Source organism: Piliocolobus tephrosceles, chromosome 4 (genome assembly GCF_002776525.5).
Source record: "Piliocolobus tephrosceles isolate RC106 chromosome 4, ASM277652v3, whole genome shotgun sequence".
NCBI classification, from domain to species: domain Eukaryota; kingdom Metazoa; phylum Chordata; class Mammalia; order Primates; family Cercopithecidae; genus Piliocolobus; species Piliocolobus tephrosceles.
Genome location: NC_045437.1, coordinates 84,972,769 through 85,116,947, shown reverse-complemented (window position 1 = coordinate 85,116,947; position 144,179 = coordinate 84,972,769). Strand labels below are relative to the sequence as shown.

Sequence of the window (144,179 nt, the reverse complement as noted above, 5' to 3'; positions counted from 1 at the left end):
TCAAACATGAAAATAGTCCATGAAAACAAAAGTGAACGAAGATACAAATTTCCATGCTTTCCAGACCTTAAAAATAAACATACTAGTTTATTTTTGGCTTACAGTCCTATATAATTTTATCACATGCAATTGTTTAATATAATGATCACCACAATCAAGATATAAAACTATTCCATCACTCCAAAGAAATTCTCTTATGCTGCCCATTCATGGTCACACCCTTCCCACAACCCTAACCCCTGGCACTGCTGATCAGTTCTTCATTGCTGTGATTTTATCATTTTGAGAATGTTATATAAACAGAATCACATAATAGATAACCTTTTGAGACTGGCTTTTCTTTCAGTCAGCATAACAGCCTTGAGATGCACTCAAGTTGTTGTATGTATCAATAGTGTTTTCCTTTTTATTGCTCAGTAAGATTTTGTGATAGGTTTATGCCAGTTTGTTCATTCATCAATTGGAGGACATCTGATTGTTTCATTTTGGGCTATTGCAAATAAAGCTGATATGAACATTTATGTACATGGCTTTGTGTGTAAGTTTTGATCTCTCTAGAATTAATATCCAGTAGTTGTATTACTGGGTTGTACATTAAGTGTATGTTTAACTTTATAAGAAACTGCCAAACTGTTTTCTAGTGTGATGGTATCATTTTACATTAGTATCAGCAATGTATGAGATCTAGTTACTCTGCATTTTGTCAGCACTTGATATCATCAGTACTTTTTATTTTAACCATTCTAACAGGTGTGTGGTGACAGCTCATTGAGGTGTTAATTTGCATTTTTCTAATGGTCAATTATGTTGATATATAATAATGCTTTACACTTACATCATGTTTTGCATTTTTGCAAATAATGTTTTAAATATCTCAATTAATCTTCACAAGTACAGTGTGGCTATTTCATTTCATTTCATTTCATTTCATTTCATTTCATTTCATTTTGAGACAGTCTCACTCTGTCACCCAGACTGGAGTGCAGTGGCTCGGTTTCGACTCACTGCAACCTCCACCTCCCAGGTTCAAGCATTTCTTGTGCCTCAGCCTCCTGAGTAGCTGGGATTGCAGGTGCCTGCCACAATGCCGGGCTAATTTTTGTATTTTTAGTAGAGATGAGGTTTCACCATGTTGCTCAGGCTGGCCTTGAACTCCTGATCTCAAGTGATCTACCTGCCTCGGCCTCCCAAAGTGCTGGGATTACAGGTGTGAGCCACTGCACTCAGCCCAGGGTGGTTTATTTCAATGGATAAAAAGCTGATATATAAATCTGGAAGACAGCAAAATGTTGTTACTCCAAAGCAGAATCAAAAGAGTTTAAAATTCAAAAAGAAATGAGGCACTTTAGTTAAAATTCCCCATTTTACGGAGAACTAAGTTCCAGAGGGATTAAATGGTTTCTTGCACAGCTGGAATCACACCCAAAAACCACACTTCCGATGCTTGAATTTCTTCCATAATGTCCTATCAAGGAATTGATAATTTATGCTTGACTCTTTCAAGTGACTGGGAAGCGACTCATTCTTTTGCTCTATTCTTTTTGGATGTGTTTCCTGATATTGAACTGAAATGACATATAAGCAAGTGACTGTCTGCAAGTATTTTGACATCGAGTTGACATGGCTTGCTATAGCTCCTGCCAATGGGTCTAGTTCCATCCTCCGAGACCTTCCAGTGGAAGCATGATCACATTTTTTTTTTTTTTTTTATACTTTAAGTTCTAGGGTACATGTGCATAACGTGCAGGTTTGTTACGTGCAAGTATACATATGGTATGTATACTTGTGCCATGTTGGTGTGCTGCACCCATCAACTCGTCAGCACCCATCAATTCGTCATTTATATCAGGTATAACTCCCAATGTAAACCCTCCCCCCTCCCCCCTCCCCAGGATAGGCCCCGATATGTGATGTTCCCCTTCCCCAGTACAAGTGATGTCATTGTTCAGTTCCCACCTATGAGTGAGAACATGCGGTGTTTGGTTTTCTGTTCTTGTGATTGTTTGCTAAGAATGATGGTTTCCAGCTGCATCCATGTCCCTACAAAGGATGCAAACTCATCCTTTTTTATGGCTGCATAATATTCCATGGTGTATAGGTGCCACATTTTCTTAATCCAGTCTGTCACAGATGGACATTTGGGTTGATTCCAAGTCTTTGCTATTGTGAATAGTGCCGCCATAAACAGACGTGTGCATGTGTCTATATAGCAGCATGATTTATAATCCTTTGGGTATATACCCAGTAGTGGGATGGCTGGGTCATATGGTACATCTAGATATAGATCCTTTAGGAATCGCCATACTGTTTTCCATAATGGTTGAACTAGTTTACAATCCCACCAACAGTGTAAAAGTGTTCCTATTTCTCCACATCCTCTCCAGCACCTGTTGTTTCCTGACTTTTTAATGATTGCCATTCTAACTGGTGTGAGATGGTATCTCATTGTGGTTTTGATTTGCATTTCTCTGATGGCCAGTGATGATGAGCATTTTTTCATGTGTCTGTTGGCTGTATGAATGTCTTCTTTTGAGAAATGTCTGTTCATATCCTTTGCCCACTTTTTGATGGGGTTGTTTTTTTCTTGTATATTTGTTTGAGTTCTTTGTAGATTCTGGATATTAGCCCTTTGTCAGATGAGTAGATTGCAAAAATTTTCTCCCATTCTGTAGGTTGCCTGTTCACTCTGATGGTAGTTTCTTTTGCTGTGCAGAAACTCTTTAGTTTAATTAGATCCCATTTGTCAATTTTGTCTTTTGCTGCCATTGCTTTTGGTGTTTTAGACATGAAGTCCTTGCCCATGCCTATGTCCTGAATGGTACTACCTAGGTTTTCTTCTAGGGTTTTTATGGTATTAGGTCTAACATTTAAGTCTCTAATCCATCTTGAATTAATTTTCATATAAGGAGTAAGGAAAGGATCCAGTTTCAGCTTTCTACTTATGGCTAGCCAATTTTCCCAGCACCATTTATTAAATAGGGAGTCATTTCCCCATTTCTTGTTTCTCTCAGGTCTGTCAAAGATCAGATGGCTGTAGATGTGTGGTATGATTTCTGAGGACTCTGTTCTGTTCCATTGGTCTATATCTCTGTTTTGGTACCAATACCATGCTGTTTTGGTTACTGTAGCCTTGTAGTATAGTTTGAAGTCAGGTAGCGTGATGCCTCCAGCTTTGTTCTTTTAACTTAGGATTGTCTTGGCAATGCGGGCTCTTTTTTGGTTCCATATGAACTTTAAAGCCGTTTTTTCCAATTCTGTGAAGAAACTCATTGGTAGCTTGATGGGAATGGCATTGAATCTATAAATAACCTTGGGCAGTATGGCCATTTTCACGATATTGATTCTTCCTATCCATGAGCATGGTATGTTCTTCCATTTGTTAGTGTCCTCTTTTATTTCACTGAGCAGTGGTTTGTAGTTCTCTTTGAAGAGGTCCTTTACATCCTTTGTAAGTTGGATTCCTAGGTATTTTATTCTCTCTGAAGCAATTGTGAATGGAAGTTCATTCATGATTTGGCTCTCTGTTTGTCTGTTACTGGTGTATAAGAATGCTTGTGATTTTTGTACATTAATTTTGTATCCTGAGACTTTGCTGAAGTTGCTTATCAGCTTAAGGAGATTTTGGGCTGAGACAATGGGGTTTTCTGAATATACAATCATGTAATCTGCAAACAGGGACAATTTGACTTCTTCTTTTCCTAACTGGATACCCTTGATTTCTTTCTCTTGCCTGATTGCCCTAGCCAGAACTTCCAACACTATGTTGAATAGGAGTGGTGAGAGAGGGCATCCCTGTCTTGTGCCAGTTTTCAAAGGGAATTTTTCCAGTTTTGGCCCATTCAGTATGATATTGGCTGTGGGTTTGTCATAAATAGCTCTTATTATTTTGAGGTACGTTCCATCAATACCGAATTTGTTGAGCATTTTTAGCATGAAGGGCTGTTGAATTTTTTCAAAAGCCTTTTCTGCATCTATTGAGATAATCATGTGGTTCTTGTCTTTGGTTCTGTTTATATGCTGGATTACGTTTATTGATTTGCGAATGTTGAACCAGCCTTGCATCCCAGGGATGAAGCCCACTTGATCATGGTGGATAAGCTTTTTGATGTGCTGCTGAATCTGGTTTGCCAGTATTTTATTGAGGATTTTTGCATCAATGTTCATCAGGGATATTGGTCTAAAATTCTCTTTTTTTGTTGTGTCTCTGCCAGGCTTTGGTATCAGGATGATGTTGGCCTCATAAAATGAGTTAGGGAGGATTCCCTCTTTTTCTATTGATTGGAATAGTTTCAGAAGGAATGGTACCAGCTCCTCTTTGTACCTCTGGTAGAATTCAGCTGTGAATCCATCTGGTCCTGGACTTTTTTTGGTTGGTAGGCTATTAATTATTGCCTCAATTTCAGAGCCTACTATTGGTCTATTCAGGGATTCAACTTCTTCCTGGTTTAGTCTTGGAAGAGTGTAAGTGTCCAGGAAATTATCCATTTCTTCTAGATTTTCTAGTTGATTTGCGTAGAGGTGTTTATAGTATTCTCTGATGGTAGTTTGTATTTCTGTGGGGTCCGTGGTGATATCCCCTTCATCATTTTTTATTGCGTCTATTTGATTCTTCTCTCTTTTCTTCTTTATTAGTCTTGCTAGCGGTCTGTCAATTTTGTTGATTTTTTCAAAAAACCAACTCCTGGATTCATTGATTTTTTGGAGGGTTTTTTGTGTCTCTATCTCCTTCAGTTCTGCTCTGATCTTAGTTATTTCTTGCCTTCTGCTAGCTTTTGAATGTGTTTGCTCTTGCTTCTCTAGTTTAGAAGAGCAATTGTGATGTTAGAGTGCCAATTTTAGATCTTTTAATTGTGATGTTAGAGTGCCAATTTTAGATCTTTCCAGCTTTCTCTTGTGGGCATTTAGTGCTATAAATTTCCCTCTACACACTGCTTTAAATGTGTCCCAGAGATTCTGGTATGTTGTATCTTTGTTCTCATTGGTTTCAAAGAACATCTTTATTTCTGTCTTCATTTCGTTATGTACCCAGTAGTCATTCAGGAGCAGGTTGTTCAGTTTCCATATAGTTGAGCGGTTTTGATTGAGTTTCTTAGTCCTGAGTTCTAGTTTGATGGCACTGTGGTCTGAGAGACAGTTTGTTATAATTTCTCTTCTTTTACATTTGCTGAGGAGTGCTTTACTTCCAATTATGTGGTCAATTTTGGAATAAGTGCGATGTGGTGCTGAGAAGAATGTATATTCTGTTGATTTGGGGTGGAGAGTTCTATAGATGTCTATTAGGTCCGCTTGGTGCAGAGATGAGTTCAATTCCTGGATATCCTTGTTAACTTTCTGTCTCGATCTGTCTAATGTTGACAGTAGAGTGTTGCAGTCTCCCATTATTATTGTATGGGAGTCTAAGTCTCTTTGTAAGTCTCTAAGGACTTGCTTTATGAATTTGGGCACTCCTGTATTGGGTGCATATATATTTAGGATAGTTAGCTCTTCCTGTTGAATTGATCCCTTTACCATTATGTAATGGCCTTCTTTGTCTCTTTTGATCTTTGATGGTTTAAAGTCTATTTTATCAGAGAATAGGATTGCAACCCCTGCTTTTTTTGTTCTCCATTTGCTTGGTAGATCTTCCTCCATCCCTTTATTTTGAGCCTATGTATGTCTCTGCATGTGAGATGGGTCTCCTGAATACAGCAGACTGATGGGTCTTGACTCTTTATCCAGTTTGCCAGTCTGTGTCTTTTAATTGGAGCATTTGGTCCATTTACATTTAAGGTTAATATTGTTATGTGTGAACTTGATCCTGCCATTATGATATTAACTGGTTATTTTGCTCGTTAGTTGATGCAGTTTCTTCCTAGCCTTGATGGTCTTTACATTTTGGCATGTTTTTGCAATGGCTGGTACATACGGTTGTTCCTTTCCGTGTTTAGGGCTTCCTTCAGGGTCTCTTGTAAGGCAGGCCTGGTGGTGACAAAGTCTCTAAGCATTTGCTTATCTGTAAAGGATTTTATTTCTCCTTCACTGATGAAACTTAGTTTGGCTGGATATGAAATTCTGGGTTTAAAATTCTTTTCTTTAAGAATGTTGAATATTGGCCCCCACTCTCTTCTGGCTTGTAGAGTTTCTGCTGAGAGGTCTGCTGTTAGTCTGATGAGCTTCCCTTTGTGGGTAACCCGACCTTTCTCTCTGGCTGCCCTTAAGATATTTTCCTTCATTTCAACTTTGGTGAATCTGGAAATTATGTGTCTTGGAGTTGCTCTTCTCGAGGAGTATCTTTGTGGTGTTCTCTGTATTTCCTGAATTTGAATGTTGGCCTGCCCTACTAGGTTGGGGAAGTTCTCCTGGATGATATCCGGAAGAGTGTTTTCCAACTTGGTTCCATTCTCCCCCTCACTTTCAGGCACCCCAATCAGACGTAGATTTGGTCTTTTTACATAATCCCATACTTCTTGCAGGCTTTGTTCATTTCTTTTTCTTCTTTTTTCTTTTGGTGTCTCTTCTCACTTCATTTCATTCATTTGATCCTCAATTGCTGATACTCTTTCTTCCAGTTGATCAAGTCGGTTACTGAAGCTTGTGGATTTGTCACGTATTTCTCGTGTCATGGTTTTCATCTCTGTCATTTCATTTATGACCTTCTCTGCATTAATTATTCTAGCTATCAATTATTCCACTCTTTTTTCAAGATTTTTAGTTTCTTTGCGCTGGGTACGTAATTCCTCCTTTAGCTCTGAGAAGTTTGATGGACTGAAGACTTCTTCTCTCATCTCGTCAAAGTCATTCTCTGACCAGCTTTGATCCGTTGCTCGCGATGAGCTGCGCTCCTTTGCAGGGGGAGATGCACTCTTATTTTTTGAATTTCCAGCTTTTCTGCCCTGCTTCTTCACCATCTTTGTCGTTTTATCTGCCTCTGGTCTTTGATGATGGTGACGTACTGATGGGGTTTTGGTATAGGTGTTCTTCCTGTTTGGTAGTTTTCCTTCTAATAGTCAGGACTCTCAGCTGTAGGTCTGTTGGAGAGTGCTTGAGGTCCACTCCAGACCCTTTTTGCCTGGGTATCAACAGCAGAGGTTGCAGAAGATAGAATATTGCTGAACAGCGAGTGTACCTGTCTGATTCTTACTTTGGAAGCTTCCTCTCAGGGGTGTACTCCACCCTGTGAGGTATGGGGTGTCAGACTGCCCCTAGTGTGGGATGTCTCCCAGTTAGGCTACTCAGGGGTCAGGGACCCACTTGTGCAGGCAGTCTGTCCCTTCTCAGATCTCAACCTCTGTGTCGGGAGATCCACTGCTCTCTTCAAAGCTGTCAGACAGAGTCGTTCAGGTCTGCACAGGCCTCTGCTGCTTCCCCTGTTATTTTTTAGCTGTGCCCTGTCCCCAGAGGCGGAGTTTACAGAGACAGGCAGGTTTCCTTGAGCTGCTGTGAGCTCCACCCATTTCGAGCTTCCCAGCGGCTTTGTTTACCTACTTAAGCCTCAGCAATGGCGGGCACCCCTCCCCCAGCCTCGCTGCTGCCTTGCGGTTAGATTGCAGACTGCTGTGCTAGCAATGAGGGAGGCTCCGTGGCTGTGGGACCCTCCCGGCCAGGTGTGGGTATAATCTCCTGGTGTGCCCATTTGCTTAAAGTGCAGTATTGGCGTGGGAATTACCCGATTTTCCAGGTGTTGTGTGTCTCAGTTCGCCTGGCTAGGAAAAGGGATTCCCTTCCCCCTTGCGCTTCCCAGGTGAGGCAATGCCTCGCCCTGCTTCAGCTCTCGCTGGTCGGGCTGCAGCAGCTGACCAGCACTGATTGTCCGGCACTCCCCAGTGAGATGACCCCAGTACGTCTGTTGAAAATGCAGAAATCACTGGTCTTCTGTGTCGCTTGCACCGGGAGTTTGAGACTGGAGCTCTTCCTATTCGGCCATCTTGCTCCGCCCTTCCCCATGATCACTTTTTAACATGGCAGGATATCAGATGCCTGAAGACAGTCATCATGATCTCATATATATATATTCCAGGCTAAGCATTTCCATTTTCATTCAACCGTTCTTAAGGTGAGCTTCTTCATCATTCTGCTTTCTTTTATGTAAACCAGTCCTAGATATCTTATGGTGCAAAATACTGAAGAAAATATTCCTAGTAATATAGCCAGAGTATATACATTTTCCAATTATTCATATCTACTGCAAGAAATAATGTAATGTCCTTGCCTTTCATTTAGTACATCATGAGTATTTCTTTATATCATTAAAATCTATCTGTAAATGTATTTTTAAAATTTTAAGTTGAAACCTTTATTTTAAAATTGTTTATTTTTTTGAATGTGTTACATGCACATGGCACAAAATTCAAAACATTCAAGAGGTTTTACAGTAAAAAATCATTTTTTCCAGACTTCTAGTTGACTATAACATGCTACTCTATAATGTGACATATTTCAGACACCTGTTTTTTAGAGACATAACTCTTTATGATTATGACACTATCATATGGCTATACTGTCTTTTTAATCATTCATGTTAAACTTTGCCATTTTTTATAAACTTCCTTATATATATAACATTATGAATGTATTTTAGATTTTTTTTTAAAGTAGATTCTTAGAAGAAAATTGCTGCATTTAAATAGTATGGCTTGTGCATAGTAACTTTCCACAAAATTACTATTTTATGTTTGCAACAGTAATATATGTTTATGGTAAATATTATTTTTTCCAGCTTATTAAATGTCTAAAGGTGTTTCACACATGCCGGTGCCTGTCGATATCATACAATTAAATGTGGTTTTTATTTTTTACCAAATATAATGCCTTCCAATTAATATTTGTTATATTTTATTTGTTTACGTTTGTTTTATTCACCAGATTTTAAACTCCTGCAGTCCAACATACCTTATTCATATTCTAAAGCCTAACACAGACATTTACCCAGGTAGATATTCCATAAATTTTTGACATCTAAATGAGTGAATAAACTTAAAAATCCTACTAGGTTGTTGGACTCTGCCTATATTGTTATGGACTCTCAAAATTTTATTGATTCTAATTATGCCTATATAGAATTTAGCCCAGAGTCAATATCAAGCTGTTCCAAAGTTTTGGAAAAATACTATCCTTCCTGATTTTGTGAATCAGATAAAAATTTGATAAATATGGATTCTATGTTTTCATTTAAGTCAATGAAACACAGATGACCCAGGACTGTAATTCTATACTAAAAACCTCTGGAGAGGCTGACTGTCATCTAGGAGTCAGTATCCTTTGGATGCTAAGTCCTTCTCTGACAGTACTACCATCTAGCCTCCCCAGCCCCTCCAACTTATTCACTATGATTAAAAAAAAAAAAATAACTAATACCTCATTGGCCCAGATAAATATTACTTACTGAATTTTATTGGCTGACTAGTCTAGTAACTCTATCAGGAATCAGGAAGAAAATTAAATTAGACTGAAATAAAATGTTATGGATAAACCCGTGCTGTATTCGATTGATTACTGCTTTCTCTTACAGATGCTCCCAAAGCATCCTTTAATTATTCCTTTTAGATTGTTGTCTAGGATCAGCATGGTCCTGGCTGGTTATCAGGGGTGTTAGAGAATCTCAGTTGAATGAATAAAGTCTTAGTCAAATAAAGATGGATTATTTATTTGGGACGGTTTCCATGTGATATGGGTTATCATTTTACATCACTGGAACTCCTGTAGATGTCCATAATCTTTTCTGTATTTCTGAGAGCTTGTGATTACTTATATTACTGAAAAAGTACTTTTTCCTATTAGTAGTTTGGATAGGGTCGAGTAAAGTATCTGCATACAGACACCTGTGACTCCTGCTACACATGAAGGGGACGGGAAGTGGGAAGCAGTTGTCAATTAAACAAAGACTCTCTCTGATCACATGAAATAATCTTTGGGGGATCTTTGGATATTAGCTTGGCTGCCACATGACTTCCCGGTTCTGGTAAACTCTAGTAACCCTATCAGGTCTATTTCAAACTCTGGCAATCTCTGTCAGAGCAGAGACTGTGGGGTCTATCATTTGCTCATTCCATTCTGGTTCACATAGTCCAACCAAGAAGTCCCTCAGACTTCCTCTACCCTCCAGCACCCATTTCATTATCTCCCATTCCCTCCAAGCCAGGAAAACCTAATTGTGATGGTTAGTTTTACATGTCAACTTGACTGTGTTAAGGGATATCCAGATAGATGATAAAACAATATTTCTGTGTGCCTCTGTGAAGAAATTAGCATTTGAATCAAGACTGACTAAAAATCTGCTCTACCCAATGTTGGTGGGCATCATCCAATTAACTGGAGGCCTGCTCAAATAGATCAAAAAGGGCAGAGAAAAGGTGAATTTACTTTCTTCTTGAGTTGGGACCTCCATCTTCTCCTACCCTTGGACATCAGAGCTCCTGGTTCTGCAGTCGTCAGACTCTAGGACTTATACTAGCATCCCTACCCCACATTCTCAGGCCTTACATTGGGTGTTGAGTTATTGGTTCTCCTGGTTCTCAGCCCTTTGAACTTGAACTTAATTACACCACTGGCTTTCCTGGTTCTCCAGCTTGCAGATGGCAGATCTTAGGTTTCTGTGACTGAGACAATTCCCAGAATAAATTATCTATCTATCTATCTATCTATCTATCTATCTATCTATCTATCTATCCATCCATCCATCCATCCATCTGAAAAAGATAAGCTGAGGTACAATAAAATTTTAAATAGTTTATTTGAGCAAACAGTGATTCACTAATTGGGCAACTCTAAACCAGAAGTGGTTTGGGAGCTCTGCTGAAGGAATGCAGTGGGGAGGATTTTATAGAAGGAACAAGAAAGCAAAGACAATATTTGATTGGTTACAGTTATATCATTTCCATCATTGGTCATCCTCTTGGAAAGTCCCTAGCTACATAATTATAAAGCTGCTTCTGACTGATGGAGCTTAAGTTCTGTGTTATATTCATTTACCGTAAATAGCTCAAGTTAAGTTTTAGATTATGTTTGCAAATCAAGCAAGGGTAACTTATGAGGCCTGAGTTTGTCTGCACAGAGATTCTTCGGGCTTGGTCTCCATTTTTAATTTGCTTTAACAACATGTATCATTCTACTAGCTTTGCTTCTCTGGAGAACCCTAATACACAAGTCTCTTAGAGATATTACTGTATTTTCTTTGAACTCTGTGTATTAACTTTATAGGGCTTCCGTAACAAATTACCACAAACTGATGGCTTAAACAATAGAAATTTACTCTCTTAGTTCTGAGGCCAGAAGTCCAAAATCAATGCATTAGCAGGGCTGTACTGCGGGAGGATCAAAAATCTGTTCTTGGCCTTCTCCAGCTTTAGTGGCTGTCAGCATTCCTTGATTTATGATCACATTACTCCATTCTCTGCCTCCACGGTCACAACTACCCCCCCTCTTCTCCATGTCTTCTCTTCTGTCATATATGAATACATGTCATTGGCTTTACAGTCCACCAGATGATCCAGGATGACCTCCTCATCTCAAGGTTCTTAATTACATCCGCAAAGACCTTTTTATCCAAATAAGGTACCATTCACAGATTCCAGGATTAGGAGGAAGGCTTACCTTTTGCAGGGGCCACCATTCTACCCCTACATCTTACCTAAGAATACAGGTTTTTCTTCTTTCAAGCTTTGCCTCTTGAAGCTCTGAAGAAATTTAAGACTTGTTCTTTTCTTATCACCTTAGCTTTGAAGACTTATGTCTCCATTTTAAGCATGCCTTTGGCAAATTCAGTCTATTCTTTTGTTTCAGCTGATTTTTTTTTTTTTTTGAATTTCTTCTTCTTTTGGTTAAATGACACCAATGGGCAAAAAAGTTACTTAGTAAAAAAAAAAAAAAAAAAATTCAGGGATTGAGATGTCCACTTTTCGACCTGAAGGCAGATGTTTTCCCATGTTTAGTGTTCTATTACATTTTCCATAATTCCTCAAAGATGAGTACCACTGTTCTCAGATCTTATTTGTACTTTATTTTTTTTTTCTGAGACGGAGTCTCACTCTGTCGCCCAGGCTGGAGTGCAGTGGCCAGATCTCAGCTCACTGCAAGCTCCGCCTCCTGAGTTTAGGCCATTCTCCTGCCTCAGTCTCCCGAATAGCTGGGACTACAGGTGCCCGCCACCACGTCCAGCTAGTTTTTTGTATTTTTTTAGTAGAGATGGGGTTTCACCATGTTAGCCAGGATGGTCTCGATCTCCTGATCATTTGTACTTTTTACCCCAAAGCCTGTAATGTAAAACACTCAGAGCAAATGTTATAATCTAAATTCAAACTGTTAAGTACTCTCTTAGAAATTTTTTTCCCCTAATTAGGAACAGTATTGCTTTCTGTCAATATCTGTAATATGCTTTTGAGTAACATTAACAAGTTGCTATTTGTTGTGAGCCTGGCTCAGTGTTTTGAATGTATTACTTCTATTAATGAGAACAACCCTATGGGAAAGGCATCGCTATGTCCATTTTACAGATGGGGAAAACGGTACCCAGAATAATGTAACTAGTAATGTTGTCAAAGACAAAATTTCAACAAATGTAAAGATCTAATTGGTTTTTATTAGTGATTCTAGAATTGGGTAGCATCTCATTCTATAAAATAGAATAGTGCTTCAGTAAGTTGAGCAGAGGAAGTGGACTTTATAGGGAGAAGGGGCTAAAGAAAGCAGAACTAAGGAATAAAAAGTGTATTGATCATTTCAAAACGTTAGTTTCCTTATAGGGTTAAAAAAGAGGGGACTTCCTTATCACACTGATTAAAATTGGCCTGTTTGGAGATTTGGTTGTTTTTTCTCTCCTGATTTCTTGGAAGGTCAGATAAACAACTTAGTTTTGGTTTGGTGACCTGGAGTTTTAGTATGAGTGACTCCATTTTGGTTTGGTCTGGAGGGGCCTAGTGCAGGAGCCCAATCCAAAACAATAGCCTCCCATAAATTTTGTTAAACAGTGTTGAAACAGAATTAAACCTAGGTTTGTCTGGCCCCACAAACACATGTTCTTTCTATGATGTCAACCCACTTTTCTAGTTTCCTTTGTAGAGAATGAAGCAAATAGTAGTTAAGGAGTTCTTTCTCTGTCAGCTGTAACCTTACAGTAGAAGCTGCTAGTGGGCGTTTTCATTTTTTGATCTTCTGGTTCTGAACAGAATTTTAAAAGGCCTATTCTTTGTCCTTCCTTAGCATTTTTTGCAAGTCTCACCTCATTTGGGGGTTTCAGGTTTCTTGACACTATCCTTTAGGGCCCATGTTACCTTCTTATAATTATCCTTGGTATGTGGTTGCTTTCTCCCAAGGTTTCTGTCACTTCCAATTAGCCAAGCAATTCCTCCTTGTTGGTCAGAATTAGGTTCCCAGTTGCTCTGCTGGGACGTTAAATCATGAGAAAGGCAAGTCAAAAACTTGTCAGATGTTTTTGATTTTAGCCCAATGAAACTTTTAACGTGGTCCAGCTATTTAAATTTTCTTTTTTGTTTGTTGCATTGCGATAGGTATTGACAAACAGTATACTGAGGGCATTGTGTTATCAACAATTCCTTTATGGATAATTGCAATGTAGCAATATATATTTGAAACCAGTTTTTGTTGTTTTTGGAAACGGTCTCACTTTGTTGCCCAAGCTGGAGTGCAGTGGCACGATCATGGCTCATTACAGCCTCAACTTCCCAGGCTCAAGCCATCTTCCTGTCTCAGCCTTCCAAGTAGCTGGTACCACAGGTGTGAGCCACTATGCCTAGTTAATTTTGTAATTTTTTTGTACTGGTGGGAGTCTCACTATGTTGCCCAGGCTGGTCTTGAACTCCTGGCCTCAAGCAATCCTCTCACTTTGGCCTCCCAAAGTGCTGGGATTACAGGCCCGAGCCACAGTGCCCAGCTGAAATTAGTTTTAAGTCTTTTGTATAAAACACTAAAGCAGTTCCAAGCTTCCCATTGTCTATGTACACATGGCTATTTTAGCACATTCCCATTTGTTAGCCTCCACTCAAGTTTGCCATGTGGAAAAATATTTTCTAATAAACTAATCTATTTGTATATCACATCTTGAGTGTAATCCCAAACCAGAAAATAGGAAATGGGATGGGGAATATAACCTCTTTGAAGCAAAACATGTCAGAAAGTCTATGAATAAGATCATAAAGTAGAGGGCCATGAATTGAGGTGGGAAAAATATTATAATTCTTGCTAACTTCTAAGTAAGATTTAGGATTTCTTTCCATTGTGAACATATGCAAAAAACCAGTGTTATTACAACTATTTTGGTGACTTTTTCACTTACAAAAATCACAAACATTTTCCTATTACATTACTATATTTGTAGATATCTCAAGATACAATTAGTATTATTATTTCAAAATTATACATTAGACCTGCTAGATTTTATTTAATGCAATAATAAAAAGTACATGTATAGTATACATTAAATATTTTGATTAACATATTTTAGTATAATTGATTTTATTTATAATCCTGTGCATTATATTTGACGTACAAAATACATTACTCTAAAAAGGACTCTCTAGGCTTCACCAGACTGTCAAAGGGATCTGTGGCATAAAAAAAGGTTAAGAAAATCTGTTACAGACTCTGGCATGGTAGTTAAGAGCATGTAGTCTGATGTCACACTGCTTGGATTCAAATTCTGCCCTGTCACATATGACTTTGGTTATATTATGTATAATCTTTGTGTCTTAGATTCTTTATGTGTAAAATGGAGATAATAATGCCTACTTAAAAGTCTTGCTATGAATATGAAGTAATATCAGTAACAAGCTTAATACAATGCCAGCATATAGTATGTTATTTATCCCTGTATCCACCCAGATGAAGAGTTTCATTTGGATCCTATTTACATTTATTTATCTTATATACTAATTTTTTTTTTACTGTGTTGTCACTAACAGTTACTAACACTCACTAAAGTTTTTAATTATATTTTAAAATACTGACTAGTTTTAAATTATATTTTAAAAATACATGTATAAGGAAGAATGATAAAGTCCCACATGCCCTCCATCCAGTTTAAGGAGAAAAAAGTTACTTTTACTCTAAAAAGGATGCATATAATTTATTATCCAAACAGTGACAATTTGGGGAGTGACAATGCTATTAATCATTACACCAGAAAATCAGCAAACCAGAACTGTGCTAGGTAAACCAGGACTGTTTGGCCAAACCAACACGTATAATTATCATACTCTTAAGCTCTTTGTTCACCTATTCCTTACTTCATTCCCTTCCCTCTGTAGCTAGAGGAAATCACTGTCTTGAATTTGTGCTTGTCATTCTTTTGCTTTAATTTATATGTTTGTACTCTTACGCTATTTACTTCATCGGTTCTTTATATAAATGGAATCCTACTGTAAAATTCTTTTGTGAATTGTTTTTTTGCTCAACATTTTGTTAGAGATTTATCTATGTCCACGAACTTGTAATTCATTTTTTCCACCACTATATTCTACTGTATGAGCATATACAATGTATTTAATCACTCTACTGTTGATGGACAGATTTTTTTCCATGTTTTACTGTTATAAATGCCGTTATGAATTTTCTTGCTCATGTCTCCTGCTATACATTTTTCCTGGGTCACAGAAGATGTGCATCTTCATTTACTAGATAACACCATATTGTTTCCCAAATTGATTATATCAATTCATACTCCAACCAGCAATTATAAGAATTGCAATGATATTGCCAGACTTTTACATTTTTGTTCATCTGGTGGGTGTGAAATGGTATTTCTTTGTGGTTGGGTATCTTTTCAGGTTTTCTCCTGTATGAATTGCCTGTTTGGGGTGGAGAGCATTATCCTCATTTTTATTGAATTGTAGTCGTTCTTTACATAGTGTGAATACTGATCCTTTCGATAGTCATATGTGTTGCAAAGATCTTTTCTCAGTTTGTGACTTCTTTTATTTTCCTATGGTGTCTTTTTCCTTTTTAACTATTTATTATGGAAAATGAAAACATACCATAGCCTCCTTTTATCTATGGTTTTGCTTTCCACGGTTTTAGTTACCTGCAGTCACCTCCTGTCCAAAAATACTGAAAAATTCCAGAAATAATTCATTCGTTTTAAATTACACATCATTTTGAGCAGCATGATGAAATCTGCCATTCTGCTCCATCTTGCCTAGTATGCGAGTCCTCCCTTTGTCCAGTGTATCAGTGCTGTATATGCTACCCACCTGTTAGTCACTTAGTAGACTTCTTGGTTATCAGATCAAGTGTAGCAGTATCACAGTGTTTGTGTTCTTTATTTTACTTAATGGCTCAGAGTGCAAGAGTGGTGATGCTGGCAATTTTGGATATGCCAAAGAGAAGCTGTAAAGTGCTTCAAGTGAAAACATAAAAGTTCTCAATAAGGAAAGAAAAAACACAGTATATATAGGGTCCAGTACTATCCTCAGTTTCAGGCCTCCCCTGGGGGTCTTGGAACATATTCGCTGAAGATAAGTGGGTACTACTGCATGTAAAAGTATGCAGAACAGAATACTAAGTCCCCATATACTTATTATTCAACAATTCTCAACTCATAACCAATCTTGATTTATACTACCACCCACTTTCCACATCTCTTATCTTGAAGCATATCCCAGACATTGTATCACTACATCTCTAAATATCAATATGTATTTCTAAAAGGAATCTTTAAAAATTACTATGATCACACAAAAGTGGTTAATTCCCTAATATCATCAAATATTAAACAAGCATTCAAATTTCTATCATAAATGTGCCCTTACAAAATTTTTCAAAAAGCAATTTGAATAATGATACAGATAAAATCCTGTGGTAGACAACCTCCAAAATGGCACCCAATAATCCCTTCTCATACTGTACTTGGTTGGTGTGTGTGTCTGTGTTAGTCTGTTCTGCATTGCTATAAAACAATACCTGAGGCTGGGTAATTTATAAAGAAAAGAACTTTACTTGGCTCACAGTTCTGCAGGCTGTAGAAGCATAGCACCAGCATCTGCTTCTGGTGAGGGCCTCAGGAAGCTTTTTGTCATGGCAGAAGGGAAGGAGAGCAGCATTTCATATGGTGAGAAAGGGAGCAAAAGAGATGACAGGCTCTTTTAAACAACCAGCTCTTGTGTGAACTCACATAGCGAGAACTCACTCATTGCACAAGGACAGCACCAAGCCATTCATAAGGGATCTACCCTCATGAACCAAACCAGCCCCACTTCCAACATTGAGAATCACATTTCAACACGAGATTTGGAGGGTACACACATCCAAACTGTATCAGTGACCCACAGTTTGGCCACATGTCTGTGTAATAATATGTCACTTTGGGGGCTAGGTCAAAAAAGGCATTAAAAAACCATGGTGGCTTCTGCTTCTTTCTCTCTCAGATTACTTGTTTTAGGGGAAGCCAGGAAGCTCTATGAAGAGGTACACGTGGGAAGGAAGTGGGGTATTCAGCTAAATAGCTAGTGAAGAACTAAAGTGTCCTGTCAATAGCATGTGAAAGTGAATCCTCTAGTACTAGTTAAAACATCAGATGATTACAGTCTCAGCTGATGGTTTGACTGGTAACTTCACGAGACAATGAACCAGAGCCACTCAGCTGTGCTGCTTCTGGATTTTTGACCTTCAAACACTACATGAGATAATGAATGTTTACTGCTTTACATGATGTATTTTGGGGCAGTTTGTTATGCAGCAACAGAAAATTAGTATACATTCTGGTACTCGGAAGTGGGATGTTATCAAAAACCTAAAATGTAAGTGTGGTTTTGGAACTGGCAGTGAGCAGAAGGTAGAACTTGGAGGAGTTAATGAAAGTTTGAAGAGCTTTCAAGAAATTTTTTTTTATAGAAGCATAATAGATTACCTTTGAGGCGGCTGCAGGTGACATCTTAACAGATTTGAAATCTCTTGTTGGAAACTAGAGGGAAGGAGATCCTTGTTACATAATGGCAGAAAGTTTAGCAAATTTGTTACCCACAGATATGTACAAAGTAGAAAATATGCCTAATTAACTGATTGATCTAGCAAAGGAGATTGCCAGCCAAATGTTAAATATTTCATGTATATTTTTTCTTGTTGCTTATAGTAAAATGTGTGAGGAGAGAGACAATCAAAGGAAGGACTGTTAAACAAAAAGGAGCCATGGCTAGGCATGGTGGCTTATGCCTAAAATCCCAGAACTTTGGGAGGCTGAGGTGGGAGGAATGCTTGAAGCCAGGAGTCCAAGATCACCTGGCCAACACAGCAAAAACCAGACTCTATTACAAACAAACAAACAAGTCAAAACTTGATGGATTTGAAGATTCCCAGCCTGTGCAGATGACAAATGATGCTAAAATTGGGGAATGTCTCCAAGCAAAAAGCAAATCCAGGACACTGCCAAACATAAAGTTGAGGGTGTAGTTATAAAGTCCTTTAATAGCTCACAAAGATCTTAAGTTATGCCTCAGAGTATTTTCATCAAACGATGTGTCTCAGAAATATCTCTGAATAACATCATAGGTTTTAAAAAAGTTTAAGGGTGTTTTCATCAGCAAAAGCCCGAGGTACAGGAGTTTATGTGGAAGAGATGTGTGGTTGTTGCTTTTGTCTAATGGAGTGAACTCAAAATTCACAAGTGAGCCACAAAGTTTTTAAGAGAAGTCTTTTAGCAGAAACGCAGCCAGCCTGGACTGAAAGGCACAGAGAGGACCAAATGGAAAGAAGCTTGTGGGACATTCAAGCTTCTATAGGTAGAAAACAGGCAGAACTGTAAACAAGAAAAAGAAAGGGTGACTCAGTGAGTAGATCCAAGATCCCAGAAAGCAGAACTAAGAGAATTCTAGCCTTGAAACTTGACCAAGGAACTACCAATCTGTGCCCAGGTGGGTTTCAGAATTTCCGTGAACCTATGTACCTCCAATGTTCCCTCTTTTTAAATATATATGTCCACATTTATTATCCGATTCATTTTCTATTACATGTGGAAGCACAGACTATGTCTTTAGTGTATGGGTCTTCACATAAAAAAGAACTCTTCTTGAGGAGCTGTACTTAAGTGCACCTATGAGTGGCATCCACAATTGGAACTGATTTAGATTTCTAGACTTTGAACTAATGGTGTAATAAGATGAGAGCTTTGGAGAGCTTTTGGAGGGGATGAATATATTTTGCAAATCAAGAACTATCAATCATTGGGGCCAAATTGTGACAGCCAGCTTCCCAGTATTCATGCGCTTGTGTAATCTCCTCCCATATATTGTCAGGGAAATGTCTGTGTGACTAACAGTATAAAGCAGAAGTAATGGTTTATCACTTTGAGTGATCATGGTTTCTCTCTTGGATCACCTGTTCTGGAGAAAGCCAGCTGCCACGTTGTGAGAAAACAAGACGGCTCTAGGAATGAGCCCTCTAGGAAGTGGATCCTCTAACACCAGTCAAACTTTCAGACTACAGCCCAGCCAACATCTTGACTGCAAATTCATGAGACCTTGTGCCAGAATATATGGCTAAGACACCCATGGATCCCAAATCCTAAGAAAGTGTATAAATATTTTTAGATTTAAGCTAGGGTGATTTGTTATACAGTAAGATAACTAATGCAAGTTCACAGGCTGCTTCATATTGAACTAAGTCTCTTGTAATCTACGGTTTTCTCCACTTGTCCTTCTCCCTCTCCCTTTCTCTTGCAACATATATGCTGAAATTAATTTGTCCCAATATTCTCCAAAATTGGATTTTTCATTTATATTTTCCATTCCAAAATATTACGTTGTGGTAGGTTTCATTGGCTTAAGGTTTTATTGGTGTTTATATTTCCTGCAAATTGGATGGATCTAAATACCTGATTAGTAACAGGGTCAAATTTTTGGTAAGATTTTAAAATCAGTAGTGGTGTTTTTCCATTAAGAAGCATATAATGCTTTCCTGTCCGTCATGTTGGCAGCTGTTGAAATGCAGTAAATAAATCCATGTGTTCATTAGGAATTTCAAAATGGCAATTTTCTATCACTCCTCCATTTATTAGCTGGAATACGTGTATAAAGAGAACCCTCCCCTCATCTACTATGTGGTTACCTACAGTTCACATAGAAAAGGCAGGACAAATGCCTACTAAAAAAAAAAACAAACTGGTTTTCAAAATAATGAATTGATGCAACAGCATTTCTACTGTTGACCAACTAAACGCTGTTTTACAATCATTATGTACTCATAGATTTAAAGATGCTTGATATGTTCCAATCAATTGGCATTTACTATCCTTATTGATACTCAAATGGTCTCATCTATGGCCAGAAGGATGTTTTTCAGTTGTCTCCTGAGTCCATTTGAAATGACACCCTCGTAGTCTGTAATAGCTTCCTTGCTATCTAGCACAACACCAGGCTCACCTTGTACGTTTCCTGTGCATGACTGAAATTAACCGCTATTCCAAGGGATTATGGAGTCTTTCGAACAGGGGTTTTTAACTTTAACGTTTTGGACATATACATTTCCCTTTACACATATTACATTTCCCTACCATAAGATCATAAAAATATTATGCAATCTTTCTTTTGAAGGTTTAATATGTTTTCCTTTCACACTTACATCTTAAAGTCATCTGAAACTACTTTTTCTGTATGGTGTTACGTAGGGAGGACCAATTTCATTTTTCGCCTATGAATATCCAGCATCATTTACTGAAATGCTCTAGCTCTTCCTGCTGGTACGCAATGCCATCTCTGCCATAAGTCAAGATTCCTTACAATCAGGATTCCTTATAAATCAATTTTTCCATCTCTAAGCCAGTATTACAATATCCTAACTACTATGGTTTTAACAGATGTATTGAGGTACAATTCACATACCAATTTACTCATTTAAAGTGTACAACTGAATTCATTTTAGTAGATCTACAGAAACGTGCAACTATACATTTTAGAACTTTATTGCCTCAAAAAGAAACCGCACCCTTTAGCTATCACTACCTTGGGCCCCCATCACCCCAAACTTTGCAAGCCCTAAACAACCACAATCTATTGTCTCAATACATTTCCTACTTTATACATTTTATTTAAATGGAATCATACATGGTCTTTTGTGACTGGCTTCTTTATTTCAGCATGCTTTCAAGGTTTATCCACATTACAGCAGGTATTAGTACTTTATTCCTTTTTGCGGCCAAATATATCCCATTATATAAATGCATCACTTTTTGAGTATCTTTTCATGGATAAACATTTTATCTTTTGATGGATATTTGAGTTGTTTTTATTTTTTTGCTGTTATGAATATCTACAAGTCAATTCTATCTTAAATTTGCTTCTGGAGTATCCTGAATTCTGCTCTTTGTCATAGGGACTTTAGAATCAGTTTGTCAAGCTCCTTGAAAAACTCATTTGGGATTTCTACTGCAATTACCTTCATTGTGTAGGGGAGCATTGCCATCTTAACTCGAGTCTTTTTTATAATTGAACACAGTAATTTTAAAATTAGACATTTTAAAATGTCTGCCAATAGTTTTGTAATTTTCTACAGAGGTCTTCTATACCTTTTGTTAATTACCTATAGATAATTCATATTTTCAAAGCAATATAGTAAATGGTATGTTACAAAAATCATTTTCTAACAGTTCATTTCTGCTGGAGAGAAATGCAATTCACTTTTGTATACTGATAGTCATATTAGTCTGTTTACACACTGCTATAAATACTGAAGACTAATTTATAAAGAAATGGGGTTTAATTGGCTCATGGTTCTGCAAGCTGTACAGGAAGCGCAGTGGCTTCCGCTTCTGAGGCTTCAGGAAGCTTACAATCATGGTGGAAGGCAAAGGGGGAGCAAGAGTAAGAGACGGGGAGAGATACCACACAATTCTAAATTACCAGATCTCCTGAAAACTATTTCAATTCTCAGAACTATTTAGTACCAAGAGCATGGTACTAAACCACTAATGAGAAACACATTCCCATGATCCAATCTCCCACCAGGCCTCACCTCCAACATTGGGGATTACAATTCAACATGAGATTTGGGTAGGGACACAGATCCACACCATATCAATAGTATATTCAGAATCCTTGCAAAGCTCTTAAATAATTTATCTGTAGACTAAGTTATGGTTATTCCCAATTTTTAATATTTTGTTTTTCTTGCCTTGTAATGCTGGCTAGGATCTCCAACATAGCACCCGTTCCTGATTCTAATGGACTGCTTCAAATACTTCATCTTAAAATATTGTTGCTGTAGGTTTTATTGGCTTCAGGAAGTTCTACACAATTCTAATTTGCCCAAAGGTTTCTCCATGTCTGTTAATTTTTTGCAAATAGTTTTCTTTTCCTGCATCTGTTTAGATAGCCAGATAGTTTTTCTAATCTTTTAATAAAATACATTCCTGGGTTAAATTCAACCTGATCATGTTTTATTGTCTTTTTTAAAAAACACATTTTCTGAGACCTGTTTTATTCAGGATTTTTGTCTTTGTGAATATGACAGGGTTCTAATTCTTACTGCCCTTATCAAATCATTACTGCCCTAATAAAATCATTTTATTAGGTTTCTGTAACCTTGATGTTAAATTTGATAAGGGCAGTAAGGGCTAATTCCACAGTATATAAGTGGAATATATTATGTATGTAAGTAGAATATACTGTGGAATGGTTTGTGTAAAATTGAAATGATCTGTCCTTTGAAGGTTCAACAAAAGTCTCTGGGCATCATGATTTCTTACATCAACATCCCACCATTTATATTTTCCATTACTTGTTGGCTTTTGAAAAGTTACATTTTTCTGGAACTGCCTACTTCATTGATATTTTCCCATTATAAAGTTGTTCATAATTTTTCACCAATCTCTACAGCATTTGTAACAATGTCCCCATTTTCACTTCTAATAGTTATTTATTTATTTATTTTTTCCAAGAGACAAAGGTCTCATTATGTTGCCTAGGCTAGTCTCAAATTCCTGGCCTCAAGGGATGCTCCTGCCTTGGCCTCCCAACATGTTGAAATTACAGACGTAAGCCACCACACTCAGCTTGGACAAAATATAAAACAAACATCTGAGAGCATTAGAGACAATGAAATATTCAGAAGTTAAAAACAGAGTTGTTGAATCCAGCATTTATATTAGCTTTTCCTCTGGAGTATCTTCTGATTCCTGAGATGATGGCTGAAAAGTTGAACAGAGCTTCTAACCCATAGAATTAAAAAGACAAAAATTGAAATTTAGGGCCTGATCTGGTAAACTCTGCATGCTTGAGTTAGAACTTCAGAGGTCTACACTCTGAGAGAAAGTATGAACAGTAAGTAGACCTGCCTATATTCTAATTGTCTCTATCACTAACTGGATTAAGATGATCTTGGATTACCAGTGTCCAAAGGTCTTGCCAGGAGACATAAATTCTTTCTTTAGAAAACACCATCATATTGGACTTCAAAGTATAGTTTTCCCATAAACAATTCAATCAAAACAATTTTGACATTTAATTAAAACGCAGCCTAAACCAAGTTTTATATATTTATAATGTTTATAAAATAAATAATGTAACATAAAAATAAGGGACATAAAAACAAGAAAATGTGATAACAGCAAGAAACAAGAAAAGTGTCAAATAATAGCAGACACCATAGTTATTAGATAGAGGTTTTAAAGTAATTATGATTAGTATGTTTGAGGAAATAAAAGATCGAGATATTGGGTAAACAACTGGAAACAATAAAACAGAATCAAGTAGAAATCTTTGAACTGATAACCAAAAATATAACTAAAATAAATGCTTCAAGAGAGTTTTTTTTTTTTTTTTTTTAACAGATTAGAGACTACTAAAAGAAAATAGTGAACTGAAAGTTAAGAAGAAATATCCAGGATGAAACAGAGAGGAAAATAAATGGATATAAGGGACAAAGTGAACTCTCAAATACACATGTAAAAGGAATATCAAAAGAAGAGGAGAAAGGAGAGTGAAGGCAGAAGCAATGTCTAATGAAACATACCTAAGAATTTTCTCAAACAGCCTAAGGACATCACATCCAGATTCAAGAAACATTACAAATCTCAAAGAGGAAAAACACACACACACACACACACAAAACCCACAAAACACATGTGGGCACATCAAACTTAAGACAAACCTCTTAAAATTAGCCATTCAAAAGAAGAGATTATACTGTGGAATATACTTTGGAGAGAAAAAAACAAAATGGACATCACGTCTCAGAGGACATAATGGAAACCAGAAGGAATAAAATATATCTCCAAAATGATAAAATAGCTGCTAATTCAGCAAAAAGGTTCTTAGAAAATGAAAGTAAAATAAGACAGTTTCAGGACAGAAAATCTGAATGGAATTGCTACCAGCAGACATTCAAAGAAATATGAAAGTACGTCCTTCAAGAAGAAATAAGATATTAGATGGAAGCTCAGAATCCAGGAACCACAAAACACAAGAGAAGAAGTTAATGTTTGGGAAATGTAAATTCATATTGTATAAAAAAAGTCTTAGGAATTTAGGAAATACATATTAAAAATATATAATGTATATAACATGAGGTGGGGCAGTAAATGAAGTTGATGTGTTCTCAGGTCCTTTCGTTGTCCCAGAAGAAGTATAATACCACATTATCTTAAAGATGATAAACCAAGATTCCATGTTTTAATACCTGAGGTAAACAGTAAAAAGATACTAAAAGATATCTGTCAAGCTTATGAGGTAGAAAAAATGGAATAATTAAAAATAATCTAAAAGGTCTATATCCATACCACCCTGAATATGCCTGTTCTCATCTGATCTGGGGAGCTAAGTAAGGTTGGGGCTGATTGGCACTTGGAAGATAGTCTGCCTGGGAATATCAGGTGCTATGGCCTAAGGAAAAAAAAAAATCAAAAAAGCAAGAGAGAGAAAATGAAAATAGGAGAGGTGGGACAGATAAAATAAGAATAATGACAAACTTAAATCCAAACATGTTAGTAATTATGTAACATATAAGCAGACTCTTTACTCCAATTAACAAATTACCAAAGTAGATTTTAAAAATATATTATCTATCACTCTTTGCATTAAAATGCTCTAATTTTTTCCCCATTGCACATAGAATAAAATCTACACTCTTTCCCGTCTTTCAAAGGTAACATGATCTAGCCCTTTCCTATCCCTCCAAAGTTACAGTATTCGCCTCTTAAGTCACTATTCTCTAACCATGCAGGCCTTTTTTGGCTCCTGAAATATTCCAGGCTAGATTATGCCTTAGATTTTGCAGTTGTCCCTTCTGCAAGCAAAGCTTTCCCCAATTTTTACAAAGCTGGATTCTCTTGTCATTTACATAGCAGTTTAAATGGTATTTTAGTTTCTTTAATCACCCAACCTAAAATAATCATGTTTTAATTTCATGCCTAGTACTTACCACTATCTTCTATTTTTGTTAACTTATGGCTTATTACTACTAAAATGTAAATTTCCTCATAGTAGGGACAATATCTGCTTTATTTACCATTATTTCCTCAGAATGTAGAAGAGTGACTGATACAGTTTGACATTCAATAAATATTTAATGGATGGATAAAGCTAATTAAAGTTTTAAACACATAGGTACTTTCAGAGGGTTTTGTCTTTTTATTGCTCTTGGTGGTGCTGGTTGTTTAAACTTTGTTGATACCAAAAAATATCAAATGGAGCCAAGTTCCCATTATGCATGTGAGTGGTCCTTGAAAATGTGCATTGTACAACCTGTGTAAAATTGTAAGGGTTATTTCACCAATTAATCAGCTATGTGGTATATTCCTAGACACAACTGTGGTAAGCTACATAAAAATAAAAATTCAGAAGTCTATGGAATTGTTCAAGGTTGCAATATACTTCAGAATAACATTTAAAACATTTTTTTTCCAACCTAGAAAGATGAGAGTAATATAGTGGATGTTAAAAAGTATGTTGAAAACAAAAAAAACTTTTTTTTTTTTTTTTTTTTTTTTTTTTCTTGAGATAGTCTTGCTCTGTCACACAGGCTGGAGTGCACTGGTGACATCATAGCTCTCTGCAACCTCCGCTTCCCAGGCCCAAGCGATCCTCCCACCTCAGCCTCCCAAATACCTGGGGCTACAGGGGTGTGCCACCATGCCTGGTTAATTTTTATATTTTTGTAAAGAGGGGGTTTTGCCATGTTCGCCAGGCTGGTCTTGAATTCCTGGCCTCAAGTGATCTGCCTGACTTGGCCTCCCAAAGTGCTGGGATTACAGGCATGAGTCACCATGGTCAGCATAAAATAAAATAAAAAAAATTTAAAGAAAAAATCCTCTAACATAGATAAGTTGTTTTACAGTGCTAACGCCAGCAGTGAGGATTGATATATTTTGGTTTTTACTCTTTGTGCTTACATTTTTTTTCATGTCAAAGCAATCATACTGGGCACAATTTTGTATCCTGCTATCTTAATATGGGCAGCTATAACCAAACTACCATAAACTGGGTGACTTAAACAACAGAAATTTATTTCTCACAGTTCCGGAGGCTGGGAAGTTAGAGAAGAGTGCCAGCATGGTTGGCACAAATCAGGCCCTCTTCCTGATTTGTAGTTGCCTGTTTTCTTGCTGTGTCCTCACATGGTGAAGAGCAAAGAAAGAAGGGAAGCAAGCTGTCTAGTGTCTCTTGTTGTAAAGGCACTAATCCCATGGAGGGCTTCGCCCGCATTATTTAATCACCCCCCAAAGGCTCCATCTACTAATATCATGTCATTGGAGATTAGGGTTTCAATATATGAATTTTGGTGTGGAGGGAGAGGGGACACAAACATGCAGTCTATAAAATGCTTTTTAATTTTTTGAGACAGGATCTTGCTCTGTGGCCCAGGCTGGAGTGCAGTGGCATGATCTTGCTTTACTGCAATGTCTACTTCTTGGGTCCAAGTGATCCTCCCACCTCAGCCTCCTGAGTAGCTGGAACTGTGGGCACACACCAACACACTCAGGTAATTTTTAAATTTTTTTAGAGAAGAGGTCTCTCTATATTGCCTAGGCTAGTATCTAACTCTTGTGCTCTAGTGATCCTCCCACCTCAGCCTCCCAAAGTGCTGCAATAACAGGAGTGAGCCACTGTGCCCGGCCTAAAATGCTGTTTTAACTTAGACAATAAACATTTCCATTAGAAAGACTAGTCTAACGACTCTTTAGAAGAGCTAGATAAAATTCCACTAGGCATATATAACAATTGATCAATCTTATTGTATGTAAGACTGCAATAAACTTTTTACTATTATAGGTATTACTACAAATAAGTATTTGTCATAAAGCATTTTAAGGTCAATTTAAATGAAGTAACTTTTACAACATTCATTTAAATGATATTTCTTAAGGGGAAGGTGGGAAAACAAAACAAGGTCCCAGCCTTGGAGGAATTTATAGTCTAATTAGGAGAACAGTATATATTAGGAAAAAAAAATTACAATGAAAGCATACGACACTTATACTTCTTCAGAAACAGCAGAAATTTCTTAGCAGAAAAACTCATCAGAACATGTTGCAAAAAATATGGACTGAACTATGAAAAAGTGATATATCTTAATGGTTGAAAGAGTTCCAAGTCAGTGTGGGTATCGTAACTTTTTCTTGGTCTTGAAAGCATTTGAGAACAGTTCTCACTCAGGATATTTCAACTCATCACAAAGCCCGAATGGTAAACAACCAAGACTTTTCTCAAAGATTATGCTCCTAATTCCCTTGCTGAAACTACTGAATTTCTTTTCATCTCCATCATCTATCTTTTCTTCCCTTTCATAACTGTGCCCTTTCTTTGTATCTTCGTCAGACACCCACCTATTTTAAATAATGGAAACAGGGAAATTACTGTACTTCAAGGCAGGCAACCAACAGATAACAATATTATTCTACAAAATAAAAAAGACTGGGTGGCACTTCCTTAAAACATATATCCATTTTAATCATTAAATAGCATTACTTATATTACAGATTTTTCACATGTAATTGAGAGAACTGTATGAAATAGAACATTAAAGGATATTAATCAAGTTATTTATCAACTTGATTAAATAAGGAACATTGAACTCTGTGATCTATTAAAAATGATAAGCAGATAATCAAAACTACGATTTCTTTTTATGGTTTTACTCTGGCAGGAATGGATTCCATTCTGATAGTAATCCCAGTTTTACTGTCACATAGAAGATACTTTGTGAACTTCAATGACTGCCAGGTTTAGGATAGATATTAAGAACCACAGTGTCAGAAATGAAAGAGTACAACTTCACAGAATGTGTTGTTTCTGACAGGTTGATAGCCACTTACCTTTTCCATCTTTTCTTCCTCATGGATAGCAGCTACTTCCCACAGATACACCAAAAGACAATTCCAGCCCCTCTCTACCACACTTACCAGTTCCAAGTGCCCTGTGGCTTGTCTATTTACAACCCTGTCCCTACACAGCAGAAGCGGAACCCTTCAGGAAGTTCTGGATTCATCCTCAGCAGGATCTGTTTCACAAACTATTCTCCAGTCTCACCTCCCCTCCAGCTATTCTGTCAGTACTTACGATTCCTAGATCTTCTTTATTTGTCACGCTGTTCGTCCCCCCACAAAACCAAATTTAAACAACAACAAAACCCTCACACACTCAGTCTGTGTCCCTTTCCTGACATAAAGCAATTGACCCTGTGCATGCTTCTTTTGGATGGCTGAGAACTCCGATTCCTTTGGGTCATTTACAGCTTGGATACCATACCCTCCAGGTACTTTGATAAGGAGGGTGAAATTTAGTATATATACACTTGCCTACTCAACCTTCTTCTCTCAAAACTTCCTAGTTTCCCTTCCCAATTCCAACTTTATAAAAAAGTCACACTATGGCACAAAGTGAATTCATGGATGAAATTACTAACAGCTACAACTTAAGTAAGGATCCCTAAGTCGTGAGACAAATTTCTGGGTTGAAAGTGCTCTGTATATCCACTTCAAGCCTGCCTCCAGTACGACGTCTCATTATAATCAAATAAAAAGGCAGAAAAAGTTGACTGGAATAGAGTTTGGGAAAAACACAAAATTAAAAGGTGTATGAGAATTTCGCTTATTTGCATCTGATACAGATACATATATCTGTATATATACAGATAGATACAGATATCTAGGTATCTATCGATACATCTATAGAAAAAAAAAACCCTCATACATTCAGTCTGTGTCCCCTTTCCTGACATAAAGCAACTGGCCCTGTGCATGCTTCTTTTGGATGGCTGAGAACCCCGATATATCGATACATATCTGTCTATATCATAGATATAGATCACAGATATAGACAGATATCTATATGAAAATGTCCATATTGGAACGTATTAAACAGGCAGAATTTTCTTCCTGGTTTCTCTGCTCTTGGTAGATGTTCTTCCGACTTCAATTGCCACCTGTGAATAGTGAAGAAACTTCTCACTATGAGATTCCATGGCCATGAGGAAGGGAGAGCTACGGTACCCACTAAAGCAGGGAACAGAAGCAACTGAGGGGCAGGTCTGTGGAAATGAGGATATGCTAATAAGGGACCGAGTCGGGAAAGCTAGAGAGTAAAAAGAGGGCGTCAGTTAAGCTGAGACAAAACGACGGCCAAATGAGGTCTTTACTCTCTAAATCACCTAGGTCTGGAGTCAACTCCCTTCGCGCACCCTCACTCCCAATTCCGGACCCCTCCCGCTCCCTCACGCTCCCCACATCAACGTGTGCCTCCGTCACCTCTCAGACAGTGGATGCGTTCCTGCTGAAACCACCCAACCTACCTCGGGGTCCTCGCAAGCGCAGCCACTGCGCTCCGCCCGCCCACGTACCTGTGCTGCGCCTGCGCCTCCTCCGCGCTCTCAAGGTCAGCACCGCCCCCAGCCTATAACCTGGCATCCACGGAAGTTGCTTTAGAGGACGTCCTGCGTATCTTCACCTCTGCGTGGCGTGGGGTCGACGGCGCTCTGGAGAAGGGAGGAACTTCCTGTCCCGCGCGCGCACAACTTCCGGCAGAGCCGGAAGACCCTCTCTTTCGCTGTTTGAGAGGCTCCCGGCTCAAGGAGCGGGAGGTGAGAGGTTTGGGACTGTCCCGGCGACTCCGGGGTGTCTGGTCCACGACTTATCCTAGGCGCAATGGTGAGTTCTTCTGTGAGGGCAGGAGTGACAACGGTGGGGCGAAAAGGGTGGGGAGGTCAGTCCTGTGAAAAGAGCCACCAGGTGCTCTGCTCAGAATGGAGTGAGTTAAGACGTTGGGATGAGCTGCTGGGCAGGACCCACCACCTGTCCCAGGGTGTCTGAGCCCCTGAGGAAGCAGCGTTACGCCTGCCTGGCTGGGAAACTAGCGGGCCGGAGGTAGGGGCGTATCTGTCAGGAAGTATGGACTGGGTAGCCTGCCTGTTAATGGCCCGTTTACTGTGTATGGCCTGTGGCGCCAGGTGATCCCAGAGTTGACCTTGCCGGGTCAATCACCTCTTCTGCGCCCCCTTCCCCAGCCGCAGAACAGTGGCCAAGAACTTCGGATCTTAGAAATGCGTTTAGCCTCTCCAGGTGGACACAACAGGTCTCCTTCTTGTACAGGATCAATACCTGTCTTTTAAAGAAACGGCAGTCCCCTTATTCTTTACACTTAACCATTTCATAATTGAAAGGGATGTCAAATAAAAAACCCGAATTAGTAAGGACAGACTTTATTTGAAAGCAATATTGCAAGGGTATGGAGGAGGTTGAAGGAACTGTTGCAGTAGGAAGAATGACCATAAGATTTGCATGCCCCTTGAAGATTAGGCAGAAAGGGTTTGTCTTTTATAGGGAGGGGTAAATAAGACGTCAGGAATTGGGATGAAAAGGTGGGTATGATCCGACAGTAACCAGATAATGTTTTACCCTGAGCTCATCTATTCTGAGGAGGAGCTGTTAAGAGAGGTTTGTATATGTTGTTTCAGACTGAGGAAAGGACAAAATTCAGGTACCTCACGGAAGAGAATCTTGAAGTTTGGCTAAGAAGTATTTTGTTCCGATTGATCTGTGGGACAGGTACTTCAGCAAGTCATTTACGGAGCAAAGGATGGGAATTAGAAGGGTCTGGTTATGGCCTTGTTTTAGGTAAACAAGGGGTGGGGGTGGGGGGTATGGATCGACCCTTAGGCTTATCTGAGTTCTACAGGAAAGGTGATTCTTTGCAGCAAGCCAATTTCTCAGAACACAAACGGGGGCAAGGGGTTTCTTACCCTTTGCTGTTTTTCCAAGATCACAGGGCTCTGGTGAAGTTCATTATTATCATTTTCTTCACTGTGTACAAGATTTCAAACCCTCGCCTGCAGAAGCGTCTGTCCTGGAATTTAACATTTAACTTCAGTTTGCCGTGTATTTTCAGGGCCAAATACTGCCAACGAACATTAATGTGTGTGGTGATTGGCTTTTGAATGACTTAGAAACTTAAGTGAATGTAGAACAAAAACCTTCAAAATAATGTAGTTCCTGGTCGGCTTTAACAGATAACCTATCTCTTTAAAGTTTTTTTTTTTTTTTTTTTTTTTTAACCTCAGTGGATAATATGGTTTGTATTGAGTGAAATTAGACAAGGATAGGGAAAACAGAACTGGGAGGAACTAAAGCCTAGTAATCACTCTTCCATCCCCATTTTTACAGAAGAAAGAATCTGGAGTCTAGAAATTGACAGTGATTTGTCTAAAGCAACAGTAGTTTGGCAGTCTGGACTAAAACTCATATTTTCATTTTTAAAATTTAAGATTAACTTTTGACTTTTTGGTCTGAAAAGTTGAAGATAAAGTATAATTAAAATACTTAAACTCATCGTAGTCACAGAAAAGCTGAATGTGAGCTTGTTCTCAGTGTTTTGGAATACTAGAAGTAGAACCCTTCTTATCCTATCAGTTCAAAAGAGGTGGTTAATGTTTGGAACTAATGTAATCTTACGCTATTTTTCTGAATGCCATTTTAGAGCTAACTAGTTGGCTCTCTTCCTTCTGGAATTGCTTATATTTCTGAGTTAATTATCTTGGCTGAGTTTTATCTTTCCCAGCTATGAAATTGATAATGTCTGTATATGCAAGTGTGGTTAATGCTTGGAAGTTTTCAAAAGAAAGAGTTTAACCGTTAAATGGAGTGAACATGGGCTGAATTTACTGAGGATTCAGCTTGTTGAAATCAGAACTTGTTTTGCATTGCTGGGGCCTAATGATATTACAGAAAGAACATTAGTATTGAACCCAGAGGACCCAGATTCTGCTCATTGTTAGTTATATAGATTTGGAAAAGTCACTCATTTTTGATAAGAGTTCCAAATTCCTCCCAGATAAGAGAAGTTGGACTTGATGGGTACTAAAGCACCTTCTTACATTTGTGATTCCATGACTGCTCAGAACATTTTTCAGGATAGTTACGTGTTTCAGATTAAATAAAAGTTAGTCTGATTTCCACTGTTTTGTTTCCATGCCATTTTGGTTTAAGTTTGATTTCTTTTATCATTCTCTTTTTCATTTTTTTCATAAGTCACATAGATAATACTTGGAATCTTTGTGTGTTTGGCCAAGTCTTTCACTACTGTCTTAAATACTGCTCTAGAATGGAACGCAACTCTTGGAATGTTTTGATTTAATTCTTGTTTTAATTAATGATAAACTAATTCTGTGTTGTCATTCTCTGGTACATTATGTAAACCAAAACTCAGTAGATACCTGTGTCTATAATAAGGTTTTTGTATTATGAATACAGGAGAATAGGATTATGATACAGACTGAAAATACTGAACTCACGCTTAATTTTTATGCTTTCAAGTAGTCTATGAGAAATTTACTAATGGAATAAAGCCATTTGCTCTATTGCACTTTCCTTTTTGAAAATTACAGATCAACTTTGATCAAATAGAAATCTTTCTACCATTCAAGCTAATTTGTGGGAGATAGGTAGATTAGAGCTAGCTCCTGGAATTGCAGATATCATGGCTTGCATTTATGTATCATCCTGTAGTAACTTACTGCTGGAATTGAACAATGATTTGTGGGCAGGTGTGGGAGAGTGGGCCGTGGGGAAGTTGTAAACCTTTGCCATAATCAAGTGGATTTAATGAGAAGTTTTCTTTTTGAGGATAGTGGAGGGGAGTGTTGGGAAGAGTCTAGTAAATGCTATAAGAGAAACACATAATAGTCTCAAAGAGTACAGCGGAAAGAAATTAATTCTAACTGACAGCAGGCTGGGTCATGTAGTAGGTCGTAGGTTCCCAACCTCTGGGACTGTGGACTCCTACTGGTCCATGGCCTGTTAGGAACTGGGCTGCACAGCAGGAGGTGAGTGGTGGGCAAGTGAGTATTAACGCCTGAGGTCCACCTCCTGTCAGATCAGTGGTAGCATTATATTCTCATAGGAGCGCAAACCCTGTTGTGAACTGTGCATGCGTGGGATATGGGTTGGATGACCCTTATGAGAATCTAATGCCTGATGATCTGAGGTGGAACAATTTCATCCCGAAACCATTCTCCCTCCACATTGCTCCCACCATGTGTGACAAAATTTGTCTTCCATGAAACTGATTCCTGACGCCAAAAAGGTTGGGGACTGCTGTAGTAGGTGACTTCAACTGAGTTTTTAAAGTGGGTTAATATACTAGTTTTCAAGCTTGAGTTTGCATAGGAATCACCTGTGCTACTTTATATATTAAAACACTTCTCTGGGCTCATAATTTGGGGTAGCATGAAGTTTTAGAATTGTATTTTTAAATTTAAAAAAATTTTTACTTTAAGTTCTGGGATATATGAGCAGAACATGCAGGTTTGTTACATAGGTATACATGTGCCATGGTGGTTTGCTGCATTTATCAACCCATCATCTATGTTTTAAACTCTGGATGCATTAGGTGTTTGCCCTAATGCTCTCCCTCCCCTTGCCCCCAACCCCCTGACAGGCCCCAGTGTGTGATGTTCCCCACTCTGTGTCCATGTGTTCTCATTGTTTAACTCCCACTTATGAGTGAGAACATGGTTTAGTTTTCTGTTCCTGTGTTAGTTTGCTGAGAATGATGGCTTTAAGCTTCATCCATGTCCCTGCAAAGGGCTTAAACTCATTCTCTTTTTATAGCTGCATAGTATTCCATGGAGTATATGTGCCACATTTTTGTGATCCAGTCTACCATTGATGGGCATTTCGGTTGGTTCCAAGTCTTTGCTATTGTAAATAGTGCTGCAATAAACATACGTGTGCATATATCTTTAGAGTAGAATGATTTATAGTCCTTCGGATATATACCCAGTAATGGGATTGTTGAGTCAAATGTTATTTCTGGTTCTAGATCCTTGAGGAATCGCCACACTGTCTTCCACAGTGGTTGAACTAATTTACCCTCCCACCAGCAGTGTAAAAGGGTTCCTATTTCTCCACAGCCTCACCAGCATCTGTTGTTTGCTGACTTTTTAAATAATTGTCATTCTCAGCGGCACGAGATGGTATCTCATTGTGGTTTTGATTTGTATTTCTCTAATGACCAATGATGATGACCTTTTTTTTTTCGTATTTCTTGGCCACATAAATGTCTTCTTTTGAGAAGTGTCTGTTCATATGCTTTGCCCACTTTTTGACGGGAGGTTTTTTTTTCTTGTAAATTTGTTTGTTTCTCATAGATTCTGGATATTAGAATTGCATTTTTAGTAAGTTCTGCAATTAAGTTTTTTAAAAAATCCTTACTCTAGTACTGGATGCAGTTCAGAGTTAAATTGGTGGACCTTAAACCCCTACTAGAGAGAAATGCAAGTATAAGAGACTTTGATGGAAATACTGGAGGTCCTTTTGCTAGCTGAGTGGTAATTTCACATGTACAGTTTGAAGGATGGATTTGGTCAGATATTAGCAGTTAACTACTAACGTTAACTTTTAGGTTTAAACCATTCAGGTTTCTTCTCAGTTCTCTGACTTTATTTTCTTCTGACTGCTTTCCTTCACCACTTTCTTACTACAGAGGCCTCGTTGAAATAATGTTATAGACTGACTTTTCTCTTGGTTAGTATTTGGTTGGTTCAAGGTTGGTTTTTAAGATTAGTTGATACCTTGGGCTTTGATCCACTTAAAAAAAAAAATTGTTTCTTTTGTTTTCTCTGGGATAAAAGCCTAAAGTACATTAAGTTGATTTCAGAAAATCAGAAGATATTCTAAAGTATTCATTTCTAAGAGAGAAGTTATTATTTTCTTACTGTCATTAACATGGTTTTGCCCATGTTAATAAGAATGAATACAGCTTGTCTCAAAGGAACTTTTCAGAAATAAACAGGTGTAAACTGCCTTTCTACTCTTTGTATACCACTTACCTTTGAGTTATAGAAAAAAAGAAATCCTTACAGTCATGGTGAAATGAATATTCTCTTGGCTTCGAAATGACTGTACCTTTTATTTCACCAAACTTTAAAAAAAGTTCTTAAATCATTCATTTGTTATGTATTCACCATCTGTATGCCAGGCACTGTTCTTGGCAACAGGGATATAACTGCTTAAAAGCAGAGACAGTCTCGGCCCTCATTTATTGGGAGAGGCTGATGATAATCTCATGAATAAATGGGCATGTAATATGTCAGTCGTGATACATTTAACAAAGATAGAGTAAGGGGATAGAAAATGCCTGTTTTAGATAGGGCATGTAGGGAAAGCTTCAATGAGGAGGTGACATTGTAGCAAATTTGGATGCATAGATATTCAGCCCATGTGCCTGGTACCTATGGGTACATATTAACTGCTCCTGAAAAATTATTGTAGTGCAGTGCATCTAAAAAGCAAGCACAAAGCTCATACTGTTTTTAATTGTATAAATCTTTCCATAAATTTATTTACTGTCAGCTTTCCAAACAGCAAACAGAAAAATAATAGAAATGTGTGTTTTTAAAGATAGTAATCGATTACGTGAAATTTCATGTAATATATTTTATTTTTGTGTCACATTAAAATTTTTTTACAGACTTTTTAAAGAGTAGTTTTAGGTTCACAGCAATTTTGAAAGGAAGATACAAAAGATTTCCTAGATATTCCCTGCTCCCACATATGCATGTCCTCTACTATTATGAACATCCTTCACCAGACTGGTAAATTTCTTACAACTGATGAATCTACATTGACACACCATAATTGCCCAAAGTCCATAGTGTACTTTGGGGTTCATTGTTGGTGTTGTACATTCTGTGGGTTTGGATATAGTTGGAATCTTACAGTATGTAGACTTTTCAGATTGACTTCTTTCACTTAGGAATATGCATTTAAGGTTCCTCTCTGTCTTTTCATGGCTTAATGAAGTCCATTTCTTTATAGGGTTTAATAATATTCCATTGTCTGATTGATGTACCACAGTTTATTCACCTACTGAGGGATATCTTGGTTGCTTCCAGATTTTGGCAATTATGAATAAAGTTGATATAAACATCTATGTACAGTTTTTTGTGTGGACAGAAGTTTTCAGCTCCTTTGGGTAAAAACCAGCAAGTGCAATTACTAGATCATATGGTAGGACTGTAAGAAACCACAAACTGTCTTCTATAGAGGTTATATCATTTTGCATTACTAGCAGCAATGAATCAGAGTTTCCATTGCTCTACATTCTTGCCAGCATTCAGTGTTGTCAGTGTTCTGGATTTTGGCCATTCTAATAGGTGTGTAATGGTATTTCCTTATTTTAATTGATGTGATGTGGAACATCTTTTCATTTTCTTACTTTCTGTCTGTATGTCTTTGGAGAGGTGTCTTTTAAGGTCTTTGATGCATTTTTTAAATAAGGTTGTTTTCTTGTTGAGTTTAATTAAGAGTTGGTTATATTTTGTATAACAGTCCTTGTCAGATATGTCTTTTGCAAATATTTTCCCCTGGTCTGGTTTGCTTTCTCATTTCCTTGACATTGTCTTTTACAGAGCAGATTTTAATTGTAATGAAGTCCAGCTTATCAGCTCTTTCTTTCATGGATCATGCCTTTGGTTTTGTGTCTAAAAAGTTGTTGCCTTGTCCACAGCCATCTATGTTATCTAACAGGACTTTTATAACTTTGTGTTTTACATTTAGGTCTATGTTCTATTTGAGCTAACTTTTGTGAAGAGTGTAAGGTGTGTGTCTAGAGTCATTTTTTTTTTTTTTTTTTTGCACATGAATGTCTAGTTGTTTCAGTACGATTTGTTGAAATGTTTTGTTTTGTTTTTTCTCCATTGTATTGCCTGTGTCCTTTTGTCAAAGATCATTTGGCTATATGTGGGTCTATTTCTGACCCCTCTATTCTATTCTGTTGATCTGTTTCTTTCTTCTTTCATCCATAACAGAGTCTTTATTATTCTAGCTTTCTAGTGAATCTTGAAGTTGGTTCATGTCAGTCCTCCAACTTTGTTCTTAGTATTGTGTTGGCTCTTCTGGGTCTTTTACCTCTTCAAATAAACTTTAGAACATTTCTTTTTCTTTTTCTTTTTTCTTCTTCTTCTTTCTTTCTTTTCTTTCTTTTTTTTTTTTTTTGATATCTGTAAAGTAACTTGCTTGCATTTTGATTGTAATTGCATTGAATCTGTAGATTAAGTTGAGAAGGACTGCCTCCTTGGTAATATCCTTTTCATGAATGTGGAATATCTCTCCATTTATTTGATTCTTTGATTTCAGTCATCAGAGTTTTGTAGTTTTCTTCATACAGATCTTGGCATATTTTATTAGATTTATCCGTTAGTATTCATTTTTTTTTCTGGGTGCTAATATAAGTAGTATTTTTAATTTCAAATTCCACTTGTTCATTGCTAGTATGTAGGGAAGTGATTGACTTGTATATTAACTTTGTATCCTGCAACCTTGCTATAATTGCTTATTAGTTCCAGGATATGCCACCTATTTTTAGTCTTTTAAGTTATTGCAGTTCTTAGAGAATACAATTACAACTCACTTACCCAATGATTTTTATGTTCACATCTTTTAATAATATAAAACAGACATAGTAGCTCTGTTGTTAAAGTAGGTTAAATATCTTTTGCGTTTTGGCTATAAACTATAAGATTTAGAAAACCTAAAACAGTTTAAACTTTTGCTACGTTGATACTGAGACTTGGGATCTTAGTATCTTACTTTAAATTAAAAACGTTCTTAATCATTATGAAAATCGATGTGCGTGAGGCGTGCTGGCAAGCACTTGTAGTTCCAGCTACTTGGGAGGCTGAGGTGGGTAGATCACTTGAGCCCAGGAGTTTGAGATTGCAGTGAGCTGTAATCATGCTGCTGCGCTTCAGCCAGAGAAACAGAGTGAGACCCCGACTGTTATAAAACACAAAACAAAAACTAAAAATGACTATTTGAAAAGTAAAAATAAATATATGGCATTAAAAGTGTGCTTGAACTAGAATTCTATGATTTTTATAGTTTGATTCAAGTTTCTGTGATTCTGATTGTGTAAATTTGGAAATACTGTTTAGCTGAATGTACAGTATAGGATACAGAGAGGGGAATATTCAGTTTCTATGGAATTCGAGAAGGATTTCGTACAGAAAGGTTTAGATTAGATTTTTAAGGGTGAGTAGCAGTATGTCTGGTGGGTAAGAAATTAAATTTTACTTTTCCTCAATAACGATAACAGCTGCATTTATTTTGCATTTAATATGAACCAGGTATTATTCTATATTCCACTTATATTTACTCATTTACATCTTTATGAAGTAGTTAAATTCTGTTTTTTTAAACCTCTATCTTACAGATATAGAAATGGAGGCACAGCAAGATTAGATTAACTTGTCCAAAATCACACAGCTAGTGATGACAGAGTTTGACTTTTAACACAGGCTTCTTGTCCATTGTGTTGTTATGCCAGTCTGACTATTGTTTATCTTGAGTAAGATTCAACTTATGAAAAGATTGAATTTCACAAGTTCAAGCTCGTGTTTGAAATGCAAAAACATTTTCCTGTAGAAATCATAGTTAGTAATGGTATTTTTAGAAAATGTTTCCCAAACCTATATTTAATACCTAATGTATCTCTATAATATTCAAGCAATTAATCATTACTATCCGGCATAGCAGTACTGATTGACATTTCTAACTAGGTGTCAAACATGTGCCACTGCTGCAGTAAGTCAAAAGATTCTTTCATATTTCTTCTACCTTAACTGCATCCACTTAAGGCACTGCTTTACACCAAAGCTTTAATTTCTCTTAGGCCTGAAGATGCACTTCTAGTAACACTGATGAGTTGAAGAGCAATTTGAGAAATTGGGGATGAGGAGTTCTGCTGAACTTGAATTTCTTATAAGTGTAAGCATTTAGTGAGTTGCACTTGTTCGAAGCCTATCTCACAGTTATCCCAGTTCTTTTCCTGAGGACTCTTCTTTCCACTTGGGCTATTTGCAACTAGAACTTTGTTTCTTCTTCAGGTTGCAAAGAAGAATGTAATCTTGTAGAGTACCTTGCCTTTCCTTCCATACATTCAGCAGACATAGTTCCTTTAAGGGATTTTACTGCTAGGAGAATTTCGTAGGTCATATTCCCATGTTACTGCTTCACAGGTGTTTACCAATTTACTTACTTATCATAGAAATCCTCTAGGGGAAAAAGAGACAATAATTATGGGATGTTCTAGTAAATTTTTGGAAGTAGAGAGGTTCGGATTGTGAAGAGGAGATGAGATAAATAGTAAGTGGCACTGCAGAGAGAAAGGGAGATTTTTCTCTACTGGTAGAAGTGGCTTATGAAGAAGGAAGTTCAACAAGCTGTTCTGCTCCATTTTATAAATATATGATTATAGACTGCCAACAGTTAATGCCATGAGTATTTGATACCATAAGGCTATGGCTGTTTTTAAAGTAAGATTAGTACTTTTATCTTTGTGATAAGTAGTTAGAAGCCCTTTGAAATACTAATCTAAATTATTTGTTTATATAGCTATCTTATGTCTGCCCTTTACACAGCGCTTAGCTGATTTTTGTTATCTTTTACCTGGTGATTGCCACCACTTGCCCCAATGTACTGAACTACTTAGAAAAAGCAATGCCATAGTTTCCTGCTTTCTTTTTCTAGAAGAAAAAGTCATACAGCAAGGTTCTGTTACTGAAGCCAAAACTGCATTACCTTTACTATTATGGAGTAATTTTATTATTTCTGGAGATTTGAGGCCTTTTTACAATGAACATAAATGATCAAATTCTTATGGTTTATGAGGATATGTATTTAAGTATTCATGTTCCATAACTAGAACCATTTGTTTCTGCATTCGCCCTTGGTCAAGAGAAAGCATGACATTTTTTCCTTGAAAGATTTGTTTTTATTGATGGTTAAATTTATTACTAGAATTTTACTTATGTTTAAATTAATGCTTACTTCCTCCTTCCTTCCTCTGAGAAGATTAACATCAGTACAATGAAGCTTCATTGTATCAGTTATTACTAGACAGTTTAGTTGTTTGGGTAGGATATTGCATGTCGAATGTAGAGGTCTTTTCTTACCACAGTCTTTAAGAAAAAGTAGAAAAGAGCCTGGATAACAGGAATTAAAAATAATTACCAACAAAATATGTTTTCTAGTTAGTAGGGACAGATAAGCAAGCTTTAAAAACATTCATTGTACTGCAGGTCATAACTTTAATTGAGGCATTTAGTACTTGATGATTCAAACTATTTTCTAATTTGATTTCAACTAACATTTACTGAATGCTTATTCTTGATTTTAATAGAGAGCTTCCCACTTAATCATTCTTATCAGAAGTGTTTAATGTCATCATAGTTCTTTCTCTTGATAGCCACTAAAAACGTTTGGATTATAAAGAAAACGTTTGGATTATAAAGAAAATGAATCATTTAAAAAGAGAGAATTGGCCACGTATCTGAGAGATAGATTTTTTTTTAAACTATGGAACTGTTGGCATTCACAAGTCTTTCCTGAGAGAAATACCCACAAACTACTAATTGAGATGAATATAATGGGTGGTGGGCTAGGTGTACTCCTTTAATTTGGAACTCTGATTTCCTTTCAGGTCTTATAAATATTAGCTCATTTAATCTTTATGAGGAAGAATTATTCCTTGCCATTAGCAATAATTACACAGGCTTTTTTGGTGGTTTAGAAATGTCAAATCTGTGAATGCAAGTGATTAATTGTGTATTTAGCTAAAATATTGCAATCATAGACAATATGATCTGTTTGGTATTTTGGAGATCATTTGCCAGCCTTGTCATTTTGTAGATAAGGAATGAATCCCAGTGAGAGCTTTTCTAATTGCTGTGTAGCTAGTTATTGACAGAACTATTTCGATCCTAGCGTGTTTAATTATTTAATGCTTTAAAAATATTTACAATGAATGCATTTACCTAACAGTTAACATTAGGGGTACACATTAAATTTTCTTGGCTTTTGTGTATGGCTTAAAATTTAGTTAAGCTGAAATTTTTATATTAAATTTGTTTAATAAAGCTTTATCAGTGCACTTTGAGCAAAGTTTTGATTTTTAGTTTGTTTAAAGGAAAGATTTTGTTTGTTTGTTTTTTGAGACAAATTCTCGCTCTGTTGCCCAGGCTGGAGTGCAGTGGTGTGATCTCGGCTCGCTGCAACCTGTGCCTCCTGGGTTCAAGTGATTCTTGTGATTCTCGTGCCTCAGTCTCCCATGTAGCTGGGATTACAGGCTGTCGCTGCTACTCCTGGCTGATTTTCGTATTTTTACTAGTGAGGAGGTTTCACCATGTTGGCCAGTCTGGTCTGGAATTCCTGACCTGGAGTGATCTGCCTGACTCAGGCTTCCAAAGCCCTGAGATTACAGGCCTTAGCCACCGCACCTGTCCTTAAAAGGAAAGTATTTGTAACACAAAGCTATCGCATTAAACTGAGAAGATTGTCTTGTAAAAACAGATACACTCCTTCCTTTGAGAAAGGAGAAAGCACAATATATTGTATGTAGAAAGCACAATTTATTATCTTTTAAAGTGAATAATTTTCCTTATGCTAAAGCTTAGTGTGTGACACACAATAGGAACCTGAATGCAGTGAAGAACAGTGGGAAAAATTTATGTTTTATCCATTTATTTTATCAAAAGGTAAAGATTTATTCAACTTGTGTTGAATATCTGTCATCTCCCACCATCCTGGGAGTGGAGGCTGAAGAAATGAGATGAATGCCATTTTAGAGGGGGAGAGACCCTTAAATTAGTGGTCACAATTGAGCATGATACAGGTTATGCATATGTTCTTTAGTAGAAGTTGGAAAATCAACGAACGTTTTATAGTGCACATGAATGTTGAAGACTGAGTAGCAGTTGGTCTAAACAAGCTGATTTGTACATGTCAAACATGTCTTTTCATTAATTGATTTTGGCTAATGACTTCTTTGAATATATACCTGTAGAGATGTTTTCTATAATGTTAGAAAATACTCTTAAAGAAGAGTGGCAGAATTTAGGAAGCTTTCTTCCATTGAACCTTTTATTTGTTACTTTTTAGTACTGTAGTGAAACATTTATGCATGTCTTGGCTAGAGATGAAGTGGGTTGTTAATATGTTTAAGAATATTTTCTTCCTTGTCAACATTTTAATGACTATGGCATTGCTTTATATGAGATATTACATTATTTGTTCAACCTCTTTTAACTGTGGAAAGTTAAATTTTAAAATAAACAATTTAATTTGAACACTAATATGTTAAAATGGTTTATGTCTTATGTTTATTTAGAATGTCTTCTATTCTTATGAAAAAGTATCTTTTTCCTTGCCTTCTTTGTTGTTGGTCTTCCATTTGCCTTATCATTTGTACTACGGAAAATGTCTTTTTATTTCTAAACTTAATCAAAATCTGATAAATGATTTTGTATCGTCATCTTTATCCGAAAGTCTAGAGCTAGTATTTTTTAAGATAGTTACGTCAAGTTCACACATTCTACTGTTATAGTTCTTATCTTTAAAAAATTTGGAATGTATCTAGGCATTGAGGATTTATGCTTTTTGACCTTTGAAAGGGTCAAAAAGCTATTTTGAGGTATTGAGGATTTATGCTTTTTGACCTTTGAAAGGGTCGAAAAGCTATTTTGAGGTATTGAGGATTTGTGCTTTTTGACCTTTGAAAGGACATTAAATTTCTTGTTTTTCTGATTTAGAAAATGGCAAAAAAAAAAAATATGCTTTCACTTCTTAGGGAAATTAAAAATGTATTTTATGCTGTAAAACATTCGTGCTGACAAACCCAATTAATTCTGTAAACAATTACATTTGGAAATTTATCTGAGTTCAAATTATAGTTGTTGACAATTACGTTTTATATGTAATTCTAGTTGTAATATTAAGGTGAACTATATGAAATTGCCATTTTGTAGGTCAAGACAATTAAGTATTAGCAATTTCATAGGATTCAACCAATAAATGTATATTAGATATCAATAGGTGATCTTATTCTTTAGCTGCTTTTCTACTAAATCTTTCTGTTCTTTCATTTCATATTTAGTATAGCTCCCCACCCCCAGTTTTTACTTCCAGTCCAGTTTACGGTCTGTAAGGGCTGCAGGTATGTTACAAAACCAGTAAAGGCCACGGTAGTGGGATACTAGAGAGGCTTTATGGGAAGGAAGTCTGCTGGTCTCTTCATGATTGTTTTATGCTGCTTTTATCAGCTTTGGCATTGTATGGGAGAATTTCTCTTCTGGATTAAATATAGACAATCTTCAGACGTACTAAAGAACCTATTGGAAATAACCATCTTCAAAAACCCATTTTGGGTCCATCAGTTCCACATACGTAGTTTCATCACACTTTTCTTCTCAAGTTTCTAGACCTCTTAGTCATATTGCCAGAGTGGTAATCCTGGTTTTTATCTTATGACATGACATTTTTTTCCTCCTTTGAAGACCCTGATCTTGGTGTGGTTGTTCTTCAGGTTTTTCTTTCAAACTTTGTCCATTTTGGTGCTTTCTTTGGTTCTTTTGATTACCCACTTAATCATCCTGGATTTTCCTATTCTTGTAACCTGTATAAGGTCCCATAATAATCAATCTTTTTTTTCCCCCCTTTAAATTTTTTTTTATGGATACAGAGGGTCTTACTTTGTCAGGCTGGAGTACAGTGGTGCGCTCATGGCTCACTGCAGTCTCAACCTACTGGGCTCAAGTGATTCACCTCAGCCTTCTGAATAGCTGGGATTACAAGCACATGCCACCATACCCAGCTAGTTTTTTTGTTTTTATTTCTGGTAGAGGGGTGTCTTGCTATGTTGCCCAGGCTGGTCTTGAACTTCTTGCCTCAAGTAATCCTCCTGCCTTGGCCTCCCAAAGTGTTGAGATTATGGACATGAGCCACCACATCCTGCTAAATCAATTATTTTTCTGATGCTTTTACCTAATATGCTGAATCATGCAGATTTGCAGGTGCTTGACGATCATTCAATCAATTCTATATTCCTCTTTTGTCAAAATTTTCACAAATTTTAGCTGTCCGTTCTTCCCCTCTTTTCTTTTACAGCTCAACTCCTTACCCCATTGTGGTTCTTAGGAGATGATCTGAGAATTTTGAATTTTGAAATAATCTATAATAAGTTCTTAAGATAACTTCCTATCTGCTGGAAGGTAGGAGATCTAGAACCTTGATCTGGTTTTTCCACTACCCTGATCAAATTCATATAAACTGTGAGACCTCTGTGTTCAGAATTAATACATCTCCATACCTATTTGTGCTTTCAATTCAGTAGGATGTATGAGATCTTGTAATAGATAAACTTCTTTATGTTTTTTATCTCATCTATTTCTGACCCTTAAGCAATTAAATTCCCACATGTAACTCTTCAGCACCTCACTAACATTGGTTCCTTCCCTTTTGCTTTAAGCGTGTACATTTCTCTCTTATAATAAATATATTTACATAATCACCTAAGTCTTACTAAAACTTGCAGAGATAATTACTAATCACATACCTAATTTATTTTTTCTCTAAAAGTTTTAGTTTTAAAAATTTTGCTTTTGATTTAGAAACTGTTTTGATTCAAGCTTTTATGGTATTGCTTGGACTATTTCAGTGGATTTCTAATATAGTTCCTTGCTTCCAATTACTTTTACCACTTCAATTTATTTTTTCCCATTATAGTTGCAGAGTCATTTCTCCAAAACATGTTTGATTTGGTTACTTCCAGGCTTTATATCCTGGGATTATTTCCAAGTACTTGCAGAAGAATCCATTATGTGCAGTCCGTACCAAAGTCTAGCCATATGGAACTTCACATTATTTCTGGATTGTGCCGTTTGTTCTCTTTGTCTTTGTACAGGTAGGTATAACTGCCTGACCTTCTCTTCTTTTCCTGTTCTGATAGTGGAATACTCTTTTAAACCTTATCAAACTGGTTCAGATGTCACCTCTGTGAACCAGTATTTTCCAGACCTCCTTTGTATATTTAATCACTCTTTTGGAGTGTTCCCATAATATTAGAGATTGATCTCTACCATACCCCTTATATTTTATTTGTAGGTGGCAGTGAGGAGTGATTAACACTTACAGTGTTTGATAAAATCCACATATGATGAAAGAAATGAGTTAAGTATTCCTTCCAGGACCCATGGTAGACTAGATTGTAGCCAAATTAATGGTATTTACATATCCAAAGAGAGTAATTTTTCGATAGGCTTTATCTAAAGAAAGAGTATGTCAATAAAAATAGCTAGAAATGAACATAATTTACCCAAAATCATTTAGGGGTTGAGAGTATTCTACACTCTAGAGTGGTATTTTGTATATGTCATCAGACTTTCATCACTCCTTGAATGAAATATCCTTTAATGATATTTGCTCCTTTCTGCCTTAAATCACTACTCACCAAGCATCCTGCTTCTAATTTGGCTTCCAGTATATCATTAAGACAGTAATCGAATGGAACACTTAGTAAACCTAAATATCTGATCCACTTCATAGTTTGTTTCACTGTATATTAAGTGACAAAACTCTCACAAATCTTATTACAACCAGTCTGTCAATGCATAAAGATTGATCATCCTTTATATATTAGCAAAAGCCTATTTGCTGTGTGTTCGGAAAAGCTGAGGATGCACCCAGGTGCTTTCCTTGGGAGGCCTGTCTGAAGCTTGTCAGCCTTCTTCGTGAGTTTCTTTCAGTCTACAACTTTTCCTGTCAGTGGTTCTGGTATTCTACCAATCATCCAAACTAAAACATCTTGAAATAACCTTTGAAGCATTCCTCAGTTTTATTCTACAGTTGTTTTATGCTTTATGTTCAGTCACATTCAGAGTTTGATTTTCTTCTGAAGTAGCTTTTATTTTTGTTCTTTCCTTTTGTTTCAACTGTGTTTATCTTATTCTTAGTTTTTATCTTTGATGAATATATCGCTATGTCTAATTTTCATCATGTGTTACTTGAATTATTTCAGCTCCCTACTCCTGCCTTTTTAGAAGTCCTAGGTGATCTTTCTATTAAACATTTCAGCTAAATACCTTCTCTTGGTTTTAAAGACTCAAGGAGCTAAAATTCAGTCTTCATCCTATTTTCCACAGTTCCTTTTTATTTACTAAGTTTGCTTTGGTTGAGCTAGGTGTTTTGCTGTTGCATGTACCTTCTGTGTTCATGCTTGTCATTTAGCCTGAAGTTCCCTTCTCTTTACTTTTCTATGTGATTTTAGTTTCTATTTTTAGGTTTCATCTACCATATGAAACTTTATCCAATTTAAAAAATTTCTACAACCCATATTCATAGTACTGTGCAATTTTGTGCTCAAATATTATTTTAATATGTATATTTATTGTTATGTAATATGCTAATCTTGGGTTTTAAGCTCTGTTAAAACAAATTCTTTTATAGTAGCTGCGTTCATTCATTGAATTTTCATATGCTTTTTCTATTTATAGATATAATTTTTGTGGTGACATAATTTGAATTTACAGTGATTTTTAACATTAAGATCACAAATCATTTGTTATGTAATTTATATTGATATGTAGTTCTTTTTGAAACCACCTTTGTGAAATTATGACAGTAAGAGAAATCTGACATAGGTGACTCCATCTTGCTTCTAACCTCCAAGCTATCCTAGGTCATTTTTGGGCATAGGCCAGGCTAGCCTTAGGAGGCATTTACTTTATAGTTTAACTTTGAAGCTAGGATGATAATAGTTCCTTCCTAAAACTAATCCCTTCCTGTTAAAACCACCTGAAACTGCCGTTTAAGACTAGTGAAAGATCACAAGATTAGAATTATGGGAGGAGCTTGTGTTCTATTAAGATGTAGATGTAGTTTTTATAATCCCTTGTTGCTCAGGAGTCATGTGGCCAGAAGTCATAAGATTTATGACTTCCCCAATTACTCCTATAGATAACATCACTATTTTAATATCTAAGATTGTTTTTTTTTTGAGATGTTTTTCAGACTGACCACATGCAGACTGTGATTCATGACTCATCTGGTCCTGTGTCCCAGTTGAGTGTATGAAGCAGACTCCCGTTTTCTATACCCCTATGATTTCATCCCCAACCAAGCAGCAGTCCCCATTCCCTAGCCCCACTGTCCACCAAATTGTCCACAAAAGCTTTTAGCCTCTGAGACTTCAGGCGTGATCAGTCTCACTCAAATCAGTCACTTCTCACTCAAATCGGTCTCAGTCAGTTGAGCCATTTCTTCCATGTGACTAGCCTTGCATTAAGTAAACTCTTTATTGCAGTGCCGTGATCTCTGTAAATTGATATTGTCTATGCAGCAGTCAGGAAGAACCCATCAGGCAATTATAAATTTAGGGGCTTGTCTGGGGTCTGCGCTTCTGGGTGCCTGTCTGCTATTTGTCAGCTTTCCACTGGTACAGTGGAACTGGGGGTGAGCTCGGACAGTTGCTTATTTGTCTTGAACTGAGGGCCGTCTCTGATACTGTCTCTGCCAATGAGATGCGGTCAACCCTTTGTGCTTGGGCCTAATTGCAGTGAAGAAACAGTTCCTGGAAGATGTCTTTAAATTGGGCTGGTAAGCGTACAAAGCACTACCAACGTCCTCTTCCTTCTCCTGTTCTGGTTGGCCCCGTTTGGGCCAACCTAGCTCTCCCTAGATTGTACAGAGAGTCTTGGTTTAGCGAGATTTCTCTCCAGTTGGATGGAGAGCAAGGGCTTTTTTGGAAAAACACTCTTCTGGTCTGTATTCTGGTTCTGAGAGGCTTCTTGTCTGTCTTTGTCTGTGTTTTCTTACGTGTATATCACTCTGGCTGGAATGGGAAATGTTAATGGGAGACTTTTGCCTATAGTTCTATGAAATGGAAAAGGATGATTTTTCTTTTGTAACATGTCTTGGCCCCCTCACCAAAGCCACTCAGAAAGAGGGAACCTAGAAACCCGGCAAGCTAACAAAAGGGTAAGAATTTCTTACCAGCCAGGCTTCTGGTCTCAGTCTCTCGGTCTCTCTCTATTTCTTTCTTTCTTTCTTTCTTTCTTTCTTTCTTTCTTTCTTTCTTTCTTTCTTTCTTTCTTTCTTTCTCTCTCTCTCTCTCTCTCTCTCTCTTTCTCTCTGTGTGTGTGTGTGCGCGCAAACTGGCAGAGTGGATGGTAAAAATCACTGTCTCCTTTGCAAGATTTTGATTAAGGGAAAAAAGATTTATGAGTCTAGTCTTAGGCTGTAATGAATCTGGTATCTTTCTGTGTTGTTCTATCATGGTGAAGGATACCATAGGATAGAACATAGGTATAGGACCCCTGCAAGCCTTCTGATCCAGCTGGCCCTGCAGATTGGTTAGTTAAAACTTTGTTGTCGGTTTCTGAGGCAAAAATGGGATGAGGTTTCCCTCTTGTCTTCTTTTGTGTCCATGGAGCTTGACTTTGTGACCACGTGGGGATACTCTCTCTTGGTCTCTGCCATCTGGAGTTAGGAGTTTTGGGGTTCATGTGAGGCAGCTGATCTGAAAGGACTGAAAGTCTGAGAAAGGCCAGCATACTTTTTGGCCCCAGTGTATCCAGTCCTTCAGTGAGTTTTGTCTTAAGAGGTCCCATCCCTATGGGCCTTTTATTGATTTTTTGCTATCTTAAGCCCATTCTTTCTGAGAAAGGATTATCAAGGATAATTCTGGGGAGTAAGGATGCTTCCTCTACTCCTTCTCTGGAAATACCTCTTGCTTATGTGGTAAAACCCTGGAAAATTACGATCTGAGTTTTAAAAAAAGTTTTTGGGTTGAGTTGCCATTGGAACTAAGTACACGATTGAAAGAAAAAAAGATTTTAGAAATTTTGTATTCTGAACAATTGAAAAGAGGTTAAATAATACTGTCATGACTACTAGCCTTGAGAATCCCCTTGTGCAGTTAGAAATGCTTTGCAAGCTCAAAAATGACTGTGCTAGGCTCCTTCTGGGAAGAGTAATGGTGACTACCCAGCACTGTAGCTCAGTAGCTAAGGATTTTGCCTTTCATGGTGATGGACTGGATTCAATACCTGGCTTAGGGATTGAAACCTTTCTGGTTTGACGTTTCTGAGACATTTTGCCTCTTATTGACCCTTTTCCCTTCCATGGACAGCTTTCCATTTCTTGCTTTCTTTCTGTAGAGGGCATACAGGGCTTTGAGGCCTTTGTATGTAGATGATTAGCTGGGAAACTGAGACTCTAGAGAATGTGGCCAGACAGAAATGTGAGTTGTACCCAGTTTGCATCGCCAAACTTTCCTTTCTTTGTGCCACTTTGCCATTTATAAAACCACTTTTCATTTCTTTGGAAATACCTGGTGTGTCTGTGGTTAAGTCATGATCTTAGTTAAGGCTTACTGGGGGGTGGGGGGACAGAAGACTTAAAAGCCAAAGGTGTCATCTGTTTGTCCTGGCTGGAGTCTGGTAATAAGAGATTTAAAAGAGCTCTATGGTTAAAAGGTGAATTAAAAGCTGGTAGGTAAGCTATACATATATTTAAAAGGCCTTTATAAGCTTTTTTTGTCTTCTTGGATTTTGTTTTTTTGAGGAAGTTTTTTTCTTTTTTTTCTCAGTCAACTGAATTGTTTCTCCATTTGCTTCTGTCTGTCCTCTTACTACCCTTGATGCCCACATGAGATGACCTAAGGCAGTTTCTGGCAGCCTGGGTCTCCTTGGGAAAAACAGGTACCGCGATTTTGGGAGAAACCTCTGTTTTCCTCATGGAACCGCAAGAATTGTAAGCAGAGCAATCCCTCTCAGAATCGAAGTTGATGCACTGTTTTGTGTAGTGTTACCTGACTTTTTTTTACTTTTGGAGACATCAGAAATTATTTGGCATTATGAGAGAACTTTTAGCCTTGGTGTGTAATAGGAGATATACTTTTAGGGTTGGCTAATGGCAGTTACGGAGGGGATATTCAGGTTTTTGCATATTTAGATAAGAAAAGCATGCTTTTGACCACCTGGAAGGTATGGAAACATCCTGCCTCCCACTGAGAAGTGAGACTCCTGTGGGAAGAATGGGCTTATTTACTTTGGGTTGTCCACCAGCCTTGGAAAAATGCCCTTACAGTGAAATTCGCTATTTTGTCCTGTAGTGTTTCTGTCTTTTGGAGACCCAGGATATGGTGTAAAAATGGAATCCTTGATTTTTATCTAGATCTTTCCATGTGAGGCAGACATCACTGATGATTCACAAAACTTCAGTCCACTGGGTCTTGACTCATACATTACCTTCCAAATGCCCTTTTACACCTTTTTGCTGTCAATAATTTCTCTCTTCTTTTGCTGCGTTCTCATAGAATCCTCTTCCTGTCTTCTTATTACATTGTATTGTAAGCAATTACAATTGCAGTACCATTACAATTGTATTGTAATGCTCCATTTACTCTCCTAGTGAACTGGCTGCTTATTGATGGCAGGGACTGTGTGCTTTTCCCCCATTGTTAGTGATCCAGTGCCCCACACATGTAGTTTGTTGTTCAATAAATGTTCACTGAATACAACAAATAGACTGGTGAAAAAAGCATTGAGTTGGAAATTGTCTGGGTGCCAGATACATCAGTAACTGGGTAGTTGAGTGATGTTTGTTGTTTGGACCCTGTTTTTCTTATACATAAATTGTTCAAAGATGGCTTGTTTAAATACGTCTAGTGTGAATTCTAAATTTTATGTGAACCTGGGTTGAAATGACAGTTTACATATTCTTTTATAGTATAAATTATATGAGCATCCCTAAGAAGTCTGTCTCAACATATCATGCTGTCACTAAAACACGTAAACAGTCAAGAAACAAATGAATAGGAAGGTCATTGGGATATAATATCCTCTTTTTTATTTTCTCTTTTCTAACTTATTTAGGGAGATAACTGAAAACATTCGGGGTGGTCTGAGTCCCAAGTATATATGCAAATATGCCTTTCAGTAGTAAACAATGTATGCTTTGTTTCAGTCTGTCAGCAGGAAAGCTAGTTTAATGAAACATAAATGTCAACTCCTGAGGTTGACACAATACTCAAAGTTTGAATTTATAAATTGCAGCATGTTTGTATTTAAGTTTTTAGAGTTTTATTTTCAGTATTAATAAAGCAAGACAAAATACTGTTATTTGGCACATTTTATTTCTTGGAGAATTGTTTAATTTTTCTTGGTAAGAATTTTTGTAACCTTCTAAGAAACTATTACAAAAATTGTAAGGATAATTCTTTTAGAGACTAAAGGCAGATAAGTTTTTCTTGCTCTTCATGGCCTTAGGTTAATAGATGTGGAAAGGTTGGAACCTAAGTTACCCCAATGTTTCACCCTTCTTGGGGCTTATGAGCTATTTTTTAAATGGCATTCCTCAGTTCCAGTTATCAAGAAAATCAGTGCCTAGAGGCATTGAATCCAGACAGAAACCATCTCTTTGGTCAGTTATTGTTTTGAAGTGTTAATAAAACCATTAAGGCTACTTGAATCAATGACCCATATGGTTGTGTGTTTGAGACCTCAGCCATGATAGACTTGGTATTTTCATTGCATCTCTGCTCATTTGACCAGTTTTCTATTGTGAAATTTATGTTTAAGATTATGGATAAATTTATTTAAGCATTCTCCTTTAATTAAAAATTATGAAGAATATTCAGGATATTTGATTTTTGAAAATTTCAAAGTTCTACTTTTGTATAAACTTACACAGTGACACTGAATTGGTTGGTGAGACAGGTTATTGGAATGGTTTGTTTTTGGATTTTAAATGATTGTATTTCTTAGTTAATGAACTGAGTACTTTATACATTAATACATTAATCCCTGGCATGTACACTGTAATTGTCAATTGCATAGTAATATCTTAAAAGTTGATTTTAAATTCAACATTAATAATATATTAAATTTATAATACATATAAATCTCTAAAATGATTGCTATTTTGAAAGTATATTCTGAGGATTCGTTTTTAAATGTACATGAAAAGGAGCAACTGTGGTGAACTGTTTTCCCATAATTTAAAAATTCTCTCTCCAAAAGCTTGTGTAGATTCCTGTATTGGAATAAAAGTTACTTTTTTTTTTTTCAGTAGCACATATTTAGTCACCTAAGAGCAGATACATTGTAGGATAGATCTGTTGACTTATATAGAAGAATATAATAATATATTTTTTTTAGCACAGTATTCAGGTGATGTTTTGGGAAATTATTTTCAGCCTCATTTAAGAAGACAGAAATGGCATAGTAAAGAGAGTGAGGTTACATTTTTGTATTGAACATTATTTTAGTCAAACATTAACAATGAGAATGTGCCAACTATAGTATGATGTTTGCCTTTCTTAGGGTCAGTCTCTTTAATTTCTTCTTTGCTTTTATGTTTGATCAGTCTCTGTCTGAATTCTTCAACAATGTCTCTAAAGTGTATTTCTCTTCTGGGTACCGAAGATACCACTGTAATTTAAAGTCTCATCATTTCTTGTCTGGATTACTACAGAAAGCTAGTTGGTATTTCCTAATTCTAGTCAATCCAGCTCACTGATTTTTGCTTGTTTGTTTTTGCCTTAATATAATTTACATCTTTAAAGGTAGATCTGTCAGCAGTATCTCATCATGTTTGGTGATTTGGAGGAAGGGGAGAGTTGGGCAAGATGCCCTCTTCCCCAGTTTATACACTGCCTCATATGTATCTTCTAGGTCAGTCTTTCTGAAATACCATTTAACAGCTGTGACTAGTAGTTGTGACTGAGACATAATTTTTGCTGTTAAGGAGCAGAAATCACATACTCTTAATAAATTATTATATATGTTTGTGAGAGATTTTACTGAATTATTACCTTGAAGATTCTGTGTAATGCTGTCACTTCTTTCAAAGCTAGGCTGATGTTCACTTTGTCCACAAAACTTTCCATGACTACAAAATGGTCTCTTGCTTTTAAGTCTATAATCTCAAATAGACCAACCTTCTGGCATACTTACTAATGTATTTCTTGGTCTTGTTCTGCCTGAAAGAGTTCTTTGTAATGGCATTCATTGTATGGAGATTGTAGAACTTCTATCACAAACTACACAGAAAATAGGATAGTAAATTCAAATGATAGGAAATGTGAAAGAAAAGGTTTAAAAATGCAACCTTTGATGTTAGGTCAGTAGAAAAATGAACTGAACTTTAACCTAGTTGATAGAGTTTAAGACTTTAAAATATCCACAAATAAAACCATAATTGAGTCAGGTTTGGTAGACATTTTAAAAACAGTTGGGTAACATTATACCTCTAGTTTTGTTCTTTTTATCCCTGTTTGCAGATGACATGATTCTATATCTAGAAACCCCCATAGTCTGTGCCCAAAAGCTCCTTAATCTGACACACAACTTGAGCAAAGCTTTAGGACACAAAATCAATGTATAAAAATCAGTAGCATTCGTATACATCAACACCAAGTTGACAGCCAGGTCAAGAATGCAATCTGACTCTCAATAGACACAAAAGAGTAAAATACCTAGGATTACAACTAACTAAGGAAGTGAAAGACCTTTATAACCGGAATTACAAAATACTGCTCAAAGAAATCAGAGATAATGTCAACAAATGGAAAAGCATTCCATGCTCATGGATAGAAATAATTAATATTGTCCAAATGGCCATACTACCCAAAGCAGTGTACAGATTCAATGCTATTCCTATCAAAACTACCAGTGACATTCTTCACAGAATTAGAAAAAACTATTTTAATTCATATGAAACCAGAAAAGCTCGTATGGAACCAAAAAAGCTCAAATAGCCGAGGCAGTCCTAAGCAAAACAAAAAAACAAAGCTTCAACTTCACATTATACCACAAGACTATAGTAACCAAAACGTCATGGTAGTGGTACAAAAACAGACACGTAGACCAATGGAGCAGCGTAGGAACTCAGAAATAATGCCCCACACCTACAACCATGTGATCTTGGACAAAATCAATAGAAACAAGCAATGGGGAAAGATTTCCTGTTCAGTAAATTGTGCTGGGATAACTGCAAGCCATATACAGAGGATTAAAGCTGGACCCCTTCCTTATACCATGTACAAAAATCAACTTAAAATGGATTAAAAACTTAAACCTAAAATAAAAAAAACAATAAAAACCCTGGAAGATAACCTAAGAAATACTGTCCTGGACACAGGACCTGGGAAAGACTTCCTGACAAATATGCCAAAAACAATTACAACAATAACAAAAATTGGCAGATGGGACCTAATTATACTTTTTTAAAGAGCTTCTGCCCAGTAAAAGAAACTATCAACAGAGTAAACAGACGACCTGCAGAATGGGAGAAAATATTTGCAAACTGTGGATCTGGCAAAGGTGTAATATTCCGAATGTATAAGGCACTTAAACAAATTTGCAAGCAAAAACCAGACAACCCATTCAAAAAGTGGGCAAAGGACATGAACAGACAGTTTTCAGAAAAAGTGGGCAAGGGACACTTTTCAAACGAAGACATTTATGTGGCCAACAAGCATATGAAAAAAAATGCTCAACATCACTAATCATTAGAGAAATGTAAATCAAAACCACAGTGAGACAGTGTCTCTCACACCAGTCAGAATGGCTGTTAATAAAAAGTCAAAATATCACACATGCTGGTGAGGTTATGGAGATAAGGAATCACTTATGCACTGCTGGTGGGAATGTAATTTAGTTCAGCCATTGTGCAAAGCAGTTTGGCGACTTCTCAAATAACTTAGATTACCGTTTGACCCAGCAATCCCATTATTGGATTTACATTCAAAGGACTGTAAATCAAATCATTCTACTGTAAACACGCATGCATGCGTATGTTCATTGCAGCACTGTTCACAATAGCGAAGACATGGAATCAACCTAATGCCCATCAATGGTAGACTAGATAAAGAAAATGTGGTGTTAAATACATATATACCATGGAATACTATACAGCCTTTAAAAGAATGGGATCATGTCCATTGAAGCAACATGGATGGAGTTTGAGGCCTTTATCCTGAGCAAACTTATGCAAAAAAACAGAAAACCAAATACTACATATTCTCATTTATAAGTGAGAGCTAAACACTGAGTTTACATTAACACAAAGAAGGGAACAACATACACTAGGGCCTACTTGAGGATGGAGGGTAGGAGGAGGGTGATGATTGAAAAACTACCTATCAGGTACTATACTCATTACCTAGGTGATGAAATAATTTGTACCCCAAACCACTGTGACATGCAATTTACCATATAACAAACCTGCACATGTACCCGTGAACCTAAAATAAAAGTTAAAGAAATAAATAAAATAGTCCTGTTTAAGAACCATTTTTAATTTCTTTTTTGAGAATTGTCCGGATATATTTTTTTCTTTCTTAAATTAGGCAATTGATCTTTTACTAATTAATTTGTATTCTCTATAATATCCGATAAGTAAATTTATCTCTTTGTGATGAGTTATACTTTTCCCCAGTTAATGTTTTTACATTGTTTATATTATAGTTTCTTCATGCAGAAATTTTATTTTATTTTTTCAACTTGTTTTGGTCTTCTTTATCATTTAGGAGACTGCTGTCTCTTTTTGAAAGTCTTTATTCTTGACATCGTAAGAAAAATTTTGTCTTCTAGTAGTGATAATAACAATGTCAATAAAAACAAATAATACTAACATAACTTTGTACCAGGCACAGTTTCTAACCACAGCTTGATGAAGTAGATGGAATTTCTAACTCCATTTTATAGAAGGGGAACTAGACTTGCAGAATGTTTAATTAAATAACATGTCCAAAGTCATATAGCTAGTAGGTGATAGAGACCAGCTTATAACTGAGGCAGTTTGGGTTCAGAATCCATTTTCTTAAACCAATAGGCCATACTGTTTTTTCTTCTTAGATTTTTTTTAACATTTTTAAGTGCTTTTTTGGTATATTAGGTTTGAGGTAGGAATTCAACTTTGTTTTTGGAGTGCTTGGCTAGAGGAGGAGCCAGCAAAGGGGAGGGTAAAGGATTGATCATCAATGTAGTAATAAAGCAAGGAACGTGGTATACCATGAAGTATACTACTGAGATTCAAGTTGAGGAAAAATAATTTGTCAAGATAGAGTGATCTTCCTTTATGGTATATGTTTCAGTGGAATATGCTGAAGTAAAAGTCAGATGGATACTGTGTGGGAGATAGGAGAAAATGGAAACAGTGAGAACAAGTCTTGAAAAGTGGCTGTGAATATGAGGTTGAGAGAAGGCTGTCAAATGGGGAAATTACTGTTATTCTTTAGAAAAAAATGAAAGAGACTTACAGGTGTTACACAATGCTGATAGGAAGGATTCAAAATAGAGAAGAGATTAAAGAAGATAGAGGAAGACTATTCAATGGCAGAAGTTCCTGAAAATCAAAGAGAGTGGGCTCTAAAGCATAGATACAGAGATTTGCTTTCTATAGTAGATGCTCTATTATTTCTGGGGTATAAGAAAAGACAGATGTAGATACAAGTGACTTTGTGAGCTTGTTGGTGGGAAGTGAGAGGGTTCCCATTTGATTGTATCTGTTTTTTCTGTAAAGTAGATAGATGTCCTCTACCGAGTGGAGAGTTAGACGTTTGAAGGGAGTTGGAGGGGTGAGGAGAGGAAAGAAGGTTCAAATTAGCCATCATGGAGAATATGGGAGGGATTGATGAGAGTAAACTAAGAGGATTGTTGGACATTAAGACTCATTCACTGGAAGTGGGTGGTAACAGCATGAGTTCAGTTTTCTTTATTAGTGACTTTCAGGCCAGTTCTGCCATCACATTTAGTACAGTTAATGGTTTATGATCACTACCACCTAGGATTAAAAACAGGCATATTACTTTTAAAGCTTGTCAAGCTAATGTTTTTAGTGCGTTGAGTAAATTGGAGAAGGATGAAGATACCACTTTGCACTTCATCCTGATATCCTTAATTTATGCAGAACATTTCTTGAGAATAGATTATAGATGTGTATGCCAATTCATTTTAAGTTTATATTAAACTATGTGATCTTGAATACCTAATTGCCAGAATTTAACAGTTGTCCCTCAGTATCTACAGGGAATTTGTCCCAGGACCACCCCATACCAAAATCTGAGGATGCTTAAGTCCCTTATATAAAATGACATAGTATTTGCATATAACCTATGCACTTCCTCCTGTATACTTGAAATCATCTCTAGATTACTTATAATACCTAATACAATGTAAATGCTATGTTGATAGTTATACTCTATTTTTAAAATTTATAATATATTTTAAATTGTATTATTTTTTTACTGTATTTTTTTCCTGCGTATTTTTGATCTGCAGTTGTGGAGCCTGCAGATATGGAGGGCTGAGAGTAATGCATTTTAATAGTAAACTCGTTTTTTTTAAAATGTAATTTTCAAAATGTACAGAAAGTTTTCCAGCAATGTCCCCAAATCCAAATTCACTCATTATTAAACTTGTTTGTTTTTTTTACACAGGGTGTGATAGGTATACAGCTGGTTGTTACCATGGTGATGGCCAGTGTCATGCAGAAGATTATACCTCACTATTCTCTTGCTCGATGGCTACTCTGTAATGGCAGGTAAGGCAAGGATAGGCTGATTTCACCTGACACTTTCAATCTCTAGTTTACCAAACTGATTAACTTCCTAATTACTGTTTCTAAGAGTATAACAAAGGGAAGTCATAAGAAAAATCTAGCTTTCTTATTTCTCTTAAAAAATTAATTTTTTTTTTTTTTTTTTTCTGTGGAGACAAGACCTTGCTATGTTGCCCAGGCTATTCTTCAACTCCTGGCCTCAAGCAATCCTCCCACCTCAGCTTCCCAGAGTTCTGGGATTGTCTCACTATAGCTTCCTTATTACTCTTAGTTTGAGATATCAGTAGTTTATCTGTTTAGCACAAAGGTAATAGGGTCGTGGACAAGAATTCAGTCCTCTCACCCCTGCCTTTTTTTTTTTTCTGTCTGTGGGCACTGAAAACACCACATATTTTTCTAATTACCTTAAAAAAAATTTGGTCAACAAGGGGGTAAGAAATTGTAAATCCAAGTGCTTAAATATTTTTACCATTGTTCGAAGAAAATACTTAAAGCATATATATTCTCTTGGTGACCCAGTCCAGAATTTATTATAATACAGATGTTAGGAGGTCTCAGTTTTACTGCAAAGAATTTTAAACTGTTTAATTTAGCAAGGAGGAGATGAAGTTATGTTGTGGGATTTTAATTTTGTCTACTACACCGTAAGCTCACAATCCCTACTCCTTCCACAAAGGAGCTAAGTCGACTTGGTGAAACATGTACCTCCCACCCCCCAAAATATTAGATTTAAAAAGTGTAGGTATAGATACAGTGGGGCAAAATCAAGGAAAGTCTGCACACAGAAAAACATGCCAAAATCCTGTGTAATTGTGAAAGGTAAGTGATAAATTTTGTACCATGACTATTTACTTCAATTATTCATTTCAGTTAAATAACCAAATTTTGTTACTGCTTTGTATGTCCATTTTCTTTTGGTTAGGCCTATTGAAGTTAGAGAAACAATGGATACCTGTCCTAGTAATGATTTTATGTTCTACGTGACAAATACACTTTTCATTCAGGGTCTTCCCATTTACAAAGCTAAAATTTCCTTCACAGAATTTATTTTCTGTTTTAAATTATTTATATTCTTCTCTATGCTTTCTACTTTTTCCATATTGATGTTTAATATTGAAAAATATTATTCAGACTGCTTTAAAATTTGTTTGGACAATGTGATACACAGGTGTGTGTATGTATAATGAATGTGTGAGAGCTGTTGACAAATGCACATTTTTAGGAGCAAAATAAATAATGACTAAAGTTTTGGTGAAGTGTAAAATAAGTGAAAATCAATAATCTTTAACTATTTTTTTTTTACCGTGTAGGCTTAATATGCCTGTGCTATCTTGTTTACTGATTTCACTTATCTAAACCATTTTCGAAGACCAGGAAAAGATAAACATCAGCTGGGCAAATTATCATTAATTTGAAGTAAAAAGGGTCTCAGGAAACTACATAACATACATTAAGGTAGCTTATTTTCTCTTGAGAATTGTGTGTTTCTAAACTATGTTTATGATGTAATGTCACTTCCATATCTCCTTTGTCTGTAAAGACCTTGACAATTTTGTCCCATTTTAGTGTACGTGCATTTTCATCTTGTTACATATTCTGCTTTCCATCTATTTCTATAAAATTTATGCTCACTAGTGAAAACTAAAGCCTGAGAGATCAAAAACCTGATTATCTTTATTAATATTGGAAGATTTATATTTAAAATCTTTTTCTGATAAGAATGTTTCATAAGTATACGTAGATAATTTGAGGGTAAGCTCAGCCTTTAAAAAGCAACACGAAATTGGTTTTCTTTGTGATCTTGACTTGCTTTTGTAAATAGATTAACTTTTGTGTTAATTAATGCTGCCTTTAATGCCATATCAGGGTCTAAGGATATCGATAAAGTCTAGTAATGGTTACTTTTCTGCTACAGGTAGTTTCATTTCCTCTCAATTTTGTTTTGTTTTGTTTTTAAGATTATTTACCTTTTTTAATGTTAAATCATGAAATTTTGAGGTCATGTTGTCATTTATCTCAATTGAATAAAATTATTGATTTTATCCTTTTGGCATAATTATTGTTTTATGAGCCTTTTGTAATATATAATGATCCTGTTTTAATAGAAAAAAACCTAAAATTATAAATTGCCTATGTAAAAATATTACTGATCAGAAATGACAGTTTGCATTTTAAATCATATGATGCAGTTGGGTTGAGAAATCTGAGGGCATTCTTTAGGGTCCATAAATACTTAAAGGAATTAAAGGAATTTAAGGAGAGGATCATGAATTTTTTTTTACAATGATGAATACTGTAGGATGGCTTGGGAGTGACTATATTGAATAGGCTGGCTTGGGAGTGATTATATTGAATAGAACTATTTAAAAGAACTATTCAAGTAAATAGATGTATAGATAACAGAGATTAATCATGAGTATGACAGAAGAAATTTGTTTCTGTATATATCATGTTAATATTCATGTATTCCATTGGTATCCAAAATTGTAAATAAATGTTCTTTTTTTTTAGTTATGGCTTCTCTTTTGGTGTCAAATAATCTGTCCCTGTCTCTCATTGACCAGCCAATTGTGGATCAAAAATATTCAGAAAAAAATAGAAATTTAAGTTTAAAAAAACACTATAAAAACTATTTATATAGCATCTACATTGTATTAGGTATTATAAGAAACCTAGATATTATTTAATGTATAAAGGAGAATATGTAGTTTATATGCAAATAAAAACTTTCATTATATAAGGAGTTTTAGCATCTTTGGATTTTGGTATCCTGGAAGGAGTGTTGTGGGTATTGGATGGTCCCCCACCTACCCTCAATTTCCCTCAGATACCTGGGGACAGTTGTATGTTGACTTAATGAGTAAGCCATTTTCCTTGATGAAATAAGCAATTATACTTGATAGAATAAGCAGCTTTTACTTACAAATTAGCAGTTTGTTGATTTTTAATATTTAAAAAATTGACTTATTTTCTAGCTCTTGTTAAATAACACATATTGCTATTAGTATTTTTTTAGACTGTTCTTTTAAACTTTTTTTTTTTTTTAAAGAAACTGTGTATAGTCTTTAGTCTGGTTTAACTCCGTTAATATTACCCTTATAATTATTTAAAACTTGATACTGATACAATTTTTTTAATGTTTTGTTTCATTTAGATCTGTTCATTGAGCTAGGGAGATATGGTGATATGTTGCAACTTCCAAAATCTCAGTGTTATAAAATTAATGAAAGTTTCTCAGTTTCTTCAGACAGGAAGCAGGGTCAAATGGGGAATCAGAAAGGGATTGGGCAGCTCTCCAGGTAGGTCCTTCACAAAATGATGACTCAAGGGCTTAGCTATCCTCTGAGCTATCCTTCTTCCCTTATGGCTCCTCTGTTCCCCCTGCTACCTTGGAGTCCCCTGCTAGATTGCTATGCCAGTTGGTGAGTGAAGAGAGAGTAAGCTGTGGATCTTTCAGGATATTCTAAAGTGTCAAACTTAGAAGTAGATACATCATTTTTGCCCACATTACATAGGCTGGGGCCCTGTGACTAGTTCTGGCCAAAGTGCTGGGGAGGCTGGGAAATAATACTTACGGTATAAAAAACAAGACTGGTGAGTACCTAGTTGCTTTCTGCCATAGGTGATATTATCTCCATTTTTACAAATGACAAAACAAGTTTTAAGTGATTTACTCAGTTTCACACACTGATAAATGAAACTGAAAGTCTGATTCACAGTCTAGTATTTATGTGATTTGTGGCTGCTCATCAGTTCCACATCTTGTCCTGGAACTGTCATACTTGAACAGAGTTTTAAATTTGGTCAGGGAGACAAATACAACTTTTTTACAATCACTGTGACTTTTGTTGGCAGTTTACAGAGTAATTTATTTAAATTATTTTCCTTTTCTATTTTGTTTTTTGAGCCATACTTTGTCTTTTAGAATATATCCTTCAGGTTATAAGTAGTATGCAGTTCACTTGCTATGTTCTTATGGATTCTTCACGATAACATAATCGGCTTTTATTTAAAGCAAATTAAAAGGCACATCAGCATTTGATTACCAAAAGCATGCTAAGTATTAAGTAGAGTTTAAGAACCTAATGCCCTCACACTATCTCTTTCTCTTTCCTTCCTAAAAGGGAATAAAAATCCTAAGAAGTTGCATCTCTGTTGTGAACTGCTTTCCCTCATATAAGGAACACTTGTTCTAACAGTTGGTCGTATCAGTTAAAGACGTTCTTATCATGTCCCACATACCACTGATTTGTAGCCAAAGTATTCACTACTTTGTATCGTAATAAAAGTTCCTTTTTGTTTTGAAGTTTGCTTGGCCCCTCTTTTCTTGGAGAGGTAAGTGTTAGGTTATATTCTTTGTACATTTGAATAGTGGGTTTTGCATGAGGAGTAGGATACTGCTTTTTCTCTGTGATAGCTTCCTTGCTGAACCTGCTTTCTGTTTTTTCTAATTGCTTAGTTCAAACCTCATGCATTTTTCTCTACCCTTTTATCTTCCTAAGTCTACTTTTGTCTGCTGTTTCCCTTCATATGTCCCTCACTGAAAATATATTATGGTCAGATTTATTCTGATTTTTGTCTCATCCCATATCGATTAAAGAGGGTGTTATATCACCTTCATATTCAATTGCTCAATTGCTCTAATTCTTTGTGCCTGTTTTTTATTGCATGTTGCCTGATTCAGTAATCTGCAAGTTCCCTTTGGTGAGAGAAACCTACTATTCAAATGCACAGTAGGTGGGACCTATGACCTAAGGGAAAGGTTTAAACTTCAGCTAGCACCCTTATGGAATGCCTGAGTCCTTGCTCTCCTTGCCTTAGCTTTTCTAACTTCCAGTTCCAGAATGTTCGTGATATTCTATCAAAATTTCCAACAAGTTTATATAATGTGTATAACAAATAGTATTTTAGTTACTTATGCTGAAAGATTGTTTAGGTTTTAAGTGGTATTTGTTTTCGCTTAAGCCTCCCCGCCACTGGTCAAAATTATAGAGATTTAGAATGGAGACTAAAACTGTCATTAGTGACTGTTTTAGTAGGTTAGGGCTGCTATTACAAAGTACCATAGACTGGGTGGCTTATCAACAGCAGAAATGTATTTCTCAGTTCTGGAGGCTGGAAGTCTGAGGTCAGCATGCTAGTATGGTCAGGTTCTGGTAAGGACCTTGTCTCAGGTTGCAGACTGCTTACTTCTTGTATCATCACCTGGTGGAAAGAGAACAAGCTAGTTCTCTGGCCTCCTTTTAAAAGGGCAGTAATCCTATTAATGAAGGCTCCGCTCTCACGAACTAGTAACTCCTGAAAGTTCCCACCTCCAAATATCATCAAATTGGGGGTTAGATTTCAACACAAGAATTTGGGGGGTTGGGGACCATAAACATTCAGCAGTGACCTATGTTGTATATCATGAAACAGAGTTTTATATGATTATGTATTAAAGCTTATTTAGCTTGTGTTATTAAAACTGTGCTTTTCTGTGTTTGCTCACATTTAGGTTTCTATTTTAAATTTCTAAAAGTTTTATTTTTTCAAATTTCTAGAACACTATAAATGCTACTTAAATTTTAAAAATAAAGTCTAGGTCAGGACATTATTTTCTGCTACATATTTTTTCAGTGGTATTGAACTGTTGTAGTATGAGTTGTAGTTGTCTGATAATATTTTATATTAGAGGTTTATGTAAGAATGATCATTGAAAAATTATTTTAATTATTTAGTAGAGTACGATATCAGATTGGCTTTATTATCAGAGTCACTGCAGATAATCTGAGCATAAGTGAAAAAAGCCACCAAGTAGCCAAGGTAAAAGCTATGTACTGAAAAGTTGTATATTTAACTTAAATATGAGAGGCTTATTTATTTTAGAGACAGGATCTTGCTGTGTTGCTCAGGCTGGTTTCAGACTCCTAGGCTCAAGCAATCCTCCTGCCTTAGCCTCCCAAAGTGCTGGGATTACAGGTGTGAGCCACCACACCCAACTGAGTTTTTAAGTGAGATTCTGTTAATACTTACTCTCTGTTTTCTAAGAAATATATATTTTTCCCGTTTCAAAAACAGTACATATCTATAATGTGGAAAAATATAGTAAACTGATAAGTAAAATTAAAAAGCAATGAACTATATTCCCATAATTCAAAGACAGTCGCTTTGTAAATTTTTTTGTATTTCTAATTGTTTCTGTTCATATTTTCCCCTCATGCTTGTGATATATTTTATGTCTAATTTTATATCATGTTCTTTGCTTAACATATTATCATAAAGCATTTTTCTCTAAATTGTATTTTTGTGACCATTGACTTGCTGCATTCTAATGACTTTTATATCTGTATCTGTCTTCCAAGCCCATATTAGAAAGGCACGCATAGTGCAGCAGTTGCAAGCAGGCAGTCATTTTACTGAGATAGACATACCACCTAATAGCAAAGGAAAAGACTGGAAATTGAGACCAGAATACAAAGTGTAATAGCTGGGAACCATAGCATATGGAATCAAACTGTATATGCAGCACTGACTGCTAAAGAAAATTGTGAAACTGTGCTTCTGGATTTTACTTGGAATCTATGATCACAGACCTTAGATGCTGCTTTATACTGCCTGACAGAGTTTGTATGCTGTACTTCTCAGACAACTTTTTCAACCTAAATCCTTTCTCTCCAAAACTTAAGCATCCCTACCTCAGCCTTACCCTAAGCTCTTGAAACCAGAGCCCGTCACTCTCATCTGTATACTACCAAACCACAACTCTGGTTAAATGTGCAGCCCCTCTTCTTTATCTTTAAATTTGTAAAATATATTTTATCACCTGCTCCATTTCAGTTGGATTATTCCTGTTACCACACACACTTTTTTTTTTAAAAAAAAGTTCTCCCATTTAAAGTAACAACAACAAATAAATCACAGCCCTACCTCTCTCCTCCTTAAAAAACAAAGCCCCTCCATATCCATTTCTTAGTTTTTGGCCATTCCTTTATTTCCCTTTGTAGCCAAATTTGTTCATATGTTGTCTACATAAACTTTACTTTTTCACTTTCTCAGTAACTAGTGTTACACTATCTTTTAGTTCCTTTTTAGTTGGTTTTATTAATCCCTATGGATTTAGATATCACAATTATATAATCACTTCAAATTATCTCTGAACTGCAGATTCTAATATGCAGTTGCCCTCTTGTCATTTTTACTTGATGTCTCATGGGTACTTAAAACTCAGTATTTTTAAGTTCGTGATTTCTTCCTGATCTCTTCCATATCAGAAAATGTACCATCATCTTCAAATCAGAAATGTAGATATTATCCTTTATTACTTACTTTTGTTCACTCTCTACCTTTAGTCCATCAGCAAGACCTGTTGATTCACTGCTGTTGTCTCCCTCTAATTCACAGAACAATGAAAGGGATCTTAAAATGTGAATCAAATTATTTATCTACATTGCTTTGAGACCATTATTTAGCATAAAATCTAAAGTCCATACTATGACCTATTAGCCTTTGCATGATCTGTTCCCATCTTACCTCTTCAGCCCCCTCTTATGTTTCTCCTTGAAGCTCTTGCCTCGCTGGCTTTTAGTTACTGCAATGTCTTATGTTCTTTCATGTCACTGTGCTTTTGGACTTGGTGTTCTCTGCCTGGAATGCTCTTCCTCTGTTTTCTCATTCTTAAGGTTGCTGGTTAAATGTCTTAGAGAAGTTTTTCCTCACCTAATATCTAAGGCTGTCCCTCACATTTTCACCACTTGTTTCATTCTTTCATGTGGTATTAAAATTTATTTTTCACTATTTAATTAATTGATTAGATTTTACCCCCCAACTGGAATATAACCATCAAAAAGGCAAGGGCTTTGGCTTTAATTGGTTGTGATTATATCTCCTCTGCCTAGCAGAGTATCTGAATACAGAAGGTTCTCCCTAAGTGACTGATAAATGAATGAATGGGTAGGTGAGTTACAGACGAGAAGTAACCCTAAAAGTATCACACATACTTAGATTCCAACTTTGAACAATAATTCTCACTAATAACGATAACCCTGAGTTATCCCATAGGAAATGTAATAAATTTAAGCCATTTTAGAGAAATGAGTTTACAAAATAAGATTTAACAAACATGAGTATATTTAAAAAGAAAATGTGTCTTAAGGCCGGGCGCGGTGGCTCACACCTGTAATCCCAGCACTTTGGGAGGCCAAGGCAGGCAGATCACGAGGTCAGGAGATTGAGACCATCCTGGCTAATATGGTGAAACCCCATCTCTACTAAAAATACAAAAAAATTAGCCTGGCGTGGTGGCAGGCGCCTGCAGTCCCAGCCACTCGGGAGGCTGAGGCAGGAGAATGGCATGAACCTGGAAGGCGGAGCTTGTAGTGAGCTGAGATCGCACCACTATACTCCAGCATGGGCAACAGAGCGAGACTCTGTCTCAAAAAAAAAAAGTATAGAATGTGTCTTAAAATATTTCATTACTATAGGGCTCTAAATAAAACCTAATTTTTCCTATACTGAGAGTTCTTTCACTAATTACTATTTCTCAAAGCTGAAGAACTGATTTTAATCTTTATACATGAGTTATTCTGGATCATGTTCTTTTATATGAGTTATTTCTTATAAGTATTCTAAATGTTATGCACTCATCCTCATTATTTGTGGATTTTGTTTTGGGGTTTGCCTACTTGCTAAAATGTATTTGTAATTTCCAAATCAGTGCTTTTTGTGGTCATTCATGGACATAGACGGTGATGAAAAATTTGAGTGGTCTGTACGTGCATGCTCCTGGTTGAGGTCTAACAAGGCAGCAGTCTGCCTTATTGTTTTGGCTGTCATACTGTAAACAAATCTCTTTTTTATGATCTGTTTAGGGTCACATTTTTTTTACAATTTTGCTTTTCATTGGTGATCTTGCTGTTTAAAATGACCCCCAAGCATAGTGCTGGTGGTAGTGTCTAGTATTCCTAAGCACAAGAAGGCTGCCTCACGGAAAAAAATTGCTGGAATGATGCACAGAACTAAAAAAAAAAATGCTATACTTAATGATTACTGGTATTAGATAAGCTTTGCTCAGGGATGAATTATGCTTTTGGCTGCGAATTCAATGTTAGCGAATCAGTGATATATATTAAATAAGATATATTTAAACAGAAACACACATAAAACAAGCTTGGGTATTGATCAGTTTATGAAAATGTTATGACTGGAAGCTTACAGGAACCTAACCCTGTATTTGCCCTAGGAGCAATGGTTCAGTGTTCGCGGCAACTTTATAAAACATAACTACCGCGAATAATGAGAATCAATTCTGTAAGTTAAAATTCTGGACTTCACTATAAATTCAGGAAGTGCCTCCTTACCTGTTTATTGTAATTTAGGGACTTTTAGGTTGGGATATATATATATTTTTTATCTTAAATTCATTAAGCAAAAAACTGAATTCATTTTGGTTCAGTTATCCTTTTTGAACACTTACTATATGCCAATAACTACTAGCTTAAGAAAGCCATAAAATCTTTTCTCCAAGGATCTTTCACTTAGGGTAACATTCCATTTTAAGTTTAATCCAACTTATCTGAAACCAACTGGGTATGCTACACTTGTATTCTGACAGTAATTACCTGGAATTAGTACAAATCCCACAGGTTAAAGGCCAAGTTCTCCATAAAACTGCCCCTACTTCAGATACCAGCTTCAAGTTTTCAGGGTACCCAGGCCACCTTGCACTTCTGATTTATTAATAGGTTACAAATCTGAGGATTCCCATGATCCCCTAAGGTCCAGTAATCTGCTAGAATGATTCACAGAACTTAGGAAACTGCTTTATCTATTATTACAGTTTTATTTAAAGGAAGCACATAGGGTAAGGTCTGGGAAAGAGCAGAGTTTCCATGCCCTTTCTTTCCCTCTGGAGTCTGAGGCTGTCACCCTCTGAGCATATCAATGTGTTAACCAACAGGAAGTTCCTCTGAGCTTTGATGTCCAGAGTTTTTTTTTGAGTTTTGTTATATAGGTACAATTTTAAGTAATTGATACAGAATTTATTTCAGTGATCCAACTCAATTTCCAGGACCCTCCCATCCCTGGAGGTCAAGTTCCTGAAAGTCCTGACCCTCTAATCTTGTGCTTGGTGTTTCTGATCATCAGCTCCATCCTGCAGCTATCTGGGGCCCGCCTTGACCTACCTCATTAGCATAACAGAGATACTTCTACCACTCTTGTGTTTATAAGGACTTTTAAAACTCTGTGTCAAGAACTGGGGACAAAGAGCAGATGTATTTTTTTTATTATACCACAAGAAGACTGCTTGTAAACACTAAGAGATAAATTAAGAGTTTGCCAAGTAGGGAAATAGGTGTTTACAAGGAGAGAAGAATATATGCAAAAAGCACCAAGGGATGAAAGAATTTGTGAGGAAGAAAATGTCACTTCGTCAAGCCAGAAAGTGTCACCTTCAAATGAAAATGGTTGAAGGTGTAAGCCGGTCGCGGTGGCTCAAGCCTGTAATCCCAGCACTTTGGGAGGCTGAGACGGGCGGATCACGAGGGCAGAAGATCGAGACCATCCTGGCTAACACCGTGAAACCCCGTCTCTACTAAAAAAAAAAAAAAAAAAATACAAAAAACTAGCCGAGCGAGGTGGCGGGCGCCTGTAGTCCCAGCTACTCGGGAGGCTGAAGCAGGAGAATGGCGTAAACCCGGGAGGCGGAGCTTGTAGTGAGCCGAGATCGCGCCACTACACTCCAGCCTGGGCGACAGAGCGAGACTCCGTCTCAAAAAAGAAAATGGTTGAAGGTGAACCTGGAAAAGTAGACATCGGTCAGATCATGAAAGGCTGTAGAAGCAAGAGATAATGCATGACTCCCATACAGATGGGGACCTTGTAATATATGTTTTAATGGAAATTTTCAAGTATACAAGGAGTAGATAGAATGAAGAATTCCTGTGTACTCATCACAATTAATAGCTGGTGGCTAGACGTTTCATCTGTACTTACCCCACCTTACATTTCAGTGTATGTGTCAAAAATAATGAGTTTTTAAAAATTACCACAATCTCATTATCGTACCTAAACTTTTTAAATAATTTTTTAATGTCATCAGAAATTCAGTCAGTACTCAGATTGCCAATTCTACAGTTGCTGGGGGTTTTTTTGTGTTTTTTTGTTTTTGTTTTTGTTTGAGATAGGGTCTTTGTTGCCCAGAGTGGAGTGCGGGGGCACAATGATGGCTCATTGCAGCCTTGACCTCTCAGGCTCAAGCAGTCCTCCTACCTCATCCTCTCCCCTGACCACAGGTGCATGCCACCAGGCCAGGCTCATTTTTTAGTGTTTTATAGAGGTAGGGTCTCACTGTGTTGCCCAGGTTGGTCTCAAACTCCTGGCTTCAGACAATCCTGCAGCCTTCTAAAGTTCTGGAATTACCAGTATAAGCCACTATGCCTGGCCTGCAGTGTTCTTAAAACAGCAAATCAAAGAAACCGTGTGCCATAACTAATGTTTGTAATCCCAGCATTTTGGAAAGCTGAGGAGGGAGGATCCTTTGAAGCAGGGAGTTTGCGACTGCTCTGGGCAACCAAGTGAGCCCCTATCTTTATTTGGGGGGTGGGGGGATAACAGCAATTGGGAAATTTCAAATTTAAAAATTCTAGATTTTTGTAATTGAAGAATTGGGGGTTCTAGCATACTAGATGCATTTCTTCCTCTATAATAATAGGGCCTTTGTCAAAGTTTTTGCCTAGCTGCCTTATTCATTGCTTTTCTCTGTGAGGAGCCTTGGAAGTGATTTAAACAGACATGGATCTTGCTAAGATTTGTATTATGGAAAAATAAGTAAAGGTGGTCCACCTTTCTATAAGGTGAAAAAACAAGAAAACAATAACTAGAGATAAGCTCAGATGGATTTGATGAGTAATATGTCCACAGGAAGGCAAGGAGGATACCAGTGAGAGAATTTTGCAGTAGTCAGATATTCAGAGGAAGATACACTGAAGTAAGGTCTCTGCAGTAGGGCAGAGTTTAGAATTTTAAGAGATGAGGAACAGAATTAATAATAACATGTGGAGAGGGCACATTGAAAATAAGATATAAATATCAAATTTAAGTGATTGGTAGATAGTTAGGACAACTAGGCAAGCCATGAAATTCAGGATGAGCCACTTGGTGCTTGGGAGGGAATAACTGTTTAGTTTGGATCTTGAGTATTCACTTCAGATTAAAGTATTTTGACTGTGGTAGAGAGGAATACAACCAGTTGTTGGATCCTTACCTGAGGAAAGTTAGATGTAGCTAAAAGTAAAGTGTTTTGTAATACAATGATTTTCTCTAATTATTCTACACGTAAAGTTTGAAAATTCTCGAACTAAATTAAAAAAGCGAAAGAAAGGAAAGACTACCTGTAAACATGAGAGTTCATTCAAACAACTCTCTTTTTAAGATAATTCTCAGTTCCTTCAAATGAGGGATTAGTAGAGAATTAGTGTGCTCCTGCCCACTTGGCTACAGACTTCATTTACTTTTAATAATAAGCTTGTATAATCTTAATATGTATTAATACATTGTCATTTGTAAGAAATATAAATACAAATGGCATTGCTGGACCTGGCATCTAGTAAGTGGTTGGTAAGTGTCTGCTGGATGTTTATCTAAACCCTTTTAAAGTTTAAGAGGTAGTATTTGTTTCAGATTACAGTTTTCACCTGATATTTCTCGACAGTGTCTTCACAAATACGAAACTTAATAAATATGTATAGGATAAAGAATAATTCTGGTGATTTTAAGCGCTTTATTTAAAAGGATTCTTTTTTTGCTTAGTTTGAGGTGGTATCAACATCCTACAGAAGAAGAATTAAGAATTCTTGCAGGGAAACAGCAAAAAGGGAAAAGCAAAAAAGATAGGTAAGTTATATTGAGCTTGTAAAGTGTTAAATATTTAACACAATTTATATAAATATATTTTATGCTTTGAGTAAAGAAACGTACCAGTTATTGTAAGTAGTTGATAAATTTGAGATCAAAACCGATGAAAATCTAATCTGTAGTAATATATACACACAAAATAGTGATTATTTTACTCAAGAATGGTTAAGTTTATTCTTTGTTTAAATCATGAAAACAATATAGCCATCATACTAAAGAAAATGTAGTTGGGGTTGATTGGGGAGGGACTTATAACCCATATCTTTATCCTACAACTCATTAAAGATGTCAGTTGGTTTGGGTTATTTTCCAGTTTTTGCTGCTACTGTGTATTATGACACTGGGGAAATTAACCTGTTCTTGGCCTCAGTTTCCTCATTTTAAAATTAAAAGGGATGGACAATATAACTGTGTAGGTGCCATCAGCTCTTGAATGTTCTTTTCATGTTTACAGTTTATGAAGAGAACTGCCTACTAATAAACCTCACAGAACAGACCATAGTAGCCTCATCTATGAGATGGAAAGAGTAAACAAAACAATGTTTTGAATAATCCTTCCAGCTTTAAAATTTTATATCTCTATTTAAATAGAATTCTTAGAGAAAGTGCATGTTAATTACCTCTCTGAATGGACCATAGTTTTCTCAACTGGGGATCCAAGAGGACGTCTTAGGTCCCCTGTGACTCTGAAACCGTGATTGATTGACAACAAATTATAACCATGTTTCTCATATATATCATAAAAATGCTAACCTAGCCTAATACATTTATAGAAGCTAAAAAATAATTAAACATTAATGATTATTTGGCATGGAAATTTGAAAAGACTGTCTTTTTTCATCTTAACGACCATCCTTTTTCACTTATCATTACAAATATACCTGGAAGCCCGTTGGAATATTAATAGTAAACCTTCCTTCTCTTTAGTCCAGTACTTAAGTTTTTTAATAAAATAGTCCTGCCTAACATTATAGTTTCCAGAGCACTTTTATACACAGTTCTACTTAATCCACAAAACAACCAAGAGTGTTAGCTAATAATTTAATTTACTCTTTATTAATGAGAAGCTATTGATCAGAGATGTTAAATGAGTTGCCCAAGTTCACATAACTAGTAAGGTTACGTACTGATAACCAGGATTTGAATCCAGGTTAGTTTTTAGTTTCTGTTTCTTTTTAACTATTCCACTTCCACCTATTTATAGCTACCATGTTCAGCATTTGTAAAATTTAATTATGTAGAAAGAGTCTCACTCTGTCACTCAGGCCAAAGTGCAGTGGCACAATTCTGGCTCATTGTGGCTTCAACCTCCTAGGCTCAAATGATCTTCCCACCTCAGCCTCCCAAGTAGCTGGGACCAGATGCATGCAACACCATACCCAGCTAGTTTTTTTTAAAAAAAAGTTTGTAGACACAAGGTCTCCCAGTGTTACCCAGGCTGTTCTCCCTGAGATTAAGCAGTCCTCCCGCCTCGATCTTCCTGGCCTCTCAAAGTGTTGGAATTACAGGTGTGAGCCACTGCACCTGGCCTGAATCATTATTATAGTGCCTTGTAATGAATAATTATGTTCTAAGTAATTTGTAATATGTTGAACATGCCTTATAGTTACAAAAAGATACATTAACGTTGCTGTCTTGTTCCTAGTAACAAGAATTATTTTTTGGTTTATTGACATGAAATTATTTTTTCCTGAGGCTTCCCAGTTTTTTATTCAAGGATAAATGCAAAATTGTTTTTCAGTATTGAGATTAATAGTATTAAAACTTAGTTGAAGCTGGCCATGGGGGTGTGTACCTGTAGTCCCAGCTACCCAGAGGCTGAAGCAGGAAAATTGTTTGAGCCCAGGAATTTTGAGTCCAGCCTGGGCAACTGTGTGTCTAAAGAAATACATAAAATAATAAATTGAAACCTTAGTTTATTACTTTCTATATGTTTGTCTTTAAAAATTAAATTTGGAAATCATACAGATACACCGGAAGAATTTGTTTTCCTTCATCTGTAATTTTTAGTAAAAACTATTGCAAATTAGTCTGTCTTGTTTCTGAATTTCTCATACACATAAATCTTAATATAATTCTTCAACTCTGATTTGCATATGGTTCCGGGTCTGTTTATATGTATGTATGTGTGTGTGTTTATACACGTCACTTCAAGGAGAAGTGCACTTTGTCTTCATTTGCATTTACTCTTGTGCCTAAAGAAAAAAGAGAGTAGGAGAAAAGGGTGTGAAATGCTAAGCTAGAAAAAAAAGTTTTGTTGCAGTAACTAATTTAGGTAATTATTTCACTGGTAATCTGTATATTCACATGATAATTTACATTCAAATTTTATAGTACCCTTTTTAAAACTACCTTTGAGTACTTTACCTCCTTATTGATGAAATATTAGGAATTCTGTCTTTACACTGTGAAATTTAAAACTTCATTTGTAATTAGTTTGAAACAAGCACTTGGATAACAGTGTAGGTAACTTGTTTTTTGTGTCACTTGTCTGATTTTTATAGGAAATATAATGGTCACATTGAAAGTAAGCCATTAACCATTCCAAAGGATATTGACCTTCATCTAGAAACAAAATCAGTTACAGAAGTGGATACTTTAGGTAAGGGCAATCTTGGTAAAATGTTCTATAAATCTCAGTTTTATATTATGGTAGTGAAAGTACTTTCATTTTAATCATTAAGTCCATTATACAGAATAAGGAATCTTTCTAAGAACTTAGATGCTCAAATGACTTCATTTGAATCGAATTTCTTTTTTTGTTCACCTAACTTGTATTATTTTTCCTATTTTCGGAAGAGGCTAACTTACACAAGTTTATTATGCAGTTTCTGTTTATTAGATTGAGATCACAGTCAATTTTTATTATCTAGAATTCTAGACTTCCTTTTACTCTTTGTTTCAGCCTGCCCTGTTCTAATGTGGCTTGCAAAACTGCATTTGAAATGTCTGGCCATGAGCAGCCCAGGGGTTGGGGTGCCTACTTTTATGCAGTTGAAAAATCGAGTACAACTTTTTACTACTCATAAACCTAATTACTAAAAGCCTACTCCTGACCAGAAAACTTACCAATAACATAAAAAATCAACACATATTTTTTGTGTTATATATATTATATACTGTATCATAACAATAAAGTAAGCTAGAGAAAAGAAAATGTTATTAAGAAAATCATAAAGGAGAAAAAATGTATTTCCTATTAAGTGGAAGTGGATCATCATAAAAGTCTTCATCACTATGATATTCGCTTAAAGTAGGCTGAGGAGGAGAAGGAAGAGGAGAGGTTGGTCTTGCTTGTCAGAGGTGGCAGAGGTGCAAGAGAATCTGCATATAAGTAGATGTGCGCAGTTCAAACTGTATTGTTCAAGGGTCAACTATATTTCTATTGATTTACCCATATTTAGAGTAATTCAGTTTTATTCTCACATATATTAGAAAGGAAAATGGTTTTAGAATAATGAACTGGATTGGAAATCAGAAAAATTTACTTATTCAGGATTTACTTTCATCCATTGTTATTTCCAAATAGGTCATTTAGTTTTCCTCCTATAAATTATAGAACTGTGGTGTCTCAATTATTGTAATTATATAATGACTACAATGATTCTAGTTTAAAATGATATTAATATGAAATTATTTGAATCCTAGAAGGAAAAGGCATCTAAGGTGATATAATTTAAAACACTGGTTTTTAAACTTTGGGATATATCAAAATCACTTGATGAGTTCTTTGAAATGGATTCTCTACTCCCATCCTTGAAGATTCAGTAAATGTAGAGTAGGTTTTGGGAATCTGCATTTTTTAAAATGCTCCAAGTGATTTTGATTTTTGACTAGGTTTGAGAACCACTGGTTTATGTGATAAATGAAATGCATGTTTTTTAAAAATAACTTTGATAATGTCAAATAAGATGTCATTATGTAATTTGACCCTTCTTGGGTTAAATCATACCACCATCAAAAAATCTTAAGAGGTCTAACATCTCAAATAGGATTATTTTATGATACAAGGTGGCTTCGAAATACGTGAAAGTTTATTATTACATCTGTAAAGGTTGTATGTATATGTAAAGCATGTCCTAGAACTAAAAAATATCAGTGAAGAGCAATATAAATCACTTGTCTAATATTTAGACTTTTTTTTTTTTTGAGACGGATGGCTGTAGTGCAGTGGTGTGATCTCAGCTCACTGCAAGCTCCACCTCCCAGGTTTATGCCATTGTCCTGCCTCAGCCTCCCGAGTAGCTGGGATTACAGGTGCCCGCCACCACACCCAGCTAATTTTTTTGTATTTTTTAGTGGAGATGGGGTTTCACCATGTTAGCCAGGATGGTCTTGATCTCCTGACCTTGTGATCTGCCCACTTCAGCCTCCCAAAGTGCTAGGATTCCAGGCGTGAGCCACTGCGCCTGACCCATTTAGACTTTTAAGACTGGTTATGTCTTCCTCTTTTTTCTTTTTAACTATTTTACATTCAACATTTAAAACATTTAAAGGCACTTTGACTTTTTGATTAGTAGCTGTCACATATATTTCACTACTCCTATATGTGCTTACTTGTGTAAAATGTTCGTAGATACGTGTAAATATAATAACATATAAACGTTCTTCCTGATTTTTAGTAGTTTTGACATTTTTACAAATAATGTTTATTGAATAATTTGTCAGCTAGCTTTAGTAAGATCTTAAAATTGTTGAGTATCAGACATTGTTATAATATTTTACTTGTATTACCCCATCCTCACAATTCTGAAGTAAGTAACTGTTATCAGTTTTTCTTTTTGTTTTTTTAACTCATTAGGAAGAAGGGTTAAATAACTTGGACAGGGTTACACACTGAATGTGGTACAACCACTCAATGAGAACTAGGCTATTTTAATGAATTTAAAAAAACAAAAAAAACTGAATTTAGGGTATTGTAGCTTTAGCATGTAGTTTATGGAGTATTTGGTTTCACTTTTAGGATTTTGAGAACTAGTCACAAATGATACTCGTTTATCAACTGGTCATGTAATATCAAGAGCATTTCCAGTTAACCAAAATAGCAGGGAGATGTTCATATGTGTTTGTAAGTTTTCGTAGTCATTTGTGAATGCATGTTGTATATGTGTGTTTAGGTGAAAGTACAGGGGTTTCTGTCTTCTTTTGACTTCAATATTTTATTAAAAGGCATATATATAATTGTATTATTGATTACACAAAGAATGTAACACTTGAGTTAAATAGCCAAGAATATATATAATTTGTACTTTCATGGAATGTATGTATTATTGATGTCCCAATAATTATCATAAAAGTCTATCTTAAATTGTATTAACTATGTATTATAAGAACCTCGTAAAGAACATTAGAACTTTTGAATGTCACTTCATCGTTTGCTATGAGTGAGTTCCATGGAGGAAGTCTCTATGAGTTTGGGTAGGTTTGGAGAATTAGAATGCTTATTTAAATTATTGATAATAAAGCTGAATACCTTAAATGGATTTTGGTCTGTCCTTTCCATCCACTTCCCTGACCTTCCAGATAGAAAGCTCAATATGGGTGATTTTTTTTTTTCTTAGTAGGAGGAAAGGATTGAGGGTAAGCATCCTGTAACCATATCAGTATGTTTCAGGCTTATGTTCAGAAGCTGTAGGTCAATCACAATAGAAGACCTAAAACAGGGCTGGGGGCAGTGGCTCATGCGTGTAATCCCACCTCTTTTGGAGGCCGAGGTGGGAGGATGGCTTGAGCCCAGGAGTTTGAGAACAGCCTGGGCAATATAGTGAAATCTGTCTGTACAAAAAATTTAAAAATTAGCCAAGTTTGATGGTGTGCATCTGTAGTCTCAGCTACTAGGAAAGTTGATGTGGGAAGATTGTTTGAGCCCCAGAAGCTGAGGCTGCAGTGAGCTATGATCACACCGCTGCACTCTCAGAAAACCTAAAGCAGTTAACCTAAAAGTTAAAGTACATTGAAGCAGATTAAGAGTGTTACAATAACTTGATGCAAATTTAAAAATCATAAAAGGATTTTGGATTATGAAAATGTTATGATCATCTTACAGAAATGGTATAAAATTTGGTTAGTTTTGATGCTACTTTTAATAGGTCTTACTGAATGTGATATTTTCAAAATACTCTTTCTATAAGAATGTTGTATCTTCAAGTGTAATTGTATTGTATTTTATCACTAAAAACTGTCCAAAGCAATGCAGATCATTTTATTATGTGCCATAAGAACATCTGAATTGATGGTTATGTACGTGATTTACTTCCACATTTTTAGGAGGCCTTCTAAAAAATGATGTTGATGTTTTGGACTACACTCTGGTAGAAGTAAACCAGAATACCTATGCCAACTGAGATGCAAAGGGTGATGGAATTATATTTACTTTCAAAGAATGTTAATTTCAATGTAAACTCTTAAGAATGGAATAGTTTGTTGAAGGGGTATGGTTTTATGGAAAATCAACAGACATTTTATAAACTTTTCTTGCAGAACAAAATAGGGTATAAGAGGTATATTTAGTTCATTATTTTTCTTGAGACAGAGTCTTGCTCTGTCACTCAGGTTGGAGTGCCGTGGCGTGAACTCAGCTCACTGCAACCTCCGCCTCCCAGGTTCAAGCTCCTCTACCTTGGCCTCCCAAGTAGCTGGGACTACAGGCGCCTGCCACAACGCCCAGCTAATTTTTGTATTTTTAGTAAAAACGGGGTTTTGCCGTGTTGGCCAGGCTAGTCTCGAACTCCTGACCTCAGGTGATCCGCCTGCCTTGGCCTCCCAAAGTGCTGGGGTCCAGCCTTGTTTATTATTTTAATCTGTAGTATTTCATAGAATTACTAGTTTACAATTAGTACAGCCAATAATTGTAACATAAAGTTTAACTCTTACTTCACAGAAGTGAACAGTATAACTAAATTGTTGTGTTCCAGACTAAGTTGTTTTCTGAAGTGAAGGTATCATAGCTAGATATTTAAAAGAAAACACTTATAATTTCTGTAAAAAATAGCTAATCAGTTAATACCAATAAATTTGCAATCATACTTTACCAACAACTTAAATTTAACTTTGGTAATCTTTTAAGGTTTAATTTGTGAGGTATTAAAATTTAGTTTTGGATGCTAACATCCTCAGTCTATTTCCTGCATTTTTAGATTCATATATTTGTAAATCTTACATTGCAAATGAACAAATAAAGTCTAGCATATTTTAATTATAAATAGGTCCTCATAAGTTATTTATGAAAATTTAAGGGAAACTTTTTTTTTTTTTTCCAGCATTACATTACTTTCCAGAATACCAGTGGCTGGTGGATTTCACAGTGGCTGCTACAGTTGTATATCTAGTAACTGAAGTCTACTACAATTTTATGAAGCCTACACAGGAAATGAATATCAGCTTAGTCTGGTGCCTGCTTGTTTTGTCTTTTGCAATGTATCCTTCAAAACATCATTAATATTAATTTATTTTGCCGATAACACCATTAGACCTCATCTCTGATTTGAGAAAGATTTTATGTCATTAGATAACTTTTCTTTATTGAAATCTTTTTTATGTAATTGAAAATATTTTCAAAGTAATAGAGTTAAATAATTTAAAAAGCTAAATGTAAGAAAAATGCCACTGCCCTGCTTTTTCCTTTTTATCCAAGTCTAATGTCACAGAGATAACCACGTTCACCCCTTTTAGGCATTTATTTTGGGAATTCCTTGCTTGTGTTTAAATATTATGTGATAATGGTACTATTTATATATTACTGCACCTTTCTCCCTCTTCCCTTTTCTTCCCTTCTTTCATTCTTCCAAAACAGTTAGAGATAACATTTTATTAAATTTATACGTAGTTTTACCATGTTATGCCTATGAAAATATTATTTACAGCCAGGTATTATAGTGTATTATTACCTTCTGTAAATAATTTTTTATTTTTGTAATTGTGGAAACTATAAACTCTTCCACAGAATTGGTAGAACCTCAGTAGTTCAGATACTTCATTTCTGTTTTCTTCCCCATAGAAATATCCTCCTGGAGCCCTCAGTTTTCTAAACTTCAGTATAACTAATATCCTGTGACTTTCTTCACTGTCTTCCAAAAATTCCCTCTACCCGTTTCTGGATCTCCTGATTTCCTCTTCCTTGGTTTATTCTTTTTTTTTTTTTTTTTTTTGCAGAGCACATTCTCCTGTGGTGTCCTTAGAAAGGGTGCTAAATTTTTATTTTTAAATCTTGCTTGCCTGGAATTATCTTTATTTTTTCCCTCATACTTGATAGATAGATTGGCTCAGTAGAAAATTTTAAGAAAGAAATAGGTTTGCCTGGAGAATCTTGAAGTCTCTTGAGAAATTGGATGTCCTTTTGTTTTTCATATATACCTATCCTTCCCCTAGTACATACACCCTCTGGAAGCTTTTTCTTTTTATTCTTCTGTTTTCTGACGTTTTATCATTGATAGTGCTAAGTTCTAGATTTACCCTTTAAATCTGAAAACTCATGTCTTTTACTACTATTTTTGTTTTCTTATTTTTATTAAAATTAAATATGGTCCCCGCTCTTTTTTTTATTTCCATCTCTCCAGCGGCAACTTCTTCTAGCTCTTCTCTGTTTGATGCTTACTTTTATATTTCCATGTACTTCCAAGGCTATTCCTTGATTTTAGTTTTAAGCTTAACTATTGCCATTTCACTTTGGAAGTAAGGATTAAGCATATATCTTTGGGCTGCCAGTTAACCACTGATCATTTTCTATTCATCTTCCACATATAGTAATGTCATGTTTATGCCATGATCATGTAAACACCACTCACAGATGAATAGTTAGTTGCCTTAATGTATTCAGAAATATCAAGTAATATGTCAATTTCATCTTTAGTAGAGTTCCTCCTGGAGCCCTCAGATAAGCCCCAGTCTAGATTGGTTGACCTTCCCACCTGATGTGCACCTATTCCCCTGGTATCACTCATTATCATCTTCTTGGAGATTCTCTTTGCATCTCCCTCAAATTGGAGCTCTTTTTAAAGATATTCTATGTCTACCTCCTACTTGATTTACTTTCTGATTTTGGTGGAGCATATTCTTCAGTATCATCTTCAAAAAGGTTGCATGGGTACTACATTTTTTGTGACCTTGCTCTTTTGAAAATATTTTAAATTTTCCCTAAAAATTAATTTTTCCTTTGGCTGAGAATGTAATTCCATGCTGAAAATTATTCCCTTGATAATTTTGCAAGCATTATGTTTTTGTCTTTAAAGTTCCATTCTTACTCTTAAGAACTGAGCTGCCAATCCAATTTCTGATTTATTTTCTTTTTCTTTTGAGACAGGGTCTCACTGTGTTGCCTAGGCTGGAGTACAGTGGTGCAATCACATCTCTCTTTATTTTTTGCAGAGACAGGGTCTCCCCAGCTTGCCCAAGCTGGTGTCAACTCCTGGCCTCAAGGCTTCTGCCTTGGCCTTCCAGAGTGCTGAGATTACAGGTGTGATCTATTGCGCCCAGGAATCTGATTTTTTTATAAGTTCTGTATTTTTCCTCTGTGTTATCATTACCATCTTTTTTTAGCTAGCCACCTGGTGTGCTAAAATTTTATGATGATATGCCATATTTAGGGTCTGTTTTCATCCCATGTTGGGACTTTACCAGTCTGTGAACTCATGTTCTTGAGTTCTAGAAAATTGCTTTGAATTAGTTTATTCGTGTCTACAGCCATACCACCCTGGACACACCCACTCTCATGTGAATTATTTTATTGGTGATTTTTCTCTTCTCTATTTTCTCTCTTTCTGGAATGCTTATTGTTCAGATATTTAATCTCCTAGACTGGTTTCCCAAGAATGTCATCCTCTTTCTTGCATGTATATGTTTATGTTTATATTTTTATATAATTTGTTTTTCTGGGACATGTTCTTAACTTTCTTAACTTTTTTTGAGTTGGTTATTTTGAATTTCTGCTATAATTTTTAATTTTCACAACCTCTTTTTCTTCTGTTCCACTACCCCTTTGATGGAATTCTGCTCGTTTTATGGTTACATTATCTTCCTGTGTCTGTTTAAGATATTAATGATAGATTTTGTTAAGGTTTTTTTCTTTTGTCTGCCTAGTATCTTTTTACTCTGAGTTGCTTTTGTTTGGTTGCTGTCTTTCACATTGAAGGCTCTTAGAGAGCTCTAGTGACTGATGTTTGCCTGTCCGTAATTAAGTGTGAGACACTAAAAAACTGAATGGAACCTCTGAGCACATGGTGAGGTAAGTTGCTGAATCATCTGGATAGGCCAGAGATTATCTTTTTACCCTCTCGGAAGCATAAATCTCCATACTTGCTTCATATGTGGGCAGATTGAACTGGTTACTTTTAAAAAGTACTGATTTCATTAGTACTTATTTTTAATACCTCCTATTATTACCACCCCCTCTCCCCCTGCCGCTGCCGCCACCACCACACACACATTCAGTAACCAGCACTTTCACCCTAGCGTAGAGAAGTATTTGTCATCTAACCAATTTCCTTATCCTTTTGGGGAGTCTGGCAGTAAAAAGGCAAATTTCTTCTTGGCTGTCCGATTGAGCTTCTTCATTCTGTTGAGCCTGCTTTCTAGCTTCCACAATTTTTTTGCTTTTTCTCTTACTTTATTCATGTTCCTTAAAACCAGATTCCTTTACCATCATTTTGGTGGGATTTAGGAAGAGATAAAAAGTAACTGATTTGCTTAATCTGTCTTAAAGACTGTTTTTTTTTTTTTTAGAAACATGGTCTTGCTCTGTTGCCCAGGCTGTAGTGCAGTGGTGTGATCATAGTTCACTGCAGCCTCTAACTCCTGAGCTCAAATGTTTCTCCCACCCCAGCCCTCCGAGTAACTGAGAGTACAGGCACGTGCCATCACAATTGGCTAGGTCTGGGAAGTCTTAATAACTGCAGTACAGACTTTTAATCTTCCTGTTTTATCCATTCATCAACCCTGTGTTTGAAGGTACCTCGTATCTCCAGTACTTTTCCCAGGTTTCTGATGAACGAATTGGCTTTCTTCTTAATGAGTTCCTCCCCTTGCAGATCAAGTATAGCACAGAAAGCTGAAACCTAATTGCTTTTCTCTATGCAATTAACATCTTCCAAAATTTTGTTGATTTCTTATTTATTTACTTACTTACTAATTTTTGTCTCTTTTTCTATTCTCTATTCTTGAGGTTTTTGACTTTTTTATGTGCCTTGCTGAGTTAGATTGTGATAATGAGCAGAGGAAATGCATGTCTTACGTCTTAATATTTAACCAGAGACTGTAGCACTATCTTTTAAACTTAAGTGGATACCATTTAAAATATGTGACATAATTTGACAGTTCATCACCAGCGTACTACCCTTCTGTTGCCTCTTTTGGATTGATTTAGGTGTAATTTAGACTAGAAGAGCCAGAAAAAAGTCTTAAGAGTCAATATCCACAAAGTATGTAGTAAACTGGGTAGAAATACTAATCATGTGTGTCAGTTGAGAAACATCCTTAGATATCCAGTGTTAAGAGCAGTTTTTAAATTCAAGCTCATAAAATATTCCTGTTTAATTCTGTGGTATTAAATACGTGAAAATAACAATCAGAATAAAGACCTATCCCTAGACATCAAGTCATATAAAACCCATTAAAAATATTTTCCCATGATAATTAGCACGAGCTGATTATATGTCATGTTACATTTTTTGTACTTCAGTGAGTTCTCATGTTCTCCAAAATACTGCCCTTTGTTGTTTTTTTCCCCAGAGACAAGGTCTCACTCTATCACCCAAGCTGTGGTGCAGTTACACAGTCCTGACTCACCGTATCCTTGAGCTCCTGGGCTCAAGTAATCCTCCTGCCTCAGCCTCCAAAGTAGCTAGGACTACAGTTGCACCCAGCTAATTTTTGATTTTTATAGAGATGGGATCTCACTATGTTATCCACGCTAGTCTTAAACTCCTGGCCTCAAGCCATCCTCCTACCTCAGCCTCCCAAAACACTGGGATTACAGGTAGGAGTCTCTGTTCCCTGCCAGTATTGCTTATTATTGAATATTCTTTTCTTCACTTTCTTCATGGCTAACACATATGTGGGAACGCATATACTTGATTTGCAGTTTTATTTTAATGTGATTGAGCCCTTGATATATATCTACCAGATAAATTAGAAAAATATGCTTTTTAATAGCTATTCATATTGTTTATGTGAGTAAATTTGATGTTTCATTTTACTCTCTAACGCCTAATAATGCGGGAGCAAAGGTCCCACACAGCCTTTAGCACTGAACTGACTTTGCTTCGTTTTAAGTAATGCATTTGTGAAAGGCATCAAACAGTAACATCTCTGCAGGAATCCTGTAGCTGGCTGTCTCCCTATCCCAGAGAGGACAGAAAGTGCTGAAGAGCTTACAGGCCAGGCTACTTTCTGCCAGCTTTAATACTCCACAAAGAGGGTGGGGAAGAAGGCAGTAAAATTGTGTGTGTGCTTGGGTGTGTGATTTTTTTGTTGTTGTTCAAACCTGTAGCATGTGATGAAGTTATCTGCCACCTTTAAAGGCATATAGGAGACCAGAATTAAATTCCAGATATCCAGATTAACGCCAGAGAGAAATAAGTTTACAGCCTATCTTTTATCTTTAGATAGGCTGGAATATAGCTGAAGTAACCCCTGTCTGGCTTCTCTTTGTTTTCTTATTGTATGTGCCTGCTTATTAGTCAAACACATGTCTCCATTGATTACATAGGACAATAGCTTTGCTTAATTCCATAGTCATACATACCTCAGTTAATTCAGAAATTCTCTGCAGTTGTTACTGATGAAATGTTCTTTGTTAAAATGGTCCCCAAATTAAATGGTCCCCAAAATTAAAATGGTCCCCAAATTAGACACATACAACTTTAAAAATCAGTTCACTTTAAGGAAGAAAATTATTTAATTTCCATGATTATTTTTTTTCTTTCCCCCATCACTTATATGTGACATAAATAGGACAGCAAATTATGCTTTCTACAGAATCTTAAAAGTTCTAAAAGCACAGTTAAAATTTGACTCTAAAACTTTGAACCCTGAAACCTAGAACTGAGTCTTCTCTTGTCATCAGCTCTGCTTTCTGCTTCACCTGAGGTGTTCAGGCATCTCAGCCATCAGAGCTGCTTTGAATCTCACTCCTAAAGCCAAACTAATTCTCAGCTCTACTCTACTTTCTTTCTCATTTGTAATTCTAACCATTTTCTCTGACCAAGTCTGTGTGTTCCCCTTCCATTTATGCCAAGTTATATGTTATGGGGAAGGAAAAAGGTAAAGAAACACTTGCAATGAGGATGGAGTATTTCTAGTAAATGTCTTTCCTGTATGATGGCCCATGAAGTCTTAGAGTCACTGTAGAAATGTGTACTGATTTTATGGATATGAAGCATATTATTTTCACTTATGAAAAAATGAAAAGTAAAAAGGTAAAAATGTGGCTTGCAAAGCCAGAGGTCCTTCGGTGGAAGTAAAACTTCAAAGAATGAAAATATTCTACAATGTATAGATTTTTTTTCCCCAAGAACTTTTCTTAGAAATAAGCTGTAGCACAGAGAGTAATACTGAGTCAATTATGTGAATTTGAGTGAGAAGAAAGCTATTCTACAAAGAGTGATAAAGCTTCTCAGTAGTCCTATTATATTTGGTTAAAGGCCTGGATCATTAGTCACATTTCCAGAGTGCTTGTATTTTACAATGTGGAGGTTTAAGGTACAAAACCCTATTATGTATGTTTTCATGGCTATGTTAAAATTTTAATTTTCTTTCATTGCCAGGCATACAAATTTTATGCAAAGCTAAAAACTGTGACTAGTTTAAGTTAAAATAAATTCTAAAGTTTTCTGGTTTAATATTCAGTTCCGTATGTAGATTTGTATATTAAAGGTCTACAAATGTTGCATTTATTTGCTGTGGGAAATAGACAACTACAACAAACTAGTACAACTTAGTCACCATTTCTAAATTCCTTCAAAGGCTCTAAGTTACTGTATTCTTTTATTTACAAAAGTGTTCTGCTTTAGATTAATAAGGAAAAACAAAACATTTAATCCTGAAGTAAACTGTAAGATTTCAGTTCTAGTGAGAAAAAGAATGAAACTCAGAGTTATTGAATCTGAGCCAAGGTACTTGTTTTATGTTGAAAACTTGTATATGGCATGTTATATCAAAGCCTGTTTGTTGTATGAACATGGAGATTTTTTTGTGACATTAATGCTGTCATATTACTCAGATTTCAAGACAAAAACCTAGAATTAAATAGGAGTTTGGGGTAATAGGACATTATTTCTATTTATTAATTTATAATTGAGTCTGACTTTGCTCTTTTAGCTGCAAAGTGATTTTTTTTTTTTTTCTGAAACTAAAAGATAGTTTTCTTTTGTATTTTAAATAAAGGTTGTATATTATGCTTTCAGAAATTTTTGGCTATTATTTCTCTTCACAGTCTGGTTAGGTTGAGGCTGGCTCTAAGCTTTTTTTGTGGAATGGCATTTTAAACATGCACGATATTTTTTTGCGCATATCTAAGGGAATTTTAGGTTCTTTTTCTCTATAATTAAAGTAATGGAACCTGCATATCTAAGAAAGGATGAAAAATATTTTAGTTTAAAATTATTTTGTTAAAAAATTTTTTTAACATTGGAAGATACGATCATATTATTTTTAAGACTTTTTTACTTAATAGGTCATTAGGATTAGTGTACTTAGTTTTCAGTGTATATGTGTAATAAGTTCTTGGTATAGTTTGTAGGTTTCTTTGCAATGTAGAATGTGAAGTATAATGTATTTTGAGTATTTTAGTTGCCTTTTCTTATGGAAAAACAAAGGTGGAAGATTTAATTATTTGAATAGAAAAAAATTAGGGATTTTATTTAGTAGCAATGTTCAGAAAAACAATAGAATCTTTTTCACAGAACAGAAAAACTCAGTTTGCATAAAAATCACTTAGTTGAGTGGAAATATGTTCCGTTTTAAAGAGATAATTATAAATTTGTGAAAGTTTTTTGAGAAATCTCTGTATTTATTCTTGGGGATACTATTTATCATATTCGTGTAGTAGCAACAAAATATTTCTTCTTGGAATATGGGTCTATTTCTTTTCTTCTCAAAAGAGCATTGATAAAATATCTTTGAACAATCTCGGGATGTTAGCGTATTTTATAGACAGTGTTTATTATAGACAGTGTTTTCTTAATTTGAGAATTGGGCCTTTAAAGCAGTTTATAAACTAAGTTGAAACATAATGGTACTTTTTGTTTGTTTGTTTGAGATAGTCTCGCTCCCTCGCCCAGGCTGGAGTGAAGTCGTGATCTTTTTTTTTTTTTTTTTTTTTTTGAGACGGAGTCTGGCTCTGTCACCCAGGCTATAGTGAGTGGTGCAGTGGCTGGATCTCAGCTCACTGCAAGCTCCTCCTCTCGGGTTTACACCATTCTCCTGCCTAAGCCTCCGGAGTAGCTGGGACTACAGGCGCCCGCCACCTCGTCCGGCTAGTTTTTTTTTTTTTTTTTTTTTTTTTTGGATTTTTTAGTAGAGACGGGGTTTCACCGTGTTAGCCAGGATGGTCTCGATCTCCTGACCTCGTGATCCGCCCGTCTCGGCCCCCCAAAGTGCTGGGATTACAGGCTTGAGCCACCGCGCCTGGCCTGAAGTCGTGATCTTGGCATATTGCAGCCTCAGCCTCCTGGGTTCGAGTGAGTCTCGTGCCTCAGCCTCCTGAGTAGCTGGGACTATAGGCCACCACACCTGGCTAATTTTTTTGTATTTTTGGTAGAGACGGTGTTTCACCACATTGCCCAGGCTAGTCATGAATTTCTGAGCTCAGGCAATTTGCTCACCTCGACCTCCCAAGGTGCTAGGATTACAGGTGTGAGCCACCGGACCCAGCCCATAATAGTACTTTTATAAGTATATGTTATTTAAGTTGTTATTCTAAATCTGAGAGAAATTTGCCATTTTAGACCTAAAAATTGAAACTGTTTATCATTTGGAAGCTTATCTTGAGCTTTGAAGGTAAACCTCCTGAGGAAATTGTACTACCTGTCCTTGACTTTGCTTTCCTATTACAATTTAGTGTCTTTATGTCTTGATTTGTTGAAATGTTTTGGTGGCGCTTTCTGCTAAAGCATGCGTGTGGGGTAGGTAGCTATTTTTAGACTTTGCAGTTTTGAAAGTTAATTTTATACTTATTCTGTTGTTGGCATTTGGTTGGTTATAGAATTCTAGGTTATCTGTATTTTTCTTCATAATTTTGAAGGCATTGCTCCATTGTCTTCAACCTTGAAAAATGCTATTAAGAATTACTTATGGTGGGCCGGGCGCGGTGGCGCAAGCCTGTAATCCCCGCACTTTGGGAGGCCGAGATGGGCGGATCACATGGTCAGGAAAACGAGACCATCCTGGCTAACACGGTGAAACCCTGTCTCTATTTAAAAAATACGAAAAACTAGCTGGGTGAGGTGGCGGGCGCCTGTAGTCCCAGCTACTCGGGAGGCTGAGGCAGGAGAATGGCGTAAACCCGGAAGGCGGAGCTTGCTGTGAGCTGAGATCCGGCCACTGCACTCCAGCCTGGGTGACAGAGCGAGACTCTGTCTCAAAAAAAAAAAAAAGAAAAAAAAAAAAAGAATTATTTATGGTGATATTTATTAATCTTTTGCATATACCTAATTTTGCTTTATTGTTCTTCTGAGGAAACTTTTACAGTTGTCTCTTGGTTGGTCTTATTTCTGAAGGTTCATAATGATGTACCTCATGAGGATCTTTTTTACTTCTTTGTGGTGGGCTTTTGGTAGGCTCTTTAATTTGGAAACATCAAGTTTAGAAAATTTCTTTGATTATGTCTTTGAGAATTTATTCTCTCCCTCCACTCCCATTTTCTTTCTCTGTCTCACTTTTAGTCAGATGTTGTATGTTCTGGATTAACCTCTCATCAACTTTTTTCTTTTTTTTTTTTTTTTTCTTTTTTTTGACGGAATCTTGCTCTGTTACCAGGCTGGCGTGCAGTGGTGCGATCTCGGCGCACTGCAACGTCCATGTCCTGGATTCAAGCAATTCTCCTTCCTCAGCCTCCCGAGTTAGCTGGGATTACAGGCGCCCACCACCTTGCCCGGCTAATTTTTGTATGTTCAGTAGAGACGGGATTTTGCCCTGTTGGCCAGGCTGGTCTTGAACTCCTAACCCCAGGTGGTCTGCCCACCTCAGCCTCCCAAAGTGCTGGGATTACAGGTGTGAGCCACCATGCCTGGCCTTGTCTTACTTTTCATTTTGTCTTTTGGTTCTGCTTGATGGAACTTTTGATTTTTTTTTTTCTTATTTTTCCTGTCCTGTTTCTTGTTGATGCCTAACCATTCCTTTTTCATAGCATCCTGCTCTTATTTCAAAGATGCATTTATCTTTGTCTAGCTTTATGAAATATACATATACTATGTTTATAAATATCTCTAAATAAAAATGTGTTATCTGTTTCTGTATATATAGTTATATATCTAAACTTCATTCTGCTGCCTTTATCATCTCCTTTTTTGTTGAAGTTACTTTTTTTCTGTTGCCGATTTTAGCTCTTTCTTTTTTTAAATAAGATGTGATGCTCTAATACAGATATTGCCTAACTATGACTTGCAGTATCTGGGTTGCAGCCTGTTTTTGTACAGCTCTTGAGCTAAGAATGGCTTTTTAACCTTGTTAAAGTATTAGGGGAACAAAGTAGGCAGAAGAATATGGTACAGAGACTACATATGGACCACAAAGCCTGAAGTATTTACTATCTGATCTTTTATAGAAAATGTTTTCCAATTCCTTTTTTAATGTCTGAGGATTCATTTTTAAGAGATGGCCGCTAAAAGCTGATTGGAAGCTCTGTATATAATTAGGGCTTGGTTAGTTTCACTAAAGAATAATTTGGTAATACTAAAGCCAGCTTTATTTTAGGTAGCCCAAAGTGTCATTGTTTATTGGTCTTTTCCTTGAGGCCTTTCAGTTTCTCTAGAGGAGAATCTCTTTATCTCCTGCCTGGAGTGTACAAACTTGCTACACATGTTTCCAAGATGAATACTACCTTTGAGTGTAGACTTGCACCTGATCATCCTGTTTTTGATGCAGTTGACTAAATCTGTACTCTCCTGTGCCTCAGGTTCAGTTTCTTCAGAGGCAAAAATCTTAGTCTTCTGCTGGAATCAGAGTGGTCTGGCTGCATAGAAAGGCAATCAGTGGAGAGTTGTGAGCCCAGTTGCCACTTACATAGAAGTCAGTGCACACCACATCACTGCCTGTATACTTCTTAATCTTGTACCTCTTAAATTAAATTATCGAATTTTAAAGATTTAAACACAATCAGGAATGGTATCATTATCTGTTTGTATTGTATTGATCCATATGTTTTTGTATACATTCCCGTAGTTTTGGTATTACATGTTAAATATTTAATTCAGTTATCTAGAAAACATTTTGTTGCTGAGAACTAGGAAGACTTAATCTTTGATTTTCAAAATAACCCTGTGAGGTTGTGGATTATGGTGGCGGCATTTTACAAATTAAGAAACTGAGACACAGAGAAATTAATTTTCATGTGGAAGATCACGTAGTTTAGTAAGAATAGAACAAGGATTAAGTCAAACACTCTAGATCTAGAAAATGCTTTCTTTACAACTTGATCACATTATAGTTTAAAATAGTATATTGATTACATGGCAAGTGAATTATATTAATAAGTGATACAATAAATTCAAAAGAGGAAAAGAATGGCCTCAGCTGAGAAGGTAATGGTAAGTATCATGAAAGATGTGGAGCTTTTGTTGAGTCTTGGATTAGGTAGGAGGAGGGGAGAGGGCAGTTCAGATGATAGATTATGATCGAAGACAGTGTAGTGATGACACTCAGGAGATGGTAAGTACACTATTCTGATTAAGGTGAAGATTTGGGGACTATGGAATGAAAACTTGAACATGTGGGTGTGGCTAGATCATAGTATTACATATGGGTTATTGGGAGATGGTGTTCTAATATGGAACTCAATAAATAATTTGGTTTTTAAGATTTATCCAGTATGCAATATGAAGTGAGGATGCAGTGATTATACCATTTTAGGCATTTGTGGTGTGGGACTGTAAAGCATTAGTGATAAGTGCAAGACCATGCTTCATGTCTGGATCAGACTGCATATAATTTTGTTTTCCTTTAGTGTTGACATATTTTGTAATTTCAGTATTCTAGGATAATAAAGTGCAGTGGTAGGTGTAATTTTTGGGAAATTTTATTCTGATGATTTGGTACCACTTTTGGCCAAAGATACTATTTTGTTTTTCAGTGTAAGAAAAGAAGTTGGAAATTGTCTCCTTATAGATTCTAGTAAACATTTTCAGTAAAAATAAAACAGTGTTTTTCAAACCTGGGTTTAAGGCATTTAGGCTATTAAAGATCATCGCTGTATCTTAAAAGCAGTTCAGTTGTGGTTTTGCAGCTTGACTATATTCATCTTTCTTTGTCCTCTTCTAATATGTAAGCTCTTCCTTATAATGCCAAGAAAGAGATGGATGGACCTGTATTGTTTGATAGAGGTTGAACATTACAGTCCGAAATCCAAAATGCTCCAAAATCTGAAACTTTTCCAGTACTGGCATGATACCAGAAGTAGAAAACTTTACACCTGGCCTCAAGTGAGAGATTGCAGTTAAAATGCAGTCAAAATTTTCTTCATGCACAAAATTATTAAATATATTGTATAAAATTACCCTCAGACTGTGTGTATAAGATATATATGAAAGGATTCTTCTGATTATGCGAATGTTTTAATTATTTACTTCTGTCAGGGTGTTCTATTTTGAAAAGATTTTATGTGTTACTGCTAAAAGTACCACATTGACTTAGGTGCTATGTACAGTTTTTTAGAGGCAATATAATCAATTGTTAAGTGCACAGATTCTAGATCCAGACTGTCTAGTTTTAAATCTCAACTTTCTCTAATCTAGCTGTTGATTTTGAGGTTTTTACTTTTACCTCTCCGCCACAGTTGTTTTGTTGTTGTTGTTGTTTGTTTGTTTGTTTTCTGGGACAGAGTTTTACTCTTGTTGCCCAGGCTGGAGTGCAGTGGTGCTATCTCGACTCACTGCAACCTCCATCTCCTGGATTGAAGCAATTTTCCTGCCTCAGCCTCCCGAGTAGCTGGGACTGCAGGCATGTGTGGCACCATGTCTGGCTAATTTTTGTATTTTAGGTAGAGACGGGTTTCGCCATGTTTGCCAGGCTGGTCTCAAACTACTGACTTCAGGCGATCTGCTCACCTAGACTTCCCGAAGTGTTGGGATTACAGGCGTGAGCCACTGCGCCCGGCCCACAGTTTGTTTTGTTTTGTTTTGTTTTGTTTTGTTTTTTTAAGTTTTTAAAAATGTCTGTAAAGTAGCAATAATAATGTGGTTAATGTGAGAATTAAAAGTTAATTGGTATTGCCCGGCACATGGCAAGTACTAAATGATAGCTGTTATTTTCCATGCTTGACATAAAGTTTACGTAAAGATTGCTTTTCTAGGTTTGTTTGCCAAGCACCTTATTTTGTTTGTTTTGCGATTTCAAGGAGAACAATTTGGTGTATAATGGAGATCTGAGTTCCAGCTTTGAGCCATGCACTGATTTAACCTTGATTAAATCAATTTGTGTGTGTGTCGGGGTGGTTCAGATAAGATAATCTCTTCAGCCTATTTTAATAGATGAGCATGTTGAAACTTTGGCTGTGTTTGAATACTCAGTTGGAACTTGTTTTCTCTAAAGATTTTCGCTTAATACTAATGTGAAGTGGTGATCCCAGATATTTAGTTTTCATACTACAGATCAACAATAGCTACTAGTAAAATTCTCAAGTTTTAACTTGTTGAATTATTATGGATGATTCCTGTGTTATGTGTTTAATTATAAATGTAAACTGGTTTAACAGACATGCCTAATAAAGACAGTTCTCTAGAATAACCTCTACCCTGGCTTTTCATGTCACTGAGAACATATTGCATAAAAATCTTGAAATAATCTTCTAGTAAAATTTGAGTGAGATAAACTAGAAGTACATTCCCTAGCTATAACTTAGTATGTGGGTGCTCTTTTCCTTAATTTAAAAATGTTATAAACTCCACTTAGAAATAAATGTTGTAGCCAGATTTTATTGGAATCAAGTCCTATAAAGATCATTGTGTATAGTTCCCATAAAGTTATTGTGATTTTTCCTGAACTTTTCCTTCTGCAGCAAAGTTCTATTTTCATTAACTACACACTATTTTAAAGTAGAAGATGGTGGTGAAAGATCTGTTTGTGTCACCTTTGGATTTTTTTTCTTTGTCAAAGCAATGGCAGTATTGATTGTAACAGAAAATTATCTGGAATTTGGACTTGAAACAGGTAATAGTTTCATACAACTTTAAAAAACAATTTTGCTTTATCTAATGCTAATATTTTTAACCTCAGTATTTAAGTTTTATATCTGATAAATATTTAAAATTAAATTTAAAGTGTATACTCTGTAATGTTCTAAATAATTAACCTTTATTATTCTTAATTAAGATCTTCTGTTTTTGCTTTTGTTTTAGCTAAGTTTTTAATTAATGTGTTTTCCAAAAATACTGTCTCATTTTTTTCCTTACAGTTAAATAAGTTTCTGTAATGCTAAAGTTTACTCACACAGTTAAAGAATTAATGCAAATTTTATGCACACTCATGGAATGTACAAATATCAAAGGGATGTTTTCAAAGCCTGTTCCTGCTAATAACCAAATTTTATTGCGTTATGGCATACTAATTAACACATGAAAGAGCTGAGCTAGTCACTTCAACATTTAAGATGCTCTGTTTTCTAGCATTTTATTTCCACAGAAAGATTCTATATTTCACATCTGTGATAAGAGTAATCTGTTTTTTTTTTTTTTTTTTTCCTACAGGGTTTACAAATTTTTCAGACAGTGCGATGCAGTTTCTTGAAAAGCAAGGTTTAGAATCTCAGTAAGTCTGAAAAATTAAGCATTATTTAAATTTAACATTTTATATTTTTAATAAAGCAGTATTTACTATAGCTGTTTTAAATTAGTAAAGAGTTTTAAGTTGGACTGTCACTTCTAGAAACATCCTTACTCATAATTTTTATGACTATATAAAGTTAGTATCTTTCATAGAATTCTTATATAAATTTGCATTTCTTAAATTCATCTCCCTCAAAAGATTAAATTTTTATCCAAGTTATATGTCAGTTCCTTGTTGAATGTGTAAGTTAGGTTGTTGTGACTGTGACTAAAGAGATGCCTCATTTAGTTTACAGTTCACCAGAATCCATTATAGGTACTTGAATAATAGCAATCTTTTTGTAGAAATTTGCTTTGTTTTACTGTTATTGTTGTTTGTAACATAATTGATTAGAAGAAAGGAAATTCTTCTAAAGCTAATTATAAAAATTTATCAACTTCTTTAAAAATTTTATTTTTAGGAGTCCTGTTTCAAAACTTACTTTCAAATTTTTCCTGGCTATTTTCTGTTCACTCATTGGGGCTTTTTTGACATTTCCTGGATTACGGCTGGCTCAAATGCATCTGGATGCCCTGAATTTGGCAACAGAAAAAATTACACAGTAAGCGGAAAATGTACATAAGCACATGCAGATAAATATATGTTTTCCATCTTAATGAAGGTATAATATTGTAATGTAATCATAAATTATTGTATTGAAAATTAATAAATAACTGATGTCACATTACTTCCTCTTTCAACTATAAGCAAGTTTCTTTTATTTGCTTCTAAATTTTAAGTCTTGTATTTAAAAAGATAGAGCATCAATTACTAAATTTGTCTTACCTGTTAAAATGAAAATCTCAAAATTTATGTTCTTTCTAATTCAAGGGCTTATATTGCAATCTCTACAACTAAACTGAGGCTCCATAGAAATTTCCCTTAAAAAATAAGATCATTTTACTTTAAAATATTGTTTTAAATTTTTGTATGAATCTATTTAAATTAGCTTTTTAATGTAAAATTTTATTTAAAAACATTTTAAAACTTAAAGTTGTATTTAAGAGATGTTTGTTTCTGTGCTCGCTTCGGCAGCACATATACTAAAATTGGAAAGAGATGTTTGTTTCCCTGAAGTTATTGACCTGCTTATTAGACTCTTATTAAAATAATACATTATTTTGGGATTGTTAATACTCTACAATGTTATATGTTGTACATTACTTCTAACTACCAAATTCTATTTTAGTTCTGAAATTCTACGTTAGTTTGGACAAGTCATATTTCATCTTTATATGTAGTTCAAAGCCCATTTACTATATTCTTTGTGGTTGTCACAGATTTTTGTTGTTGTTGTTGATGTAGACATCTTGGCAGAAAGATAGGCTTATATCTACTTCAACTCATATTCAGATCAAAGTTCCCGTCTCATCGTTTTGTTTTGCAGTAGAAGCCCAACTTGAGAATATTTCATTTTGATATATGTATTTATAATCATTAAGTTTCTCTGGGTGATCTTATTTCCTAACATTTCTATTCTTTAAAACCTATTTTTAATGAGGCTGAGTCTTTAGTCTTTGCACATTCTTGTCTCTGTTACCTATGTCATTTCCCTTTAATTTAATTTTGACTGTCTTTTTTTTTAACCTCACTTCCATTTTTCTACATATGCTTTATACGTATGTTTACCTATTGTCACCTTCCACTACACACTCCTTCATCCTTCTTTTTTTTTCCCCCCTTCTTTTACTCAGCGTGCTTTTGGCTACATCCTGCCTTTCTCCCACCACCCATCTCCCTAATGGCTTCCTTTAAGACAAAACCTGGTTCTCCCCCTCCTCCCTACACACACACTTCAGTCCACTAACCCCAGTGTTATGATTTAAATAAGCTGAAAAGGGTGGGTGGAGGGGAGCCCTTCACAAGCTACTGAAACCGCTGTGGGCTGCTCCTTGATACTAGAGTGTTCCCTAGCAACACTGCATACCTAATACTGCTTCTTTCTTCCCCACATCCGATGGTTTACCCAGGCTGTGGGATGAAAGAATCACTTTTGTAAAAACATTTAAAGCATTTAGTGGTGGTTGGGGGTGGAGCGCACATTTTAGTGCCCTTTTTAGTAAAATGTGGCTTCGTTTTAAGATTTTTTCCCTTTGGGGATTTGGGGTTTTATTTTCAGTTATTGCAGCCCCTCATTGTGTTGTAGCACTCTGCCTTGATATAAGGGTGTGGGCAAGCTAGTTCTGTTGTGAGATAACATGACTGGCACAAAGAGCAGCATTCTCTTCACCCCCATGGCCAGGCACTACGACCTGTTTTTATATCAGAGGTTAGAGCGAGAGTTCTGCCTTTCGCTGTCAGGTGTTCATGGCTTCCTGACCCAGCCCTGTTCACTCACACAGATCCCTGTCATTTGCCTGTGTAGTAATACTTTAAAATGTGGTGTTTGTGTGTATGTTGAATCCTCCAGTTTAGCTCTTAAGTGTGGTTGATAATGAAAGCAGTTTATGGTAATAAAATGTGTGAAGAATTTGCCTTTTTTCTAAAATAAGAAAAATGTTCATCAGCCATCTGTCTCTGTAGGGCACAAACTTGGACAATTAACAATGAAGTTATAGTGCAGACCTGAAACCTTTGCTGTATTAGGTATATTGCCTTGACAGGAGTAATGCAAATTTTTTTGATACATATATATATATATGATAGGGAAATTATTTCAAGTGTGTTCATACTCATTCAAAAAGAAATTAAAATGTGGAATCACTTATGATTTTAACAATGGAAATTAAAAATTATACATGATCATTACACATTGAAAAGTTCCTCAGTTGCAGGTTGTTGGAGTAGGTTCCATCTGCCATATGCCTTCTAGTCATATGGACCTGGCTAATCACTATCATTTACTTGTAGATAATAAGGAGACACTTTGTTTCAGTTGCACTAGAAAGTATCAGACAACTCTTCTGTACTGAAAATCCATTAGATTCATTGACTATCTAAAGTTAGAATCATTAAATACCTGCTTATTAAATCAGGAATAAAGTATGGGATTACTAAAGAATACTAGAATAGAAGTGAGGAAATCTGAATTTTAGTCCTGTATTTACCTCTGGCCTGTTATTGCCAAGAGAGCAAGTCATTGAACTTTTCTGCATCTAAATGTTCTCATTTGAAAAATTAAGATAATGACATAATTTCTCACAGGCTCAAGTCAGTGTTAAATCATAATGATAAATATAAAATGATGGTGATAGTAGTACCGTAAGTGGTAGAATATTGCAAATAAGTTCCTACCTCCATTTTAGTAAGACCCAAGCTTCTGTAGTTTATTAGCACATGTTGTTTCTGAATTTTTATATTTATTTCTTACATATTTTCAGAACATTACTTCATATCAACTTCCTGGCACCTTTATTTATGGTTCTGCTCTGGGTAAAACCAATCACCAAAGACTACATTATGAACCCACCACTGGGTAAAGAAAGTATCCCTTTGTAAGTATGGGCATTTGAAGGCTGATTTTTATCACCAAAACTGCTTTACTAAATGTTATTTACTGTATTTGTTTTTCAGTGATAAAATCAGGACACTGTATTTTTCAGACATTAATAGGAATACTAAAAGATGTGTTAGAAAATTGAAGCTACAGAGCATCATTTAACATTTTTGTGATCTTTATTAATGTTAATGATTATTACTTTGCACTAATATTATCTTATACACTGTTTTTTTCTCTTCTTTACGTCCAGTCATCATCATTTTTCTGTTGTCATTGTGCCTATTGTTTAGATACCTTCTGGAGTTCTTTTGTTTTAATTGTGAAAATTATGGAGAAAAAAAGTAGTATAAATGGAAACTCATATACTCAACCCCTATATTTGACAGTTGTTAACATTTTCTATATTTGCTTCATCCATTTTTTATTTTGTTTTTTGATGAAGCATTTTTGAATTAAATTAGAGACGTACCAGTTTTATCCCTTCATACTTTCTTTAGCTTGCACCTCTAAAAAAAAAGGATATTTTCCTATATAACAATAATATCATCGTACCTAACAAAATTATCTAATACTAATACCTTAACATTATTATCTAATACTAGTTTATAGTTCTATAGTTAGGCAACTATATTTTAGCAGAAGATGGTGAGGAAACAAACAGTTTATTAATAGGCGTTAATAACTAGACTTGATATGTTAGCCTTGTAGAACTGTTAAAGTAATAGAAAGTTTCAGACAGAACTTCTTCAAACTCCAGCTCTCCTCCTCACTAAAATCTTTGCTTGAGGCAGATTACTTAACTTCACTGAGCCTCTGTTTCCCCATCTGGAAGACGAAGATAATAGTATCTACCTAACAAGGTTATCATTGAAATAAATGAAAGAACACATGTAACGCAACCAGCTGGAATTAAGTGCTTAATAAATGTTCTTTTCACTGCTTTGCCTCATCAGAATTAAAATAGAAATACTTGACTAGTCATTGACTCTGTAGTGTACCTTTTACATTGTGTACTTCTTTTAGATCCTGGTACCAGTTTTTCTTGGAGTATGTATAAAATCAGTGATGACCATGATAGTTTTTCTTTTTAGACTTAATCCCATTGAACCCGGGAAATAGCCACTGAAACAGTAATGCTTCCCCCATGCCCATACACACTAATTACCTTAATGGTAATTTTGACTTGATAGATTCCTTAAGTATTGAAGAGTAATTCTAAGGATCCTAGGGTTCTAGAAAAATCTCGGAGAAACTGCTAATTCATATCTTTGATACTGAAATATTCCCAATCCTTCCTTGAAATTTGGTCATGGAAACTGGATTTCATACTCCTGTAATTATGTTCTCTGATTTTATATTTGCCTTAGTTAAATTGAAAAAGTAAGGAAACTAGCATTTATGATACACTTATACCAGTTATTATGTGAGATATTGATACTTTACATATTATATCTTTTTATGGTAATTGTGCATATTGTTCTCATCCTATTTGATAAATGAAATAACAGGCTCAGAGGTTAAATAATTTGACTAAGGTTATTCAGCCAAATCGCGTGTACATAAAACACTTGGTAGTTATACCAACATTCACTTCCCACTTCCAGTCTGATTAAATTACATGTGGATTCATTAGTGGTAAATACTTTATTTAATGGAAATGGGAATAAGGAACTTTTCCCTTGTGTGTATATTAAATTATAGGAAAAATGTGGTTTGTACATAAAGACCTGAGGTTCTCTTTCTATGGTTTTACCTCTGCTGTCTTTTATTATTCTTTAATTTGAATTCATAGTTATTAGAGGCAGTTTTTAATTTTTGTTAAAAATCTAAAGTGCATGTGGTAGATTGTGAAAAAATGGCTTCCCATCAAAGAGGGTAGGATGAAGGAAAAATGAAGTGACAGGTTCTTCTTCTGTCACAGACAAATTGATTTGTGGAAAGGTCTTTGTAATCAGAAGCAAAAACTATGGTATAATGTAGTTTCAACCCAGAAATGTATTTGAGTCCATCATGTGTTCTGATAAAGCGTTGAAAAAAAATAAAATATTGGTAAACAGAGTCCATGTGTGCTTATAACCTCATAAAAAGAACACAGCATATACAGGAAAGCTCAGAATGGCATCAGGAATTTAGGGTGATTTCTTCTCCCTGTGCTTTACCTGTGTACTTTAAGCCCCTCCTCATGCTCCTTCTTGAGATACTCTATTAGATCAACTTTTCAGATATTTATGATGATACTGAATAATCTAATTAGAAAGTACTATTTAATGACTATTATATAAACTAAGCAAATAATTTTCTAGTTCACTACCTTCTTCTTCCTTTCATTCACATTACCTGTTATCCTCAAAGGCTGTGAAATAGCTGTCTTCAGGCTGCTCCCAGTTAGTTGTCCTTGTTGCACAACTGGAGGGAGCACAGTATTGTTTATAAGTCCCCAGGAAAGGGTCAAGGCTGTGGGTAGGCTTGTGTCTTATGTACTATTACCCTCACATGATGGCTCCCCAATCTCATTGTTCATTGTAGTGGAAACATGTTGATAAAATGTTATGCCTTTATCTTTCTTAGCCAACAGTGCATTTCCATTGGAATTTTATGTCCATGTCCCCTCATGACTTAATAAAAAGAGAGAGTATATAAAGTAAAGCCTTTGTCCCATCCCCATTTCTTAACTCCATTTCTTAAACAGTTCGAGCAAAATATTACACTTCAAATTTTCCTATATTGTAGTTTTAGTTATGAGGTTTTTTTTTTTTTAATCTTTTCTCATTTGTTCTTCTTTATATGCATCCATTCTACCCTCATGTTCTTACGAATTTCAGGGAGACCCTTCTCAGTTCCAGGTTTTACCTGGCAAATCAGTCTATGCATTACAACAGTCATATTAAGTGCCTGATAGGTACTAGATATAAGACTAGATGCCAAGGGTGGTCTAGTCACTACATTCAAATTACTTGCAATGTAGTTCTTCATCAGAGCAGAAACCCATGGTCTTTTAAAAACATTAAACACCAAAAGGACATCAGAAGTTATCTCTTCTTTCTAAAATTCTTTAAGCAGCCCTCATCAGTGATCTGGTTTCTGAAACGATGTCTTTACGTTATATATTTTCACCTAGAATTCTAACTTTAAGTTTGAGGAATTGCTCAGAACCGAGCCAGCTTCAATACATAGCTAGTTAAATGAATTGTTGTAGAGGAATTTCAGGCATCTGATATCTTCATAATGTATCAGAAGTTTTGTTTTCCAGTGGTCCCAAGAGAAGGCTCAGCAGAGTGAAAGATCCCATCCAAATAGGTATATGATCAGGCAAAGCTGTACCCAGTGATGTTGGGTGATTGACTTGATTAGTCCCACAGGCAATCCCTGCAGTTTTCTTGCTTTCCCCAACTTCTCTTTTCATGTTACAGCCAGTTTTTATCCATGGAGGAGGGTATATAGAGAAAAAGGTCTCATGTATTGCTCTACTTTTGTCTTCTAGATACCTGTTAACTTCCTATACTTTCATAATACATTTATCTAGTTCTGTTATTCAAGTGAAAGTATTATACAGATAAGTCTATGGCAGAGTCAGATTCTTTTGTGTGTCTAACTGTTGCTAAGTATAGACTTCTTATATTTTATATGGTGAGCATTAACATACAACGAGCATGCTAGCATATTGTTGTCTTTGAGAGCACCATATCAACTTTTTGATCTGTAGAATGACAGAAGCCACATTTGATACTCTGCGACTCTGGTTAATAATCCTGCTGTGTGCTTTGCGGTTGGCCATGATGCGTAGTCACCTGCAAGCTTATTTAAATTTAGCCCAAAAATGTGTGGATCAGATGAAGAAAGAAGCAGGGCGAATAAGTACGGTTGAGCTACAGAAAATGGTAAGTTTTATACCCTAGTCAAAATGAAAAATAGCAAAAACTGCACTTTAAGAAAAAAGAAAAATACTGGTTTCCTTTAGTAGATAGTATTTCAACCCGTCTTATTCTTATTGTAAATAAACAAAACAATCTTAAGCTAACAGATATCAAAGAGAACTTTATCTGATTTTGGTGCCATGTGAAGGAAGGGGTCTTAATTCTTCTTGCTGCCTTAAGTGCTTGGTGTCATACAGCGGGTGGTACAAAGCTGTTTTATGCCTAATATTGCTAAATGGGACCCTTCTAATAGATTTGAAAGACGTTATAACATATTGTCCAGACTTTAAGACTTAAAGAGTAGGAAATACCACTTTTAGTGGTTAAATTTATTCATTTTAAATGTACTTGAACATGAAATGTAAGTATTTAATTTATTTAAGGCTTCCACAGAAGAAAAGGACAAGGAATCCATCTGCCACTATAATGGACCAATAACTTGATTGTATCTTTTTTAAGAGAGGTGGTTTTAGCTACCTCCTTTCATTATTATGATTGTTATTTTATTTTTTTGTAGAGACAGCATCTCTCTTTATAGCCCAGGCTTGTCTTGAACTCCTGAGCTCAAGCAGTCCTCCTGCATCACCTCCCAAAGTATTGGGATTACAGGCTGAGCCACCACGCCCAACCAGCTCCAGTTTTTTATTCACCTCCATAGTTAGAGGCATTTATTAAGATTTAGACAACTTTTTTCTGTTTTACCTTTTATATATTTTTATATTTTCCATAGTTTGACTTCAAATATGTTCATGTAGAATGGGGACTTAATTTTTTATTTATGAGGGATTTATGCTCATATGTGACTCTGCCTACTGTTGTTATTTAGTTGGATATTTTAGGTAGATGCCCTTACATTTTGTTTTATCTTTGAAATATGAGTAAATGTATACTATTTGAATCTTAGTCATTATTTTCTCCAATATATATACATCATTTAAGAATTATTTTTAAGGAATCTATTTTAATGTTCTCACATTCTAAAAACTTGTCTTCAAGTTGAGCCTTTCTAGAGTCATTTTGGGGACATTTAGCATTGACATTGCACTTCCTTCTTGTGAAAGGATTATCTCTTAAACATTTTGGTATGACAAGTATATGAAAGTTTAATTCACTCCTAACATGTCAGTTTTATTAGACACTTAAGAATGTTGTTGGTTGCAGGTGGCTCGAGTCTTTTATTATCTTTGTGTCATTGCACTGCAGTATGTGGCGCCTCTGGTAATGCTGCTTCACACAACTCTGCTTTTGAAAACACTAGGTAGGCATGCCCTGGCAACTAGGAAGCATCTTTTACTTTCTACCTATAATTAATAAGGCTTTTTGTCACCAACAAAGAAATGCAACTCTTAAATTTGTTTCTCTTTTTAAAAGCTGTAGAAAGAACCATGGGAAAGTTTTAGCTGTAGAAGGTGATTTATCATTTTCATTTTGAAAACTCAGGCCCATGGTTTTATAACTTTATGCTTTGTCTTCAAGAATTGTTTACTAAAGGTTAAGTCTCAGATTTACCCAGTAACTTTAGTAAGCACTGTTGATCTTAGTTACTTTTGTGTTATAAGAAGATGATTTAAGGTTTTGTTATTGCCTAACGTTTATATTATTACAAGGCAATTATAAATTACATAAATTACAGAATGCTATGGTAAGTTCTAGTTTAGATAACTTACATTGAAAGGGTGAAGATTTCTCAGTACAAAATTCTACAAGTCTCTTCACTAAGCTATCAAGTCCCCATGTGGTGTTATTCAAGAAGTATCTATTACTGCATTAATCATTTCCCCTTTTTTGGATCAGGCAATCAGCCACTGTTAGGGTTTAAGAAACCCAAAGGAACTAAAAGTATTATTTGGCTTCATGGACTTAGTGGGTGTCATAGACCTGATGATAGGTGTAGTTGCCCTGTAAGAATCTATGGAATGGAAAGGGGTAAGTAGTTCAGTTGTAAATTAAGTGACCCATATCCTGTCCACTATAGGAAAGTATATGATGAAAAAAATTTCTGGAAGCTATTAATAGGTTTTCACATTGAAATCATAGATAATTTCTGAGAAAGGAATTTATTTTGATATTCTAGAAGTAGAAAATATTTCTCAGAAGTTATTGAATCTGTCCTTGTCACTCCAATAGAGTTAGCTGATTCATTTCTTATACAATGAGGAAATTGTTTTTGTTATTTTACCCATTTTTAGTGCAATTAATTAAAAGTATATCAGACTTTTTGCTTTTATGTGTAGCTTTACTGATGAAGCCAGATAGTCTCTAGTCATGTTAATTTTTTAGGGATCTAGAAGGATTATTATTTTACTTTATTTTCAACATAAAATGACGTACTATGCCTCTAAACTTATTGTTAATTTCAAATATAGTAAAGATTTTTTTTTTAGTAAAAAGCTTTTTAATTAGTTACTCTTCAAATTGTATTTGTGTCTTCAATTTTCTAGGTAATCACTCCTGGGGTATTTATCCAGAATCTATCTCTACCTTACCAGTGGATAATAGTCTACTCTCCAATTCTGTTTACTCTGAATTACCATCAGCTGAAGGGAAGATGAAGGTAACTGTTACACAAATAACAGTGGCACTGAGCAGCTTAAAAAATATTTTTACTCCTCTTCTTTTTCGAGGACTTCTGTCTTTTCTGACCTGGTGGATTGCTGCTTGCCTCTTTTCTACAAGCCTTTTTGGGCTTTTCTATCACCAGTATCTGACTGTGGCATGAATCTCAGTTAACAAAAAAGCATATCCAAATCACACTTTAAATTCAAATATTTGTGCCCTTATTAAAGGGCTGATGAAAACCAGAAGAAAGCAAATGCAATGGGAAAAAAAAAAAAAAAAAAAAAAAAACATATCAGAATGTCTTGTATTAAATGTTTCCTCTGTATTCTCAGGGTGAATTAATGTTGTAATATTTAAAATTACAAAATAGATTGTTAACTGTTACACTGTGGCATTGGAATTTTAACTCTTTGTATTTACTGGTAGGAGAGGGCTATCTACAAGGGTAATATTTCTGATTACCCTGGTTTACACAAACCTCCAGCAGTCTTTGAAACATCTCACATGACTCTAGTTACTGATTGCTTTTAATGCTATTATGGTACTGTTGATAGTCTTAGTGGCTGCCTATAGAACAATCTTCAAACTGAGCCATGCTTTAGGGGAGGGAAAGGGGCTAAAGTCTCTTCTGTTGGTAATATATTAGTTACTGTTGAAACAATAAAATCCAACAGAAAGGAAGGGATAGCTACTGTATATTACAGTAAAGAAAGCTGCAGTTATTTTAAATTTAATGGAGATGAATATGGTTAAAATATATAACTACTGCTGCTTGAGAATAGCAAGAGTATTGTTTTAAAACATACATATTCTACCCAACTTGAGAGTTCTTTTAAAATGACTGGCCATATGAACATTTGTAATCTTGCCATTAGGTTTGGACCTGCCATATTTTATTTTATTCTACGATCCTAAATAGTTCCTTTTAATAGGCTAAAAATATTTATCAATACTGATCAGACTTTAAAGAAATTACTTTGTAAACCTGCTGACTACCTGTATGTATTGTATATATATTATATATTAAATATATAATATATTGAGATTATAAAAGATGAAAATATTGAATCCTTATAATTTAAGTTGCAGAATGTATGTTAAAAAGTGACTTGAATGAGATGTATTTGTATCTAGAAATTTTATTTCTTTTTGGAATGAGATTAAAATACATTTTGAAAGTTCAGCAGAGTAAGCAATTTATTTGTATTGCCTATATGTGAGTGTATTTAAAGGTTTATGGATGCTTAATAATTTCTCCCAAATTAAAATTCTTTTTCTGTCATTTCTGAAAATCAGAATCTTTCCCTCCCAAATCAGGTCTACAGGTATCATGTATGCCTTGGTTAAATAGGACTCATTTTAAATTTGTAGTTTCTAGAATAAGAAATATTTTTGTTTTACTGGCCAAAGTTGAGATAATTTGAATGAAACATTCAAGGGAAATGAAAAAAAAAAAAAAACTCTTTTTGATTCTTTTTACATCTAAAGTTTAAAATGAAGGGTCAAGATTGTAAAATGTATGAGAGATAAACAAAGGTAGTTTTTTTCTCTTCTTAAATAAATGAATAAATACTTTTCCATATAACTCTTAGGTGGCTGTCTTTATGTTTCAGTGCTGTTACCACTGTTGAAAGCAAGTTCGAAACTCTTCTTTTGGAATAACTTTCAGGGCTTAAAGTTCACATTCATTTGAAAATTTTAATATAGCAAATTCCTGTCTTTGGGTGTAGATTTAAATATTTTGAAAATAGCCATGTTTTAAAAGAAAAGGAATGCGTATACACTGCTGGGGATGTAAATTACTTCCACTCCTATGGAAAACAGTATGGAGATTTCTCAAAGAACTAAAAATAGAACTACCACTTGACTGAGCAGTTTCAGTACTAAATATCAGTCCAAATGACAGGGAATCATTTTATCAAAAAGAGACCTGCACTTATCTGTTATTGAAGCAGTATTCACAGTAGCAAAGTCATGGGGTCAACCTAAGTGGCCATCAATGGTTGATTGGATAAAGAATATGTGGTATGTATGCACCATAGAATACCATGCAGCCGTAAAAAAAGAATGAAATCATGTTCTTTGCAGCAACATGAATGAAGCCGGAGGCCATTGTCGTAAGTGAACTAACTCAGAAACAGAAAATGAAATACCAGATGTTCTTTTATAAGCGGGAGCTGAACAATGAGTACTCATGGACATAAAAATGGAAATAATAGACACTAGGGATTCCAAAAGAGGGAAGTGGGAAGGAGACAAGGGTTGAAACACTACCTGTTGGATACTATGTTCACTATTTGATTATGGGTTCACTAGAAGTCCAAACCTCAGCATTGTGCAATACACCCATATAGCAAACCTGCACATGTATGCCCTGAAACTAAAATAAAACATTTAAAAAATTGAGTAATAAGTACTTAAACTGGATAAAACTCTTTGAAATGAATTGTGAAGATATCCTAATGACGCTTCATGTGTATTTCCAAAGAAAGCATTTCAAATGTATTTTGAGATATATCAGCATCATCAAAATGTGTTTGTTTTGTAGTAAGATGACACCAAAATTTAACATTTGTTTCTGAAAGTTCTCACATGTTGGTTTAGAAAAGAATCTCACCTGGTATTTATAATCATCCTTACCAAAGAGCTACATTTTAAAAAGTAAAATTGAAGTTATTCTTTTGAGTTTCAAAGATTGTACAGTGGAATAATATGGGGTAAAAGACATAGAATTCATTATTGGATGGAATAATATGTATTCCTAAAGTTCTGTTAATTCATTCTTTTTAAACTTTAAGTATACTCTGGCTTGGGCAAACCAAGTATTATTTTAACAGGTTTGGTTTAGTGTTTTTAGCCTTTCAAAGCAAATTTGAAGTAACTGGTTTATTTATGCATTTTGTCTTTGAACCATTATGTTCTCTAAATGCAAAAGGGTTTGTACTTTATGTAAACCCAATAATATTTTAATATGCCCAAATTAGACCAATATAGTTCTTTTCTTTTGTATTTTATATTTTAGTCAATATAATATGCTTCAAAGCTTATATAGTTATTTTTATTATATGTGTTTGCCCTTATAATCTTGCTTTTGTATGATTAGTAGGATTGTGAAAATTTATTGGTTCCTGTCTTTCCTACTCCCCCACTTGCTAGCAATTGCACTATAAAATCAGAGCTGTATTCTTCCTGCTACCCCCATTGATTTGTCTGTAATGAAAAGCATATAATTTTATCTTAATATCCATGTGCATTTTTATTGTATTGGTATTTCTCCCAGAATCCCAATTGATGTGGATAAAATGACCAATGCATGCAAGCAGAATGGGCTCATTGTCTTATTGTTTCTGATATAAATATCATTGGTAAAATAGTGGCATTTCTTCCTCAATTGTGATTCAGAAGAGATATTCATCCATTAATGGAATTGACAGGTCCAGGAAGCAATAAATAGAATTCGTTATGAAATATATAATTGGAACTTCACTGGATAGATTTTATTCTTTTAAATGAAAGATTAAATTCTCAGTATTATGAAACCTAAGGTCTCAACATTCTCTGAATTCATACATAGTTTCTGAACCAGCACATAATCGAAAATGGTCTATCAAGGTGTATGGCATTATTCAGCAAAATAAAACTAAGTGATTTTTAAATGCAGATCATCCTGTGTCTTTGCAAAGATTTAGGTGGCTTAAGGAATCAGATTTAAACACACTAGTGATCCTAGAGCTTCAAACCAGTGTCTCGAATAGTTGTACCATCTCATCTTTTAACTCCTATCCATCTTATGTTCGCACCTCGGCTTTAGAACTGAGCTTGTTATGTGCTGTGAGGACTCTGACATGGACACCAAGGATGGTCAAAAAGCTAATGTCTTGCTTGATGATATCTTGAGATTAAGATAAAAGCTAATGTCAAACTTTTCTTTTTTAAAATGGTAAACATTTTCACATATTTTTGTTTTCTTCTCAAGTTGGGGAACAAAAACAGGTCGAGCCTTTTTATATGTTTGTCTTCTGTTTCCACTGGACTCCTTTTTTAGCTATGAACTCTTCATGTTGGACAGGCCTATTTTTAATGGATCAGAGTGTATATTTTTCCATCCTATTGTTTTTTGTTTTGTTTTCTTTTGTTTTCCTCCCATGACTCCCTGCATGCGGGTACTGTTCTTTCTCCCGTTTAGGAAAAGACAATTTATTTTCTTAAATAAAGTAGTAGCATAATTTTGTAGGTAGAATGCTAATCTAAGAATCAGAAAACATCCCATTTCTGTCTATAGTTTTTTTTTTTTTTCATCTTTAAAATGACGAATTTACATTAAATGTGTGGCTATGTATTTCTTTTTTTTTTTTTTTTTTTTTTTTTTTTTTTTTTTGTGAGATGGAGCCTCTCTCTGTCACCCAGGCTGGAGTGCAGTGGCGCGATCCCTGGTCACTGCTAGCTCTGCCTCCCAGGTTCACTCCATTCTCCTGCCTCAGCCTCCCAAGTAGCTGGGACTACTCACCACGCCCTGCTAATTTTTTTTTGTATTTTTAGTAGAAACAGGGTTTCACCATGTTAGCCAGCATGGTCTCAATCTCCTGACCTCGTGATCCACCCGCCTTAGCCTCCCAAAGTGCTGGGATTACAAGCGTGAGCCACTGCGCCGGCCCAACTAATTTTCTTGTATTTTTTTTTTGTTGTTGTTGTTAGTAGAGATGGGGTTTCACAGTGTTAGCCAGGATGGTCTCGATCTCCCGACCTCATGATCTGCCCGCCTCAGCCTCCCAAAGTGCTGGGATTACAGGCATGAGCCACCGTGCCCGGCCGGCTATATCTTTCTAAATGTGATAACTGATTTATCTGTGTTATGAGAAAAACGTAACAGCTATGTTTGATTTTAGGAACGGTTACAGATCATGTTGGAGGGCATTCATTTATTGTTATTTGAAAATGACTTCACAAAGAGTGTTTTCTCTGGAATAATTTGGTTTATACCCATTTAATTATTTTTCAAGAAATATCTGTTGAGTGCCTGTAATGTGCCATAGGCTGTTCCACGTACCCTAGCTATAGCAGTGCACAAAACAGCAAAATCTCTTCCCTCCAAGAGCGTAGCATCTAGTGGGGAGAATGCAGACAATAAATTAAGATGAAGAGTCTAATACGGGATCTCTGTATGTGTATTGTTGAGCTGATGTCCCTGTTAGGGGTAGGAGGGTCTAGGAGTTTGTCTTCTGCCATCTTGCTGACGTCATTCTCCGTTTGGAATTACATCTTTAATACATTAAAAGAAAATAGCTACTAATGTGAGATTCCATGGCTTTTAATAGAAAGACTTTAAAAAGAAAAACTAAGGAGATTTGTGGTCAGGATGAAGGGCAGTAATCATAGATGAAGACATGGAAATGGACAAGGAAGGCATTATAAATATTTGCAAATGGACAAAAAACATTTATTGAACGCCTCGTGTTATTTTAAAATTCAGCATATCTAAAGTTCACAATAACAATGGAAAAGGAAAGGATAAATGAAGTTAAAATAATATGTTTTTAGCAGTATCATGAAAGTGTGAATGTAATTTGTATTGTGATAAAAGATTAATGTACATTGTAATCTCTAAGATAATCCATAAAAGAATCCATAAGAAGTAAATAGAAGGAAATGGAATAATATTTAAAAGATGAAAACAAACCAGATAGGACTGAAATCATAAGTAGTGGAAATGAACATAACTATATCAGAAATTAGATTAAATGTAAATGGACTAAAGACCCCAAATAAAAGTATTTTCAGATTACTTAAAAACAAAACTGTATGACTATGTGGCACTTTTAAGAGTCAAATCTAAAGTTAAAAAGACAAAATTGAAAGCAATAAAGTGAAATACTAAAGGAAACCTAATTTAATTACTCTATTGGAACAAAGTATGCATTAAGACAAGAAGCATTACTAAAGAGATACATTTCATCATAACGGAGGTCATTCACCTTTAATACATTTAAGTGGCTGAAAACTCACACGCACACACAACACCATAGAAATTCTGAACTATGTTGGACCTATAATCACGAAACAGTAACAATCACATTCAAGATTATATGGAACTTTATCAATATGACCACTGTATTAGGATTTTCTATAGGGATACAACTAATAGGATATATGTATATATGTAGGGGAATTTACTAAGGAGAATTGACTCATACAATCACAAGGTGAAATATCACAATAGACTCTCTGCAAACTGAGGAGCAAGGAAGCCAGTCTGAGTCCCAAAACCTCAAAAGTTGGGAAGCCCAGCCTGCAGTCTGTGGCTGAATGGCCAAGAGCCCCTGGTAAATCAACTGGTGTAAGTCCAAGAGTCCAAAAACTGAAGAACTTGGAGTCTGATGTTCAAGGAAGGGCAGGAAACATCCAACACGGGAGAAAGATGACTACCAGCAGACTCAGCAAGTGCAAGTCTCCACTTTCTTCTGCCTGCTTTATTTTATCCTTTATACTTTTTGTATCCTTCAGTCCAATCAAGTTGACACTCAATATTAATCATCACAACCACAGTCTGGGCTATTCAATTAAAAAATAGATTAAGAAATATAAAAATACTGAAATTATTTGTAATGTTTTTCTGACCACCATGGAATTAAGCTAGAAATGATCTAAAAGATGGCCAGGCACAGTGGCTCATTCTTGTAATCCCAGCACTTTGGGAGATGGGTGGATCATCTGAGGTCAGGAGTTTGAAACCAACCTGGCCAACATGATGAAACCCTGTCCCTACTAAAATATATATGTATATGTATGTGTGTGTGTATATATATGTATATATATACACACACACAAAAATTAGCTGGACATGGTGGTGCACACCTGGAATCCCAGATACTCAGGAGGCTGAGACAGCAGAATCGCTTGAACCCGGGAGGCAGAGGTTGCAGTGAGCTGAGATTGCGCCACTCTACTCTAGCCTGGGCAACAAGAGTGAAACTGTGTCTCCAAAAATAAAAAATAAAAATAATGACATCTGTAATGTTTTCTGACCACCATGGAATTTAGCTAGAAATGATCAAAAAGACAACAAAATTTCAACTGCCTTAACTTTAAGCATTCTATTTCTATATAAGTCATTGGTTAAAGGGCAAATAAAAAGAAACTGAAGTATTTTGAACGGAAAGATAAAGAACGTGACATCAAATTTTAATGCAATTTAACCCATTGTAGAACACAATTTATAAAGTTTCCCATTCAAGAAGCTATAAGAGGTCATCAAACGTAAGGAAAGTAGAATTAAAGGAATAATTCAGCAAAAACCAATGAAATACTACACAAATGTATAATAGAGAAAATTACTAAAGCTAAAAATGATTGTTCCAAAAGATTAATGAAGTTGATTATATTCTTACCAAAATTGGCTCAAGGAGAAATAAAGTTAAAAACAGTAACCCATATCAATGCTAATTAAAAAATGGTAATCAAAATATGAGATGACTACAGACATTTAAAAAGACAGTAAGAATACAAGCAATGAATACTTGAAAAATTAGTAATTCTTGTTACAATAGTGTCAAAAAGCAAGTTAGAAGTAGCTTTTTACCAACATATATAAGACCTGTACACTGAAACCTACAAAACAGTGAAAGAAATTAAAATAGACATAAGTAAATGATATGTTTCACATGAATGTATTGGAAGACTCAAAATGTTACATAAATGTTATATAAATTAACACAAATGTTATATAAATTCAACACAATCCAAATAATAGTTTCACCAAACTCTTTTAAATAAAAATGTTCTATCTGATCGTAAATTTATATGGAAATGTAAAGTACCTAGATTGTCCAAAGTATTTTGCAATGGAAAAATTTAGAGAATTTGAAATTTACTGTAAAGTGACATTGTGATTCTGCCATAAAGACAAACAAATGGATCAATGAAAGAGAGAGCTCAGAAATAGACTCATACTTACACACTCATTTAATTTTTGACAAAGGTGTCGAAGCAATACAATGGGGAAAGGAGAGTCATTGCAGCAATTGGTGCTAGATTAATTGGATGTCCACATTTAAAAATAAATGAACCTCAATCCCTACCTCATACTATACTCAAGAATCAATTCAAGAGCCAAATGTAAAAGCTACAACATAGTTTGGCAAATAGTGGTGGGTATAGATTTCTTAGGACACAAAGTATTAACCATAAAATTGGTTTTTTTGTGGTTGTTTTTTTGAGATGGAGTCTCACTTTGTTGCCCAGGCTGGAGTGCAGTGGCACGATCTCAACTAACTGCAACTTCTGCCTCCCGGGTTCAAGCAATTCTCCTGCCTTAGCCTCCTGAGTACAGGCGTGTGGCTAATTTTTTTTTAGTAGACACATTTTGCCATTTTGGCCAGGCTGGTCTCGAATTCCTGATCTCAGCTAATCCACCTACCTCGGCCTCCCAAATTGCTGGGGTTACAGATGTGAGCCACCGTGCTCGGCCCCCATAAAACTGTTTTTAATAATGAAAGATTTCATAGAAATTAAAAACTTAGGCTCATCAAAAAACTTAAGGAAATAGACATGCTACAACTTGAAATAAAACACTTGCAAAACGAGACAAAGGACTGGAATCAGGATATATAAAGAATTTTTAAAAATAGGAGATGGATGAGAAATGTGAATAGGCACTTCACAGTTGACAGTTAAGCACATGAAAAAGTGTTCAACCTCTAGCAATTCGATTACGATGATCCTTGGTATCGTTTTATGTTTCTTATTACTTGGGTTCATTCAGGTTCTTTGATCATTGGCATTTTATTTCAGGCCATGTGAAAGGCTGACTAGTTTTTCCTCCTTAGAAAAGAGGAGAAATTTGACTGCAATGCTTTGTTGGATTTTACAATTTTCTTGACATCTCTTTCTGCAAAAGAATGTGTTTAAAGGGTGTTGTATTCTTAAAAGTGTCAGGATGGCTACATAAAATGTTTAGTAAAAGCACTACCTGTATAAAAACATGTAAGACCTTTCAGTTACATACTCAGACGTACTGAGTAAACTTGATACTATTAATAGTTTTCTTTGACTCTTTATAGGTGTCGATTTTGCTTGAGAATATTGAAGGTCTTGACAGAAGTTGTGGATTTCAGTTTTAACAAATGCGTTTTAAGTGGAAGAGCATTTTCCTGGTCTTGTCCCTCCAATGTGAGAATTAGAAGTGCCATGTTTATGATTATTCAGCTGTATTTGTTGCTAACTTGTAAAGCAATACAAACATTTTTTGGTCTATTTGACTGAATTTGCCCCACAACTCATTGTTGCTCTGTTCATTTTTTCCAGGTTTCTTTTTTCTTTCTGTGTTTCATTTTGGATAGTTTTTATTGCTATGCTATGTTTTCTTTCTTTCTTTCTTTTTTTTTTTTTTTTTTTTTTTTGAGACGGAGTCTCGCTCTGTCGCCCAGGCTGGAGTGCAGTGGCCGGATCTCAGCTCACTGCAAGCTCCGCCTCCCAGGTTTACGCCATTCTCCTGCCTCAGCCTCCCGAGTAGCTGGGACTACAGGCGCCTGCCACCTCGCCCGGCTAGGTTTTTGTATTTTTTGTATTTTTTAGTGGAGACGGGGTTTCACCTTGTTAGCCAGGATGGTCTCGATCTCCTGACCTTGTGATCCGCCCATGTCGGCCTCCCAAATTTTTGGCAGCATCCTGTCTGATATTTAATTCAGTGAATTTTTCAATCCCAGACATTTTTAAAAACGTTTAGAACTGGCCGGGCGCGGTGGCTCAAGCCTGTAATCCCAGCACTTAGGGAGGCTGAGATGGGTGGATCACGAGGTCAGGAGATCGAGACCATCCTGGCTAACATGGTGAAACCCCCGTCTCTACTAAAAAATACAAAAAAAAAAAAAAAAAAAAAAAACTGGCCGGGCGAGGTGGCGGGCGCCTGTAGTCCCAGCTACTCGGGAGGCTGAGGCAGGAGAATGGCGTAAACCCGGGAGGTGCAGCTTTCAGTGAGCCGAGATCCGGCCACCGCACTCAAAAAAAAAAAAAAAAAAAAAAAAAAAAAAAGTTTAGAACTAAGTTCAAATTGAGTCTTTAAAGGTGTGTTTATGCTTTCCTCTACTTTCTTGAACATATAAAATATCGTTATGATAGCAGATTCAATGTTCTTGTCTACTAATTTTATCTTGTGTCTGTTGACTGATTTTTCTTTTCATTGTGGGTCATGTTTTCCTGCTTGTTTGCATCCCTGAAAATCATTGACTGGATTCCAGACATTATGAGTTTTGCTTGTTGAGTACAGGATATTTTTTTCCTTAAATAGAGGCATGTACTACATAATGACTTTTTGGTCAACAATGAACTGGGTACGTAGCGGTGGTCCCATAAGATTATAATGGAGTTGAAAAATTTCTATCACCTAGTGATGTCGTAGCCATAATAACATCGTAGTGCATTGCATTGCTCATGTTTGTGGTGATGCTGGTGTAAACCTGCTGCCCTGGCAGTCATATAAAAGCTTAGCACATAATTATGCACAGTACATTGTACTTAATAACAATAATAAGCTACTATGTTACTGGTTCATATATTTGTTATACTTTTTATTATTATTTTAGAGTATAGTCCTACTTATTAGAAGAAAAAAGCAGGTCCTTCAGAAGGTATTCCAGAAGAAGGCATTGTTATCTTGGGAGATGACAGTGCCATGCTTGTTACTGCCCCTGAAGACCTTCCAGTGGTATAGATGTAGAGAGTAAGACAGGGATATTGAGGATTCTGACACTGTGCAGGTCTAGGCTAATGCAGGTGTGTCTTGCTTTTTAACAAAAAGTTTAAAAAATAAAAAATAAAAAGCTTTGAAAATAGTAAAAAGCATATAGAATATGCATATAAAGAAAGTAAATATTTTTGTACAGCTCTGTGTATTTGTGTTTTAGGCTAAGCTATTACAAGAACCCAAAATTAAAAAATAAAAACTTTATAAAGTAAAAAGTTACAGTAAGCTAACTTTAATTATTGAAGAAAGACAATATCTTTGTAAATTTAGTGCGGCCTATGTATACCGTGTTTGTAAGTCCACAGTAGTGTACAGTAATGTCCTAGGCCTTCACTTTGCCTTACCACTCACTGATTCATCCAAAGAAACTTCCAGTACTACAAGTTCCATTCATGGTAAGTACCCTAGACAGTTATACTATTTTTAATCTTTTATACTGTATTTTTACTATACCTCTTCTGTTTAGCTATGGTGAGATACACAAATACTTAAAATTGTGTTACAATTGCCTGCAGTATTCAGGACAGTAACAAACTGCACAGGTTTGTAGCATAGGAACAATAGGCCATGCCATATAACATAGATGTGTAGTAGGCTGCACTATCTTGGTTTGTGTAAGTCCACCCTGTGATGTTTGCACAATGATTAAATTGCCTAAGGACACATTTTTCAAAACCTATCTCCATCATTAACTAGTGCATAATTGTATTCTTGAGCTTTGTGCTGGGATCCAACTGAGTCAATAGGAAACCAAGGAGGCAGTTTTGATTCTTTTGAGGCTTGTATTTAAGGTGAGATCAGACTTTAATTTCATGCTAATTTTTATCCATACTGAGGCAATACCCTTTTGAGTACTCTACCAATGCCCTATGTATTAAAAGGTTTTCCTACTTTGGCTAATGGGAACAGGAATTACACTATTCCTATCCTTGTATGAGTTCAGAGGATTGTTCTGCCTGTCCTTTTTGGTGATTCTTTCCCCAACACTTAGAAATTTCCTCAAATGCATGCATTGGGCAGAACTTGGCTGAAGATGTGAGGGAACTCTCAACCTCTGTAGAGCTTTCTCACCCCGCAGCTTTCCTTTCTGGTACTCTTTTCTGTCAATTGTGGTAGTTCCCTTAGCCTTACCAGATTCTCAACTCAGGAAGATCACTGGGCTCTGTTTAGTTTTTCCGCTGTGCTGTGACTGGACAATCAAGTCAGTAAGCTGGAACAATCAAGGTTTCATGTAGAATTTCTTTAGTTATTTAGTTTTGTAAAATAGAGGAGTGGATCTGGTCCCTATTAATTTCACCTTAATTGGAAGAGGAAGTCCCCAGCTTCTGATTTTAATTTCTTACTAGAGAATTTTTATTCCCCCAGTAATATTCCTTTCAGAGACAGGCTTCCATTCACATACAATTGTAAAAGATGTATAACTCAACATTATTAGTCATCAGGGAAATTCTAATTAAAATCAAAATGAAATACCACTATACCAAATGTAGACAAGAATATGATGCAACTGGAAATCTGATACTTTGTGGTACAACTACTATGAAAATGACACAGCTACTTTACAAAAAAAGTTGTAATAGTTTCTTATGAGACTAAATTTACACCTGTTCTGTGACCCAGCAATTTTACATTTATGTGGTTACTCAGGAGAAAAACACATCTACAAAAAGGTCAAGAATGTTCATAGCAGCTTTATTATAAGTAGTCTCAGACTAAAAAAAAGCCCAGGTGTCCATCAGTAGTAGAATATATATACACACACTGGTATAAATAAACAATAGAATAATAGCAGTGAAAAAGTACAAACTGATGATTTATGCAAAACCTGGATGAATCTTTAATATGCTGAAATAAGTCTTATACAACAGAGTACATACTGTAAATTCCATTTATGTAAGTTTCTAGAATAAACTAATGTACGGTGGAAAATATCAGAAGAATGGTTGACTTTCGGGAATGGTGGAGGTGGGGATTGACTGCGAAGAGGTATAAGGAAACTTTCTGAAATGAGAATGCTTTATATCTTGGTAAGATTTGGGTTAAATGGGTATATGCCTGTGTCAAAATTCAGTGGATGTCCACTTAAAATTTGTACATTTCATTAATGTGAATTTTACCCAAAAAGGAAAAAGCTATGAGGAAAAATCTAAACATATTGAACTCTAATAATATGCAAAGAATATTTAGGGGGAAGTGTATCTGTAATTTACTTAAAAATTCCCACCGAAATAAGATAAATTGCTAGAACTGTGAGTGATGAGTTGATAGATATATACATTTTAAAACGAAATATTCATGGTAGCATCCAAGTGAAGCATACATGTGTGTTCATTGTAAAATTCAACCTTCCAAGAATATTACTTGAAATATTTATAATAAAATTTTGAAAAATGAAGAATATATAGGTTGAGCATCCTAAGTTTGATAATCTGAGATCTGAAATGCTCCAGAATCCAAAACTTTTGAGTGCCCACATGATGCTCAAAGGAAATATTAATTGGAGCATTTTGGGTTTCAGACTTTTGGATTTGGAATGCTCAACTGGTAAGTATAATGCAAAAATATTCCAAAACCAGAAAATGCCCAAAATCTGAAAGACTTCTGATTGCAAGCATTTTGGATAAGAGATAATCTCTATTAAGAACAGCCTTACGTCAATAAATTTGACAAATGAAGTGAAACGTTTATTGGAAAAGGCAATTACCAAAGCAGCAAAAGAAGAAATAGAAAAATCTTAATAGTCTACTAGCTATTAAATAAAGGAAATCCATTATTTAAAAATTTCTGTACAAAGGAAATTCATAGCCCAGATGGCTTTATCTGCGAATTTTGCCCAATAGTTGAGGAAGATATAATACCAATTTTGCACAGTCTTCCAGAGTGAATGGTTCCTTACTCTTTTTATAAGCCAAGGTAATATTGACTCCAGAACCTGAAAAGATATTACAAGAAAGGAAAAATTAAAAACCAATCTCTCTCATAATTATAGATGTAAATACCCTTAGTAAAAACATTAGCTAATCCAATTTAGTGCTGTATGCATCAAAGCAAGTGAGATTTAATCCAGGTTCGCTTTACATCTAAAAGCCAGTTAACATAATTTATTAGATTGAGAGGGAAAAATGCACAGAGCTAAACTAAATATTATGATTCAGGAAAAGCATTTGACAAAATGTAGTAGCCATTCACAATAAAGCCTTTCAGAAAATTAGGATGAGAGAGAAGCATCCTTAATTGGAGGAAGTTTATCTACTAAAAACCAATGGCAAACATTAATTATGAAGCATGTTATTGAAGACTTTTCTCTTGTGCTCAGAAAAGAGACAAGGATTCCTACTATGACCATTTCCATTTAATCTTGTACTGGAAGTCCTAGGCAGTAAAGTAATGCAAGATCAAAACAAACATTAAGATTAGAAGGGTCAAAACTGTCATTATTCACTATTCAATATGATTGTGTATGTGTACCTAAAAGATGTATTTAAAATTCCTCATCAAAATATAAAAACTAAACTGTATTTGGCAAGGTTGCTATACACAAGTCGGTATTAAAAAGTTAGTTGTATTTTCACATGCCAGCAACTGACTGAAAACAATATTTTAAAATGTTGCCATTGACCATAACATCGAAAACCCCCAAATGTATAAGACTAAATCTAATGAAAGATGTACCAAGACCTCCTCACTAAAAAATTTCAAAACATTTTTGTAAGTGAAGAATTTCTAAATAAATGGAGAGATATATAAAGTATTATTGCACAGATGTCAATCCCTCGAATCTACAGTTTCAGTACAGTCTCAATAAAAAGCCCAGCAGGTATTTTTGTGGAAACTAATAAGTTGATTTAAAAATTCATATGGAATACAAAAAGCGGAAATTCGTTGATGCAATTTTGAAAAAGAACCCAGAGAAAATGATACATTCTAAAGTTCTTCTGATAAATTCGAACTGCTATTGCTAAGTGGTTTTAGAAAAATGTGACCAATAAAACAGACAAGAAATTCCAGGAACTGACCCATACATACACAAATATCCACTTTAATTGTTTTTAAACTTTTATTTTTTGTGGCTACATAGTAGGTGCATACATGAGATATTTTTATACAGGCATGCAATGCATAATCACATCAGAGTAAATGGAGTACCCATCACCTCAAGCATTTATCCTTTGTTACAAGTCATACTGCAAGTAAGTATAAGAAGTGATCTTTTCATTTAATGATGATGAATCAGTTGCATATCTGTATCGAATAAAAGTGTATGTTGACTTTTTTCTCAGACCATACAAAAAATTACAGACAGATTGCAGGTTTAACCTACACGTGATTTTAATTAGGCAAAATTGGGGAAACTGGACCAAAAAAAATCCTGCTAATAAAGAAAATTGGTTAAATGGACTATATTAAAATTAAAAACCCCTGTTCACAGGAGAAAAATACCATCAAGAGGGTAAAACAAGACCTTATAATGAGATTTTAAAAATACATTCCAAAAACCCTCATACCCAGAATCTACAAAGTATACTTACAATCAATTATATTTATATATTTTTAAAAGACACTGAAAAAGAGAAAATGGCATGTCACAAATGAGGATATCCGAGTGGTCAATAACATGAAAACGTGCGTGACTTCATTAATCATCAGGAAAATTAAAGTATAATGTGGTACTACTATACAGCTAACAAAAGGGCTAAGTTTGAAAAGGTGGAAAATATTTTCAATCTCATTTTTATTGGTAAAATAAACAAAAGATGGAAAATATCAAGCATTGGCAAGAATGTGAAGAACTTTCACAATGTAAATGAGGATTTAAACTGCTATACATTCTAAGCAATTCCTATGTATTGCTCTGTATCCTAATTGCTATACATGTTAAATTGCAAAAAAGTAGTCATTTTCTTCTAAGGCTTAGCATGTTTCCTTGTGACAATTTCACTAGTATTTACCCCCCAAATTCCATACATGTTATTAAATGACATGTACTATACCATAGATAATAGCAGTGTAGTCCCAAATGGAGAAATATTCAAATGTCCTTCAACATTAGAATGAATAGATAAATTGTGGTACATTCACAATGAGTGACATCAAAATGGAGAAATTGTGGTAGAGTCACAATGAAATACACAATATCCATCAAAATGGATAAATTATGGTAGTCACAATGAAATAGTAGATGTAGTGTATAGCAATGGGAAGAAATAGTCTATAACAGAACACAACAATGTAGATGAATCTCACAAACATTGATATTAAGAAAACATGCAACAAAAGATACTTTGCAATTCCATTTATGCAAAGTACTGAAATAGACAAAACAAACATGCTGTTGGAAATCTGGATGTTGAAATTATTTCAAAGTAGCTCGAAGGGGGCTTCTGAGGTGCTGGAACTACCTTGCATCTTAATCTAGGTGCTAGTTACAGAGTTGTGTTCTATTTGTGAAAATTCAGGCTGTGGAGTTATAATATGTGCAGTTTCCTATATGACTATCATACTTCTGAGAAAAAGCTAAAATTAGTGATGCTACTGATAAGTATATGATAGGCTGTTAAAATAGTGTGGCTCCCCCCACCCAGCAAACATTATGAAATCATACATAAAAATATATTTATTTTAAAATCTTAATTTTACTCCTGCCCACTCCTGAAAGAAAAAAACAAAGCTAATCTGATATCTATTTGCTGAATATGAAAGCCTAAAATGGCTACAATAAAGGTTTTTATAATTTTAGTAATAGTATTTTAGTATTTAAAATCTTAATCATACTGATTGGGATTACCAAATAGATATTGAAGAATGGACTTGTAAATGTACAAACTTGTTTCAATCAGCATTTTTAAGAATTGTTTTCGACATTGTTAAATCAATCATTTTAAACTTTGAAAATTATCTTGCTTGCTCTTGAATGTGGTGATGACTCTTACATATTTGATAACTTTGACTTTAAGTCATGCCAACTAAATAATACAGCAACTGTAAGATCAAAGGTCAATAATTATTTTAACTTTCATTTGGGTGGTTGATCACATTATTTCTCTGAATACCACACAACCTGGTTCTTCTTAGCTCCTGCATGTCATGAACCAAAAGGAATATCATGTAATCCTTCAAAGCATAGCACCTAATCCTTGATTGATTACTTGGCAACTGGGGAGTGTGCATGCTATTTTTAATAATAAAGAAGACAAATAGATTCTAAGAAGCTATTATTAGGTTCCTATTTATACCAATGTCTAATTATAGGATGGATTTGTTATTATTTGGCATCTGGCATTCATTTTTTGGATCAGGCTTTTAATAGTTTTAAATAGTATGTGAATATAAATAATATATGTATAAATGTTAAGTATTCAGACTTATGTTGCTCTTGGACAAATTAAGAATTTTCAGTTCTTATGTGTATCTAGACAGTGTAACAACTGTCTTTTACTCTGGGTCATACTCCTGCTGCCTTAACATATAAGCTTTTCGAGAGGAGTCAGGAGTTGGGAAAGAGTAGTAGTCTAAGGCTGCTTCTGCTAATTTACTATGATGTTATTACATGTAATGATTCATTTATTCACTGAATCATATAGTTATAAATAAAATACATACATGTGTATATATAATATAGCAATGAACCATCACTACATTACCATTTGGAATGGCTAACATCCAAAAACCCAGCAATACCAATTGCTGGCAAGGATGTGAAACAAGAACTCTCGTGTGTTCCCGGTGGAAATGTAAAGTGGTACAATCACTTTGGAAGACAATTTAGCAGTGTCTTATATAGAAAAGTTTTTCACATATGAAAAAAAGCTCAACATCACTGATTGTTAGGAAATGCAAATCAAAACCACAATGAGATACCATCTCAAACCAGTCAGAATGGCTATTATTAAAAACTCAAGAAACAACAGATGCTGGCGAGGTTGTGGAGAAAAAGGAAGGCTTTTACACAGTTGATGGCAGTGTAAATTAGTTCAACCATTGTGGAAGACAATTTGGTGACTCCTGAAAGACCTAGAGGCAAAAATACCATTCAACTCAGCAATCCCATTACTGGGTATATACCCAAAGGAATAGAAATTGTTCTATTATTATTATTATTATTATTATTATTATTATTATTTTGAGACAGGGTCTGGCTCTGTCACCGAGGCTTGAGTGCAGTGGCATGATCTCGGCTTGCTGCAACCTCGGTCTCCCAGGCTGAAGCAATCCTCCCACCTCAGTCTCCCAAGTAGCTGAGACTATAGGCATGTGTCTCCACATCTAGCTAATTTTTGTATTTTTGTAAAGATGGGATTTTGTCATGTTGCACAGGCTGGTCTTGAACTCCTGAGCTCAATCAATACACCTGTGTTGGCCTCCCAAAGTGCTGAGATTACAAGCATCAGCCACCATGCCGGGCCTAAATCATTCTATTAATATTATAAAGATACATGCATGCATATATTCATTGCAGCACTATCCACAATAACAAAGACATGGTATCAACCTCAATACCTATCAATGGTAGGCTAGATAAAGAAAATGTGGTACATATACACCATGGAATATTATGAAAGCCATAAAAAGGAACGAGATCATATCCTTTGCAGGGACATGGATGGGGCTGGTGGCCATTATCCTTACCAAACTAATGCAGGAACAGAAGACCAAAACCAAATACTCACTTATAAGTAGGAGCTAAATGATGAGAACACATGGACACATTGGGGGAAACAACACACACTGGGGCCTGTTAGAGGGTGGGACATGGGAGGAGGGAGAGCATTAGGAAGAATAGCTAATGGACGCCGGGCTTAGTACCTGGGTGATGGGATAATCTATGTAGCAAACTACCGTGGCACATGTTTACCTATGTAACAAGCCTGCACATCCTGCACATGTACACCTGAACTTAAAAGTTGGAAATAAAAAAACAGTTTTTCCATACCATTCAGGAACCACACTCCTAAGGTATTTGTTCAACTGCTTTGAAAACTTAGGTCAATACAAACCCCTGCATACAAGTGTTTATATCAGTTTTATTCATAATCACCAAAAACTAGGAGTAACCAAGATGTTCTTCAATAGGTGAATGAATAAATAAACTATGTAATGGAGTTCTATTCAGCAATGAAAAAGAGTAAATTATGAAGTCATGCAAAGACTTAGATGAATCTTAATTGCATATTGCTAAGTGAAAGAAGCCAAACTGAAAAGTCTACACAGTGCACACATATCTCGATTTCTTTCATTTTTGTGGGAGTGGGGGCATGGGGTCTGGCTCTGCCTGGCTAGAGTGCAGTTGTGCGATCTCGGCTCTCTGTAACCTCCACCATATCTTGGTTTCTAATACCATTAGTCAGCAAATGAATCAGGGCTCTTTCAAGAAATGGTCAATTCTAGAATTGGGGCAGTAAATATACAAGATGAGCATGGAGCATCTTGTGCCAGAATGTACAAGAAGTACTCAAAACAAAACCACCAACACTACCACCAACAGAAAAGCCAGAACCAAAGTCAAACCCAACAAAAACATAGGGGAAAAAAAAAATATTAAGACCATGTCAAAGGGACACAGGAGCCAACTTAAAAGTGCTCCCAATGTTCAAACTGGAACAATTTGAGCAGCACAGTAAAGTGGTATTAAATTATAACCCAAAGCATAACGTGAACATCCATGAGTCCATACTGATGGAAATAAATGGTTGAATAAGTCAATAAGTGGGGCAGAATAGATAAATCTCCAACGCAGATCAGTTCCAAATAATTTGCATACATATTCCACCCTCAAGGAGGGCGAGCATAACTCCTTATTTATTTATTTATTTATTTATTTATTTATTTATTTATTTATTTTTGAGACAGAGTTTTGCTCTTATTGCCCAGGCTAGAGTGCAGTGGTTCAATCTTGGCTCACTATAACCTCCGCCTTCCAGTTTCAAGCAATTCTCCTGCCTCAGCCTCCCAAGTCACTAGGATTACAGGCGCCTGCCACCACGCCCAGCTAATTTTTTTGTATTTTTAGTAGAGACGAAGTTTCGCCATGTTGGTCAGGCTGGTCTTGAACTGCTGACCTCATGATCCACCAACCTCAGCCTCCAAAGTGCTGGGATTACAGACATGAGCCACCGTGCCCGGCTGAACTCCTCATTTCTTAAATGTGGGAAATGTAAAGCGACTTTCCTAGGAAAAGTACAGTACGAGCCGGGCGCGGTGGCTCAAGCCTGTAATCCCAGCACTTTGGGAGGCCGAGACGGGCGGATCACGAGGTCAGGAGATCGAGACCATCCTGGCTAACACGGTGAAACCCCGTCTCTACTAAAAATACAAAAATAGCCGGGCGAGGTGGCGGGCGCCTGTAGTCCCAGCTACTCCGGAGGCTGAGGCAGGAGAATGGCGTAAACCCGGGAGGCGGAGCTTGCAGTGAGCTGAGATCTGGCCACTGCACTCCAGTCCGGGCGACAGAGCGAGACTCCGCCTCAAAAAAAAAAAGGAAAAGTACAGTACGAAAAGGAGAAAAAGAATAACCTTATAATGAAGAAACCTGAAAAACATCATCTTAGCCAAGTGATCAAGGTTAACAACAATGATAAGTCATGTTAATAGTTTGTACCCTAGATATGATGGGATGAGAATGGCATTTTGCCTCTGTGGTGTTTCTCCCACAAACCCATAATACCAGTCGAATCATGAAAGAAATATCAGAAAAATCCCAAAAGAGAAAGATTTTACAAAATACCTGACCAGTACTACTCAGAAATTTCAAGAATACCCAAAACGAGGAAATTCAGAGAAACTTAAAGCCAAGAAGTGACTAAGGAGACATGACAACTAAATGTAATGTGGTGTACTATACATGGTCCTGGAAAAGAAAAGGGACATTAGATAAAAACTAAGGAAATGTGAATGAGGTATGGACATCAGGTAATGTATCAAAAGTGGTTTATTAGTTATAATAAATGTACCATACTAATGTAAGATGTTGCTAATATGGGTACCTGGGTTTAGGGGATGTGGAGCTCTCTGTACTATCTTTGCTATTTTTCTGTATGATAGTTCTCCCTATCTGCAGTTTTGCTTTCTGTGATTTCAGTGATCAACCTATGATCAACCATTGAAAATACTAAATGAAAAATTCCAGAAATACACAATTTACAAGTTTTAAATTGCACACTATTCTGAGCAGCAGGATGAAATCTCTTGCTGTCCCACTCCAAGATATGAATCATCCCTTTGTCCAGTGTACCCATGTTGTATATGCTACCCACTCAATGGTCACTTAGTAGTCGCCTTGGTAATCAGATTGACAGATCACAAGAAGGGTGAGTATAGTACAATAAGCTATTGTGAGAGAGAGAGAGAGATCACATTCACATAACTTTTATTAGTATGGTGTTATGATTTCATTTTATTGTTAATATCTTACTGTGCCAAACTTATAAATTAATTTATAAATTAAACCTTATTATATATATAGGAAAAAACAGTATGTATAGGGTTTGTACAGGGTTTGGTACTAGCTGTGGTTTCAGGCATCCACTGGGGTTTTAGAACATACTCCCAGAGGGTTGCTGGAACGATGGTTGAATAAGAACAGCTCTGGTCGCAGCTACCAGAGAGATCGACAAAGAAGGCGGGTGATTTCTGCATTTCCAACTGAGGTACCCAGTTCATCTCACTGGGACTGGTTTAACAGTGGGTGCAACCCAAGGAGGGTGAGGCAAAGCAGGGCCGGGAAGCACAAGGGGTCGGTCAACTCCCTCTCCCAGCCAAACCATTACGGACTGCACCGTGCACTCCAGCCCAGATACTGCGCTTACCCCACGGGTCTCTGCAACCCCTAGACCAGGAGATTCTTTCCAGTGTCTACACCACCAGGGCCCTGGGTGGCCTGGGCGGTCTTTTGGGCAGATACCAAATTAGCCGCAGGAGTTTTTTTTTTTTTTTTTCATACTGCAGTGGTGCCTGGAACGTCAGCGAGACAGAACCATTCACTCCCCTGCAAAGGGTGCTGAAGCCAGGGAGCCAAGTAGTCTGGCTCGGGGGTCCCATCCCCAGGGAGCCCAGCAAGCTAAGATCCCTTGGCTTGAAGTTCTTTCTGCCAGCACAGCAGCAGTCTGAGCTGGATCTGGGACACTTGAGCTTGGTGGGGGGAGGGGCATCTGCCATTGCTGAGGCTTAAGTAGGCGGTTTCACCCTCACAATGTAAACAAAGCCTCCAGGAAGTTAGAACTGGGCGGAGCCCTCCCCAGCTCAGCAAGGCCACTGCCGCCAGACTGTCTCCTCTCTGGGCAGGGCATCTCTGAAAAAAAGCCAGCAGCTCCACCTTATAGATATAACCCCCACCTCCTTGGGACAGAGCACCATGGGGAAGTGGTGGTTATAGAAGCAGCTTCAGCAGACTTAGACGTCCCTACTAGCAGCGGATCTACCAGCACAGCATTGGAGCTCTAATAAGGGACAGACTGACTCCTTAGGTGGGTCCCTGACCCCCGTGCCTCCTGACTGGGAGACACCTCATACAGGAGAGCTCTGGCTGGCGTCTGGCAGGTGACCTTCTGGGACAAAGCTTCCAGAGGAAGGAAGAGTCAGCAGTCTTTGCTGGTCTGCAGCCTCCACCAGTGACACCCAGGCAAACAAGGTCTGGAGTGGACCTCCAACAAACTCCAGCAGACCTGCAGCACACGGGCCTGTTAGAAGGAAAACTAACAGAAAGGAATAGTATCAACATCAACAAAAAGATCTCCACTCAGAGACCCCACCGAAGGTCACCGACTTCAAAGACAAAAGATAGATAAATCCACGAAGATGGGGAGAAATCAGTACAAAAAGACTGAAAATTCCGAAAACCAGAATGCCTCTTCTCCTCCAAAGGCCCACAATACCTCGCCAGCAAGGGAACAAAACTGGATGGAGAATGAGTTTGACGAATTGACAGAAGTAGGCTTCAGAAAGTGGGTGATAATAAACTCCTCCAAGCTAAAGGAGCATGTTCTAACAATGCAAGGAAGCTAAGAACCTTGAAAAACGGTTGGACAAATTGCTAACTAGAATAACCAGTTTAGAGAAGAACATAAGTGACCTGAAGGAGCTGAAAAACAGCACGACAACTTCGTGAAGCATTACAAGTATCAATAGCCAAATCGATCAACTGGAAGAAAGGATATCAAAGATTGAAGATCAACTAAATGAAATAAAGTGAGAAAACAAGATTAGAGAAAATAAGAGTGAAAAGAAATGAACAAAGCCTCCAAGAAGTATGGGATTGTGTGAAAAGACCAAATCTGTTTGATTGTTGTACCTGAAAGTGACGGGGAAAATGGAACCAAGTTGGAAAACACTCTTCAGGATATTATCCAGGAGAACTACCCCAATCTAGCAAGGCAGGCCAACTTTCAAATTCAGGAAATACAGAGAACACCACAAAAATACTCCCAGAGAAGAACAACCCCAAGACACACAATTGTTATTATTAGATAGCTCAATGAGACAGAAAATTAACAAGGATATCCAGACGTGAACTCAGATCCGGACCAAGTGGACATAATAGACATCTACAGAATACAGGACTCTCCACCCTAAATCAACAGAATATACATTCTTCTCAGCACCACATAGCAGTTATTCTAAAATTGACCACATAATTGGAAGTAAAACACTCTTCAGCAAATGCAAAAGAATGGAAATTAAACAGTCTCTCAGACCACAGTGCAATCAAATTAGAACTCAGGATTAAGAAACTCACTCAAAACCACACAACTACATGGAAACTGAATAACCTGCTCCTGAATGACTACCGGGTAAATAAAGAAATGAAGGTAGAAATAAAGATGTTCTTTGAAACCAATGAGAACAAAGACACAGCGTAACCAGAATCTCTGGGACACAGCTAAAGTAGTGTGTAGAGGGAAATTTGTACCACTAAATGCCCACAAAAGGAAGCAGGAAAGATCTAAAACTGACACCCTAACATCACAATTAAAAGAACTAGAGAAATAAGAGCAAAAAAATTCAAAAGCTAGCAGAAGAGAAGAAATAACTAAGATGAGAGCAGAACAGAAGAACATAGAGAAAGGAAAAACCCTTCAAAACAAAACAAAAAAAAAAAAATCAATGAATCCAGGAGCTGGTTTTTTGAAAAGATCAACAAAATAGACCACTAACAAGACTAACAAAGAAGAAACAAGAGAAGAAGAAAACAAATGCAATAAAAAATGATAAAAGGGATATCACCACAGATCCCACAGAAATACAAACTACAGCCAGAGAATACTATAAACACCTCTATGCAAATAAACTAGAAAATCTAGAAGAAAGGATAAATTCCTGGACACAGACACCCTCCCAAGACTAAACCAGGAAGAAGTTGAATCCCTGAATGGACCAACATCAAGTTTTGAAATTGAGGCAGCAATTAATAGCCTACCAACCAAAACAAAAGTCTAGGACCAGATAGATTCAGAGCTGAATAATACCAGAGGTACAAAGAGGAGCTGATACCATTCCTTCTGAAACTATTCCAAACAATAGAAAAAGAGGGACTCCTTCCTAACTCATTTTATAAGGGCAGCATCATCCTGATACCAAAACCTGGCAGAGACACAACAGAAAAAGAAAATTTGAGGCCAATATCCCTGATGAACTTTGATGTGAAAACCCTCAATAAAATACTGGCAAACTGAATCCAGCAGCACATCAAAAAGCTTATCCACCATGATCAAGTTGGCTTCATCCCTGGGAGGCAAGGCTGGTTCAACATATGCAAATCAATAAACATAATCCATCACATAAACAGAACCAATGACAAAAACCACTTGATTATCTCAATAGAGGTAGAAAAGGCCTTTGACAAAATTCAACAGTCCTTCACGCTAAAAACTCAGAATAAACTAGGCATTGATGGAGCATATCTCAAAATAATAAGAGCTATTTATGACAAACCCACAGTCAACATCATATTGGATGGGCAAAAGCTGGAAGCATTCCCTTTGAAAACCGGCACAAGACAAGGATGCCCTCTCTCACCACTCCTATTCAACATGGTGTTGGAAGTTCTGGCTAGGGCAAAAGGCAAGATGAAGAAATAAAGTGTATTCATTAGGAAAAGAGGAAGTCAAATTGTCTCTGTTTGCAGATGACATGATTGTATATTTAGAAAACCCCATAATCTCAGCCCCAAATCTCCTTAAGCTGATAAGCAACTTCAGCAAAGTCTCAGGATACAAGATCAATGTGCAAAAATCATAAGCAGTCCTATACACGAATAATAGACAAACGGAGTCCTATACACCAATAATACACCAAAAATAGATAAATAACTGAACTCCCATTCACAATTGCTACAAAGAGAATAAAATACCTAGGAATACAACTTACAAGGGATGTGAAGGACCTCTTCAAGGAGAACTAGAAACCATGCTCAAGGAAATAAGATAGGAGACAAACAAATGGAAAAACATTCCATGCTCATGGATAGGAAGAATTAATATTGTGAAAATGGCCATATTGCCCAAAGTAATTTATAGATTTGATGCTGTCCCCATCAAGCTACCACTGACTTTCTTCACAGAACTGGAAAAAACTAGTAAAATTTCATATGGAACAAAAAAGGAGCCCACATAGCCAAGACAATCCTAAGCAGAAAGAACAAAGCTGGAGGCATCACGCTACCTGACTTCAAACTATACTTCAAGGCTACAGTAACCAAAGCAGCATGGTGCTGGTACCAAAACAGATATACAGAACAATGGAACAGAACAGAGGCCTCAGAAATAATGCCACACATCTAAAACCATCTGATATTTGACAAACCTGACAAAAACAAGGAACGGGGAAAGGATTCCTTATTTAATAAATGGTGTTTGGAAAACGCTAGCCATATGCAGAAAATTGAAACTGGATCCCGTCCTTAAACTTTATACAAAAATTAACTCATAATGGATTAAGGACTTAAACATAAGACCTAAAACCATAAAAACCTTAGAAGAAAACCTAGGCAATACCATTCAAGACATAGGCATGGGCAAAGACTTCATGACTAAAACACCAAAAACAATAGCAACAAAAGCCAAAACTGACAAATGGGATCTGATTAAACTAAAGAGCTTCTGCACAGCAAAAGAAACCATCATCAGAGTGAACAGGCAACCTACAGAATAGGAGAAAATTTTTGCAGTCTATCCATCTGACAAAGGGCTAATATCCAGAATCTACAAAGAACTTAAATAGATTTACAAGAAAATAAACAACTTCATCAAAAAATGGGCAAAGGATATGAACAGACACTTCTCAAAAGAAGACATTTATGCAGCCAACAAGCATGAAAAAAAGCTCATCATCACTGGTTATTAGAGAAATGCAAATCAAAACCATAATGAGATACTATCTCAAGCCAGTTAGAATGGCGATCATTAAAAAGTCAGGAAGCCACAGATACTGGAGGCGATTTGGAGAAATAGGAACACTTTTACACCACAGGGCCTGTCGGGGGGTGGGGAGCTAGGGGAGGAATAACATGAGGAGAAATATCTAATGTAGATGATGGGTTGATGGATGCAGCAAACCATCATTGTACGTGTATACCTATGTAACAAACCTGCACATTCTGCATATGTGTCCCAGAACTTAAAGTAAAATTATTTTTAAAAAAAAGGAAGAAAGAAAGAAAAAGAACTTTTTCAACTCAGAAAAAAGGAGAATATATTCGCTATGGATAAGGGGGAAAAACATTTAATACAAAATTATTTTAAAATATTTTTTTTTATTATTCTAAAATAATAGAAAAATTAAAACAAAAAATTATTTAGAATAATAAAATTAAAAGTTTATTTTAAAAATTTATAAAGTTTATCCAAATGTTTATGAAAATTATATAAATATTGGGTTTCAGGAATGTGAAGAGTAAGACTTGAGCTCCCAGTCAGGTTTCTAAATGTAATGGTGTTTTTTACTGTTCTGTAGCAAAATAAGAATAGGGCGATGTAATATATTTTTCATGAAGCTAAATTGATACAATATAAATAATTATTCCTTATTCTGAGATTGTTTGTGGAGTTTGTGCTGTTAAAATATCTTTTGCTTTGAAATGATGCTAATACTAGGTCTGGTCTACTAGTATAAAAAGTTGATATTGGTCCCTGAAATAAAAAGTCTGAGATCCATATCCTTTAGAAAATCAATTCCTGACAATTCAGAGATTTGCTCCTCTTCCTAAGCAGAGCCAAAATATTACTGTTCCATGGCGTTTTCTTATACCTTTCTCTACCTGTATTTAAGAGTCTAGATGGGTATCCTATACCTCTGGCACCCTCAGGCAAAGGAAATAAAAGCAGAAGAACCAAGTAAAATCAAAGCAAAGATTTCCCACAATCTCCCTGGCATCCAGTGGTAGGAGGAAATGCCGCCTTCTCCAAATTTCAGAACCCTTGAAAAAGACTCCTTTATCAATTCTTTTCAATAAAAAAGAAAATGAAGACTAGAGAAGATGGCACCTCAGGGCAATAGATTCAGAAAGTAAGTAATTGATGTAAATCTGTTTTTAGCAGAACCCAAAAAGGTTGATTGTGGACTTTTGTGTTTAAGGGTGCAGTGAACTAGGCATTTTTCTTCTGAGATTGCAAGAGTTAAAAGTTCCACTGCCTAACCTTTTGAGGTTATCTGAAAATAATTAAAACCTCCATTAACTTCCACAACTGCTCTTGCCTTGCATAACAGTTAAATGAAAAAAGCCAGGAAAAGTTTCAAATGTTTTCATTGATTGTCATACCTCTATAAAGTAAGTGTGTGAATGTTTTAGTGATATGTATTCTTTATTCAAACGTGCATTAGTTTGTCCAGCAAACATTTAGTGGTTGCTATTTGCCACTGTAATGTATATGCTGTACATGTAAATGTGAACAAGACATTCTTTGCTCCTAAATGGTTCATAATCTAGTTCAGAAACATAGTTGCCACACAGTAAGTGCTTCATTAAGGACTAATACAAATTTGATATTTAGAGAAAACTTTATGGAGGACAAAAGCTGTCTTGAAAGTTGGCTCAATGTTAAGAAAATACAGATTATTCAAGGTGAAAACTTCAAACTTCAGTTGGAATAATACTGAAAAGAAAAGAGATATTCTGTATCACAGATACAGGGGAGCAGTATAAAATGTTATTTAAAATGCTATTTTAGACATCTGGGAATATGAATTATAACTCTTTTATAATTTATACTCCTGCTGTGAGAGGGACTCTTTATCCATAAGATGAAGGAAAATAAAATAGTCTGAGTCTCTTTCCTAAAACTTTATCTTTGTAGCCGCTAATAAAACACATGTAGCAGAAATCACTAAGTGTACAGAGGATATACTTATCCAGAGACAAAGCTAGAGAAGCTTAGAGGTGGGCTCATATTAGAGAAAATGGATGAAGGTATGAGTTCTCTCTTGCAGAGAGAAGAGAGGCAGCCTTACAGTGGGGTGTCTTTCCACATTCAGTGCTAAGGCTAAGATCATGTGTCAATCTCAAAAGAAGACAATCATTTGCTACTAGGCAAAATTATAAAAGTTGCACCAGCTGTTTTCCTGGGTGTTCTACAATGTTAACATTACCTGAAAAAATTGTAGTTAAGATGGGTGGTGATTCCACTCAGACATCCCCCCGACTTGCAAAGCCCCTGAGGTTGGGTGATGTTGGTTGGAATGGCTGGGCATTTGGCCAAGGGAAGTTGAATTGTTGATGTATGTCATTTGGGCTTGGTGAAGTATATTTGTGTGGTGTTTTGCCACTCCCATGTACAGTTAAGTTTTGCCCACCATCTAAGTATAGGACAGACTTCTAGGATATTCCTAACTCCCAGTGTGCTGATTCATCCAGCATCATGTCATTCGATGCTGGGTCAGAGGTGGGTCACCTAATAAAAATGTTATTTTCCTGAATATTTTGACATTTGTGTTACTTTCGGTGTTATAATAATTGAGATTTGATGTGATATTTTATTCTAAGCAAAATCCACTTTTTAACCTAATCATGTTTACATAATTATATATTTTTCTTTTATTTTTATTTTTTCTGGAGGGGCACAGAGTCGGTCTGTCGCCCAGGCTGGAGTGCAGTGGTGTGATCTCGACTCACTGCAAGCTCCACCTCCAGAGTTCAAGCAATTGTCCTGCCTCAGCCTCCTGAGTAGCTGGGACTACAGGCGCGTGTCACCATGCCTGGATAATTTTTGTATTTTTAGTAGAGATGAGATTTCACTATATTGGCCAGGATGGTCTTGATCTTCTGACCTCGTGATCCACCTGCCTCGGCCTCCAAAAGTGCTGTGATTACAGGTGTGAGCCAACACACCTGGCCTATTTTTCTTAAAGAGGATCCCCACAATTGTTTATGCTTCAGGCTCTGCAAAACATGAATATGTCCATGCTTAATTCATCTAATGGGAATTAGATAAATTCAACTCACTCTCCCTCTTGCTCATTATAATGATCAATCAGTCAAACCAACAACAACAATAATCTTGTCCATCTGCCTGTTGATGCATAGAAGTACAAGAGGGTGAAATTTTATTTCATATTTAGACATCTAACTATTACAAAAAGGTAAATTCTTGACTGAGGTACTGTTTTCACCTGCCTGATTTTTCAGTTACATGTAACTAGTTATTCCAAAACTCCGTGTGACTGCCATATAGTTTTCCCTTTATTTAATATTGGGAGAGGAGGAAAGGCACAGGAATGGTCTAGAGATGAGGATACATTGTCACCAAGGAGGTACACAAGCCAGAAGGAGAAGATTGAGAACTTTGAAAGCCAAGTCCAGTAACAACCCTATTAATAATCAGCCTGATCGTTATAAATAGAAGATGGACAAAGGGACCATTCCTCACTGGGAAACTTTAAAAAGCAGCTTCCAGTGACTCTAGAAGCTACACTGGTTTTTCAAAAGTTACCTTTCCAGAGACTACATAGCAAGAGAATAATTAATAAAATAATAACTCTATGAGCATCCTGAGGCACTTGTAGCTTTCTTGGACTTGATTTTTATCAGATGGGTGGAAATATGATTAAAACATTTGATACACAGAGGAAGCTAATTGGAAGGATGAAGCTGAAGGGAAGCCTCCCGTTTGGGTAGATGAGTTTTGAAGGCTATTTTATATGTTAAAAATACTACAAGAGGCAAGATACATTGATTTAAATCCTATGTATGCTACTTGATATGGCCCAGTTACCTCTAATGTACTGTGAGGACTTTCCATACACTAGTTTCCATACAGGGTTGTCAGAAAATGAAACTGAGATAATCAGTGGCTGGCACACAGAATTACAAGGGTTCATTCTAAGAACACTATTGAGAAGGGAGGGTGCTTACCAAACTCGTGAAATTTTATGCAAATATTTCTATGTGTGAACATTTTGAGGAGTAAGAGGTTCACAACTTTTATTAATTTCTTGAAGAGATCTGTGACAAAATAGGCTAAGAAGAATGGAAGTAGGAGCTCATTTATGTTTGTGAATGAATTACAAATAAAAAGGGTGTGAAATTTTCTAGAAGTATAATAGTCATCAAAAAGTAAAACATCCGAGACAGAAGAGAAATTGAGTGAGGTTATAGTGGGAAAAGTATTCAAGTTGATGTTGATCAGATAAAGTAACACTCTATTTGTACTGATCGTTCAGTGCTATTCTTGCTTTCTAAGCCTTTTTTTCCATGCCTAAAGAAGTAGAAAATATTTTCTGCTTTTTCATGCTATGAGCCTGTGAACATGGCTGACATATTTTCAATGCAAGTAATTTCAAAAAAATTGATAATAGTTTAAAAGTTAAGGATGTGGTCCTGAATCTACATCTAAATAATTATGTGGACTTGTGCAAGTAATTTGCTTCAGTTTTCCCAAGTGTGAAGTTGTAGTGATGAACCATTTCTTCTTCTTAAGAATAATGTTTAAAAAATGGACTAATAAATAAAAATATACTGAATTTATTTGAGTGAAGTAGCTATTTAAAATCAACATGTTAACTAATCATTAGCGAAATGCAAATAAAAACCACAATGAGATTTCATCTCACACCAGTTAGAATCGATATTATTGAAATGTCAAAAAATAACAGATGTTGGTGAGGTTGCAAAGAAAAGAGAATGCTTATACACTGCTGGTGGGAATGTAAATTAGTTCAGCTATGTGGAAAGCAGTTTGGTGATTTCTCAAAGACCTTAAAACAGAACTACCATTCAATCCAGCAATCCCATTAGGTATTATAAGTAATCTTGAGATAGTTCAAAGTATATGGGAAGATGCGTGTAGGTTATATGCAAATAATACATCATTTTATATCAGGGATACCGTGGGTTTTGGTATCCTCACAGAGTCCTGGAACAAATCCCCCACAGATATGAAGGGTCAACTTTACGTGAATACATACACACGCACAAGTGTACACACATTTACATTTACTTTCGTATTCATCAGTATATACGGAGAACTGTGAATTCACATTAATAACTCCACTTCCTCCAAATCAACACCACAGGAACCATTCTATCTCCTTTTCCAGATTTGTAACTCCCTTCTTTGACGGTGAGAAACCTGTCTCGTTATCCTTCATACACTTACTTACTAAGCAATCTCCCTGTTTGTAATAAATCTCATGTCACCTGCACCATGCACCCCATGGTGTGGATGCTCTGTTCATCCTGTCCAGGTTATGACTCCCTCCACAGGACTGGTACTGCTGACCCTCTGTGGAGAAGCTCCTTAACCCACTTCAGCTCCAACACCAGTACTGGGGCCACTTTCTGCCTGGATACACTCCTCACCTCCTTTGGCTCAAACTCCCTGCTCTGTATCATGAGGAATGTCTTAGTCTGTTTGTGCTAATAAAACAAAGTACCACAGACTTGGTAATTTGTAAAGAACAGAAATTTATTTCTCACAGTTTGGGAGGCTGAAAGTGCAAGATCAAGGCACTGACGACCTCAGTGTCTGGTGAGGACACAATCTCTGGTTCCAAGGTGGTGCTTGTTGCTCATCCTCCAGAGAGGATGAATGCTCTGTCCTTACATGGTAGAAGGAACAGAAGGGCAGAAGGACCTAGCCTCTTCCTTCTAGACCTTTTATAAGGCACCAATCCAATTCATGAAGGCAGAGCCTTCATGACCTAATCACTTTCAAAAGGCCTTAACTCTTAGTACTATCACACTGGACCTTAGATGCCAACACATGAATTTGGGGGAGAATGCATACACTCAAACCATAGCAGAGGCCCCCCTACCACCAGCATGGATGCCTACATTGTTCAGCCCACCTGATGCCTCTAGGACTACATTGTTCAGAAGGAGCAAAGGGTCAAAGATTACATTTTAAACTTATGAATGAAAACCAACTTAAAATGTTATTGACCTTTTTCTCAACCTCTAGATATATTTTATCTCTTTTTCCAGACTAATCTGTGTTTCTCTGGATATATGATACAGTTCTGCTTTATCAGAGGAGGAATATTAAGAAAATTCCATGCTTTTTACACTTTTATTGTTAAGTTTTTGTATTTGTTTAGCTCAGCATTTCTCCACTGGAGAATTTTCCTGCCATTTTTGGCAGGAAATTCTTTGTTATAGGATTGTCCCACATACTGTAAGGTATTTTGTATCCCTGACTCTCCATTCACTATTGCCACAAAAAGCCCCCCACTAAAAACTTGGCATAATTAAAAAACAAAAACAATAATAACTTACTCTACCCATTTCCAGCTGCTTCCTAGGAAAGCAGTCTTCGCTCCGTAGAGAACTGCTGGAGCTCTTTGCAGTTTGTATAATAGCTATTTCCTAATAAATTCTTAGGTTCACACTAATTCACATGGGGACTCACATAAAACAGTTCTATCACCATTTGTTCTACATCAAGTTTGTTAACCTTGTAGAATCCATGCTTTTTTGGTCAAGTAATATCATATCGTCTTTGGCTTGTTAAGTGTCTCCTGATGATGCTGTTTTAGGTTTAGAGGCCCACACCACCAAATGCTGCTTTGTAAAGGAATTTTCTTCGGTCACTAAAATGTCCCTGAAATTAATTGAAGCATGTAAGCCATAAATACAAAGTCATCTGAAACAACTGGTTAGAAATATTTAAATTAACTCCTCAATGCCATATATGAAATGTAAGTATGTTTTTGTCTTCTTAGCTATATATTTTCATAGAAATGGTGGATAGTTTGTGTTGGGGCAAATCAACTTCTAGTTAAGAGTTAGGGCTGCACTCAGTATGCTCTTTCCAGAGCATCCTGAGCCTGTTGCCTGCTGATATGCTGAAGGCAATGCCATTCTTCCCCTGATTGGACAAGGAAGGATGGTGTTTTCTCTGGGACTCACAGTCTTTTGCAACAATTTCATCTCCTGTCTTCACCATGTGTATATATGACAATCTACCTGCAATGGGAAGAAGTCATAAACTCTTCAGCTAGAGAGCTGTTTCTTTCCCCCTGGAACTAAAACAGATAGAAGACTGCTTGTGTTTTGCCCTTATGTTATAAATTTAGGTTTTCATCTGGAGGAGAAAAAATCTGTTCCTTATTCCACCAACTGTGCAAATATAGAAATGAGAGTTAAGTTTCAATGCATGATATATTTGAAAATAATCACCTTAGACTTGAAAGTAAGATCTCTGTGAACGCATGGTATGATTTTAAAAATTAGTGGGGTACATCTGCTGATGTGAGCAGAAGCTGTGGCAGAGATATTTACTGCTTTCTAAATATGTAAATTATCGAAGAGCTACACATTTTATAAAGTGCTTCAATTTGTTACCACACTTCCCAGTTGCATTCCAGTTAGGTGAGGGCCATGTGACTAGTTCTGCCAACTAGTGTGAGCTAGAGTTGGGAGCAAAAGTGATGTATGTCACTGCAGCCTCAAATTTATAAGGATAAATTTTTTTGCATGCTTTCAAGTAAACTAAATTTGAGTTGCACTAAAACTGGACATAGAATATTTCTGTTAAGATAATTTCAACTGTCCTGGAAAATAGAAGACATTATTGCACTAGTTTGATGAAATACCTCTGTTTAGAAACTAGTGTTTGGTTTTATTTGGTTTGGTTAAGAGTTAATATAATTCATTAGCTTGAAGGATCTAGTCTGAATGGGATTGGCTTAATAATTCAAAGACAAAAGCAAACTAGGGAATTGTGTCAATATGACAATGTTTCAATGCTCCTCCGTTAGTGGCTTAAGCTGTAAGAAAGTAATTTTAACTCATGCTACTTTAACTGCATAATCCATTTCCTTTTTCATCCTTACTCTCATTTTCCCAGACAACATGGTGCATATTATTTCAAGGGCATTCCCAAAGAGATGCATCAGCAGAGTCTTCTTTGCACCTTTAAATGACCTCTTTCAGTTCATTTAGGATTCTAGACAGATCACACACACACACACACACACACACACACGCACACACACGCACACACACCACACACACATCCCTACCTTTGGACAACTTATGTAAAATAAAATATTTCTTCATCTGAGAACTTTTAAGAATTTCATTGCTTGGTGCTGTTGAAAAAGGAAGATTTTGTGCACTGTGTCCTTATGACCATTTTTTTTTTTCTAGGTGAACAACAAAAACAACGAGAAAAAACACAGAACAATTTCACACCTAAAATTGAAGGGGTTGATTACTGTCATTTTGATGATGTGCCTTTTACACGTTTGCAGTGGTTAAGAAAGACTTTATGGTTTGGAGCATGAGCACTTTAAAGTGATTCAAAATTATCGAAGAGCTACACATTTTATAAAGTGCTTCAATTTGTTACCAACTAGAGCAGCAGTGGAACGATTCTACAGAGCTTTTAGTAGCATGCACAGCCTGCAAATGCTCTCATAATCTTCCCAAGTGTCGCTCCTTTACATGTGGGGGCTTGGAATTTTCCTGCCCAGAGACACTCCATCACTAACAGCGGCAGAGCTTCTCTTCTTGAGGCCTGCATACCACAAAAGCAGTGCGCACATATGGATTCAGTTTTGGCAGTGCTGCACACTCCAAATCAGCCTCTTATGGTCGTTTGGCTTTGCCAGAAGAAAGAACTATTGGTCTAAAAATGATTGGACAATTAAGTACTCAATTTCGTGTCTGGAGGAGCTTAGGCATGTGAAAAGTAAAAATAGGTAGAATAAGAGTGTCAAGGTGGCTTGGATGACACTGCCAAATGAGTAAATGACTTTTCAGTCCCTTTGCGTCATGAAAAATACTAATGTTTAAAAAGTTAGCGCTTTTGAGAGAGACTGAAACTTTTTAAAAGCAGGGTTTAATGATTTCTTTCTGCTTTGCTATTAACTTCCAGTTTTTACTGGCCTTTGATTTACATATTTTAAAACAACAGTAAGCCTTGCTTATGTAAAAGAAAAAATAAGGCATAATTTTTGAAATTTAAAATGACCAAGTGGTTTAGCTATTGGCTTGTAATGCAGGGTTCCACTAGAACACAGGTACAATTTTTCCTTTTAAAATGAATTTACACAGCTAAGATTCATCCTGAATGATACGTGACCTCTTCGTGTGATGGCCGTAAATGGCACATTTTATTTCTTTAGAACTAGAGTTGTAGAGCTCAGCTAGTTCATTAAGGAGAGGGCAATCTTAAATCAGAACAAAGCTAAATGAGTAAAAGTCAGTTTAAATCCCCCAATTCTGGGAGAGATTTACTATTTCTCTAGTATATGAGTACCTGATGACTTTAAGAGTGTTTGGAAAACTCGGGTCTTTGTGGTGGTTCTTCCCTGAGTTGAGTGAGGTTAGACTCTACACTTCCAAGACCCTTTTCTCAGCGGTGCACTTTTTACTTACCATGCTGTTGATTATTCTTTCCATTTAAGGGCATGAGGTGCTATTTTAGAAGAGGATTTACACAACTTATGAGTAATTTTTAAAACACCATGCTATCTGAGTTTTATATGTAGAAATATAGCATTTATATATAGAAATGTAGCATTTACATTGAGAATTATTAATACAATTAATTTGAGTGCGTGTTACCCAAACATTTAAAGGCATTAGATATTTCTCTCCAGCTGGCTGTCTTGGTGGAGTTTCCAGTGAATATCTCAGTGAATACCTCTTTTATCACCTAAACTGGTAAGCAAGGCTGATTTCTGATAAGATCTAAGACTTCAGAGCAACAATATGTATGGTAAGACAGAGAGCCTAGTTCACCACACTTCCTCAAGGACAACAGCAGGAAGATTGTATGTCATTTTAAGAAAAAAACTTCTCCAGAAGATTTTATTTTTCCCCTCCCTCTACTTTCCTTCTTTTTCTTTTTTTGTCACCCCAAATTAACTAATACATGCAAAAACCCCAAGTGTTTGACTATTACTACAATTTTATCATTATTATTATTTATTCCCTTTTTTTGCCTGCTTACATTTTTTCCTCTAATAATCATGGGTATCCCTGTCTTGGTTGAGATGTCACTTTCTCTTGTCAGGAAAATTGGAATTGATGGTGACTTCCAACTCTCTGCTCTGAAGAAGACCCTGATAATACCATTGCAAGTGTGTGCACTGACCCACCACTGAAGGTCACAATCTGTCACAGGCAGTGCTCTGTTGGGGAATTTTAGCCAGGTTTATTTACTTCTGCCTGATCCACTTTGTGATGTATTTGATTAAAGTGCAAGCACTTGGGTATTTGTAAAACAGAGTATAAAATATGTAAAGCATTCTGTTTTCTTTAGGAAAATCTATGAGCTATGAGTTGAAATTGCCAAAACTTGGTAAAATAATCAGGAATGAGAGATATTTGTCCTTACTTCCTAAGCAATAAACTGCAAATAAGGTCCATTCGTATACTGAATTAATAATATATTTTAATTCAGTTACAAAGTCAAGCAGATATGATATGAAGCTTTTTAACCTTGTTTCAATAATACATTTATTTGCCATGAAGATTATGTCTAAATGTCCATTCCGTATATTTTATAGAGTTGATCTAAGAAAGGAAATCTGATCTCCCTTCAGTGATTCTTTAGGAATTTCTTACTTTTGAATTCTCTAAGTCATGCTTTTGTTTTTAAGTTAAATATATTTTAAGTTAAATGAATACAAACATTTTATAAGTTGGACATTATTTAGACTTAAACCCTTTATGCCATGTAAAGCTCCTCCCCTCTCATTTCTACCTATCCAAATCCTATCCCTTATTTTCTGCTGTATATTCCAATCATCTTGGCTTAAAGCAATCATTTCCTCCTTTGAATACCTATTATTGCACTTGCTCAAGTGACAATTATGACATTTATTGAATGCTGTAGACTCTTATTCCTAATACATCTTAATATATCGAATTTCCCAAAGCTGATTTTCAGTTTCAGAACCTTGTCTGGACACATGGTTCATGCAACATTTACTAGACACATGTTTAGCAATTGATCACAGTGTGCAAAAGTTATGTTAACACTAGAGATGTAGTGGTGAAAAACATAGATATGACCACAACCCTCGCAGACCTGATATATAAGGTGAACATATGAATTAGAGTCAAAGAATGTGTATAATTTTCAGTATCAATTATAATGCTTAGACCATTGTGAGGATACAGAAGATACTTTTGTGGAAGGATCTAAGATTCCATTTTTGTTGGTAAATAAACTTACATGTAGTAGTAGAATGTCAACTGTTGTTGTGCATGCTTTTGCTACAAGTAAGATGTCTAGTTTCTTTAAGTTTCTTTAAAAAATATGTGAGGTATAAATAAATTTCATTAATCCAAAGTTGTCTTAAGGATCTTAATACTAACATAGGGTCCCCTAGAAATAAATGTTACATATCCATTTCACATTATGAAACATAGATTTGAAAATGAGTTGTTAAATCACTCAAATAATCAAAGAGTGTTTTAGAACTAGCTGAATCTTCCTGCTAATTTATTTTGTAAATTAAATTCAGGTTCATGATTGATCAGATGCTGCCAATAAAAAGCAATACATTAATTGTAGTATTAAGTAAAGTATAAACAATATTAGAAGGGTTTTAAATTTTTAAAATATAGCCTCTGGTTCTATATGGCAATCTGACCTTCCTAAAATGTTAAAAATTATAGAAAATAATATTTAAATGTATAAAACAAAGGACACAGGAAGAGGCTAATAGAAAAAGTAGGTTTTTTTTTTTTTTTTTTTTTTTTTTTTTTTTTTTTTTTTTTTTTTTTAAAGTTCTAGGAGTTGAAAAATGGATGGAGAAGCGGGAAATGATAAACCAAAGCTGAAGCAGCCACTATTTAGAACATGTGCAGAGTTGACTACAGCCTAAAAGGAGACAGTCTACCATGTGGAACCCTCAAGGGCTCACAACTCAGAAATACCAGAGATGTGGCAGCATGAGAGATATGTAACTAATAACAGATATTTAATTGATTGCATGTGAAACTACCATAGCCCCCATGTCAGTGTGTAGTATATAGGCATTGTACCACCTTCCAGACAAATATAGTGAAGGGACTTTGCTACAGAAATTGCCAGAATGGGTACAGGGACACTCATGTAGGTATTGATATCTCAGAGCAAAGACCTCTGAATTATGGCAAGTATGTGTCTCCATACACAGCTTCTCAATCACATTTCATTAATTAAACTGCCAATATATAAGACCCCGCCCACATTCAGAGAGCTACAAGTCAGTCATTGTACTATATCCTAATTATAAACAGAAACCAAGTATCTCTAGTCCTTTGAAGAAAGCCAGCAATATAAATGAGAAAGACAAAGCAAAGCAAAACAAATAAATAAAAATCTGAAAACAAAAAACAAGTCATAAAGAGAGAAACAAACAGGAAGACAGCAACACCCTGTAGGAAACAGGCAATTCAGGAACAACAGCCAAAAAGACTTAAAAATTCTAATTCATACATCCCAGATATTAAAAATGTAATGAAAACGCATCAGTAAAACAAGAACACGATGTTATCTATCTATATATAGATATAAGTAGCTATCTATATACAGATATAGATATCAGTTAAATGGCTGAACAATAAAATTAAGTAAATTTCAAAAAGGTAAAACAAATAGAAAGATAAGTGAAAAATATAATGGAAATGCCAAAGATAAAGAGATTAATCTTGGAGACTAACTTCAACTAATAGGAATTTCAGAAAGAAATAAGATAAGCAAAGGGAGATATTAGACAAAGTACTAGAATTTTTCTTAGAGCTGAAGAGCATGTATAATTAAACTGAAAGTATCTATTGAATGTTCAGAACAATGAAAAAATGCAGACCCACATTATTTGAAACTACAGAACACTAAGGATAAAGAGAAGATCCTAAGCTTCCAGAGGGGAAGAAAGCCTGAACTTTTACCAAGGAATGAGAATAAGATTGGATTAGTCTTCTCATTAGCTATAGAAAATTGTGAATCACTGTCTTAAAATGTCTGAGGGTAAAATATTTAAAACCTAGAATTCTACACACAGCCAAAATATCAACATAGTTTGAAAATTGAATAAAGGACATTTGTAGTCAAGAAATAACTTAGAAAAATTGCCTCTCACTTACTCGGCTTTAAGAGGTTACTTGAGCAAAATAGTGGAGAAGAGAGAGGAGGTGATCCAAAAATAACATGAGATCCTATACAGAAAATGTTGGCTACAGCCCAGAAAATAATGAAGGGATGTTTCAGTCTGTGTTTTGTGTCGAGAGTTTGGATAAGTATTTGTCAAGATTGGAGTAGAAAAGAAGATGGCTCATGGAGACAGGCGTTTAAATAAATAATAGATTCTAAGGATTTGATACCATTCTTGAGAATATGAGAAACCTATGAAGCCAACAATAATAGACAATTCAAGAAAAAAAGAAAGGCAATAGGAAACTCTAGGAAAAATAAAAGGCTGCATGAGAGGAATTACAATTATGGTTGTGCAATAAATAATATTTATTTCATCGTGACAATTTAAAACCTTTCTTGATTTTCAATTTTATGTTGAACTTATTAAAAAAACACAAAAATCTTAATTTTATGGATTAAATAGCAGAATATAAGGTCTTCAATTATAATAAGATAATCACAGAATGCAAAGAATATTATTTGGGTGGTGACAGGAGGAGAGCTAAAGTGTGAAATCAAGATATATTACTTGTGGTTAACAAATCAAGAAATACATGTGAAAATTTATTAATTAAAATTAAAAAGACAATATACACAAGAAAAATAGTGATGTAACTAAATTGAGATATGGTGTGGAAAGTGGTAAGGGTAAACTATGTCTGCATTTTTTATGGCAGAAGTTTATGACCATGTCCAAAATTGATAAACCAAAAACTAGATGTGTAAATATATTATTTACCAGTATGGTGGTAATCAGCAGCAGAATAAAAACCAGAGAGAATTAAAAACATTAAAACTGATTTTTAAAATGAGGAACTGTAATGGAGGGGGAGAAAATTGGGGCAAGAGACTGTAGCTTTTCATTGGAAATCATTCTGTACTATTTTAAAAATCATGTATATGCTTTACTTTGATAAAAATTTAAAATATTAAATAAATGTAAATCATTATGGACAGAGAGAACTCTTCTTACCGAAAAATTAATGACCAGATTAAAAATTCTCTTCACTCTCATTTCAAGCTCTCTCATACAAGTATAGTAGTCTTCCTCTTTTTCCAGGCCTCCTCCAGATGTGATATTCTTTATACCTTCAAGAAAGTACTTTCCATGAGGACAGGGACATTGTGTGCAAGTTGACCTCTGAAATACAAAGGAACATAACTGTTTCATTTCATATTAAGTGTAACAGAAAATTCTCTGAAAATATAAGGATCAGAAAAAAAGAAGTAGGATGTTGTGGAAGCAACTAGGGGGAGTATAACCTAACTGAATACTGGCATTTCAATTTTCAGAATAAAGCCAATACTGCCTCAGACAACAATTAGGATAGAACTCAATCCTATAATCTACATCCCACACAATAATAACTTATATTTATCAATACTTATTATACATGTTACTTTGTATCCATTATATTTAATCATTATAATTCCAAGGGGTTAGTATTTGTACTGCCAATATATGGTTAAAGAAATGACTCAGAAAGGTTAACTCAGAGAGGTTAGGTAACTTGTCCCAGGTCTCATAGTGGATAAATGGGAGTTAAGACAGTGAATCCAGCTCTGCTGAATATACAATCCAGGTCACACTGCCTTTTCTTTTCTTTCTGTTGCCACTAGCAATATAAGCATAGTCTTTGGATTCTTGGAAGCACCTGCTAATTTTCTAAAATTTTCTTTAATTTTATGTTCCTATACTTCTTTCCACAAGTTATATGAGCATTAATTTAACACTCTTCTGTGTGAAGCACCACCTAATCGCTAGGAGTTTTGTCTCTGCAACTGGATTGCCTACGTTTAAACCTTGACTCTAGAATGCCAGTCATCAATATCATATGATGCTAAGCAGTGGATTAACCTCTCTAAGCCCTGTTGTCCGTACCTGTAAATTGGTCATTATTGTCCATGCCTTCAGATGGTTTTCCTGGGTGGATTGAATGAGATAATCCACACAAAGCACTATGAACAGTGCCTGACAATGTAGCCTTTCGGCCTTTCCAGTAAGTTTGGTTTTACTGGCCCCAATTTCCCTCTGTTGGAAGACTTCTAAAAAGAGTTTTATGATAATGGACTGCTACAGCAATTTTATTTCAGATTTATGATGTATACTTAGTATCTTATTGTGTTCATTTTATATTTTTATTTAAGAACATTTATAATATAGAACCCATGCTAGTAATCACTAAAAAGCTACCACTTCTTCCATAGGTCTAAATAGTTAAATAGACATTTGGGTACCTTGCATATTTATTCATTCATTTAATTCACT

General features: G+C 35.9%; 1 protein-coding gene across 12 annotated transcripts; it reads left to right on the top strand.

The window, feature by feature from the left end:
* The first annotated feature begins 29,891 nt into the window (after positions 1–29,891).
* On the top strand, positions 29,892–103,796 carry TMEM161B (transmembrane protein 161B). 12 transcript variants are annotated; one of them, XM_023215017.2, is made up of 12 exons: positions 29,892–30,055; positions 70,589–70,672; positions 73,198–73,295; positions 76,961–77,047; positions 77,953–78,109; positions 91,896–92,047; positions 92,584–92,644; positions 93,123–93,263; positions 96,022–96,135; positions 99,844–100,018; positions 101,216–101,312; positions 102,496–103,796. In XM_023215017.2, exons 5-12 carry the CDS (start codon positions 78,045–78,047, stop codon positions 102,771–102,773), a joined length of 1,083 nt encoding a protein of 360 aa, XP_023070785.1. In that variant the 5' UTR covers positions 29,892–30,055; positions 70,589–70,672; positions 73,198–73,295; positions 76,961–77,047; positions 77,953–78,044; the 3' UTR covers positions 102,774–103,796. The 12 variants fall into 12 exon arrangements, with proteins under 12 accessions (XP_023070785.1, XP_023070791.1, XP_023070782.1 ...); XM_023215021.1 differs by lacking the exon at positions 76,961–77,047 and adding an exon at positions 57,681–57,784 and having other exon boundaries at positions 29,897–30,055; positions 91,934–92,047; XM_023215012.1 differs by lacking the exon at positions 76,961–77,047 and adding an exon at positions 57,681–57,784 and having other exon boundaries at positions 29,897–30,055.
* Positions 103,797–144,179: the final 40,383 nt, after the last annotated feature.

Excerpts from the sequence above, each read along its gene's own strand:
- TMEM161B (XM_023215012.1), top strand. Across the intron at positions 93,264-96,021 it reads GCAACAGAAAAAATTACACA|AACATTACTTCATATCAACT; the intron begins GTAAGCGGAAAA and ends ACATATTTTCAG. Across the intron at positions 96,136-99,843 it reads GGTAAAGAAAGTATCCCTTT|AATGACAGAAGCCACATTTG; the intron begins GTAAGTATGGGC and ends TTTGATCTGTAG.